General features: G+C 38.7%; 2 protein-coding genes across 2 annotated transcripts; both read left to right on the top strand.

Annotated features, from left to right (window-relative positions):
• The first annotated feature begins 4,699 nt into the window (after positions 1-4,699).
• On the top strand, positions 4,700-80,511 carry LOC122026464 (NADPH--cytochrome P450 reductase 1-like). Its single transcript, XM_042585209.1, has 9 exons — positions 4,700-4,784; positions 78,749-79,125; positions 79,198-79,257; positions 79,342-79,418; positions 79,501-79,558; positions 79,750-79,843; positions 80,178-80,247; positions 80,395-80,450; positions 80,507-80,511. Exons 1-9 carry the CDS (start codon positions 4,700-4,702, stop codon positions 80,509-80,511), a joined length of 882 nt encoding a protein of 293 aa, XP_042441143.1.
• LOC122026465 lies at positions 80,416-81,828 on the top strand. Its single transcript, XM_042585210.1, has 7 exons — positions 80,416-80,586; positions 80,683-80,752; positions 80,853-81,065; positions 81,260-81,317; positions 81,392-81,401; positions 81,486-81,590; positions 81,694-81,828. Exons 1-7 carry the CDS (start codon positions 80,581-80,583, stop codon positions 81,826-81,828), a joined length of 597 nt encoding a protein of 198 aa, XP_042441144.1. The 5' UTR covers positions 80,416-80,580.
• The last annotated feature ends 62,351 nt before the right edge of the window (positions 81,829-144,179 follow it).

Consider the following 144,179-nt stretch of genomic DNA (forward strand, 5'->3'; position numbering starts at 1 on the left):
GTTCATCAAAAACAGAGTTATTCCGACCTATGTTATGTTATCCATCTAACGTTATGCCGACCAATACTCCTTTGTTTATCAAAAATAACGTTATCCCGGTCAATACTATGCTGACGTTATATCGACCGATATTGTGAATAAAATTATCGTAATATATATTAATTAGGATCATGCTTTATATGTCAGTAATTTTCCTTATTATTTTTTGTCCTTGGCCTGGGTCCCGTCAAACTCAACCCATCCTTGTTTATGGTGCATCATAAACTATGCCCCTTTCCTTCAGAATTTTCTCGGTCATGATTAATTTTTTGATGGTAAGAGAATGTTGGAGGCTCAAAATAAGATCTTACCAACTCTTGAGTGATACGATTTGTCATGTCTAACATAAATGCCCACCTATGATTATAAGACACATGTCCCTTCTATTTTTTATCGTAACACTAGTGTTTCTCTTATAATCCACGATGCCTGTCAGAAAACGATGTGCTTATCCAACGACAGTTGTTTGTCTTCTAAACCCTAAACCCTTCATCTTCTCGCCCCTTCTGTTCTCTTCTTCCCTATCTTAGCATTTCCTCTTTCATTGCAATCCTTGACCACACCTCGCGCTTACCGCTTTCTGGCGATCTCCTTTCTCGCTTCCAGTAAGTAACTCACTGTTTTACTAGACTTTGCTTCTATTCATGGCCGAGGAAACTATTGCCCCTTGGTATGCCCAAATGTCTTCTTCTTTTGATAAAAATGCTAGACTTGCTATCCGCCGTCAATACGAAATTCCCAAGGAGTATGGCATATTAATCCTGAAACCAGATGATCGTCCTCATCATCCCCTTGCTAATTGCGTGACTTTTTTCAAGGATCAGTTGATAGGAGGTTTAAGGTTTCCCATTCCTTCTTTCCTGATCGAAATAAGCCAGTATTTTGATATTCCTTTACAACAATTTTCCCCTAATGCCTTTCGTTACTTATGTGGTGCTTACATGCTGTTTCGTCTGCTAGATTTCCCTCCTACTCCTCAAAATTTCTTCATGTTTTCTTATCCCAAGTGTTCGGAACCTGGTATTTTCTTGTTCCAGTCCCAGACTAAAATGGTTCTTTTTGGGGATATGCCTTCGTCTCTTAAAGCTTGGAAATCCCGCTTCTTCTTCATAAAATTTCCAGGACCCATTCCCTGGTCTTATGCTTGGAAATCCTCCTTACCCTCTTTTCCCGATGTCAGAGAGTTCCATCTCCATCCTTGTTTTCCTATTTATTGTGAAAAGTTGTTACATCGTCGAATTTCTATTCCCAAGTGGCTGAGAGTCGATCTTCTATACTTGTTTGGCTTAAGCCCCGTCAAACCTGATACACAAGGCTCTTTAGGTAAAAGCCTGTTTCTTTCTTGTTGATTTCCACTAACTAAACTATTCTTCTTTTCTATGTAGTGGAAAGCTTTTATGGCGCTTTGATTGACGAAGAACTACGTCTAGAGGAGGACGCAATTCGTGCCAAAGAAAAAGAGCTTTTGGCTGCTACTACTCCGCCGCCTTCAATCGAAGTTCTTGCTCCTTTAGCTGAAGTACCCAGCTCTTCGGGAGCTCTTGAGGCTTCTAAAGGTCTTCCTACAGAAATCCTAGCTTTTTCTTTACCCGCTGTTGCTTCTCCAGTGGCTGCTGCTACCTCATCGTCCGCTCCTCTTCCTATCATTGAACTCACGTCTCCTGATAGCCCAAGTAAATCGATAGCTGAAATTTCTATCGGCAAGCGTCCGGGTCGCAAACTTACCAGGGTTCCTCCGCCAAAAAGGAGACTTATCCTTCCGGCTGACGAACTTATCTCGGAAGGTTTTGTTCCTACCTACCTTCCTTCTCATGAACCTACTTTAGCTGAGCTCTATCCTTGTCTCACTTTCTCTGCCTCACCCTCTTCCAGCACTAGCACCCCTGGTGATGTTTCTTTTACCTTTCCACTGTCTATTCCCGAACTTGGATTCTTGCCTTCCTCACCTTCTTCTTATTTAGTTTTTGCTCCTCCTTCTATTCCTACTTCCTCCTTTTCCGCGGGCTCTTCCGCCATTCCCGTCATCCCCATATTGTTAGGAGGTTCTTTTGCTAATGCTTGGGATAAAGTTCGTCCTATTTTTGAGGAACTTACCACCCAGAAACAATTTACCATTTTTCCCACAATGAGAATCAGGTACGTTTGTTAACATTTACCCTTTATTCCCCATTGATTATGTTATAACTCTTTATTATATTTCTAGCGATGGATAGAAAATATGGGCTTGTCTCGGCTGATGCATAATTTCTCTAATGAAAACAAAAAGCTGAGATCCGAGAATGACAAGCTAAAACAACAAGTTGGTGAGTTATCTTCTTCTACATTCTCTGCTGCTTCCAAGAAACAACTTGAAGAACAAATTGAAAGTCTTCAAACACAGTTCAAATCAGCAACGGATCTTAATCAAGAATTAACTTCCCAGATTGGCAAATTAAAGGCTGATTTTGAATCGGAATTGGCTGAAAAGCTCAAAGTCCTGCAGCTGAAGGAAGATGAACTAACTTCCTTGAACACCTCCCTTGATTCAGTTAAAACTGAGGTTTCTGTCAAAGAAAACGAACTAAAGATCTCCCAAACGGCTTTGGTGGTCTACAAGGCGAACGAAGATACTCGTTATAAGGAACGGGCCACCATCATGATTGAATCTCCTGAATTCAATAGGCCGATCGTGAAGTCAATCTTAGCAGCCTTTATGGCGGGAGCTAAGGGGGCGATTCAACAATTGCGAGAGGAAAACTACTTATCTCGCGATCCTCCTCCCAATTTCCTAAATCGTCACAAACTTATTGAGAACAAGCCTCCTGATCTATTCCCTTAGCTGACCTTAGTATGATTTTCTGTTCTTACTTAAATTCGGATCCTTGTAAAGGAGGATCAAAACTTTGTGATGACAAACTAGCGAACTTTGTGATGATCATCTGTTTTGTTTAAATATGTTAAATGTCGCTTGGCTAATCATCATAAAACCTTACCTAACATATTATTATGTTTATCTATTTAGACTGTTTCATCATGACCGGGCGGTATACATCAATGCTGGCAAATACCGTCCGATACTTTATAGATTAATTGTGTCTCGCTCGATCTAGTACAGTTCTATTGCGATATTCTCAATATCGGTCGATTTATTCTACTTTATTGATTTACACTCGTATGTCATCTTATGTATTAACCAGATTTCATATGGTTTTGTCATAGTGTATGTTATTTGACTTATCATGATAAGCCTCTGGTGGACATATTTGGATGGCATTTATCTCGACCGATCTATTATTACCGCCTGACTCATATTTATGAATTTCGTCCAGTATTCTTTGACCAAGTCCTGTTTATTAACTAATACCTTGTACCCAACTTTTGAATGGTCTTAATATATCCCTTTGGGTTTATTTTTATTAGGCAAATAATACGAACTTATAGCACCTGACCAATTTTTCTTATATTCGTCAGATTTTCTTAAGCATTGAAATTATATCTAGGGAAACTTTTCGCATTTTTCGAGGAAGATTACTTAACTCCACCTCTCTTTCTCAGGATTCATTACCATTTTTTTTAGAATTTGATTTTATCCCTTAACGTTATCACCCCTTTATGACGATTGAGTACTTTTTTCTTCTCTTATTTTCTTCTACTATCTCTGTTTGGGGGTTTTAGCCCAGGATTGAAAGGAAAACAAGGGTTTTAAGAAGTTCTCTCCTGCTTTCCTACATTTCTCTTTATTTCCCTTGATTCATCTTCCTTCTACTGTTTCACAATGGCCACCTCCCCTCCTGCGTGGTTTCTTTCGTGCGTTTCCAACCTTATAGAGACAGAGGAAGTGGATTTAAAGGTGAGCTACGGTTTTCCTTTTTATATAGCTCGTCCCGCTCCTCAGGAAGTCCACATCTTCCTTCTTTAGGGTGTATATCTATCTTCCAAGATCAAGTCCTATAAGGTTTTCGATTTCCTTTTCACCCTTTTTTCTCTAACGTTAGCCTCTATTTTAATATTCCGCTCAATCAATTTGTCCCCAATCCTTTTCTATCCTTATGGGTTTTGTCGCGGTATCTAAACTGTTAGATTTTCCCTTGTCTCCTTGTCTTTTTCATCACTTCTTTGTTCCTCGTCGAGTAGATGTAGGTGTTTTCAAATTCCAATCTCGTCCCAAGGCCATTTTGGTCAACCGAATTCCTCCTCAGGGGGAATGGTATCATAAATTTTTATATATGCGTCTCCCTTCTCCTCCCCCATTTCCTATTCAATTGATATATGATATGCCTCCACTTCCTAGTACCCATAATCTCCTTAACGATCCTTCTGTTGCCTTTGCCTTATCTAAACTGAGGGGAGCAAAATTCAGCTTGCCGCATCTAATTGTAGAGGGTTTGATGTTTCCTTTAGGGATAGGCAATATTGACACTCCCTTGGATGACTCTTTTGGTACGTATAAACCTTTCATTCCGCATTTACTGATTAGTATATCCCTTGTATAATGATGTTTAATTCTTGTGTTTCAGCTGATGCTCTTCTTCCCGCTTTTATGTACAAGAATCCTACTATGACCAAGTCCTTTGTTAATAATCTTGGAGAAGAGTGGTTGCGAGCTCACCGGATTAATCCAAATTCCTCCCCTTTGGGCTTGCTATCCGAAGAAGAGCGACAGGCAGAGGCTGTCGCAGCCATGGAAGAGGAAGAAGAAAAGCCTTTTATTGCCTTAGTCACAAAGGCAAAGATTACTGAGAATGCCTCCTTTAGCGATCTTTTTGGTACTTTTATGCAAGATCCTCTTGCCCCGGCGCCCCTTTCTCTTGAGAGAGATAAGGCAGCGATAACTCCTAACCATATTATCTCTAATCCTTCTCTTAGGATGATGAGACCTGGTCTGCTCATCCCCTCTTCTTGTGCTATTATTTCAGCTCCTTCCGCTTTTGCTTCTGAGATGGCCGTTATCCCTTCTATGTCTTCTACACCTCTTGCATTGGCCTTGCCTCCTTTAGCTTCTGGGCCCCGGGCAAAACGGACCCCTTGCCGGAGATCTTCTCCTAATGCTGGGCCCTCAGCTATTCGTGTTTCCGAGACTGAGTCTGTACCCCTTGCATTGCCTCCTTCTATTCCATCTAGTTCTTCTTCTGCTGCTCTTGTCTCTACTACTTCTTTTCCTTCTATTGCATCTTCTTCTTCCCTATCTCCTTCTTCCTCCGTTCCCTGGTCTTTATTTAAACAGGCTATGGGTCTTCCCTCTCAATTAGGATAGATCTCTTATCCACTCAGCTATGGTTCTCTACAACTACAAGGCCTATTGGCCGAATCTTGGCTATAAAGCCAAGAACAACTAAGGGGACTTAGTCTTCCAAAATGAATCGACCACCACAGTCGTCAAGCAGTAGCTGTAAGTATTCTTGGTTATATGTTATCAACTTCGTATCCTTATCTTTAACTGCATCATCATTTTCCTTAGTTCCTTGACTCGAGTCTGCACATCGACCAGCTACTTATGGCTCGGGACCGGGAGAACAATAAGTTAAAAGCTCAACTAGAGTCCTTGAAGGCTACTTTACCTCCTTCTAGTAGTGACCTGGCTCAGTTGCAAGAGAAAGTAGCCTTGCAAGATCAACAATTAGGGGTATTGAAACAGGAATTAGAGGAATCACAACAATTATTGAAAGATAAAGAGCTTGCCAGGAGAACTTTGGAGTTACAGGTGGATCGATTACATTCTGGTCTCCGACTAGAAATTCTTTAAAGGAGAAAGCTCTCTTAGATGCTTCCCATAAAAGTCTTATTTTAGAGAAAGTAGAGAAGCTTCATAATGCCTGTCTTTCTGAACAAGCTCAAGACCTAGCTTCTCATGATTTTGCTATCCTACAGGAACAAGATCAAAGAAAGGCTCAAGATGTAGAGTTGCCACTACACTAGAAGGAATTGGAACAACTCAAATTGGAAAAGGATGCTTTAAAAGATCAAAATACTAAACTGCAAGCTGGTTTTCAATGTTATAAGGAGCAAGAGAAGAGTCGATGGGAAGAGTGGCATCTGGCTTATCTAAAGTCTCCGGCGTTTGCCCAAGAATTTGTCCGTCGGATAGTGGGTGCTCTAAATCATTCTGTGTCGGGAGTTTTTCAACAGTTAAGAGAGGGTGGTTATCTACACAAGGAACCTCCCTCTTCTTTCTTAAGTCATCGTAGACTTAACGAAAAACTACCCCCAGATTTAAAAAGTCCTTTTAATTAATCACGTCTATGTATCTAAGAAGATTGTCCATAAAAAGACTTGTAATGGAAAAACTGGTAATGAAAAGAACTGTAACCAAAAACTTGGTAATTGAATGATTGCGATATATAGGAAATTTGTGATACTTACTTGTTTCTATCTTGTGCTAGTTTGAGAATGCCTCCTTTGAAATGCTTTTCGAGTATTGAGTATAAGTTTTATTCAAGAATTCCTTGCTTACCTCTTGACGTCAAATCTTGTTTCAATGCCTCCTTTTGTAGATAATATCTAGCGCGCTCCATGTTTCGACAGAATGAGTAATCTTGTTTCTCTCTTGTGCTCTTGAAGTCAAATCTTGTTTCAATGCCTCCTTTGAAATGCTTTTCGAGTATTGAGTATAAGTTTTATTCAAGAATTCCTTGCTTACCTCTTGAAGTCAAATCTTGTTTCAATGCCTCCTTTTGCAGATAATATCTAGCGCGCTCCATGTTTCGACAGAATGAGTAATCTTGTTTCTCTCTTGTGCTAGTTTGAGAATGCCTCCTTTGAAATGCTTTCCGAGTATTGAGTATAAATTTTATTCAAGAATTCCTTGCTTACCTCTTGAAGTCAAATCTTGTTTCAATGCCTCCTTTTGCAGATAATATCTGGCGCGCTCCATATTTCAAAAGAATGAGTAATCTTCCAGATAGAAAATGTGCCATATGCATAGAATTCCCTTTGGGCCCTGGCTTCTGATCCAGTAAAATATCAACCGATTTTGTGAATAAATCCATATAACTTTGTATTTATCTTGCCAATATAATCTTGGTTGGTTTAGGCTTTGAAGTCTCCGGTCCTCCCATGAAGACCCGTCCGAGCTACTTCATGAGATTTCCCGATCGACTATGTTTTGAGATAGTTTAGAGTCTCCGGTTCCTCCCATGAAGGCCCGTCCGAGTTACTTCATGAGTTTTCTCGATCAACTATGTTCTGTGATAGTTTAGAGTCTGCGGTTCCTCCCATGAAGGCCCGTCCGAGTTACTTCATGAGATTTCCCGATCGACTATGTTCTGAGATAGTTTAGAGTCTTCGGTTCCTCCCATGAAGACCCGTCCGAGTTACTTCATGAGATTTCCCGATCGACTATATTCTGAGATCGTTCAGAGTCTCCGGTTCCTCCCATGAAGGTTCGTCCGAGTTACTTCATGAGATTTCCCGATCGACTATGTTCTGAGATAGTTTAGAGTCTCCGGTTCCTCCCATGAAGGCTCGTCCGAGTTACTTCATGAGATTTTCCGATCGACTATGTTCTGTGATAGTTTAGAGTCTCCGGTTCCTCCCATGAAGGCCCGTCTGAGTTACTTCATGAGGTTTCCCGATCGACTATGTTCTGTGATAGTTTAGAGTCTCCGGTTCTTCCCATGAAGGCCCGTCCGTGTTACTTCATGAGATTTCCCGATCGACTATGTTCTGTGATAGTTTAGAGTCTCCGGTTCCTCCCATGAAGGCCTGGCCGAGTTACTTCATGAGATTTCCTGATCGACTATGTTCTGAGATAGTTTAGAGTCTCCGGTTCCTCCCATGAAGGCCCATCCGAGTTACTTCATGAGATTTCCCGATCGACTATGTTCTGTGATAGTTTAGAGTCTCCGGTTCTTCCCATGAAGGCTCATCCGATTTACTTCATGAGATTTCCTGATCGACTATGTTCTGAGATAGTTTAGAGTCTCCAGTTTCTCCCATGAAGGACCATCCAAGTTACTTCATGAGATTTCCCGATCGACTATGTTATTATGGCAAATTGTGATGTTTGTACTGACCTTGTGATGGTTTTTTAAAATTTCAGGATTTTTCTTAGTGGAGCTGGATAAGTCTTTAGAATTCCCCTTTATTGACCGCTTGAAAATAGATTATGAAAGTTCTGCCAATACTTGTCAATCTATATGAACCACATTTATTTCCGTGGTGGTATTTGTCTTGCAGTGCATTTATTGAAAGAAATGGAGTACATAAACTGTGAGAATACTTGTCTTCATTTCGCTGGGAACTTACTTCAGATAATTATGATTTGTACCTTCTGACGTATTCTTAAGTAGCATGATCTCGTCAGGTCCGGTCAGGTCAGGTAAGGTTGTAAATGATTCGCACTCCAAGGACGTTTCAAAATTCTTCCTTCAGTATCTTGGAGATAATATGAACCTGATGCGAGCTTTTCCACCACTTTGTAGGGTCCTCACCATTGTGGTGCCAACTTACTGACATCCCTGACGGGTTTAATACGCTTCCATACTAAATCTCCTACTTGGATAAATTTGGGGATGACTCTTTTGTTATAATTTTGCCTCATTCGTTGTCTGTATGATACAAGATGAGTAGCAGCTTTGTCTCTAATTTCCTCTATCAAGTCTAGCTCCATGAGTCGTCGACCCTCATTGTCCACATCATATAATTACCTTCTGTCAGATTCTACTCCCACCTCAATGGGAATTATTGCTTCTCCCCCATAAACTAATTGAAAGAGAGTGATTCTTGTAGCTTATCGAGGTGTAGTTCGGTATGCCCAAAGAATGCTGGGTAATTCATCTACCCAGCTACCTCCAACATGATCCAGTTTGGTTTTTAAACCCCTTATAATTTCTCTGTTGGTTACTTCCTCTTGACCATTACTTTGCGGATAAATTACAGAAGTAAAGGCCTGAATAATACCATAACTTTTGCACCAATCTAAGATTCTATTTCCTTGAAATTGCCCTCCATTATAAGAGATTAATTTATGAGGAATGCCAAATCTGCATATAATATTTTTCCACAGAAATTTAATAACTACATCTTCGGTAATCCGAGCAAGTGGTTCTGCTTCTACCCATTTGGAAAAATAATCCACTGCTACCAATAAAAACCTTCTTTGTACAGCTGCCATATGAAATGGACCTACTATGTCCATGCCCCATTGATCGAAGGGACATGAGACTATAGAGGTTCTCAACAACTGTGTAGTGTGTTGCGGAATATTTTGATGTTTCTGGCAAGACATACAAGTTCTTACCAACTTGTTGGCATCCTCGTGTAGAGTAGGCCAGAAATATCTTGCTAATAAGATTTTGCGAGCCAAAGATCTCCCTCCTATATGACTACCGCATGAACCTTGATGAACCTCCTGTAAAATGAATTGTATATTTTCTATGTCGATACACTTGAGCAGAGGTCTAGAAAAAGCTCTTTTATATAACTGTTCTCCTACCATAGTGTACTGAGTAGCTCTCTTCTTAAATACTCTCGCTTGTTCTGTATTACATGGAAGAACACCTTGCTATAGATACAATATGATTTGAGCCCTCCAGTCACCTTGAATTTCTGCGTCAGCTTGTCTTTCGATATAGGATATTAACAGCGCTTGTTCTACTGGCCGATCTAGACTCCATGGTACTATAGCAGAGGCCAGCTTGGCTAATTCATCTGCTACCTAATTCTCATATCGAGGAACCTTTTGTATATTTACTTCTTGAAACTGGGACTTCAACGTTCCAAATGCCTCAGCATATAACTTGAGCCTGTCATTATTAATTTCAAAATTACCTGATAGTTGTTGGGCTGCCAATTGAGAATCAGAATAGATGAAGACTCGAGCTGCCCCTATATGACGAGCAGCTTGCAATCTAGCTATCAAGGCTTCATATTCTGCTTCATTGTTAGAAGCTCTGTAATTCAACCTGATAGAGAGTTGAAGTCTATCTTCCCTTGGAGATAAAAGAAGAACACCAATTCCGCTGCCTAGTCTAGTTGAGGAGCCATCCACATAAACTTTCTAGATGTTTTCTTCCTCAGGGCCTTGAACTTCTATAATGAAATCTGCTAGAGCTTGTGCCTTGATGGCCGAGCGAGGTTGATATTGTATGTCATATTCACCAAGTTCAGTTGTCCATTTGATCAGCCGACCTGATGCCTCTGGGTTAAGTAACACCCGTCCGAGAGTACTATTGGTTAATACAACAATTTCATGTGCTAAGAAATATGGGCGCAACCTCCGAGCAGTCAACACTAATGCATAAGCTAATTTTTCTAGTGTAGTATATCTACACTCAGCTCCTTTTAATAAATGGCTAGAGAAATATACAGGTTGTTGTTCCTTTCCATCTTGTCTGACTAATACAGAGCCTATAGCATTTTCATTAGCCGACAAATATACCCAGAGGGTCTCTCCTACTATAGGCTTAGCTAATACAGGAAGAGTAGACAAATAATCTTTCAACTCTTGGAAGGCCTTATCACATTCCTCGTTCCACTGGAATTTGTTTGCCTTCCTGAGTATCTTAAAGAAATGGAAGCTGTTGGTGCGGTTAGCACTAACGATTTAACCCAGGTTTTGATGAATGACAAATCAGGTTAAGTTAGTCTGTTATTGTCTAACACTCTGATCGAGTGTGCAGGAGAAGCCCAGACAGGTCGACGGGCTGACCGGATGTCTGGCACGAAGCCCAGCTAGGTCGACGGGCTGACCGGATAGCTGGTGAGAAGTCCAAAGTCCAAGCGGGTCGACGGGCTGACCGGACGCTTGGCGAGAAGTCCAGCTAGGTCGACGGGCTGACCGGATAGCTGGCGAGAAGTCCAAGCGGGTCGACGGGCTGACCGGACGCTTGGCGAGAAGTCCAGCTAGGTCGATGGGTTGACCGGATAGCTGGCGAGAAGTCCAGACGGGTCGAAGGGCTGACCGGACGTCTGGCAGGTGAGTAAAGGTAAGTCACTGGAAGGGAGTGACTGTGAGGACGCGTTCCCGGGAAGGGAACATTAGGCGTCGATCCGGCTTAGATCCATTTCGGATATCTAAGTCGAGATCGTGACTAGATTCCGGTCTCGGAAAGACGGAATCTAAGTCATACTTTGCTTATCTATAAAACTGTGCTAACAATCTTTGCTGCAGGGTACATTTGCCTCGGACTAACCTTTTCTTGCAGGAGAAGGACTTTCTGGAGAAGAGGGGTCCGGGCGCCCGGAGGGGATCCGGGCGCCCGGAGGTCCGGGCGCCCGGAAGGGATCCGGGCGCCCGGGAGGCAAGTTTTATCCCGATTGTGCGTCGCCACGTGGAGCTCACTGGTTGGACCTGCCACGTCTCACCAGGGCGCCTGGAAGGGATCCGGGGCGCCCTGAGCTTCATATAAAAGAAGGGGCAAGGGTAGAGCTTCAACAAGAACTTAGAATCCAAGATCTGCTGCTCTGTGCTCTTGCGACGCCACGAAAAGCTCTCCGACTCAGTGCTGGTTTTGTTTTAATTCTATTGTCGGTATTTTCTTTATCTGTCAATTCTTGTACTTAACTCTGTAATATTCGAATTGATAGTGATTGCCCAACGAAAGTGGTCAAGGACCACGGGCCTTCGAGTAGGAGTCGTCACAGACTCCGAACGAAGTAAAAACAACTGTGTCTCTTTATTTTTCCGCTGCGTTTTAACTCGAGATTTTCGAATCGATATTCACCCCCCCCCCTCTATCGAATCTAACGGTCCTAAAAGTGGTATCAGAGCAGGTACCGCTCTGATTTGGTGCAACCACCAATCAGACAAAGAGGGGGTCTTTTTAAAGAAAAATTATATATCGTTCGTTTTTAAAAGTTATATATCCTACAAGTGGTATCAGAGCAGGTACGCCTTTCGTTTTTTCCCTCCAAAACTAGTTTTGAAAAATACATCGTCATCTTTTCACTATTATTTAGTATCGACAAAATATTACATTTTCAAAAATTTGAGATAATATTTTTTTATTAATATTTTAATAATATTTTATTATATTTTTTTTTAAAAAAAAAAAATTAGTGAAATATTATTTTTTTCCAGCACTGCTAATCCAAGACCAAGTCTTGGGATTTTGTCTTTGTTTCATTGTGTGCAAGAACAATGTCTTTTCAAGAAGGATGGAACCCCAATGAACCACCACCGTACGATGAAGATTTCAACTACTGGAGGCGAAGAATGGAATGCTTCTTAGGAAGCGTAGATATCGATTATATGCTTATATTGAAAAAACCTTCTCAGAACTCGGAGCTGAATAAAAACGTAAGTAAAATTATTTATAATATTTTACCTAACAATATTATATGCAGACTAGAAAAATACAAGAATGCATATGAGCTATGGACCCAGTTGATCAAGCTTCACGAGACGCCAATGGAGCTAGAAGATCAAGTTAAAGTCGAATCCGGACTCGAGTCAGATCCAACGGAGAAGCCTGCTGAATTAGGGGTTGCGCTCAAGGTTAGTAATATTTACCAAAACACCCTTGCTAGTAGTAGTCTAAAATATGTGCATGTTAATTTGGATATGTCTGAAAGTATATGTGAAAATAGTGTACATGACAATACTTGCGAAAATACCCCTAGGATATTTTCTGATAAAACAAATATAATTAATTCAGAAAATACAGAAAATACCCCTAGAATATTTTTTGATAAAACAAATATAATTAATTCAAAAAATACAGAAAATACCCCTAGAATATTTTCTGATAAAACAAATATAATTAATTTAGAAAATACAAAAAATCTGAAAATAATTAATAAATCTAAAAATTCGAATTTAAACCTAAACAAATTTGAAAATTCAAACAAAAAGGATGACAAGGTCAATATTAATCTAGACACAATTAATAAATTATTTAATAATCTAGACAATATCAATCTGGAAAATTCTATCCAAACCCAAGATAATTTAATTAACAAAAAATTAAATTTTAATGATAAGACTTATTTAATAAATTCCACTAATTATATCAACTTAAAAGGTAAAGAAAATATAAGGATAAAATCAAACACTTTGATAAAATCAAAACGAAAGTTAACAAACTTAAAATTAAATGTTAAAGATAACATATTAAACAAAAATAATCTAGAAAATTTAAAATTAACAATTAATAAAAAGTTAAAAGATAAACCTTTAAAGAAATATAATTCAAACAATTTAATTAACTCAAAAATAAATAAAAACCTAAACTTTAAAAATAAGCTATTAAAGAAAGATAATTCAATTAACCCAATAAAATTGAAATTGAAATTGAAAGAAAATTTAAATGTTAAATATACTCTTTTAAAGAAAGATAATTTGACCAATTTAATTAATTCAAAATTAAAAACTTAAATTACCAATTAAACATTAAAACTTAACTAAAACCAACTCTAATTATACAAGAAATCTTAAAAAGAAAAATCAATAATTTAGGGGGAGGCTCCAGAATAGCTGGCACCTCCAAAAATAACTTACCCGACAGGGTAACCCAAATAAACTAACCCGGCAGGGTAATTAGGATTAGTTAAAAAGGGACCAAGTTTAACTTGAATCACGGTACGGGTAAAGTTTTTGGATGATAGTACGTTAGGGAAGCTTGGGCATCGCATGTCTAGAAAGATATGGCTTCGATCTGATGCATTTGGCCAAGTGGAACTGACCGAAGCTACCCTTAAACAGAACCTAACTAGTTAGACCAAGGTTTAGTACTAAGCTCCATGGATAGGACTATTCGGAAAACCTCGAAAGGTTGGTTACTTCTAATGACGTCCAAGTGACTCGCCAAGCTTAGAAGTTTATCCGAAGAATGCCTATTTGTTGAGACCAAAGCTAAACCTGAATCTAACACAAGTTAAATCAAACTCTATAATTAAATCTAATTCATCTCACACAATTGTAGGATTTCCTGATTGAAAATATAGATCAGGTGAGATGACTAAGGACCTAAAAGAAATTAATTAAATTAATTAAATTAATTAAATTAAAATTAAATCAATTAAATTAAAATAACATTTTCTTTAATTAAAAAATTTATTTTAAAAATTAAATTTAATTTTCTTTTACTTACAAATTTATTTTAAAAATTAAACTTAAATTATCTTAACCTAAAAATTATTTAAAAAATTCTTTTAAAAACTTTTAAAACTTATTTTAAAAATTATTTTTAAAATTATTTTAAAAACTTTTAAAACTTATTTTAAAAATTCTTTTAAAAATTCTTTTAAAAACTTTTAAAACTTATTTTAAAAAATTATTTTAAAAATTCTTTTAAAAACTTTTAAAACTTATTTTAAAAATTCTTTTAAATTTTTTTTAAAACTTATTTTGAAAATTATTTTAAAAATTCTTTTAAAAACTTTTAAAACTTATTTTAAAAAATTATTTTAAAAATTCTTTTAAAAACTTTTAAAACTTATTTTAAAAATTATTTTAAAAATTCTTTTAAAACTTTTAAAACTTATTTTAAAAATTCTTTTAAAAAATTTTTTAAAACTTATTTTGAAAATTATTTTAAAAATTCTTTTAAAAACTTTTAAAACTTATTTTTAAAAAAAAATATTTTAAAAATTCTTTTAAAAACTTTTAAAACTTATTTTAAAAATTCTTTTAAAAACTTTTAAAACTTATTTTAAAAATCATTTTAAAAATTATTTTAAAACTTTTAAAACTTATTTTAAAAATTCTTTTAAAAACTTTTAAAACTTATTTTAAAAAATTATTTTAAAAATTCTTTTAAAAACTTTTAAAACTTATTTTAAAAATTCTTTTAAATTTTTTTTAAAACTTATTTTGAAAATTATTTTAAAAATTCTTTTAAAAACTTTTAAAACTTATTTTAAAAAATTATTTTAAAAATTATTTTAAAAACTTTTAAAACTTATTTTAAAAAAAAAAATATTTTAAAAATTCTTTTAAAAACTTTTAAAACTTATTTTAAAAATTCTTTTAAAAACTTTTAAAACTTATTTTAAAAATCATTTTAAAAATTATTTTAAAACTTTTAAAAACTTATTTTAAAAATTCTTTTAAAAACTTTTAAAACTTATTTTAAAAATTATTTTAAAAAAAAAAACTTTTAAAACTTATTTTAAAAATTATTTTAAAAATTCTTTTAAAACCTTTAAAACTTATTTTAAAAATTCTTATAAAAATTATTTTAAAAACTTTTAAAACTTATTTTAAAAAATTCTTTTAAAATTTCTTTTAAAAAACCTTAAAAAAATCATTCTAAAATTTCTCAAAAAAATTTACTTTTCACTTTAATAATAATAATAATAATAAACTATTAAAAATTATGATTTAGACTTTAGGCATATTTTTAACATTAAATATTATTGTAACCTCAAACATTATTTTAACTTTAAAATTAAAGTGAAAACTTAACATTAAAACTTTAAAGTTAATTTAAGTTTAAGACTTAAACATAATTTACAATTAAAATCAAACTTAAATTGCCTTCAAAAACTATTTTAAGAATAAACTTAAAACTAAATAACATTAAATAATTAAATTCAAAATTACATTGAAATATGTTGTTAACAAATAATTAAAATTTGATTAACTTAAGATTATAAACTAAGTTAAATACTTAATAAGTGAATAATCGAAATAAGAACTTAAAAAATTAACTTACACCAAATAGTTAATTAATTCTTAATTTAACTCAATAAATCTTAATTTTAACATTAATCAAAATCCTAATTTCACTATAAATTAAATCATAAGTTATCCTTATTAACTATTAATTCAAATTGAACTTTATCTATGTTTAATAACTTTAATAAATTGTACTTCAAATTACTACTAACTTTAAACGAAGTTAATCCAACTTAAAAGGAAGTAAATGAAAAAATTGAATTATAACTAATACTTTTATTAACCAATTCAATTAATTAATACAAAGGTTAACTCATTTTAAATAAATATTAAATTATTAAATCATGTAAAAATTAATCAATAAATTATTGATAATAGTTAACTGTTATTGAGTTAATAAATTCTTTTCGTATTTAACCTTAAACTAAAGCTTAAAAGTCTGAATCTAAAATTAATTATTAATCTCAAATAAATTAAGGGAGAGTAATAAATAAGGAGGATTAATATATTAAAGGAGTATCAAATTCAGGGGGAGGTTTATTTATCTCCTTAAGTGTTAGTTTTTAATCTTCTCTTTAAAATCTCTCTAGAAAATTCTACCTCTATTTAAAAAAAATTTACTTTGAATATTTTTAGCAATTACTTTCAAAATTTTATGTCAAGTTCAGGGGGAGGGATTAATTAAAATTTTCCCTTTATTTAAAAATATTTTAAAATTTGTGTTTGAAAATTGTTTTCTTAAAAAAATTTCTTAAACCTATTTTTTGAAAAACTAAGTTGTTTTACTTTTTATTGAAAATTGATTAGATTTAACTTAGTTTTTGAAAATTGAATTTAAAACTCTAGTTCTTAAAATTTGATTTTACTTAAATTTGACATTTTGATTTGAAAGTTAACTTTTACAAAAATTAGTTTTAAAAATTACTTTGTTATTGAAAATTGTGGAAATTAGATTTCTTTCAAAACTTAAGTTTACAAACTAAGCTTCTCAAAATCATTTTCCTTAATTTTGAAAATTGAATCTTTTACAAACTTAGTGTTGAAAAATAAATTTCAATCAGTTTTGAAAACTTAGTTTTGGAATTTTGATGTTGAGAACTTATGTTTGAAAAGTTGAAACTTACTTTGAAAATTTGACTTGCAAAAACTTAGTGTTGAAAATTGTGGAAATTAGATTTTTCAAAAACTTAAGTTTACAAATTAAATCTTTTAATCCTTTTCAAACTCAGTTTTGGAATTTTTGAAAACTTATTTGAAAAGCATTTCAAAATTGAAACTTGTATGTGAGATTTTGTCTAAACTTGGCTATTTTTCTAAAAATCTAAAAGCTAACGCTTTAAACAAGTTTCAAAAGTTTAAACTTCCCCAGATTATCTTGACATGTTTTTTGTTTAAAGTCTACGCTTAGTTAATCCATGCTTATTTTTGATGAATGCCAAAGGGGGAGGGTTAGGTGGTTAAGTTAGCTAAACCAGAATTGAAAATACAAACTAACTTAAAAACCCTTTAAATGCTTGTTTTTTTCTTGCATATGTTTTCACTAACTTAACCAGGTTGTCATTCCATCAAAAAGGGGGAGATTGTTGGTGCGGTTAGCACTAACGATTTAACCCAGGTTTTGATGAATGACAAATCAGATTAAGTTAGTCTGTTATTGTCTAACACTCTGATCGAGTGTGCAGGAGAAGCCCAGACAGGTCGACGGGCTGACCGGATGTCTGGCACGAAGCCCAGCTAGGTCGACGGGCTGACCGGATAGCTGGTGAGAAGTTCAAGCGGGTCGACGGGCTGACCGGACGCTTGGCGAGAAGTCCAGCTAGGTCGACGGGCTGACCGGATAGCTGGCGAGAAGTCCAAGCGGGTCGACGGGCTGACCGGACGCTTGGCGAGAAGTCCAGCTAGGTCGACGGGCTGACCGGATAGCTGGCGAGAAGTCCAGACGGGTCGAAGGGCTGACCGGACGTCTGGCAGGTGAGTAAAGGTAAGTCACTGGAAGGGAGTGACTGTGAGGACGCGTTCCCGGGAAGGGAACATTAGGCGTCGATCCGGCTTAGATCCATTTCGGATATCTAAGTCGAGATCGTGACTAGATTCCGGTCTCGGAAAGACGGAATCTAAGTCATACTTTGCTTATCTATAAAACTGTGCTAACAATCTTTGCTGCAGGGTACATTTGCCTCGGACTAACCTTTTCTTGCAGGAGAAGGACTTTCTGGAGAAGAGGGGTCCGGGCGCCCGGAGGGGATCCGGGCGCCCGGAAGGGATCCGGGCGCCCGGGAGGCAAGTTTTATCCCGATTGTGCGTCGCCACGTGGAGCTCACTGGTTGGACCTGCCACGTCTCACCAGGGCGCCTGGAAGGGATCCGGGGCGCCCTGAGCTTCATATAAAAGAAGGGGCAAGGGTAGAGCTTCAACAAGAACTTAGAATCCAAGATCTGCTGCTCTGTGCTCTTGCGACGCCACGAAAAGCTCTCCGACTCAGTGCTGGTTTTGTTTTAATTCTATTGTCGGTATTTTCTTTATCTGTCAATTCTTGTACTTAACTCTGTAATATTCGAATTGATAGTGATTGCCCAACGAAAGTGGTCAAGGACCACGGGCCTTCGAGTAGGAGTCGTCACAGACTCCGAACGAAGTAAAAACAACTGTGTCTCTTTATTTTTCTGCTGCGTTTTAACTCGAGATTTTCGAATCGATATTCCCCCCCCCCCCCCTCTATCGAATCTAACGGTCCTACAGAAGCTACGATCAGTCGACCTGGAAATGAACCTAGACAAGGCTGTAATCCGGCCGGTCAGTCTTTGAGCTTCTCTCATGTTACGCGGAGACTCCATGTTCTGAAGTGCCTTGACCTTGCTCGGGTTGACCTCTATTCCTCACTCGGACACCATATACCCCAGGAATTTTCCCCCTTTCGCTCCGACTAAACATTTGTTTGGATTTAACTTGAGCCCATATTGTCTCAATATCTTGCAGGTTTCCTCTACATCCCTACAAAGATCAACAGCTTGAAGTGACTTAATCAAAATATCATCAACATATAGTTCTATATTTCTCCCAATCTGCTTCTGGAAGACCTTATTCATAAGCCTCTGATAAGTTGCTCCTGCATTTTTTAGTCTGAAGGGCATAACATTATAGTAATAAGTACCTTCAGATGTTATAAAACTGACCTTTTCTTGATCCTCTTTAGCTAGGGGGACCTAATGATAGCCATGATAAGCGTCCATCATAGAGATGTACTCACACCCAGCAGTGGAGTCTACCAGTTGATCGATCCTGGGTAATGGATAATAATCTTTTAGGCAAGCCTTGTTGGGATCCTAGAAATCAATGCATACTCGCCATTTGTTTCCTGGCTTAGAGACTAATACCACATTAGCTAACCAGCTAGGGAATTGTACCTCCTTGATGTAACCAGCCTCCATAAGTTTAGTTATTTCTTCTTTGATGATTTGGTTCTGTTCCGCGCTAAAATTCCTCTTTCTTTGCATGACCGGGCGGGAATCTGAGAAGACATATAAGGAATGCTCCATGACTACAGGAGAAACGCTCGAGACTACTTTGGGCGTCCAGGCAAATACATCATTATTCTTCTTCAGGCATTCTACCAGTTCGGCTTTCAGAGTGGGATCAAGATCAGCCGCAATATACGTAGTAGCTTCAGGCCAATCGATCTGGATCAGAACTTCTTCCTTTTCTTCATAAACTAGAACAGGCTGCTTCTCCTGAATGGCATTGACTTCCATTCTTTGAATCTTTCGAGCAATGTTAATTTCAGCCCGAACTATTTCCACATAACATTTTCGGGTTGTCTTCTGATCACCTCGCACCTACCCGACTTGGTCATCAACAGGAAATTTAATTTTCTGACAAAAAGTAGAAACGACCGCCCTAAACTCGTTTAAGGTCGGTCGACCCAGTATCACATTATAAGAAGACGGTGCGTCTACCACCATGAAATAAGATCTTCTTGTTCTCATCAGAGGCTCCTCTCCTAGAGATATGGCCAACTTTATTTGACCCAATGGTTGTACTTCGTTGCCCGTGAATCCATATAGAGGAGTGACCATCTGTTGAAGTCCACTCGGGTCAATCTGTAATTGATCGAAAGCCTTCTTGAATATAATATTGACGGAACTGCTCGTGTCTATGAAGGTGCGAGAAATTGTGTAGTTGGCTATCACGGCTTTGATAATCAAGGCATCATCATGAGGTATTTCTACCCCCTCGAGATCTTTAGGCCCAAAACTTATCTCGGGACCAGCCGCTCGTTCCATGCTACACCCCACGGCATGAATTTCCAGCCTTCTGGAATGTGCTTTCCTGGCCCTATTAGAATCCCCATCTGTGGGCCCACCTGCAATCATATTGATATTACCCCGAGCAGCATTACTCCTATTTTCTTCTTGTCGAGTCGTGATAGCTTCAGAAGGGGCCTTTTTCGACACTTGGCTTGTACCGGCCGGGGCTGGCAATGCATCCTGCCGAGGCTCGACCGGGCGATATTCCAATTTGAGTGGGCTTTGCTGCTTGGGGTACTGTTGCCGATAATAGTTTTGCCTCTGATAACGCTCCCTATTAACTCTTTTATTTCTTAAAATAAAACAGTTCTCAATATGATGACTGCTAGTTTTATGATAAGTACATCATCTTCTTGGTGCCTCTGGCTGTATCTCCACGTGTTGTACTGCCTATGGACGATATTCTAGTTGACGATGAGGTGGATGAGTTACTCGAGGCCCTCTTGGTGGAGGAATAGGGGCAGGAGCCTTCTCCTTAACCAGGATAGGAGAAGAAGTAATGCCCTCTTTTCTCGTGCGGCTTGAGCTTCTTCCACATTAATGAATTCAGTAGCACGCTCAATCAAGGAATTGAAATTAACAGGAGGATTTCTTACTAAATCTGTAAAGAAATCATTATTATTTAAACCCTGAGAGAAAGCGCTTACTAAGATTTCAGTGGTAGCATTAGGTACATCGATAGCTACCTGATTGAATCTTTTGATGTAGGCTCGGATGGACTCTTTGGATGCTTGCTTAATTGAAAATAGACTCCAAGGAGTCTTATGATACCTCTTGTTGCTGGAAAAATGGTGTAGAAAAACTTTCTTGAAGTCTTTGAATTTTCAGATAGACTTCTTTGGCAATCTCTTGAACCAGCGTTGTGCGGCTCCTCCGAGGGTAGTAAGAAACATCCGACATTTCAGCCCGTCGAAGAATTGTTGTAGTAATGCTATATTCTCAAATTTCAATAGATGATCTTCTGGATCTGTTGTTCGAGTGTATTCACCGATCTGAAGATTTTGATACCGCTTAGGAAGGGGATCATCCAGCACACTTTGAGAGAATGGGGAGATGACTTTTTCTGGTGAGCTATCACTGCTTATCATTTTAATCTTACCTTTTCTTTGTTCGGTGCTTCACCAGAAGATTCTTGGAACACGGGCCTTCAACCCCCCTGCTCCATGGGAGTACGAAGAAAGGCTCGCGAACGTCGCATCGGCGAAACTACAGTTGGAGGAAAATATGCATGTTCTTCTTCTTCCTGCTCCTTTCCTTTTCGATGCTCAGTAGTTGAAATTGCTGGATTATGAGTTGTTGGCATAGTAGCTCTAGTATGAGCTTGTAGTTGTTGTTGTTGCTGTTGCAAGGCTTTCTGGACATGAGAATTAATGAGGAAATCCATATCCTCACGGCTGATGGTGAGTAGATTTGATTTTCCGGCCTCTTCGATCTTGTAGTCTCAGATTCAGCACAGACGGCGCCAAATTTGATCCTGTCTGAGAGGCTGAACAAAACGGAGAGCCGGGAGAAATAACCTACCACTGATGGAGAATAATACCTATGGAACGTCGATCCGAGAAACCCAAAGCGGATCCAAGAAGATGAAGCCACAAGAGTGTCTTCTTGACGCAAAGTACCAATGGCAATGAAGAAATCCGATCGAAGAACACCCAGATCTGGAGCTCCCAGGCTTCATGTGTACAAGAGACCAACCAACACTACCATCAGTGACCTAAGACCGGGGTGGGAATCCCTGGATAGGCCCTCCGACGCTCAAGTCAGTGATCTCTCTTGGTGTGGAAGAAGGAGGAAGAAGATGAGCAGTAGAAAAATTAGGGTTCTCAATGTGCGCAATGATGTGAACTTACCTAGCCAACGGAGAGGATTCCCCTTTTTATACCACTTTATATAACCTCCGTAGTCATGAAGTGGACCTCGGTTTTTTATAGGATGACGTAAGCTGCGTACTTGCGATAAATGATTTTTAAGAAATCTTTTCTGTACCCCAGATGTACCTTCTTTGTCGTCTAGTGCCTGCAAAATTGTCTAAAAACACATTTCCCACCAAAATATATAACACCTGTTATATGATCACATACTGCCACTATTATCATAAGATGTTTTGTGCGAAATTGGAACTATGTTATGTTTGGATGGCATTAACTTATTTTCCATGAGTTGTCCCGGCCGATATTGGTCTACTTATCTTAAGGTATATCTTGGTCCATATTGGTTTACCTCTCTTGAGGTTTGTCCCGGCCGATATTGGCCTACCTCCCTCGAGGCGTATCCCGGCCGATATTGTCCTACCTCCCTTGAGGTGTCTCCTGGCCGATCTTGGCTTACATAACTTAGAGTAGTTATTGGTCGATGTTGACACATCTCTTTGGAGATATATCTTGACCGATATTGGTCTACGTATCTTAAGGTATATCCTGGTCGATATGGGTCTACCTCTCTTGAGGTTTGTCCCGGCCGATCTTGGCCTATCTCCCTTGAGGCGTATCCCGGCCGATATTGTCCTACCTCCCTTGAGGTGTGTCCCGACCGATCTTGGCCTACGTAACTTAGAGTAGTCATTGGTCGATGTTGACACATCTCCTTGGAGATGTATCTTGACCGATATTGGTCTACGTACCTTTAGGTATATCCTGGTCGATATTGTCCTATCTTCCTTGAGGCATATCTCGTCCGATCTTGGCCTACCTCCCTCGAGGCGTATGTGTTGATCGATATGGACCTTTCTCCTTGGAGGCATATCCCAACTGATATTGGCCTACTTCCATTGAGATATATACCGGCCGATATTGGCCTTCCTCCTCGAGGTATATCCCGGCCGATATTGGCCTACCTCTTTTGAGGTAGATACCGACCGATATTGGCCTACCTCCTTTGAGGTATATCCCGGTTGATCATGGCCTACCTCTTTTGAGGTATATCTCGGTCGATATTGGACTACCTCCTTCGAGGCATATCCCGACCGATATTGGCCTATCTTCTCCGTTTGATTATCTCCTTTCCCTTCCTTATCGGGGACCCCATGAAACCTAACCCATATCACCGACAACCTTCTATAAATGTTGGACAATTGAGAAATTTGATTTGGTTGATCACTTACATTAAGGAATCTTACAAAGAAACCAAAATTCCTAGAACATTCCTTTATCATAGCCCATAATCTTGTTTGTTGATATTTCATTTCTATGTTTACTTTTCATTAGTTACATTTAGCTTTTGGAAACCAATTGATTAGTTGTTTAGCTAACTCGTGTTGAAACATTTCTAGTGCTTATTCCAGTCCCTGTGGATACGATAATCTTTTATATTACTTGCGACATTTTCGTACAGTTGCAGAGGTCAACACTTACCGTATGGGCTCGTGGTTCCTTCGAGTTTGCTACTGCACCACTATTATCACAATAAATTATGATAATTTTGGACAAACTAGGAATCACATGTAAGTCCATCAAGAAGTTTCTAAGCCATACAACTTCTTTGGCTGCCTCAGAGGCTGCCACATACTCAGCTTTCATGGTAGAGTCCAAAACATATTTATGCTTAACACTCCTCCATGCTATGGCTCCACCTCCCAAAGTAAACACATACCCCGAGGTCAACTTACTATTGTTCCAATCTGATTGGACATTAGAATACGTGTAACCCACAGGGAGCAAATCATTTGCCTAGTAAACCAACATATAATCTCTAGTCCTTCTCAGGTACTTTAATATATGCTTTACGGCAGTCTAATGTCCCTGTCCTGGATTACTTTGATATCTGCTAACCATGCCCAATATAAAACAAATATCCGATCTCATACATAGCATTGCATACATTAGGTTTCCTACAGCCGAAGTATAAGGAACTGCTTTCATGTGCTCTATCTCCTTTGATGTTTTAGGACACATCTCTTTAGAAAAAGACACTCCATACCGAAAAGGTAGAAGACCTTTCTTGGAGTTTTGCATGCTAAAACGAGCTAGAATAGTATCGATGTATAAAACTTGGGATAAGCACAATATTGTTTTCTTGCGATCCCTTATTACTTTGATCGTGAGAATATGTCAACATTCTCCCAAGTCCTTCATATCAAACTACCTGAACAATCATACCCTTACGTCTGACAACACTTTGACATTGTTGCCAATGAGCAAAATATCATCTACGTATAGTACAAGAAATACCACCACGTTTCTGTCACTCATCTTATATACACAAGACTCATTCGGACACTAAATGAATCCATAAGATTTGATCACTTCATTAAATCGGATGTTCCAAAATCTCGAAGCTTGCTTCAGTCCATAAATAGACCGATTGAGCTTACATACGAGATGCTCTTTGCCCTTCGTAATGAATCCCTCTGGTTGCTTCATATGGATGTTTTCTTCAAGACTTCCATTAAGGAAAAATGTTTTGACATCCATTTGTCAAATCTCATAATCCATATGAGTGACAATAGATAAAATAATCCGGATAGACTTAAGCATGGCTAACGGTGAAAAGGTTTCCTATTAATCGATTACCCTTTTGCAACAAGCCTTGCTTTGAAGGTTTCCACCTTCCCATCAGTCCCTCTTTTTCTTTTGCAGACCCATTTACACCCAATGTCTTTTACACCATTTGGTGGTTCTACAAGCTCCCAGACCTAATTAGAATACATATATTCTGTTTTAGAGTTCATTGCACTTAGCCAAGATGCTGCATCTTTATCTTGGAGTGCTTCATCACATGTGCATGTTCACTATGTTCACTAGGGATCAGGTTCATGTTCACTAGGGATCAAGTCCGAAGACTCTCCCAAAAATATGAATCTATCAGGTTGCCGAATAACCCTCCCACTACGACATGACACTGCTTGTAATTGTGCATCATTTATTACACGTGTTGCAGTTTCTTGTGGTATCTTATCTTGTACCGTTGGCACTAAAATAGATGTGTCTTCTCTTATTTCTTCAAGAACAATTTTACTCATGGGCGTGTGGTTCATTACATAGTCCTCTTCTAAAAATCAGGCATTGGTGCTAACAATGACCTTCTGATCTTTAGGACTATAAAATAAACCACCTTTCGTTTCTTTAGGAAAACCTACAAACAAGCGAACTTCTGTACGTGATTCCAACTTATCAGTGTCCCCCTTCAGCACATTTGCTGGACTACCCCAAATCCGAATATTCTTCAAACTAGGCTTACGCTCATTCCATAATTCTATGGGAGTAGAGGGTACTGACTTATAAGGTACCATGTTTAGAATGTACACTACCGTTTCTAGAGCATATCCCCAAAACGAATTTGGTAATCCTGAAAAACTCATCATTGATCTAACCATTTCCATAAGAGTCCTATTCCTTCGTTCTATCACACCATTCTGTTGGGGTGTACCAGATGTAGACTGTTGGGATTGAATCCTGACCTCTGATAAGTAACTCCTAAACTCTCCTAAGAGATACTCGCCACCATGATTAGACTGTAGTGTCTTGATACTTTTATCATGACGTTTCTCCACATCAGGCTTGTACTCTTTGAACTTATCAAAGCACTCAGACTTGCGGCGAATTAAGCAAATGTACCCGTATCTCGAATAGTCGTCTATAAAAGAGATGAAATATTTGAAATCACCTCTTTCCTGGATAGTCATAGGTTCACACAAATAAGAATAAACTAATTCCAACACATCTTTGGCTCTATACCCCTTAGCCTTAAAAGGTCTCTTGGTCATTTTGCCTTCCAAGGAAGACTTGCAGGTTGGAATGTTTTCCACCACCAATGAACCCAAAAGTGCATTGGCTATTAACCTTTGAATCCTACTAAAGTTAATATGACCTAGCCTTAGATGCCAAAAATATGTTTGGTTCATTTTCGAGGCTGGTTTCTCTTATTTGAATTAGAAGATGTGTTATTAATTTCCATTTGTTGCATCGTGGGAGTTATTGGATTTAGAGTATATAAATTGCCAACCAATGTACCAGAATAGATAACTACCCTATTTTTCTTGATAACAACTTTATCATCAAAAGAAATAGTATATTCATCCTTAAATAGTTTAGAAACTGAAATCAAGCTCTTTCTAAAACTTGGTACGTAATGACAATTTCTCAAAGTCAATGTTTTATTCCTATCAAAAGATAAATAAACATCTCCCACTGCAACAGTCGCCACTTTCGTAGCATTGCCCGTGTAGACCGTGATTTCCCCTTTATGTAGTCATCGGGTTTCCTGGAACCCCTATAATGAATTACAGACATGATCAGTGGCTCCCATATCTACACAAAAGGTACTGGTAGATAACACCACTAAACAAATTTCAACAACTAATGAATAGGATACACATTTATTGTTCTCAATTTTACGAAGACAGTCCACTTTTTGATTCCAATCAATATAATTGGGACTTCTAAGTTTATTCTCTAATATAACAGCAGGAGGTTTGAAGGCCATTTTAAATCCTAAGAATCACAAAATATTTGGTCAATACTTTAGAATTTAAAATAATATTGATTCCTCAGACAATATCATTTAAATTCACCAATACCTCAAAACACTGTGAATTTTGTATGCCACGTTAGTGTGGACATATATAAATTCAAACATTTGTAAGAGAAGGTTTTACCCATTAATTTTATTATCTTGTCATCCTAACTTTATGACAAATAAAATTAATAGTTAATTTTTTTTAGTCACACAAATAATAGCAGTGACTCCGATGGGGAGGATACTATTAACTGCGCCTAGATGTATACCATTACTTGATACTTAGTCCATCAAATAGGATTGTGCCCCTTCAGTTGGAGAAGATCACATGCACCTAAATAACTTTCTATAATCATCCATAAAAGAAGTTTGATCTAGTGATTCTCAAACAAACTCATCTGTTGTGGAGGAAGGCACTCAGAGCCAACGTGCAAGTTTGAATGCATCACTTACAAACCAGTAATGGAAACCGTGGAATTTAAATAATTCCTCTCCCACTTAGATATTTAGAAATGAGGAAATATAACATGCACATAAGCACACAAACACAGCACACACATCACAGCATAAAAGGAAATAAATATGAAAACTAATTTTCCAACTATTATGGCCTCATCCATAATTGTCCTCCGTATGCTGCTAACCCTAGCCACCGCCAACTCTGGCCACCGGCCCTAGGGTTTATGTCGTTGCGTCCTTCTTGCTTCCTTTTTTGCTACGTCTCCGGTCCTCAAATAGCACCACGCCTCGCAAGGATACGATCCACAACAAAATAAAATTTTACTTTTATTGATCCTATATTCCATGAAGGAATGTACATGTAATCTAGATCAGACAGAATGTAAAATCCTAAAACTAATACAGCTCCTGCTGTATTTAATAATTACAATCATGCACACACATAAAATTTCCTCGATATGCCCGAGGGTCCAATCACACAAAATCATAATAGGGTCATAATAGTTGGAACTAGGATGCCTACAACCACAGAGTTAATCTATTTGCACATTCTACTATTTTCCCGCCTAAATTTATGTATGAAAAGTGCATAATTTAACTGAAAACTAAACACACAGAGGCAGAAAACTCGTTCTGATACCAATTGTTGGTCACTACTTGGAATTCTGTTCTGCTTCCCCTGTATAAAAATTTGTACATGCACAGACCTTTCCTAACAACCTATGTGTTCCTCATGAGTTAAACTTGAATTGGAAACGAAACTTAACATTTTTACTTCAAGTTCAACTCATGTGTTCTTCAGTAGTTAAAACTTGGATTGCAAACGATACTTAACATTATTAATCCAAGTTCATCTCATGTTACAGAAGTTGATTAAATATCTATTTCAAGGATTGGCTTCCAGGTTAAACATGGTGAGGCACTCGACCTTCTTGGGTATGAGATCATCCACCACTTCCTAGACAAAGCCTTTCAAAGAAATTGGATATTTAAACTTCTTACAGTAACCCTAGGTTTAACTACAGAGATCTCAACAGAATCACAAGATCACAACACTAAATCAAAACACAAAAATCGCTAGCCTCTTGTGTTGGTATTTCAGGATCCATACAAAGAAAAACTAGTTTCGTTGTGGAATTAAGAACTAGTTATACCTTTCTTTGTAAACAAAGATCTCTTGATCTTATGCTGTATTCCTCTCCTCTTCTTGGACGTCGTGTGGGTGACAATCTACCAAGATGAAATCCACCCGAACCACTTCTTCTCCTCCAAGAAATTTTGGCCACCAAGGAATGCCAAAATAGGAAAATTTCTTCTCTTCTTCTTCCTCTCAAGTAACCAGCCATCAAGTGCTCCTTCTTTTCTTTCATGTTTCGGCCACCAAGAAGAGATGGGTGCCGACCTTAGGAAGAAGAAAGGGAGAGAAGAAACAAGGTGCCACCTGCCTTAGGAAGAGGAATGGGAGAGAGACCGGCCACCAAGGAAAAGAGAAAAGAGAAATTGTAGAGATATGTGTGTTTTTTATAAGGCACCCTCTACCTCTCTTTTATAATCCTTGGTCATGGCAAAAAAGAAATTTTGATAATAATTAAAATCTCTCTCTTTTAAATTTCCTATTGTGATGGTTACAAAAGGAAAGTTTTAAAATTAATCTCTCTCTTTTAAACAATGTAGAAGGCTACAAAAAAGGAAAGATTAAAATTAAAACTTCTCTTTTAAATCATGGATACAAAAAGGAAAGTTTTGTCAAAATTAAAATCTCTTTTTTTAAACATTATAGATAACTACAAAAAAGGAAAGATTTTAACAAAATTAAAATCTCTCCTTTTAAACATTTGTAGATAGCTATGAAAGGAAAGATTTTAAAATTTAAAACTCTCTTTTAAAATCATGTGGATGGCTATAAAAGGAAAGATAAAATCTCTCCTTTTAATCCTATGTGGCCGGCCCCTTACTTGGGCACCAAGCTTGGCCGACCACTTCATGGGCTCCAAGCTAATGCTTGGTCGTCCCCCTTGCACCAAGCTAGGATGTGTTCGGTCCATTACTTAGGTAAGAAGAGGGCTTTGTGGATACAAAGCTTTATAGAGGCTACAACAGGGACCGAGAGTAGGAATTGATTTTCGTCTCCCAATGAGCTTGAGCTTCTTGTGTTCGACACAACACCAAACTCAAGTTCATCAATAATAATGCATACCACTAAAGAGTTATTATTGAACTACCGCACCAATCCCATATTACATTATGGGTTATTTCTTATTATGAGTGAATTAATCTTCCCGTGTTTAAGATATCGAATGTCTATTAATTAAATGAGTTACTGACAACTCACTTAATTAATATCTAGCTCCAAGAGTAGTACCACTCAACTTCTTTATCATGTCGGACTAAGTCCACCTACAGGGTTTACATGAAAATCTTTATGAGCTCCTCAAGGAGACCTCATCATCCTATATAACTAGGACATAGTTTCCTTCTATAATCAACAACACACTATATAAATAATATTATTTCACGACTTATCGAGTCTATTGATTTAACTAAATAAATCTCACCCATTGATAAATTAAAGAAATAAATACTAAGTATGTGTGTTTGTTATTATATCGGGATTAAGAGTACGTACATCCATAATAATAGAGGTTATGTTCTTTTATGCAGTCAGTATAAAAAGAAATAACCTCAAATGGTCCTGCTCAATACACACATAGTGTACTAGTGTAATTTTATAGTCATGATAAACTAATACCGAATTACACTACAACCATTCCAATGGCTTATCCCAATCCATCTTGGTTGTGAGCTACTATTTATAATTTATAAGGAACTGAAAGCATGATCTTCTGTGTGAAACAACACACCATGTTATCTACAATATAAATTAAATGGACAACTACATTTAACTTAATGCAGACATTTGACCAATGTGATTCTCATTTCAAAATAAATGTTCATACAAAAAACTAGACTTTTAGTATACATCCTAACACTCACCTTGATATGTCTATTGTATTAGAATAAAATCCACGTTGTGTTGCTTGCCCCAAATCAATGTCCTGCATCAATAGATATTATATATCTATTCTCACATGAATCAAATAGCTAAGAAAATCACTAAATCAATTAGAATAGCCCTAATCAAAACACGATCATCCCTTATGTTGGGTTTTTCGGGCCGCGAAAACCGCTTTTTCGCGTCGCGAAAACCCCGAAACTCCCTAGCCAACGGATCCGTGCAAAGAAAAGTTTTGAAAAACTACGAGTATGAGTTTAACTAGATCTACACTTAGATCTACAAGGGGGAAAAGGTTATACCTTTGAAGCGAAGCCCTACGCAATCCCGCAAGTCCAAGGTACGCCGGATCTCAAGATTGTCAACGTAGACAATCCTCTAGAAGTATCCACACGAACAAGAAATGTTCTCTAACACTCAAGGATGGAGAAGAGAACACCACAAGTGTGCTAGCACTTCTTGGTGCTCTCGGATGGGATTGGAAGAAGAAGAAAGGAAAAAGAAGAGAATACACTCCTCTAAAATCTCTATGTGACTTTCACTAACCTTTCTTCTTGGATTAGATTCACTCTCCTTTCTTCTTGGATTAGATTCACTCTCCTTTCTTCTCCCTTGCTTGAAACCCACGACCAAAAGAAGAGAAGGAGCAAGAAGAGAGCTTAGGAGGAGGAAGATGACTTGAATGAGAGTTACTCACCAAAAGAAAACTTCTCATTTTCCATCAGGTGGTGTAACCCCCTTCACATTAATCACAATTAATGTGGAGGCCATTAAAGAGAATAGTTGTAACCTCCATGAGATGGCACATGTGATGATGTGGCACATCATCATTAGTTCTCCTAATGCCAAGTCACAAATGATGTGGCATAAAGTCAAGTCAAACTTGACTCTTCCTCTTCCTCTCAAGTCAAGTCAAACTTGACTTAATCTCTTTCATGGTTGATCTAATCCAACCATTAAATTCAAGCCAATTTAATATAATGAATCTAATTCATTTAATTAAATTGATTCAATGAGTCATAATCTAAATTAGACTCATTGAACACATGAATCAACTTGAGTCCAACTCAATTAGCCCAATTAGGATTACTCTTAATCCAATTTGATTTATCACATGAATCTAATCATCTTGGTTCATCATATGAACCTAATCTCCATCCACTTGTTCTTTGTGTGTGACCGAATAGGTTCTTGTAACGTTGGAAATGCCCCTAAACTCATTTAGAAGCATAAGTAATGAGCGGTATCTAGCAATACATCATTACTACCCAAGTTACAAGAATGTTGAGATCCAACATCACCTTGTGACTACTAATTGTGACTCCTCACAATATATGACAAGTGTCCTTCTATCCTAGACATCTAGATTGATCAATGTGAGGCATAGACCGTGTCATCCTCTGATCAATCTAAATCTTGAACTCCAAGTAGACTCACTAAATCAAATGAGCTCAATATCTTATATTGACTCATTTGGGCATGGCCATGCACTTCGTGGTCTCACTCTATCAAGAATATCGATGTCTCTCCCGTCATATAGGAGGGAAAGATCCCATCAACATCACTCACATCCCTCCGCATAATTTGTTACATACCCAGTAATCGCCTTTATAGTCCACCCAGTTACAGGTGACGTTTGACGAAACCAAAGTACATAACTCCTTATGTAGGGAACCATGGTGACTTCAGGTCTAAGGACTAATAGTCATACTAATAGCCACATGAGAAAGTATATGACACTCATATAACGATCCATGATACTTTCTCATGGCGGGTCATTCAGTATACATTCTCCAATGCATACCCTTGTGTTAACTTGATATCTCTATATCCATGACTTGTGAGATCAAGTCATCGAGTTGACCTACATGCTAGTCTTATTGTATTAACATTGTCCCTAAATGTTAATACTCGACTAGGAATGATTAAGAGTAGTGTTCCCTATATCATCTCACTATCGGTTCAACTAACCGATTGATATAGGTAAGAACCTTCTACTCAAGGACGTTATTATACTTAGTTTATTTGGCACCAATATAAGTAAGCATAATAACCAAAAACCAAATGCCTTTATTAATATAAGAATATGATACAATAAGTCCATAATACAATCATCAAATGATTGGCTCTAGGGCTCTGACTAACACCTTAACCCTAATATTTAAAGGTTAATCAACCTTTTTAACAACTTTGATTCCAAATTGTCTTCATCGACCCATTGACTGATACTCAATTAAAATAACTTCCATCCTAACTGAATCAACAAAGGAAGAGCATATACTATTAATCTTCTAAAAAAACACCTCAATTTCAATCAACTCAAATTTAATAATGATCTTGATAACCAGCAACTAGTTAACCAATCCACAACATATCATGAAATCAAATCTCCATCATCAACATATTATCGAATACTAAATCTGCTACATCCCCAAATCAATCCAAATTTAACAACTAAGCATAGATTAATCAACTAAAAACCATATTCAGATCCAAGATTAACAATTAAGCACAACTCACTATCTATTTAGTTTTAGTTTTGTTACCCTAAATTTATCCGCAACTGCTCAGTGGTGATCTCAAGTGTAACTACGATGAATAGGGGATCTCCACTCAGACCTACATCGGCTCGACAATGATCCCAGATGTAACTGTGAAGGGATAGAGATTCCTCTTGATGGTTGTCCTGCTCCCCCATTCACCACCGGTGATGGCTTCTCAGCAACCCATTCACCACCGGCAATGTCTTCTCAACAACAGTTAGAGGTAGAGCAGTGGCATCCCTCTCTTGATCGGCAGTGATCTGTGGTAACTGGCAATGTCGGCTCTAGGAGGAAGGTAGGCCAACAGTGAAGACTAGAGAAGAGCGGCGATGATTGTTGCTATAGTAGCATAGGGCGCTGATGACACGTGGTCAAGCAGCATGATGATTGGGTGGCGATCGACCAGATCGATAGCTAGATCAAGGCCCTTGCCCTTGGCTGATGACTCCTCTATGCGAGATGGCTCGGATAGGAAGGAGGAGAAGTGGGGGAAGAAGAGGAGGTTGGGAGAGGAGAAGGGACAGTGTGAGTTGGGCGAAGAAGAGAGGTCAACATTGGCTCGTGATAATCAGCGTCTGTTTATCGGTGGTCAACGGCGATGAAGACGAGATGAAGGGAATGGGGATGTCGCGGTGGATCGGGAAAATGGGAAAAGGAATCGGGATTGAGAGAAGGCTTCAAAGATTAAAACCTAGGTTTTAGGTTTTAATACTATATATACTTAGGTTATCTTAAGTTAATTAATTCAATCAACTCCCATTTAATTGATAATCTAAACAGGCTTTCACCATGCCTAATAGCTCTATCCCCTTAAACAAGTCATACGGACTCCATTTAAATTCTAAAAAATTTCAAAAATTCATAAAAAAAATCCAATAAGTCTATTTCTCCAATATCCCTTATTATTTAATTATCGGATCTTATATTCTACCCCACTAATAAAAAATTTAGTCCCTAAATTTACTGCTCCCACTCATGAATCCTCATAGAGGGGTAACAACTAATCAACATACCCATATACTACACCAATCAAGATTCATGAATAAGTCTCCAACTGTGAGGGATCAAACATTCCCTTGTAAAACTACCTGATCTACTTCAAAGTAGATAGTGATGACTTTGTGGGTTGAGTTCACCAAGCTTCCGCTACTTCCACATTATTGTCTAGCCCACTGTGGGAAAATCAACTAACTTCGTAATCAATAACACACGCTATCAGCTAATCCTCCGACATCTGTATAGTGCGCTCAGACTATCCATCTGTCTGAGAGTGGAAAGTTGTATAAAAATAAAGCTCTATACTCATGGGCTGTTGTAAAATCTATCAAAATCATGATGTGAACCGTGGATCTCCGTCTGATACAATACTCAGAGATATACCATGAGGTCTGGTAATCTCTATACAATATAACCCTACTAATGGATTCAAAGAATCCATCCTACAGATCGATAAAAGGTGAGTAATTTAGTCTACCAATCAATGATTACCCAAATCACATCATATCCTCTCCGTGTCCTGGGTAATCACACAATAATGTCCATCATAATAAGATCTCATTTTCATTCTAGTATTAGAATTTACTGTAACAATTCCGCTAGTCTCTAATGTTCAGCATCCACTTGCTGAAATGCTAGTCATCAAGGTACAAAATCTGTAATATTTTTCTTCATGTCGTTCTACCAATAGGAACCCTTCAAATCTCTATAATTCAGGTACCACCTGAATGTATCACAAATTTAGATCAATGTGCATCCTGGAGTAACTCCTCTCATATGGGATGTAACTCTGAAACACGCACAATCTCCCACGGAAATAATAAATCTCATATAAATGATGTCTCCCCATTTTTAGCGTGAAAATGGTAGCTACTAACTTCAAAATCATGAGTCAGATAATTTATCTCATGATCTTTTAGCTGTCGAGAAGAATATGAAACTACTCGACCGTGCTCCTTCAGAACTACACCTAACCCCTAGTATGATACTTCTGTGTAGAATATAAAGTCGTCCACATGAGAAGGTAAAACTAAGACTGGTGTAGTTATAAGCTTTTCGTTAAAGCTCCTGAAACTGATCTCACAAGCCTCTGTCAAAGAAAATTTCATACCCTTCATAAACAGTCCAGTCAATGACATAATAATGCTGGAGAAAGCCTCAACCAATTCTCCAATAGTATCCATCTAAACCAAGAAAGCTACAAACTTCCTGCACTATCTTCGGCTGTTCCAGGCTTGTAACAGCCTCTATCTTCTATGGACCCACTTATCTACCTCTACTAGAGACAATATGTCTCTAAAATTCACATAGAAGATAGTCCAACATGTGCATTTACTAAACTTCGTATAAAGTTATTGTTACGCAACCGCAAGTGTACGGTTTCATCGTCAGTAATATATAAGATTGTCGAACCACAGAGACTATTGATTTAGCACTAGAGATGTCACAAAGTGAGTTATCTAGACGATTGAAAGTTGACTTTGGCGCTTGCAAACTAACGAGAGTGATTTAAGAGAGAAGAAGAAGGTTGAGAAGAAGAAAGAGGAGAGAGAGAATTAACCTTTGAGGGAATTGAGCTTCGGAAAGGGACTCTAGGATTTTCGTTTCTTTATAATACTAGGAGATATTACATGGATTTCTTAGTTTCTATCCTCTATGTCCATGCTCTTGCAGGAAGTTAGATTGGTCGGTATCCATAAGTATCACATAGAGATGATTCCTGTGAAATCCTATAACGGTTAACCCCCCTGTCACTAGGGTGCCTTCGTAGATCACTGGATACACATCTAGTAAATAACAATAAGGATAAGGGTAGAGGTTTAGTACGGTAACCTACCTCCTTATGGAGGAATTGCCTCTCCTTTCAAGAGAATGCCCTAGACATCCGTGAACGGGTTACCCTTGTCACTAAGGCCCCTCGGGTATACGATCTAGAGCACTCTCTTTACGAGAGTTACAGTTCCTAAGGGATTTTTTCTCCTTTTGAGGGAACATCTTAGGCATCCGGAAAGAGTTACCCCTGCCACTAGGGAGTAACACCCGCCCTCCCTGCTAACCCTAAGGGACGGGGCTACGATACTCTATGAACAAATTTTTCTTTTTAAAACAGCGGAAGACTTAAAATAATTCTCTTAGTTTAATAAAAACTTTTCTTTTGTTTTCCCTTTCATCAAATCCGAACTACACTATCATGGCTTCAATAACATGATATCAAAATTAGTAGAAACATAACATCAAGTCACACGGACGGTACTACAATTCATGATATCAATGCATAGTTCTTTAAAAGTTTTTAAAGCAGGTTCTTATTTGGTTGCCTAGCCACTGCCACACACATCTCCTTGCCTCTCTTGCTGCTCTAGCTCATCCAGCTTTTTCCTTTATCTGTGGTACAAGGACAGTAAGCTGTGAGCACTCATGGCTCAGTAAGTTCCTTTCCTACTCACAAAAACCGAAAACCATAATATAATCAAAGAATGTCTCAACATGGCATCATTTCAACTAGTCATGACATAATGTAACATACTCTTTTAAGCATATCATGCAACATGAAGAAATCATAACTAGTCATGGCATATCATAGCGTAAAGCATAGCATGAAGCATAACACAATCGTATCTAATCATGGCATATCATCATGAGTCATGGCATATCATACACATGGACATATCATGGAACATAACATAATCATATCTAACCATGGCATATCATAAATCATCATAAGGTATATGCAATATGATTTTGAAAAACATGTATCCGAAAAACATGTGTATGTCTCATGATCTTTAAAACCATTTCTTCTTACATATATACTTGAACATAATCTCAACTTAAAGGGGATCCCGGTTATGTACCACTTACATATTGCGCGCAACCTATGTAGGTCCAAGGTAGCAAGTCTTGAACCCTACAAGGCAAACATACTAGGCCCGAGTCTTACTCCATCGACCTTGGGGCACTTAGGAGCCCATCCCTAACGAGGCCCGAGTCTTATTCCATCGACCCCGGGGCGCTTATGGAGCCCACCCTTGGTACAAGCCATATAAAGTAAGGTACATGTCATACTTATACATATCATACATCATAAAAGCATGCATCACTTAGGCACACATCATATCATAAAAGTATGCATCACTTAGGCATACATCATGTCATAAAAATATGCATCACTTAGGCATACATCATATCATAAAAGTATGCATCACTTAGGCATACATCATGTCATAAAGATATGCATCACTTAGGCATACATCATATCATAACAATATGCATCACTTAGGCATAGATCATAAAAACATGCATATCTTAAGCATAAAGCATATCATCAAGCATGCATAATTTAACCACATAGCATATCATGAAAGCATGCATATTTTAAGCACTAAACATAGCATCAAAGCATGCATAATTTAACCACATATCATAACATAAGAATGCATATTTTCAGCTCATAACATATCATCAAAGCATGTAAAATTTACCCACATATCATAACATAAAACATGCATATTTTGAACTCATAACATATCGTAGAAATTCTCATCTTGTATAGCTCACAAGCATACATGTCTAAGCATAAAAGTGTATCATGTGCTCATCCAATCATAAGGAACAATGTAACATGATTAATTTGGGTACTAAGCTTCCTAATCCCTTGGGTTCTTATCTTGGCCGAAACCCTCTTAGGTGCCAATTTAGGTTTTAAACAACATCCAAGCATGTAGGACCTAATTCATCCACAAATCATTTTCATAGGAAGTATTATAAACAAGATTTACTTGGACTCTAAGTTCTCCAAGTCCTTTAAACCTCATTTGGCCGAACCTTAACAAGTGTGAAACAAGGTTCTAAATGACATAAAGCATGGAAACCTTAACCATATTTATAGCATTTATTTCAAGGAATATGGTAAGCACAATTGAGTTAGTTCCTAAATTCTTTAAGCCCTTAAAATTATGTCTTGGCCAAAACTTACAAGTACTCATTTAGGTTTTCAAGCAAGCATACAAGCATGTGAACTTACTCTAACATCATGTATAAATTTATAAATGGCATCATACAAGTGGTCATGGCCGAAACTTCCCTTAGCATCAATTTAGGTCACTAACAACATATAGCATGTGAATTTTTAGTTTTCTACATTTCATATTTCATGGAGAGTGACCTGAGCATGTTCAATGTAAGTTCTAGGGTTTCTAAGGCATGTATCCCTTCATGGCCGAGACTTTAAGGTGTCCATTTGAATCATAGTTAAATATATAAGCATGGGAACACAATCAACATGTTATCTCAATTTCATAAGAAGCATCTTTAACACATGAGGTCTAAATTTTATGGTTTCTAGGTCTTTAAACCTTACATGGCCGAACCTCATCAAGAATGGAATTTGTTCAAATGGCATAAAAGCATAGAAAGTCATAACACATTTCATAACATGTATAAAAGTCAAGCACTATAAGCAAACGTTTAAATTGTGTCTTAGGTTTCCTAGGTTTTTCCTTTCTTTATCTCATAGCATATGTTTGGCCGAAACCTTCCAAGTCTTTAAACTAGGTTTTAGGTGGCCTAAAGTATGGAAAACCTAAACAAGTTTTATGGCAAAAATATCAAAGACACTATACATATAAGTTTGGTTCACAAACAAGCTAGGTCCCTTGTGGTCATAATTATCATATATTATGCAACCAATTTTCCTATACTCTAATTAAGCATGGGAGCATCAAACAACTTTCATATCTTATTGTCATGGAGGTTTTGAGCATGTTAAAAATCTGTTTAAGCTATTCTAAAGCATCCACCTTACCATGGCTGAAACATTAAAAGTGATGTTCATGAGTTTCTATCAACATACAAGCATGCAACTCTTTAAGAAACTCTATATTCTATCATATAAACATGGTGAGTTTAAATTCAAAGTCTTCCTAACCCTAAACCCTTCCTTGGCCGAAACTTGTGAGTGGGGTACTTTTGTTTCCAAGTAACCTTCAAGTATGAAAACAATAATGGATCCTTAACCATTTATTTAGAGGGTTTTGTGCAAGTTAGGTAAACAAATATATTCCCTAGCCCTTATAAAACCTTTTTGGCCGAAACCCTAGGGTTAGGTACATCCATAATCCAGCATCACATATATATAAAAATATGAGAGAAAACCTTCTTACAAAGCATAGAAAAATTATCATGAATCAAGGCTTATATTAAACATTCCTAGGATCAACAAGTCCTTTCTTTGGCCGAATTTTCACAACTTTGTTTCTAGGTTTTAAAATCCTCATAAAATCCAAAAACACATTAAAACCATTTGTACCACAGGTGAGGGGATACTTACCTCCTTTTCGCTTGTGGTTCTAAAGTGTGGTGATGGAAGAAAGGGTCTCTTCTTCTTGTTCTCCTCCTTTGATTTCCCTTGGTAGCCTTCCTTGTATCCTAGGAGGAACCTTGTTTTGGGGGCCGAAAATGGAGGAGAGGGGGCTGAGGCTCTCGGTGGTGGAGAGGAGAGAATGAGAAAATGAGAGAAAAATAAAATTTTCTCTTTACATGCTCCCTTTTATGTTAAGGGGGAAGAGGTAGCAAAATTGGTTTTTGCTTTCCTTCTCCCTTAGCCCTTTTTTTTCATTTTCTTTTTATTTTATTTATTTATTTGTTCTCATCATTCATGATGAAACAAGGGGGAATGAATCCCCTTAATTGTCCTCTTTAAGTCACGGCAAAGGGAGAGGAAGAGGGAGAGAAAAGAAGGAAGGCAAGTTGCCTTTCTCTTGCTCTTTTCTTGCTTTCTTTTGGCTAGCTTTTACTCTCATCCTTATCATGAGTTTCCCTCCTTTGCTATCAATATTTCATTCCTATCCCAACTGGTTATTACCCATTAATCCTATCATTTACATCATGAGAGATTCATAGTTCAATACTTGACCACTCCCTATTTTTATTTCTTTTTGGTTCAACATTCTTCTAATATTTTTCTAAGGTAAATTCATGATTCTCATATTTATCTTAAAAGATTAGTGGGTGTTACAGTACCCCGTACCTCATAAAAAGTTCGTCCTCGAACTTTAAAATAGCTCCGGGTACTTTTGTTTCATATCGTCCTCGCGTTCCCAGGTGGCTTCTTCAAATCGTTGATTCCGCCATAGAACCTTTACTAAGGGTATTTCTTTGTTCCTTAACCTCTTGACTTCTCGGTCCAAGATCTGAATAGGTCTACTTTCGTAACTTAGGTCCTCTTGAATCTGTACCGACTGTGGCTCAATTACTTGATCTGTGCTGGGAGTACACTTCTTGAGCATCGATACATGGAACACATTGTGAATAGCTGCCATGTCTGGAGGTAGTTCTAGTCTGTATGCGACTTGGCCCACTCTTTCTAAAATCCGGTACGGTCCTACGTATCGTGGGCTTAACTTGCTCCTCTTTCCGAACCTCATTATCCCTTTCATGGGGGATACCTTAAGGAATACCAAATCTCTGATGTTGAATTCTAGCGGCCTTCGCCGTTTATCGGCATAATTCTTCTGCTGACTCTGAGCAGTTTCTATTCGTTGGCGGATCTTCTGTATAGCTCGGGTGGTGTCATCAATAAGTTCCGTTCGGAGCCCCATTTCCTTCTTTTCACCACTTTCATACCAGCATATAGGGGATCTACACTTCCTCCCATACAGAGCTTCGTAAGATGCCATTCTAATAATAGCTTGGTAACTATTATTGTAGGAGAATTCTGCCAGGTATAAATATCGGCACCAGCTTCCCTTGAAGTCCAGGGCACAAGCTCTTTACATATCTTCTAATATTTGGTTCACTCTTTCAGTTTGCCCATCGGTCTGAGGGTGGAAAGCTGTACTAAATAACAACTTTGTGCCGAGGGTCTTCTGAACGCACTCCCAAAAGTGTGAAACAAAATGACCGTCTCTATCAGAAATAATGGTCTTAGGAATACCATGTAGCCGAATGATTTCCTTAACATATAACTGAGCTAGCTGTTCAGTTGAATAAGTCATTTTGATCGCCAAAAAGTGTGCGGACTTCGTCAATCTGTCTACAATCACCCATATAGCGTCATATCCATTTGTCGTCCTGGGAAGACCCGAAATGAAATCCATAGAGATTTCTTCCCATTTCCATTCTGGAATTTGGACAGGCTGTAGTAATCCGCCCGGTCTCTGGTGTTCAGCTTTTACCCTTTGGCAGGTCAGGCAAGTACTGACATACTGAGCCACTTCTCTTTTCATACCAGACCACCAAAATTTCTTTTTCAGGTCCTGGTACATCTTAGTGGGGCCCGGGTGTATTACATAGGGTGTTGTATGAGCTTCTTCCAGTATTTTCCTTCGCAACTCTGGGTCCTCTGGAATGCATAACCGATCCCTGAGGTATAATATCCCGTTGTCCACGATACGGAACCCGTCATTCTTTCCTTCCAAAGTCTCTTGTTTGATTCTCTGGAGGTTTTGGTCACTAGTTTGCTTTTCCAGTATACTCTCAAATAACGTTGGTGTTATGGTGAGGGTAGAAAGTCGCCCGGACATAGTTTCGACCCAAGGATACGAAACACGTCTCGGTTCCTCGATGGATTCCCATATTGGTTCGTTTCCAGCATTAAGTAAAACTTTAGCATATTGATTGAAATTAGGTAGCTGACCTGAGACGATGGCAGAGGCGTTCGCCACGTCATCCTGAGCGAGAGAGTAGACTCTGGCATTGGTCATAGTGGGAGGGGCCTCCAATCTTCCTTGGCTGATTGAAGTCCCTTCTATGGCAGTATGCTTCTGGTGAAGCTGTGCAGGGGTACTCCTATTCTGGTTGTTCTGTGGAGGTAGTGCCTGAGACTAAGTAGGGCAATTTCTTGCCAAATGACCTTCCTTTCCGCAGTTGTAGCACTTTCTGGTGCTTAGGAGACATACTCCAAAATGCATCTTTCCACATGTGGCTCACTGAGGGTACTTCGTTTGCTTATTGGCCGGACCACCTTTTGTGTTGTTCCACTATTTCCTCTTTCCACCTGAGTTTCCTTTCCAGCCGGTTCTGGTATTGTGCGATTTTTGTCCTCCGGTCAGTGCTTGGTTCTTGCCCTCGTTCATTGCTTTCTGGTAGTGCTCGGTAATCAGGGCACTGCTGACTAGCTCCTCTGCAGTCTGCGGTCTATTAACTCCGCCGGCTATGTTCAGAGCTATCTCGGGTCGGAGCATCTTTAACATTAACCGGACCCTTTCTTTTTCAGTACTGATCAGTTCTAGGCACAGACGTTAACTGACAGATCACCTTGCCGGAACTCAGTGAACTCGTCATAGTGCTTGTTGGTCACTTGCATATGGAAGAATTCTTCTAAGAACTCTGTCTCAAAATCCGTCCACTGCATCTGGTTTATTTGTCTTTTCACCTTTACTCGGTCCCACCACATCCGGGCATCTCCGGTAAGGCAGAACGACGCGCATTTGACCTTCTCGTGTTCAGGCCAGTCCAGTAGTTCCATTATGCTCTCCACGGTCTTGAGCCAGGCTTGCGCATCCCATGGTTCGCAGTTTCCCGAGAAGGCTTCCGGCTTAAGCCTTTTCCACTGAATCAGATAGGCCTCTTGTTGTACCAACAGGTAGTGGATTCACCGGTGGGGTAACTGGGTTGCCTTGCTGACCCATTAAGGTAGTGATCAGTTGTTGTTGTTCTGCGATCTGATGCTGTGTCAGGTCTGGTGGAGTCACTGTCCCCTCGGTTCGGCCATTGCGTGTCCTAACCATGTTTATCTAAATAATGACAAATAGACTAGTGTAAGTGGTTATCGTTTTTAGCCAATCTAACGTACTGTTTTGTTTCTATCTATTTGTTCTGGTATTATTCCTAACCTACTAATATGTAATCCTAATCTAAATTATAACTAAAAGCATAGAATAAAGCATCAAACATAAGCAAGCAAAACATGAAACTAAAGCATAAGCAACATAAGGAAAAATAAAGAATAGAGTGACAAACAATATAACATAAGGAAATAAAGCATAAGCAATATAGCAAAGAAAATAAAGCATAGGCAATATAACAAGGAAGAAAAATAAAGCATAAGTCCTATAACATGAAACTAAGCATAAGCATATAACAAGAAAATTAAACATAAACATTCTTACTTGGAGCGGCAGGTCGGAGGCTTGATGTGTGTGTAGTGAGCTGGCAAAAACTTGGCTCTGATACCAACCTGTAACGCCCGCCCACCCTGCTAACCCTAAGGGACGGGGCTACGATACTCTATGAACACATTTTTCTTTTTAAAACAGCGGAAGACTTAAAATAATTCTCTTAGTTTAATAAAAACTTTTCTTTTCTTTTCTCTTTCATCAAATCCGAACTACACTATCATGGCTTCAATAACATGATATCAAAATTAGTAGAAACATAACATCAAGTCACACATACGGTACTACAATTCATGATACCAAAGCATAGTTCTTTAAAAGTTTTTAAAGCAGGTTCTTATTTGGTTGCCTAGCCACTGCCACACACATCTCCTTGCCTCTCCAACTGCTCCTCTAGCTCTTTATCTGTGGTACAAGGACAGTAAGCTGTGAGCACTCATGGCTCAGTAAGTTCCTTTCCTACTCACTAAAACTGAAAACCATAGTATAATCAAAGAATGTCTCAACATGGCATCATTTCAACTAGTCATGACATAATGTAACATACTCTTTTAAGCATATCATGCAACATGAAGAAATCATAACTAGTCATGGCATATCATAGCGTAAAGCATAGCATGAAGCATAACACAATCGTATCTAATCATGGCATATCGTCATAAGGAGTCATGGCATATCATACACATGGATATATCATGGAACATAACATAATCATATCTAACCATGGCATATCATAAATCATCATAAGGTATATGCAATATGATTTTGAAAAACATGTATCTGAAAAACATGTGTATGTCTCATGATCTTTAAAATCATTTCTTCTTACATATATACTTGAACATAATCTCAACTTAAAGGGGATCCCGGCTATGTACCACTTACATATTGTGCGCAACCTATGTAGGTCCAAGGTAGCAAGTCTTGAACCCTACAAGGCAAACATACTAGGCCTGAGTCTTACTCCATCGACCTAGGGGCACTTAGGAGCCCATCCCTAACGAGGCCCGAGTCTTATTCCATCGACCCCGCGGCGCTTATGGAGCCCACCCTTGGTACAAGACATATAAAGTAAGGTACATGTTATACTTATACATATCATACATCATAAAAGCATGCATCACTTAGGCACACATCATATCATAAAAGTATGCATCACTTAGGCATACATCATGTCATAAAAATATGCATCACTTAGGCATACATCATATTATAAAGATATGCATCACTTAGGCATACATCATGTCATAAAGATATGCATCACTTAGGCATACATCATATCATAACAATATGCATCACTTAGGCATAGATCATAAAAACATGCATATCTTAAGCATAAAGCATATCATCAAGCATGCATAATTTAACCACATAGCATATCATGAAAGCATGCATATTTTAAGCACTAAACATAGCATCAAAGCATGCATAATTTAACCACATATCATAACATAAGCAAGCATATTTTCAGCTCATATCTTATCATCAAAGCATGTAAAATTTACCCACATATCATAACATAAAACATGCATATTTTGAACTCATAACATATCGTAGAAATTCTCATCTTGTATAGCTCACAAGCATACATGTCTAAGCATAAAAGTGTATCATGTGCTCATCCAATCATAAGGAACAATGTAACATGATTAATTTGGGTACTAAGCTTCCTAATCCCTTGGGTTCTTATCTTGGCCGAAACCCTCTTAGGTGCCAATTTAGGTTTTAAACAACATCCAAGCATGTAGGACCTAATTCATCCACATATCATTTTCATAGGAAGTATTATAAACAAGATTTGCTTGGACTCTAAGTTCTCCAAGTCCTTTAAACCTCATTTGGCCGAACCTTAACAAATGTGAAACAAGGTTCTAAATGACATAAAGCATGGAAACCTTAACCATATTTATAGCATTTATTTCAAGGAATATGGTAAGCACAATTGAGTTAGTTCCTAAATTCTTAAAGCCCTTAAAATTATGTCTTGGCCGAAACTTACAAGTACTCATTTAGGTTTTCAAGCAAGCATACAAGCATGTGAACTTACTCTAACATCATGTATAAATTTATAAATGGCATCATACAAGTGGTCATGGCCGAAACTTCCCTTAGCATCAATTTAGGTCACTAACAACATATAGCATGTGAATTTTTAGTTTTCTACATTTCATATTTCATGGAGAGCGACCTGAGCATGTTCAATGTAAGTTCTTGGGTTTCTAATGCATGTATCCCTTCATGGATGAGACTTTAAGGTGTCCATTTGAATCATAGTTAAATATATAAGCATGTGAACACAATCAACATGTTATCTCAATTTCATAAGAAGCATCTTTAACACATGAGGTTTAAATTTTAAGGTTTCTAGGTCTTTAAACCCTACATGGCCGAACCTCATCAAGCATGGAATTTGTTCAAATGGCATAAAAGCATAGAAAGTCATAACACATTTCATAACATGTATAAAAGTCAAGCACTTTAAGCATACATTTAAATTGTGTCTTAGGTTTCCTAGGTTTTTCCTTTCTTTATCTCATAGCATATGTTTGGCCGAAACCTTCCAAGTCTTTAAACTAGGTTTTAGGTGGCCTAAAGTATGGAAAACCTAAACAAGTTTTACGGAAAAAATATCAAAGACGCTATACATATAAGTTTGGTTCACAAACAAGCTAGGACCCTTGTGGTCATAATTATCATATATCATGCAACCAATTTTCCTATACTCTAATTAAGCATGGGAGCATCAAACAACTTTCATATCTTATTGTCATGGAGGTTTTGAGCATGTTAAAAATCTGTTTAAGCTATTCTAAAGCATCCACCTTACCATGGCCGAAACATTAAAAGTGATGTTCATGAGTTTCTATCAACATATAAGCATGCAACTCTTTAAGAAACTCTATATTCTATCATATAAACATGGTGAGTTTAAATTCAAAGTCTTCCTAACCCTAAACCCTTCCTTGGCCAAAACTTGTGAGTGGGGTACTTTTGGTTCCAAGTAACCTTCAAGTATGAAAACAATAACGGATCCTTAACCATTTATTTAGAGGGTTTTGTGCAAGTTAGGTAAACAAATAAATTCCCTAGCCCTTATAAATCCTTTTTGGCCGAAACCCTAGGGTTAGGTACATCCCTAATCCAGCATCACATATATATAAAAATATGAGAGAAAACCTTCTCACGAAGCTTAGAAAAATTATCATGAATCAAGGCTTATATTAAACATTCCTAGGATCAACAAGTCCTTTCTTTGGCCGAATTTTCACAACTTTGTTTCTAGGTTTTAAAATCCTCATAAAATCCAAAAACACATTAAAACCACTTGTACCACAGGTGAGGGGATACTTACCTCCTTTTCGCTTGTGGTTCTAAAGTGTGCTGATGGAAGAAAGGGTCTCTTCTTCTTGTTCTCCTCCTATGATTTCCCTTGGTAGCCTTCCTTGTATCCTAGGAGGAACCTTGTTTTGGGGGCCGAAAATGGAGGAGAGGGGGCTGAGGCTCTCGGTGGTGGAGAGGAGAGAATGAGAGAAATGAGAGAAAAATAAAATCTTCTCTTTACATGCTCCCTTTTATGTTAAGGGGGAAGAGGTAGCAAAATTGGTTTTTGCTTTCCTTCTCCCTTAGCCCTTTTTTTTCATTTTCTTTTTATTTTATTTATTTATTTGTTCTCATCATTCATGATGAAACAAGGGGGAATGAATCCCCTTAATTGTCCTCTTTAAGTCATGGCAAAGGGAGAGGAAGAGGGAGAGAAAAGAAGGAAGGCAAGTTGCCTTTCTCTTGCTCTTTTCTTGCTTTCTTTTGGCTAGCTTTTACTCTCATCCTTATCATGAGTTTCCCTCCTTTGCTATCAATATTTCATTCCTATCCCAACTGGTTATTACCCATGAATCCTATCATTTACATCATGAGAGGTTCAAGGTTCAATCCTTGACCACTCCCTATTTTTATTTCTTTTTGGTTCAACATTCTACTAATATTTTTCTAAGGTAAATTCATCATTCTCATATTTATCTTAAAAGCTTAGTGGGTGTTACATAGGGTACCTTGGTCAATACGCTCTAAGGTATCCCCTTTGAGGGATCAAAAATCCTCCACATCAATCAATTAAAGCATAGAAATATAAACATGTCACACAAGCATGAACAAAACATTGACATGTCATCGAATAGAAACAGGATGAATCTACATAGTTCTACATCTCCATCGCATTACAAATACTCCCTAATCCTAGAAGAGGATGTCTACTCCATTGTGGGGGAAACACAACCTCATAACAAAAAGAAAAGCATACTTACAACCCTAGAAGGAAAGGAAGAAGAGATGCTTGATGATTTCGATGTCTTGGGGATGCTTTCTTGCTCCGGAGATGGATGGATCGTGAAGAGATGGCGGTTGATGAAGCTCGACAGCTTTCCCCGAGGGGAGGGACGAAGTCTCGAACCAAAGATAATCAAAAAATAGGGATCTTGACCCTTTTATACCGCCTCCACGCTGCCCAGGAAAACCAGGATTACAGGCATCTAGTAAACCAGATTTTTAACCCATTAAACTGGGTTTTATCGTGATTCACCCTGAACCAAAGTTGTATCCATTGAAATTATCTTCAATCTGATACTTGGATCAAGCCCTAGATCAAACTGAGCCGAAAGTTATGGTAGTTCGAAGTTTGGTCTGTAGTCTGGGTGGAGGTCCAGTTGAACCCGCGTTTGGGAGGCATGATCGTTCCATTTAGCACCGACAAACAATTCTTTATCTCTGTTGTATCTGAAGCAAAGTTGTTGAAACATCCCGCATCTACCTCTCAATTTTTTTTATTCTATTTTTTTTTTAAAACACTCTCATCAACAACTACTTAAATGATCATATTGCGTTACTATCAGAATAACTATCATAACCAATAGACATGACTGTATCAACAATGGTTTATCAACATGTACAATAACTCCTCTACATTTCCCACCCAAATTATAAAGGAAAAATGATAATCAATCGCGGTAAATCCAGTATGCTCTGCACTCCAACACGGACAGTGCCACGCATCCATCCCGCCTTCTCGTCTACTCCGTCCGTAGGTCATCCGTCATAGCCGGAGACACATCCTCACCTGTAATGTAGGCATCATGAGTCTACAGCCCAGCAAGTAAAATCCATCATGTATAACAAGACATCCATAAAGTAGAGGAGATAGCATCTAAAAGTCAAGTAGAGAAATAAAACGAATCCTAATTACTATATAAGAAAGGTAAACATATACCAGTGATACTACATAGCTACTAGAGTGAATATGTCACATATCCGGTAACCACATTTAGAGCCAGTCAACAGTCCCATGAACCTAGAGGCGTCCCTACTAGAGAACATGCATCCAGTCATATAGCCGAAGCTAACAATAAATTACCAGTCAAGTTTGGATGGGCCCTCCCCGGTGCTCATCCCGGGTCACCCATCCCGTACTGTCACCACATATGCTCATATCCATCCTATTAGCTACATAGATAAAAACATAATCTATCTACCTTTATCTTTTATCAGTAGCACAGTCTGTTCTTTTTGCAATATTCCAATACTTAAAAGAAAACAATGGAAACATGCATCCATGAAAATAAACGGTAAGAAATATAATTTTAGCACCTAAGTTTGTATCAATATTTGAAAGGAAACAACCAAGGTAACTTGTTATCTTACTTTTGTCTAACGGAAAAGAAGCCTAAAATCAACACACGAAGCACAAACCACAATACTGCAGCTAGATTAGTAGAAACCAAAATCACTTTCAACTACTTTCCATTGCAACCCACTCTACACTGGAGTTTAAATCACCTACACAGAACATGAAACCACAGAAATGAAAACATAAAGCACGCATCAATGTCTTCCAATTCGGTTCCGCAACAGATACAGCAAATCCAAGAATCAAAATAGCAAAATTTCACCATCCGTAGAGCAACTTCACATAGTCGTCAAGGATCAACATCACATAAATGAAATAGTATCGAATTGCATCCAAGAAAACCACCAATACTGTAAAACAACTTCACAAGGCATTGAACCAACCTTCACGGAAATCACAAGGTAAAACCAGTGATGTCATGGAAATTCTCAGATTCAAGTTCGCTCATACATATCAGGAGGAAATTCATAGTAACACCATTATTGAACACACAACAAAACCTCCCAACAGAATCATTATCAAGCACACGAACCTCATGAAATCAAACCATAACAACACAAAAATCATCTTCCACAGCATCTCGACAACACAAATCATGAAACCAATAGTGACGAACACATTAAAAACCAGATCCCGACACATTCCGTCAACCAGTAACTCAACCAAGCATATCAACGAACAAGTAACTCGCGAGACACTCCCAACAGCAACAGCCGATAGAAAACGAATCAAACTCATTCAGTCTAACGAACGTTGCAAAATTCACGTTGAAAACGTTCCAATGGAAACCGAGCTCTATCAACAACAGAATTCACCGAGCAGACAACGAAATCCAGAATTCAGGCAATCCAACAGTACCTCAAGGAAACTTCGATTCGAATCAATACATTATAGAGGAATTCGAGTTCAAAACACAAAACAATTCACTACTCCACCGAGGAGAAATCCATTCAAGAACATTAGAAATCTCACACCTAAACTCGGCAAAAGCATTCTCCGATTCAGAGGAAATACGAAATCCTCGGTTAAAACCCAAAACAATTCCGTATACTTTGCGTCGCGATCCCTACAATCTACCGAAGCTCAGCTACTATACCTTAGGGATCTCGTGCCAACACAATTAGATATACTTGCCTTCCCTTCTGCGACTCTCTTGAAGAAGCCCTTCCTCTAGCTGTAGCCGCCTGTGGTCGTCGCTGAAATCCCTAGCCTTGTGATCCCGTGTCGACAGGGAGTGCGCGTACGCCTCAACGTCTGGTCGCCGTGTCCTCTACAACTCGCCGAAGTGCGAAAACGTCTGCCCAGATCTCACAGCCCAGCGACGAGGTCGGCCGAAGACCGCCGTGGAGTGGAGGAGAAGGGAAGCGGCGATTTCGGGAGACACCGTAAGGATCGGCAGAAATTTGGGATTTATACCTAGGTTAATGATTTTAACTTAAGGTAATTGGATTAATCAACTCATAATTTAATTGGACGGTTTCTTAAACTTCCCTCACGGTTTACTATTCTATCCCTTTAACCATGTGTAGAAGTTCATTTTAACCCCTAAAAATTCCTAAAAAGTCGTAGAAAATTTTGATAAATTAATTTCTTAATTACTACTCGTGGGACCTTACAATCTCCCCTCCTTATGAAAAATTTCGTCCTCGAAATTTGACTTACCAAATAGTTCAGGATAACGGTGCGCATATCTAGTTCAGTCTCCCTAGTATCTTCTTTCCTGCATCAACTGATTTCCCCATAAGATCTTTACCATGTTGATTTTCTTGTTCCTCAGTTTCCAGAATTAGCGATCCAAGACTTGTTTCGGCACTCCCTCAAGACCAATCCAACGTCCACTGCACGGACTCATGACCAATTATACGAGAAGGGTTAGTAATGTACCTTCTAAGCTTAGATATGTGAAACACATTATAAGTTGCCTACAGGTTCGGGGTAGATCAACTCAGTATGCACGAGTTGCAATCTGATCCAGAACCTTAAAAGACTTAATATACCTTGGACTGAACCTTAATACCCCCTTCTTCTGTAACACTCTAAGCTGATCGCACATGATCTCACACTGCAATCTCCAAGTGTCTCGGTTGCTAATTCGCATAACTCTTCTATTAACTTTGTGTTGTCTACATTCCAACCCGAATCTCTGTCGTTAGATTCACAGTATGTGTCATAATGTAATGTTTGTACCCAAAAATATCCTCTCTCCTACTATATCCCAGGTGCGAGATGTCTTGCACCTTCTCCCATATAATGCCTTCTACTGAGTCATACCTATGGTGGCTTGATAACTGTTATTGTAGGTAAACTATACCGGTGGTGATTTCGACTCCCAACTTCCTCTTTAATCAATCATACAAGCTCACGACATATTTTCCAAGATATGTATCACCTGTTCAGATTGACCATCAATCTATGAGTGATAATTTCCGATGCTGTCTAGCTGAACCATAAGATACCTCACGGATCCATTCTTATGGTCATTTGTACTCAACAATGGTAGAACAGGAGGAAGGTGAATGGCATGCTAATCACATTGCTACAACATATGTCTAATCTTCAATCTTCTATCAACAGACTTCTGGATAAACCTCAAATGCATTGCAGCGTATCTCACCTCTAAAGAAACAAATGAGTTACGAGAGATATTCACACAAAGCTACCTTCTATATAAAACAAGTCCAATCAAACATCATGCAATGGATCACATGATGACCAATATGATACTTTCTAATGAACGGTTCCAAAACATTCACACAATAGTACATAATAATATTATGGTCGGTTGCACTCCAAGTTTTTTTAAGCTTTCCTTAACAATTAGCTCCAATTATAATATACAAGCATATACATGTGAAGAATTAGATAAGTCCAAGGTCTGAATTACTATAACAAGTTAGTAAATAGATGTGAAAGTTTTTTTTTTTTTTTTAAGATTTTACAATGAATTATGAAGGCAACTAGATGAAATTAACCTCAAAACCATCTTTGTTGCAACCTACGGGGTTCTATAGGGCAACCCTGACTTAAATCCCTTTCTATACATAATAGTTGAAGGCCCAATCAAATATAGTTTTAAATAGTACCCCTGTTTCCTGTACATCACAATCTCATAGGGATAAAAATTCAAAACCCAGACGCAACATTGTAAAACTTCAAACCTTATGTTGCTCATGGTATAAAGTAACGACGAGAATTCACAATTCCAAATCCTCCTTTTCATGATCCACTAAGATCAACAAGGTGCTTGTTCATCCAAAACAATTTCTTCTATATTCAACATTCAAATCACCACAAATTCTGCATGACCAGAATTTTCTGTACAAACTAGTGACAAAGCAGCTTGTGCATAAATCAACCATGAATTTTGGAAATTAGAAAAACATCAACCTATTTATATAGTTTGTAAAGCCCCACATGTTGAATAACCTCAGGAGATCCATCATTTTGCGAGTGAATAAACTAGGGGCTATTTGTTGTTATTTCCCAACCACGTAGATCATACTGTAAGACCGATAGGTTCGATAGAGGGGGGGTGAATATCGATTCGAAAATATAGAGTATTAGCGCAGCGGAAAAGTAAAGTAGACACAGTTGTTTTTACTTCGTTCGGAGCCTGTGACGACTCCTACTCGAAGGCCCGTGGTCCTTCACCACTTTCGTTGGGCAATCACTAGCAATTCGAATATAATTACAAAATGAATACAGGAAATGCTTAATGAAACAAAGTAATACCGACAAGAAAATTAACCAAAAACGAAGAAGCACTTTGTCGGAGCTTTGTTAGCGTCGCAGGAACGTAGAGCAGCGGGACCAGCAGTCGAAAGTTCTCAGTTGATGATTGATTCTGAAGCTCCTGCCTGGGGCTTCTTTTATATGCTGTCCCGGGCGCCTGGATCCCTTCCGGGCGCCTGGAATGTGACGTAGCTGCACAAACCATGATGCTCCACGTGGCGACGACTCGGCTGGATGAAATTTGCCTTCCGGGCGCCCGGACCTCCGGGCGCCCGGACCCCTTTTCTCCAGAAAGTCCTTCTCCTGCAAGAAAAGGTTAGTCCGAGGCAAAATGTACCCTGCAGCAAAGAATGTTAGCACAGTTTTATAGATGAGCAAAGTATGACTTAGATTCCGTCTTTCCGAGACCGGAATCTAGTCACGATCTCGACTTAGATATCCGAAATGGATCTAAGCCGGATCGACGCCTAATGTTCCCTACCCGGGAACGCGTCCTCGCAGTCACTCCCCTCCAGTGACTTACCTCACTTACCTGCCAGACGTTTGGTCAGCCCGTCGACCCGTCTGGACTTCTTGCCAAGCGTCTGGTCAGCCCGTCGACCCGCTTGGACTTCTCGCCAGCTATCCGGTCAGCCCGTCGACCTAGCTGGACTTCTCGCCAAGCGTCCGGTCAGCCCGTCGACCCGCTTGGACTTCTCGCCAGCTATCCGGTCAGCCCGTCGACCTAGCTGGACTTTTCCTGCACACTTGATAAAAGTGTCAGACACCAACAAACCTAACTTAACCTGATTTGTCATTCATCAAAACCTGAGTTAGACCGTTAGTGCTTACCGCACCAACAATCTCCCCCTTTTTGATGGAATGACAACCTGGTTAAGTTAGTGATAAGAAATATGCAAAAACAAGCATGATTTTTGAGGTTTTTAAGGTGTAAGTTAGTTTTTTTGTGTTTGCATTTAGTTGCTCTAACTTAACCAACCTAACCCTCCCCCTTTGGCATTCATCAAAAAACAAAGGTAAATAATCACAGTGAGAAATACCTTGAACAATAACTGAGTTTTTAAATCCAAGAGAAGATCAAATTGACTTGGGGGAGTATAAAGTTTTGAAAATTTGTTTAAAGCATTAGCTTTTAGCTTTTAGAAAAAATGCTAAGTTTAGATAGGTTAATTTTTAAACATAAGTGTAAAAAAAAAAATTTTTTCAAAACAAGTTTCAACTTTGAAATGCTACTTAAACATAAGTTTTCAAAACCAAAATTCCAAAACTAAGTTTGAAAAGTCTATTTTTCAAAATTAATTGAAATTTATTTTTCAACACTAAGTGTACAAGATTCAATTTTCAAAATCAAGGAAAATAATTTTGAGAAACTTAGTTTGTAAACTAAATTTTGTAAAATTTATCCTTCAAATCAAATTGTCAAAAGTAAAATCAAATTTTTAAGAAGTAGACTCAGGACAATTTTCAAAGTAAAATTATGTTTAAATCTTTACTTTTCAAAGGAGTTTGATAAACGTAAGATCAAAATGTTTGGAATGTTTTTGGAAAGTTTGTTTTTCAAAATCAAAATTTTCAAAGTTTAAAAGTATTAGATTCAAAACCATGGTTTAAAATACTTGAAAAGTTCAGTTTTCAAAGAATAGGTAAAAAAAAGTTTGTGAGTTTAAAAATTTCACAATTTTAAACAAATTAATTTTAAACTTTGATTTTCAAAATTAAGTTTAAAATTCAATTTGGAAAACTAAAGTAGTTTTATTTCTCCCCCTGAATTTGATATTTAACTTTAACCAGCTGTCTAACCAATTAGGTACTAACTAACTATTAGAAAATAGTAGCTTTCACTTGGTTAGTCAGATTAAGTTAATTATAATCAGTCAGTGTTTTACTCGACTGATGAACTTTAATCTGATTAATATTTGAATTGTATTTAACGTCCAGACTTATACTGATGCACTGAAATAAGCATCTTAAGTCCAGACAGATGGCCTATGCATCTCACCCCTTTCTATGTTTATCAACCATAAGCAAGGTAAACCTAAGGTGTTGGTGAGATGCTCAAGAACTAAACCTATGGGTACATGCTTTCTAAGGATGTAAGACTAGTCTAAGGCCAAAACTGTTTTTGAAGGTCTAAAAATGGAACGTTTTGAAAACAAACAAGTTTAGCCTATAAGTTGATAAAATCAGTTTTGAAAGTATTTTTGAAGGATCCTAGTCTATTGAGCACATCCCTAATTGTCGTCGTAAGTTGCTAAATTCACTTTCAGGGAGTGGTTTTGTAAAAATGTCAGCTAAATTTGATTTAGACTCAATGTACTTGAGTTCAATATCACCTTTAGTAACATGATCCCTGATGAAGTGATGCCTAACTTCAATATGTTTGGTTCTTGAATGATGCACAGGATTCTTGGTTAAGTTAATCGAACTTATATTATCAATTAATACTTTTACCTTTGTGATATTTAAGTTGAAATCTTTTAGAGTATGCATCATCCATAATATTTGTGCAACACACTCGCCTATAGCTATGTATTCTGACTCAGTTGTAGATAGTGCAACACAGTGTTGCTTTCTACTAAACCAGCTGACAAGGGATGGACCAAGTAGTTGGCATCCACCACTTGTGCTTTTGCGGTCTAATTTGCATCCGGCATAATCTGAGTCAGAATATCCTATTAATTCAAAGTTGTTGGTCCTAGGATACCAAATACCTACATTTGTGGTTCCCTTGAGGTATCTAAAGATTCTTTTGACTTGAGTCAAATGAGATTCTTTAGCACAGGTTTGGTATCGAGCACACATACTAACCGCAAATAAAATGTCAGGTCTGCTTGCAGTTAAGTAAAGTAGACTACCTATCGCGCTCCGATAATGTTTTAAGTCTACTGATTTTCCATTAGGATCCTCATCTAGGATTGTGTTTACGGCCATAGGTGTTTTTATTTCTTTAGTATTTTCCATTCCAAATTTTCTAAGTAACTCCTTAGTATATTTTTGTTGATAAATATAATTTCCTTCATTTGTTTGTTTGACTTGTAACCCTAGAAAATAAGTTAATTTTCCTACCAGACTCATTTCGAATTCGTGTTCCATTAGGTTTGTAAATTCGTTTAAAAATTCTGAGTTGGTTGAACCAAAGATGATATCATCTACATAAATTTGGGCTATAAAAATATCTTCTCTTATTGATTTCACAAAAAGTGTTGGGTCAATTTGACCTTGATTGAACCCTTTAGAGGTTAAGTAAGAGGTTAGTCTTTCATACCATGCCCTAGGTGCCTGTTTAAGTCCATATAATGCCTTTTTTAATTTGTAGACATAATCAGGGTGTTCTAGGCTTTCAAAGCCTGGCGGTTGACCTACATACACTTCTTCTTTTATCAATCCATTAAGAAAGGCAGACTTGACATCCATTTGGTATAGTTTGAATCCTTTATGGGCTGCATAGCTTAGTAACATTCTAATGGACTCTAGTCTAGCTACCGGGGCATAAGTTTCATCGTAGTCAAGTCCTTCAACTTGACTGAACCCTTTGGCAACTAACCTGGCCTTGTTTCTAGTAATTTCTCCAGTTTCACTTAATTTGTTTCGAAATACCCATTTGGTTTCTATTATTTTCTTATCGTTAGGTGGAGGTACTAGGTCCCAAACTTCATTGCGCTCAAATTGAGCTAATTCTTCTTGCATAGCTATGACCCAGTCTGGGTCAAGTAGAGATTCAGCTATAGTTTTGGGTTCAATATTTGAGATTAACGAGATTTGACTTAGGTTTCTGAAAGATGACCTAGTTTGAACCCTCAGGTCTGGGTCACCAATTATTTGATTAGTAGGATGGTTTGGGTTGACTCTTATGGTTCTAGGAGGTTGATTTTCTTGTAGTTGTTCTTCTTCTTCATGATTTTGGATTTGGTATGTTCCCTCAGAATTGATATGTTCGTGAACAGAGTCAACTGGTTGAGGTTGGTTTTGTTCTAGGTTTTGATTGGATTCTTTGAATTTTACATTGGTGGTTTCCTCAATTCTTAAAGTGACTTTATTATAAATTCTGTAGCCTCTGCTATTCAGAGAGTAACCTAGAAAAATCCCATTTTCTATTTTGGAAGTGAATTTGCCTAAGTGTTCTCTAGTATTTAGGATAAAGGCTGGGCAACCAAATACTTTAAAGTATTTTATATTAGGTTGTTTGTTGTAAAATATTTCAAAAAATGTTTTATTGTGGTTTTTGTTTAGTGTTGTTCGGTTTTGTACATAGCAGGCTGTACTAACAGCTTCTGCCCAAAAGTATTTAGGTAAGTTGTATTCATTTAGCATAGTTCTAGATGCTTCAAGTAAGGTTCTATTTTTCCTTTCTACAATTCCATTTTGTTGGGGAGTTTTAGGGCAGGAAAATTCATGATGGTAGCCATTTTCAAGGCAAAATTTATCAAAATTATGATTTTTAAATTCTCCTCCATTATCACTTCTGATTCTTTTAATTTTTATGCCTTTTTCATTTTCAATTTGTTTGCAGAAATTCGTAAAAACTTCAAAGGTTTCATATTTATGTTTTAAGAATTTGACCCAAGTGAACCTAGAATAGTCGTCTATTATAACTAAACAGTACAGACTTCCATTTATTGATTTGACCCCGTGGGAGTCAAATAAATCTAAGTGTAAAAGTTCTAGGACTGAGTTGGTTTGGGATTCATTAATTGGTTTGTGGGTAGATTTTGTTTGTTTGCCTTGTTGACAAGCATTACATATTGTTGAATCTAAGTTAGGTAATTTTGGTAAGCCTCTAACTAGACCGTTTAATTTACTTATGTTTCTGAAATGGGTGTGTGACATTCTTCTGTGCCATAACCAGGTTTCTTCTTTTTGCGTTAAATAACACTTGACTGAAGAAGTGGTTAAGTTGATGGCATAGATATTGTCTTTTCTAAAGCCTTTTAGGCTTATAGTTGGATTATCTAGATGTTTGATCAAACATTCTGTGGATAGAAATTTTACCTTATACCTAGTGTCACACAATTGACTTATACTCAGAAGATTGTATTTAAAATTTTCAACAAGTAGAACATTTGAAATTATGAAATCTATTTTTAATTCAATATTACCTATACCAATTACCTTGAGTTTACCGTTGTTTCCAAAGGCAACTGTTCCTAGGCTTTTGTAGGTTAATTGAGTGAACTTGGTGTGATCTCCAGTCATATGTTTGGAGCAACCACTGTCCAAAATCCACTTGGTTTCCTACAACAAGTAGGATTTTATGTTAGTCTTAGTTTATCAATTTTTTAAACAATCATTATTTAAGTTTTTTTTTTTTTTTTTAATTGAGATTAAAACTAATTTAGGTTTTAGAATTTTAAGTTTTAAGATTGAAATTGATTTAAGTTTTTAAAATCTTGAAAACTTAATTTAAGTTTAAAATTAAAGTTTTTGAAAATAATTTTTAAGTTTAAATTTTTGAAAATAATTTTTAAGTTGAAAATAATTTTTAAGTTTAAAATTTTGAAAATAATTTTTAAGTTGAAAATAATTTTTAAGTTTAAAATTAAAAAATTTTTGAAAATAATTTTTAAGTTGAAAATTTTGAGAATAATTTTTAAGTTGAAAATTTTGAGAATAATTTTTAAGTTGAAAATAATTTTTTAAGTTGAAAATAATTTTTAAGTTGAAAATAATTTTTAAGTTGAAAATAATTTTTAAGTTTAAAATAATGTTTAAGTTTAAAATTTTGAAAATAATTTTTAAGTTGAAAATAATTTTTAAGTTTAAAAATTTGAAAATAATTTTTAAGTTTAAAATAATTTTTAAGTTTAAAATTTTGAAAATAATTTTTAAGTTGAAAATAATTTTTAAGTTTAAAATTTTGAAAATAATTTTTAAGTTGAAAATAATTTTTAAGTTGAATATAATTTTTAAGTTTAAAATTTTGAAAATAATTTTTAAAATTAAGTTAAGCCTTATTCATCTCACCCGATCTATATTATCAATCAGGGAATCCTATGATTTTGTGAGATGAAATTGGTTTGATTACAGACTTTTGGTTTAACTTGTGTTAGATTCAGATTTAGTTTTGGTTTCCACAAATAGGCATTCTTCGGATAAACTTCTAAGCTTGGTGAGTCACAGGGACATCATTAGAAGTAACCAACCTTTCGAAGTTTTCTGAATAGTCCTATCCACGGAACTTAGTACTAAATCTTGGTCTAACTGGTTAGGATTCGTTTGAGGGTAGCTTCGGTCAGTTCCACTTGGCCAAATGCACCAGATCGAAGCCATATCTTTCTAGACATGCGATGCCCAAGTTTCCCTAACGTACTATCATCCAAAAACTTCACCAGTACCATGAGTCAAGTTAACCTTGGTCTCTTTTTAACTAATCTTGATTACCCTGTCGGGTTAGTTTGTTTTGGGTTACCCTGTCGGGTATGTTAGTTTTGGAGGTGCCAGCTATTCTGGAGCCTCCCCCTGAATTATTGGCCATTAATTTAGATTTTGGGTTTGTGTCGATTCTTTTTATAGTTATAATTAACTTGGTGATAGTCTAAATTTTGTTGAGTTTTGAATTTTGATTTTAAGTTAAATTTATTTTTTAGTTTTTGATCTGATTTATTCAAGTTTATATAATGTATTTTATCTTTAGGTATATAAAATTGATTAAGTCCTACTTGCGTGGTTAAGCATGCTTTCGGGACCCAAGCTTGTTTAGTTGCTTTGTGTTGGGTTAATAATGATTTAAAGGTTTTGTTTGATTTTGACTTATATCCAAGTCCGGTTTTATTATAGCATGCCTTTTGGTTATTTAGAATTAAATCTAAATTTTTAGATCTTGTTGTGAATTTTTCCAACAATTCTTTTAACTTATTAATTTCACTTTTTAATGATAAATTCTCCTCCTCAAGTGTTCGGTCTTGAGTTGAATTCGAATTTTTTAATTGTTCCTTGAGGTTTTGATTTTCCTCAAGAAGCGATTTATTTTCATTTTCCAATTTAACTAATTTTTTATTTAAACACGAGATAATTCTAAAGAATTTATGATTTAAGTTTTGGTATACCTCTTCGGAACCTTCGGAAACGAGTGCGAACTCGTGGCTCGATTCGGGTTCGGACCCGTCTTCCGATTCGTCTTCCGTTTCAGCTTCGCGAGCCATCAGCGCGAGGTGACTTTGGTGTTTTTGCCTTTCTCCCTCCGATTCGTCTGAGGAGGAATCGTCCCATGTTGCTTTGAGGGCTTTCTTCTTTGTTGACTTTGGTTTGTCAAGTTTCAATCTTGGGCATTCGTTCTTGTAGTGCCCCTTTTTGTTACACCCGAAACATGTGACATTTCTTGAGTCGGCTGGCGAACTGATCTTCTGAAGATCCTGTTTGTTGAAGCTTCTCTTTTTCCTGGTGAACATCTTCCTTACCAGGTTCACCAGGTGTTCTTCGTCCTCAGAGTCTTGATCGGAATCTTCTTCAGATTCGGGCTTGTTCTTCTTTTCTTTAGAGGAACCTGCAATTAAAGCTACACCTTTCTCGACCCCGGCGTTAGTTTGCTCATGAAGTTCTAATTCACAAAAGAGTTCATCCAATTTTAATTTAGATAGATTTTTTGAAATTTTGTAAGCATCTACAATTGATGCCCACAAATTATTTCGCGGAAAAGCATTTAACGCGTACCTTATTAAGTCTCGGTTCTCCATTTGGTGTCCTATCGCGTGGAGACCGTTGAGGATATCTTTGATCCTCGCGTGGAGCTGACTTGCCGTTTCTCCTTCCTGCATTTTTATATTAAAAATTTTATTTAACAGCAAATCTCTTTTTGTTACCTTCGCGTCGCTTGTTCCTTCGTGCAGCTCGATCAGTTTATCCCAGAGCTCCTTAGCGTTTTCATGCGGTCCGACCCGGTTCAGTTCTTCTCGTGTTAGTCCGCAGTGTAGAGTGTTGATGGCTTTGTTCTCCATTGATGCCTTTTTCTTTAAATCATTTGTCCATTCTTCAGGGTCTATTATTTTCCCGGAGTTGTCTACTGGAATTTTATAAGCCTTTGTGACGCTCATCCATTGGTCGTAGTCTGTCTTCATGTAGACTTCCATTCTTCTCTTCCAGTACGAAAAATCATCCCCGTTGAATAGGGGAGGACGAACTGTGCTGAAGCCTTCTTGTTGAGACATCTTATCCTCCACACACTAACTTAACTAGAAAAAAAATTCCAAGACTTCGTCTTGGATTAGTAGTGCGGGAAAAAATAGAAACTCTAAGTGTAACGAGAAAAAAAAATCTTCCAAAAAGATAATAATATCAGTTTGGAATTAAAAAATATTTCACCCCCTGTCTGATTGGTGGTTGCACCAAATCAGAGCGGTACCTGCTCTGATACCACTTGTAAGACCGATAGGTTCGATAGAGGGGGGGTGAATATCGATTCGAAAATATAGAGTATTAGCGCAGCGGAAAAGTAAAGTAGACACAGTTGTTTTTACTTCGTTCGGAGCCTGTGACGACTCCTACTCGAAGGCCCGTGGTCCTTGACCACTTTCGTTGGGCAATCACTAGCAATTCGAATATAATTACAAAATGAATACAGGAAATGCTTAATGAAACAAAGTAATACCGACAAGAAAATTAACCAAAAACGAAGAAGCACTTTGTCGGAGCTTTGTTAGCGTCGCAAGAACGTAGAGCAGCGGGACCAGCAGTCGAAAGTTCTCAGTTGATGATTGATTCTGAAGCTCCTGCCTGGGGCTTCTTTTATATGCTGTCCCGGGCGCCTGGAATGTGACGTAGCTGCACAAACCATGATGCTCCACGTGGCGACGACTCGGTTGGATGAAATTTGCCTCCCGGGCGCCCGGATCCCTTCCGGGCGCCCGGACCACCTTTCTCCAGAAACCAGCTTCTCCTGCAAGAAAAGGTTAGTCCGAGGCAAAATGTACCTGCAAAAAAGAATGTTAGCACAGTTTATAGATGAGCAAAGTATGACTTAGATTCCGTCTTTCCGAGACCGGAATCTAGTCACGATCTCGACTTAGATATCCGAAATGGATCTAAGCCGGATCGACGCCTAATGTTCCCTACCCGGGAACGCGTCCTCGCAGTCACTCCCCTCCAGTGACTTACCTGCCAGACGTTTGGTCAGCCCGTCGACCCGTCTGGACTTCTTGCCAAGCGTCTGGTCAGCCCGTCGACCCGCTTGGACTTCTCGCCAGCTATCCGGTCAGCCCGTCGACCTAGCTGGACTTCTCGCCAAGCGTCCGGTCAGCCCGTCGACCCGCTTGGACTTCTCGCCAGCTATCCGGTCAGCCCGTCGACCTAGCTGGACTTTTCCTGCACACTTGATAAAAGTGTCAGACACCAACAAACCTAACTTAACCTGATTTGTCATTCATCAAAACCTGAGTTAGACCGTTAGTGCTTACCGCACCAACACATACTACCTTCCAATTTCTAATATGTATCAAAACATTTTCCCTCAAGAATTGTACTTATAAAGATAAAGATGATATGACACAATCCACGATCTTTGTCCATGGAAGATCTAATTGTGTTTAATCAGGTGGATTAATCAGAGATCCTGATTATTGAATAGTAAATCCCTCTACAATTTACCTAGTTGAGTGTAAGCTAAGCCACTGTGGTAGAAATTAGAAAGGGTACTAATTGCTATTAATAAATACTTCATACCTAAAATACAATTGACAGGAGAGATCAGCATAATCAAACACACTCCTCAATGTAGTATTATTGGTTTAGAAGTCCTTTACCTTTCTATACCAGGTAGGTCTATTATGATCTAATCAAGCAAAACATTATTGAACCTAACATTTCTTTTTCAATGAAACAGACGGTAGATAACCTCCCTCACAGTTCTCTTTGCAATTCCCAGACCAACTAAAATGACACTCCTGTTCCAATCCCAACATATGCTCATTGTTACCCCCCCACATTTGCATATTTATATAATATTCATACCATGACCAATTCCAAATCCAATTCAGAACTATAATAAAGTATATCTTACAATCTTGAAGGCAGAAGTAGTCGAGTTCCTGATGGGATGGCGTGCGCACATTGTCCTTTAGGAGTGTCTGCTCTGATACCAACTGAAACATCCCGCATCTACCTCTCAATTTTTTTTATTCTATTTTTTTTTTAAAACACTCTCATCAACAACTACTTAAATGATCATATTGCGTTACTATCAGAATAACTATCATAACCAATAGACATGACTGTATCAACAATGGTTTATCAACATGTACAATAACTCCTCTACATTTCCCACCCAAATTATAAAGGAAAAATGATAATCACTCGCGGTAAATCCAGTATGCTCTGCACTCCCAGACAACGAACAGTGCCACGCATCCATCCCACCTTCTCGTCTACTCCGTCCGTAGGTCATCCGTCATAGCCGGAGACACATCCTCACCTGTAATGTAGGCATCATGAGTCTACAGCCCAACAAGTAAAATCCATCATGTATAACAAGACATCCATAAAGTAGAAGAGATAGCATCTAAAAGTCAAGTAGAGAAATAAAACGAATCCTAATTACTATATAAGAAAGGTAAACATATACCAGTGATACTACATAGCTACTAGAGTGAATATGTCACATATCCGGTAACAACATTTAGAGCCAGTCAACAGTCCCATGAACCTAAAGGCATCCCTACTAGAGAACATGCATCCAGTCATATAGCCGAAGCTAACAATAAATTACCAATCAAGTTTGGATGGGCCCTCCCCGGTGCTCATCCTGGGTCACCCATCCCGTACTGTCACCACATATGCTCATATCCATCCTATTAGCTACATAGATAAAAACATAATCTATCTACCTTTATCTTTTATCAGTAGCACAGTCTGTTCTTTTTGCAATATTCCAATACTTAAAAGAAAACAATGGAAACATGCATCCATGAAAATAAACGGTAAGAAATATAAATTTAGCACCTAAGTTTGTATCAATATTTGAAAGAAAACAACCAAGGTAACTTGTTATCTTATTTTTGTCTAACGGAAAAGAAGCCTAAAATCAACACACGAAGCACAAACCACCATACTGCAGCTAGATTAGTAGAAACCAAAATCACTTTCAACTACTTTCCATTGCAACCCACTCTACACTGGAGTTTAAATCACCTACACAGAACATGAAACCACAGAAATGAAAACATAAAGCACGCATCAATGTCTTCCAATTCGGTTCCGCAACAGATACAGCAAATCCAAGAATCAAATTAGCAAAATTTCACCATCCGTAGAGCAACTTCACATAGTCGTCAAGGATCAACATCACATAAATGAAATAGTATCGAATTGCATCCAAGAAAACCACCAATACTGTAAAACAACTTCACAAGGCATTGAACCAACCTTCACGGAAATCACAAGGTAAAACCAGTGATGTCATGGAAATTCTCAGATTCAAGTTCGCTCATACATATCAGGAGGAAATTCATAGTAACACCATTATCGAACACACAACAAAACCTCCCAACAGAATCATTATCAAGCACACGAACCTCATGAAATCAAACCATAACAACACAAAAATCATCTTCCACAGCATCTCGACAACACAAATCATGAAACCAATAGTGACGAACACATTAAAAACCAGATCCCGACACATTCCGTCAACCAGTAACTCAACCAAGCATATCAACGAACAAGTAACTCGCGAGACACTCCCAACAGCAACAGCCGATAGAAAACGAATCAAACTCATTCAGTCTAACGAACGTTGCAAAATTCACGTTGAAAACGTTCCAATGGAAACCGAGCTCTATCAACAACAGAATTCACCGAGCAGACAACGAAATCCAGAATTCAGGCAATCCAACAGTACCTCAAGGAAACTTCGATTCGAATCAATACATTATAGAGGAATTCGAGTTCAAAACACAAAACAATTCACTACTCCACCGAGGAGAAATCCATTCAAGAACATTAGAAATCTTACACCTAAACTCGGCAAAAGCATTCTCCGATTCAGAGGAAATACGAAATCCTCGGTTAAAACCCAAAACAATTCCGTATACTTTGCGTCGCGATCCCTACAATCTACCGAAGCTCAGCTACTATACCTTAGGGATCTCGTGCCAACACAATTAGATATACTTGCCTTCCCTTCTGCGACTCTCTTGAAGAAGCCCTTCCTCTAGCTGTAGCCGCCTGTGGTCGTCGCTGAAATCCCTAGCCTTGTGATCCCGTGTCGACAGGGAGTGCGTGTACGCCTCAACGTCTGGTCGCCGTGTCCTCTACAACTCGCCGAAGTGCGAAAACGTCTGCCCAGATCTCACAGCCCAGCGACGAGGTCGGCCGAAGACCGCCGTGGAGTGGAGGAGAAGGGAAGCGGCGATTTCGGGAGACACCGTAAGGATCGGCAGAAATTTGGGATTTATACCTAGGTTAATGATTTTAACTTAAGGTAATTGTATTAATCAACTCATAATTTAATTGGACGGTTTCTTAAACTTCCCTCACGGTTTACTATTCTATCCCTTTAACCATGTGTAGAAGTTCATTTTAACCCCTAAAAATTCCTAAAAAGTCGTAGAAAATTTTGATTAATTAATTTCTTAATTACTACTCGTGGGACCTTACAGTTGTAGATCTTGAAGTAAGCTACATTTCAGTATAAAGAACAACCCGAAACTCCAAAGGAGCACAATGTTATGGCTGAATTACAATCGGTCTGCAATCAACCTAGAATTCAGCACAGCTCTATTTTGGCGTGGCACAGCACGTGTCTTCGTCGCACCGCCGTGTGGAATCTACACGGCCTCACACGACTTCCTCTCGAATTGAGTCACACGGTCGTGTGGGGTCACACGGTCGTGGCCTTCTTCGTCTCTATTGAGGTCACACGGTCGTGTGAACTCACACGGTCGTGACCTTCTCTTCCTCCGGAATGTTGACACGTCTGTGACCTTCTCTGCCTCTGGAATGTTGACACGGCCGTGCCATTTGGCATGGCAGTGTGTTGCTTGGCCATGGAATGATTAGCACAACCATGCCATTCGGCACAGCCATGGCCTTCCTTCTCTCGGGATCATTTGCACGACCGTGCTAATTGGCACGGCCAAAGCACAATAATGGCCACACGGCCGTGTGGCCTACACGTCCCAAGCTCCTGTGCGCATTTTAGCTCTATTTTCGCTCCATATAGCATCTTATCAATCAAAACAAGCAAAGAGCAGATCTCCGAACAAAATATACTGGAAGTATGAAATTACAAAGAAATAGGGTGCAATAAACATAGAATATGCTAATGAAATACAAGTAGATGTGCATCCAAACATGCATAAATGATCATAAGATCTACGCACATCACACCCCAGACTTAAACCTTTACTTGTCCTCAAACAAAACCCACAATCTAGATTCATGTGGTAAAATAGTGCATCATAATCTCTAGCAAGTCAATCTATTTATATCAAATGATTTCATTGGTGAGCAAGATACAAAAGTAGTCTGAGTATGACCTAAGTAGTAGTCCTCCGTGCTCAATGTGAAAGTGGCCTAGATTTATCGAGTTTCAATCCCTAAGTCTAGTCAAGTCATCATAAAATTATGTTCTTTATGCTTCCGGCGATAGGCACTTACCTGCCACACACAAGGTTCGTTCCCCACAAAAATACTTTGCATCGTCTACACAAGGTCTCAAAGGAATACTCAGTATCATGAGAAACATAGCATTCATTTCCCCAGTAACCTAACTCGGTCTCAAAGGGGTGAATTGCTAGTTTCCACTCAAGACAACTATTTTTTATCCCTTATATTTTTTTTTCTTTCTTTGAATGTTTACAAAGTATCAAACTTGAACAAACCTTCATTTTTTTTGTTTTTGGGATTGATTTTTCCAAATGAGCTTAAATGATCTGAGTTTATCCAGTAACCAAAATATAGTTGAGAGGTCACCATAGAAGCACAAGTACTAGTCCAATTCTATGAATCATGACTATTTTAGAGTTATCGACGATCAAAAATAGGCATAGTGTATAGAGGTCCTAAAACAAGGCCAATACTTAAACTCTTATAGTAAAAACATTGCTCACTTCATGCTATCATAGATAGAAAAAGATAGATCACTAAACATACTAGCACATGAACCACATAAAATCTAGAAAAGACGTGCTAGTATTTTTCAATAAGGAACAAACAATCATAATATGATATAGGATGCAACTATAAAAAAAAAGGAAATGTGCAAAACCTAAGGAGTATGACAAACACTAAACTGAACCCAAACATCCCCCCAGACTTAAACTTTTCATCGTCCCGATGAAAACTAGGGATGTAATGTGAAGGAAATTTATGATGTTTAGAGAAGTTACCAAGTGATGAGCTTCAAATGGTTGACGTTCATGTGCTTCAAGGTACTCCTCTATCCGATGCTCACATTCCTCCACAACCTTGAAATCTATGAAAGTAAGATAGACAAGAAAAATTAAGTAGAGGGTATGATTTATTATCAATGAAGTAAAAACAAACTAAAACTAAAATGAAAGCAAGATTGAACTTGGGTTGCCTCCCAAGAAGCGCTTGTTTAAGGTCATTATATCGACCACCTCATTAGATTCAGTGAAATCTCACTCTTGGAGGGGTAAGATATTTAATCACCCTCTCACCAAGGGCTCTTATTATGGAGGGAGCTTTCATCAAAAAGTGAAGAATAACTCTCTCCATCTTCGTCTTCTTGGAAATTCTTTCAGGAGGTCGAAGACGGTTCAGATCGAGCTTCCAATTATAGGCCCCAAGAAAATCTACACACCCAAAAGAAAAACATGCCTCTCCCAAGCATGCTATATTAGATAGAACTAGTACCTTATTAAGATGAACTGAGTATGTATCAAAAATTGAATCATTTCCAATAAAATCAATCATAGGTACCTCTATAATATTTTCTAAAGGATTGCTAGAAATACTAACCTTGCATTGTTGAGATATACCTAAAAGTTCTAAACATGTGGATGTGACTTCTTCAGAATTAAGCACTGGTTCTAGCTATGACTCAAGTGGTGGTGCTCTTGAAAATGGTGATTCTTGGGGCTTTGCTTCCATTGCACAAGTCCCTACACATTTATCATCAACCAATTCCATTCTTTCAACTTCCATAGTGTCAATTGGTCTTCGTCGCACGGCCATGTGGAATCCACACGGCCTCACACGACTTCCTCTCGAATTGAGTCACACGGCCGTGTGGGGTCACACAGTCGTGGCCTTCTTCGTCTCTATCGAGGTCACACGGTCGTGTGAATTCACACGGTCGTGACCTTCTCTGCCTCCGAAATGTTGACACGGCCGTGACCTTCTCTGCCTCTGGAATGTTGACACGGCCGTGCCATTTGGCATGGCAGTGTGTTGCTTGGCCATGGAATGATTAGCACGACCATGCCATTCGGCACAGCCATGGCCTTCCTTCTCTCGGGATCATTTGCACGACCATGCTAATTGGCACGGCCAAAGCACAATAATGGCCACACGACCGTGTGGCCTACACGTCCCAAGCTCCTGTGCGCGTTTTAGCTCTATTTTCTCTCCAAATAGCATCCTATCAATCAAAACAAGCAAAGAGCAGATCTCCGAACAAAATATACTGGAAGTATGAAATTACAAAGAAATAGGGTGCAATAAACATAGAATATGCTAATGAAATACAAGTAGATGTGCATCCAAACATGCATAAATGATCATAAGATCTACGCACATCACACCCCCAGACTTAAACCTTTACTTGTCCTCAAACAAAACCCACAATCTAGATTCATGTGGTAAAATAGTGCATCATAATCTCTAGCAAGTCAATCTATTTATATCAAATGATTTCATTGGTGAGCAAGATACAAAAGTAGTCTGAGTATGACCTAAGTAGTAGTCCTCCGTGCTCAATGTGAAAGTGGCCTAGATTTATCGAGTTTCAATCCCTAAGTCTAGTCAAGTCATCATAAAATTATGTTCTTTATGCTTTCGGCGATAGGCACTTACCTGCCACACACAAGGTTTGTTCCCCACAAAAATACTATGCATCGTCTACACAAGGTCTCAAAGGAATACTCAGTATCAAGAGAAATATAGCATTCATTTCTCCAGTAACCTAACTCGGTCTCAAAGGGGTGAATTACTAGTTTCCACTCAAGACAACTATTTTTATCCCTTATATTTTTTTTTCTTTCTTTGAATGTTTACAAAGTATCAAACTTGAACAAACCTTCATTTTTTTTGTTTTTGGGATTGATTTTTCCAAATGAGCTTAAATGATCTGAGTTTATCCAGTAACCAAAATATAGTTGAGAGGTCACCATAGAAGCACAAGTACTAGTCCAGTTCTATGAATCATGACTATTTTAGAGTTATCGACCATCAAAAATAGGCATAGTGTATAGAGGTCCTAAAACAAGGCCAATACTTAAACTCTTATAGTAAAAACATTGCTCACTTCATGCTATCATAGATAGAAAAAGATAGATCACTAAACATACTAGCACATGAACCACATAAAATCTAGAAAAGACGTGCTAGTATTTTTCATTAAGGAACAAACAATCATAATATGATATAGGATGCAACTATAAAAAAAAAGGAAATGTGCAAAACCTAAGGAGTATGACAAACACTAAACTGAACCCAAACATCCCCCCAGACTTAAACTTTTCATCATCCCGATGAAAACTAGGGATGTAATGTGAAAGAAATTTATGATGTTTAGAGAAGTTACCAAGTGATGAGCTTCAAATGGTTGACGTTCATGTGCTTCAAGGTACTCCTCTATCCGATGCTCACATTCCTCCACAACCTTGAAATCTATGAAAGTAAGATAGACAAGAAAAATTAAGTAGAGGGTATGATTTATTATCAATGAAGTAAAAACAAACTAAAACTAAAATGAAAGCAAGATTGAACTTGGGTTGCCTCTCAAGAAGCGCTTGTTTAAGGTCATTATATCGACCACCTCATTAGATTCAGTGAAATCTCGCTCTTGGAGTGGTAAGATATTTAATCACCCTCTTACCAAGGGCTCTTATTATGGAGGGAGCTTTCATCAAAAAGTGAAGAATAACTCTCTCCATCTTCGTCTTCCTGGAAATTCTTTCAGGTGGTCGAAGACGGTTCAGATCGAGCTTCCAATTATAGGCCCCAAGAAAATCTACACACCCAAAAGAAAAACATGCCTCTCCCAAGCATGCTATATTAGATAGAACTAGTACCTTATTAAGATGAACTGAGTATGTATCAAAAATTGAATCATTTCCAATAAAATCAATCATAGGTACCTCTATAATATTTTCTAAAGGATTGCTAGAAATACTAACCTTGCATTGTTGAGATATACCTAAAAGTTCTAAACATGTGGATGTGACTTCTTCAGAATTAAGCACTGGTTCTAGCTCTGACTCAAGTGGTGGTGCTCTTGAAAATGGTGATTCTTGGGGCTTTGCTTCCATTGCACAAGTCCCTACACATTTATCATCAACCAATTCCATTCTTTCAACTTCCATAGTGTCAATTGGTTGTGCTATCAAGAGAGGTGATCCTTGGGACATTTCTTCCATAGTACATGCCCCTACACTTTTATCTACCACATCATCATCATAAGTGGGGAAGAGTCTATGAACACTAATATCATCAGTAGAAGGATTAACAGCTTTATTAGAAATTTGTAGTACTAGTCGTAAAGCTAGGATCCCCCGCCGTACCATTATCTCTTCAAAATCTTGTATTGTGGTCTTTATCTGACTAGGAGTAGGAGTATTTGAGTCTTGGGAATCCTCCCAGTCAGTCCGCTCATCTGGTGGTGAATAATGTGGTCCATCTGATGATGAGTCATCCTGACACTCTGACTAACTCTGATTTACTTGAGAAATATGCTCAACATTTTGTATGCAATTGTATTCCAAATTTTGATGGTCCATCCTAAATTGATTGTAATGTTGAGGCGGGTTAGAGATCTCCTGTTGGAATAGTGACTACTCACTCTGCTCTGGAATTAGCTAGGGTTGAAGGTTCTGAATTTGATGATCTTCCCAGTCATAGCCATAAGTATCAAGAGCTTGCTCATAGGTATCTTGATGTTGAGGTTGACCCAAACACTGAAGTTCCGGAGTTATAGTAGTATTTTGGAAAAAATGGCAAATAGCAGCTGGATGAGATGTGCTACCACACACTCCACAAAGGAACTCAAATTGATCATCTTCTGAATCATAATATTCATTAATGGAAGATCTTGCGCTCTTGGGTGTGAACAATTCTCTTGAAGCATTGCTTGACATGTTAGTGCTCATGGATATTCAAGAAAAAATTATGAGAGAAAAAAAACAAAAAATGAAGAATTAAGAGCAAGAAAGAGAATGCAAAAACAAAGAAAAAGAAAAATTGAACCTTAAACTAATAACAAGAAATAAATGCAGAGTTTTAAGATAAAAAAGAAAATGTAGATTTTTTTTTGAATTATGAAAATGGAAAAACCAAAGCTATTCACAACTCTAGATTAACTAAGTTACTAATCTACTAATGTTAATGTGAACAGTCCCTGGCAACGGCGCCAAAAACTTGTTATGCAACCGTAAGTGTACGGTTTCGTCGTCAGTAATATATAAGAATGTCGAACCAAAGGGACTGTTGATTAAGCACTAGAGATGTCACAAAGTGAGTTATCTAGACGGTCAAAAGTTGGCTTTGGCACTTGCAAACTAACGAGAGTGATTTAAGAAAGAAGGAGAAGGTTGAGAAGAAGAAAGAGGAGAGAGAGAATTGACCTTTGAGGGAATTGAGCTTCGGAAAAGGGATTCTAGGATTTCGGTTTCATTATAATACTAGTGTTAGTGAGAGCCCTAGAGCCAATCATGTGATGATTGTAGTATCAACTTGATGTATCATATTCCTATATACTTATAAAGGCATTACTTATGGTTATTAAACTTACTTGTATTGATGCCAAATAACTAAGTATAATATCGTAATTGAGTAGAAGGTTCTTATCTATATCAATCGATTGGTTGAATTGATAGTGAGATGATATAGAGAACACTACTCTTAATCAATTCTAGTCAAGTATTAACTTTCAGGGACAATGTTAATGCAATGAGACTAGCATGTAGGTCAACTCGATGACTTGATCTCACAAGTCATGGATATAGAGATATCAAGTTGACACATGAGTATGCATTGGAGAATGTATACTGAATGATCCGCCATGAGAAAGTATCATGGATCATTATATGAGTGTCGTATACTCTCTCTTGTGACTATTAGTATGACTATGAATCCATGGACCTGAAGTCACCATGGTTCCCTAATAAGGAATTGCATACTTTAGCTTCGTCAAACGTAACCCGTAACTGGGTGGACTATAAAGGTGATTACTGGGTATGTAACAAATTATGCGGAGGGATGTGAGTGATGTAGATGGGATCTATCCCTCCTATATGATGGGAGTGACATCATAATTCTTGATAGAGTGAGACCACTAAGTGCATGGCCATACCCAAATGAGTCAATATGAGATATTGAGCTCATTTGATTAGAGTGAATCTACTTGGAGTTCAAGATTAAAATTGATTAGAGGATGACACGGTCCATGCCTCAATTGATCATTTTAGATGTCGAGGATAGAAGGACATTGTCACATATTGTGAGAGTCACAATTAGTAGTCACGAAGGTGATGTTGGATCTCAACATTCTTGTAACTTGGTAGTAATGATGTGTTGCTCGATACCACTCATTACTTATGTTTCTAAATGGGTTTAGGAGCATTGCCAACATTACAAGAACCTATAGGGTCAAACACAAAGGGTAATTAGATGAAGAATAGGTTCATATGATGGACTAAGAGGATTAGGTTCATGTGATGAACCAAATTGGATTAAGAGTAATCCAAATTAAACTAATTGAGTTGGACTCAATTTGATTCATGTGTTAAATGAGTCTAATTTAGACTTGGACTCATTGAGTCAATTTAATTCAATGAATAGAGATTCATTAAATTAAATTGACTTGAATCAAATGTTAGATTTGATCAACCATGGTAGATAAGAGGTCAAGTTTGACTTGACTTGAGAGGGAAGATGAAGGGTCAAGTTTGACTTGACCAAATGCCATATCATTTGTGACTTGGCATGGGGCCAGCCAATTATGATGTTCCACATCATCAAGGATAAATCAAGTGTGTGCCACCTCATGAGGAAGACCAAGAGCCATGACTCTTGGTATTCCATGAGTGGCCGACCACTTAAAAGGGGAATAAGTGCAAGTGTATGCTAACTTTAATTCTCTCTTCTTCTTCCTCTCTACTCCTCTCTCCCTCTCCTCCATTGCCGTGACCATCCAAGAGTGCTAGCACACTCTAAGTGGTTTTTCTCCATCTCTTGTCCATGTGGATACGTATAGAGGAGTGTACGCTTAACACTCTACGAGATCCGGCTACCGTTTGGACGAGCGAGGTAAGCGAAGGGCATCGCTACAAAGGTATAACTTCTATCATGTAGATCTAATGTAGATCTAAGAGAAAACTATGTATATTTAAATTTTTATCTTCGCACGGATCCGTGGGAAGAACATCTAGGTTTTCCGCAACGCAAAAAGCGGTTTTTGCGGCATGAAAGTTCCAACAGTGGTATCAGAGCCACGTGCAAAGCATATACTAGTTTTATTTGCAATTTTATCTAAAATTTGCAAATCTGTAAATTTCTGTAGATTTACTAAATTTTAACATTTTCATGAGTATTTTTCTCTTGGCAGCGAAACAACAAGTGTATAGTCACTTGGAGGTTTTCGGCCACTAAGAAAAAAATTTCCGCAACGAGTTGGTCTCGGCCAAATCGGTGATCTAAATGATTTTAGGTGCTCTAAGGTCTATGTAACACTCACAAAAATTAATTTTTTTTAGTAGGGGTGCTACCCCTAACCCCACAAGGGGAATTGTTACTTGACCTCGGCTGAAAAATCAACAAGCAAGATCGCCGCAAAGTTGCGGCTCATAAAGGATTGTTAGAATGGTAGTAAATTTATGAAAATTTATGAAAAATGCATATTTTGAATATGTGTGTGATGTGTTCATGGTTATGGCCCAAAAGACCCAATATGATTGGAAATTATGTGTTGTAATTCATAATACGGCCTGTGAGCCGTCATCTGGTTGTGATTGTTGTATTTTGTTACACGACCTGTGTGTCGTGCCCTCCTTCTTTTAGTATTCCTGTTGTAAAAGAATTTTAGAATCGAATTTAACTCGTGTTTCACTTTTGTAATGTACAATTGATGATGGAATTACAAGAAGGAAGCCGATGACACAAGGTGAACAAAGGAAGACCTTAGAGAAGGTGCTATCCCTAGGTTGACCATTCGATCTTCTTATTGGCTTCAGAGGATTGTAGAAGGGCCATAACCATGTCACATTATCTTTGTATATTGATATATTCTTTATGTGTATGTGATGCATGCTAATGTAGGGTAATTAGTGTTAGTTAGAGCCCTAGAGCCAATCATTTGATGATTGTATTATGGACTTATTGTATCATATTCTTATATAAATAAAGGCATTTGGTTTTTGGTTATTATGCTTACTTGTATTAGTGTCAAATAAACTAAGTATAATAATTTCCTTAAATAGAAGGTTCTTACCTATATCAATCGGTTTGTTGAACCGATAGTGAGATGATATAGGGAACACTACTCTTAATCATTCCTAGTCGAGTATTAATATTCATGAACAATGTTAATGCAATAAGACTAGCATGTAGGTCAACTCGATGACTTGATCTCACAAGTCATGGATATAGAGATATCAAGTTGACACATGGGTATGTATTAGAGAATGTATACTGAATGACCCACCATGAGAAAGTATCATGGATCATTATATGAGTGTCATATACTTTCTCATGTGGCTATTAGTATGACTACTAGTCCATAGACCTGAAGTCACCATGGTTCCCTACATAAGGAGTTATGTACTTTGGTTTCGTCAAACGTCACCCGCAACTGGGTGGACTATAAAGGCGATTACTGGGTATGTAACGAATTATGCAGAGGGATGTGAGTGATGTAGATGGGATCTATCCCTCCTATATGACGGGGGCGACATCGATATTCTTGATAGAGTGAGACCACGAAGTGCATGACCATACCCAAATGAGTCAATATAAGATATTGAGCTCATTTGATTGAGTGTGTCTACTTGGAGTTCAAGATTTAGATTGATTAGAGGATGACATGGTCTATGTCTTGTATTGATCAATCTAGATGTTAAGGATAGAAGGACACTTGTCATATATTGTGAGGAGTCACAATTAGTAGTCACAAGGTGATGTTGGATCTCAACATTCTTGTAACTTGGGTAGTAATGATGTGTTGCTAGATACCGCTCATTACTTATGCTCCTAAATGGGTTTAGGGGCATTGCCAATGTTACAAGAACCTATAGGGTCACACACTAAGGACAATTAGATGGAGATTAGGTTCATATGATGAACCAAGAGGATTAGATTCATGTGATGAATCAAATTGGATTAAGAGTAATCCTAATTGGGCTAATTGTGTTGGACTCAAGTTGATTCATGTGTTCAATGAGTCTAATTTAGATTATAACTCATTGAATCAATTTAATTAAATGAATTAGATTCATTATATTAAATTGGCTTGAATTAAATGGTTGGATTAGATCATCCATGAGAGAGATTATGTCAAGTTTGACTTGACTTGAGAGGAAGAGGAAGAGTCAAGTTTGACTTGACTTTATGCCACATCATTTTTGACTTGGCATTAAGTCGCCAATAATGGTGTTACACATCATCATAGTTGACACATGTGTGTGCCACCTCATGGAGGTTACAAATTCCCTCTTTAATGGCCACTTAATGCAAAAAGGGGGTTACACTTCTTGAGGTGGCCAACCACTTTTGTTGTGAATAAAAAATTCATTTTTCATTCAAGGCTCATTCACATCATCTTCTTCCTCAAGATCTTCTTTCTCCTCTCCCTCTTCTCCTTTGCCGAACCATCTAGGTGCTAGCACACCTATTGTTTGGTCTTCTCCACCTAATTAGTTCGTGTGGATACGCATAGAGAGTTGTCTACTTTGACAACTTGAGATCCGGCATCTCCTTGGACAAGCGGGACTCGTGAAGGGCACGCAACGAGGGTAAAAACTTTTTAACATATAGTTCTAGTGTAGATCTCTAGGTTGGTAAACTCGTACTCGTAGTTTTTCGAAATTTTATTCTTCGCACGGATCCAGTGGCGGGGTTTCGGGGTTTACGCAATGCGAAAAAGCGGTTTTTGCGGCTCGAAAAACCCAACAGTGGTATCAGAGCCACGTGCGAAGACTTGTACGAGTTTAGTTTGTATTTTTATGGAAAATATAGATTCTGTAACATTCTGTAATTTTATGTTTTTATGAGTATTTTTCTCGTAGAAGCGTAGCACAAGAGTTTCGACACTTGTAGGCTTCGACTACCGAGAAGATTTTTCCAAAACGAAAAAGTTTCGCCCCATAACTTTTTGGGACAGCGGGCTAAGGCGCTGTTGGATTGTTAAGGGACACTCGCGATGGTTAGATCGTGGGTAGGGGTACTGCCCCTGGCCCCGCAAGGGGATTCGTCCCGCGATTGCGCCCGAAAACCGCTAAACGGAATCGCCGGGAATTTTTACTCGTAAAAATTATAAAAATTATAGGAAAAATTACAGAAAATTATAGAAATATATAATTTAGAATTATATATCATTTTGTGATGGTCATGGCCCAAAAAGACCAATCTGATTGGAAAAGTGTTGTAATTCATATTTTGGCCTACGCGCCGTCATTTGTGATGTGCTTGTTGTATATTTGATTCGCGACCTGCGCGTCAAGCCTTTCTTTATTTATTATTGTTGTAAATTAGTTTAGACTCGAATGTAACTCGAGTTTCAAAATTGTAATGTAGAAAATTGGAGCGGTGGAAGGTCCACTCGAGACGGAGTTACGAGGAGGGCGCGAGCAACACAAGGTGGTCAAAGGAAGGAGCTTGAGAAGCTGCTGACCTTAGGTTGACCATCCGATCTTCTCATTAGCTTGAGAAGATCGTAGTAGGGCCATGACTAATCACAAATAATTTAATTAATTGCTTATGTGTGTATGTGATGCATGATTAGTAATTAATTAGTGCCTAATGATTAGATTAGATCTAAATCGTGTACAAGATGCACCCTTTCGATTAGATTAGATCTAAATCGAGTATTTGATACACATCGATGATTAGATTAGATCTAAATCGCATCAACTCTAATGCCTACCATACCGTGATACCTATCACTACCTCGATCACATGTGTTGTTGAATCTGCCAAAGCAGAGCAACACATATTATCTTGGTAGGGTACGGAGGGACAATCTTGGTCCCGCCTATCACCGCATGGGTGAGTACAACTCAATTAGATTGAGTAACTGGTTATCTCGGTTGGATCGAGTACAACTATAGGCATTCTTCCAACGGTTGGAAAGATAGGACATAAATCATATTTATATTAATTTTTGGGTGTATTAGCCAAATCTAACTCAAGTTTTAATATAACTGCGGATAATGATCCTATAAACAAGAGTTGCATAGAGATGTAATTGGTAATCGTTACCTACCGATCATACTAAGTCATGGGCGTATTAGCCAAAGCTAACTAAAGGGTTACTATGATGTGGATCTTGTCCCACATGAATTATAGAATTCAGTGGGAGCATCATTTAGTTAAAGGCCTAATTAAATGATTAATAATATGATATTTATTTTCTGTATTTTTCTATTGTAGAATTGCCATGACGTCAAACACAAACAACTTCTCCCTGCGTTCTTTCCTCGAGAAGGACAAGCTCAACCGAGCAAATTTCTTGGACTGGTACAGGAACCTGAGAATAGTTCTCACTCAGGAACGTAAACTGTATGTTTTGGAGCAGCCCATTCCGGAGGCTCCTCCTACCAATGCCACACGAGCTGACCGAGATGCTTACAAGAAGCATCAAGATGATGCATTAGATGTGTCTTGTCTAATGCTCACGACCATGAACTCTGAACTTCAGAAGCAACACGAGTTGATGGGTGCTTACGATATGGTTGAACATCTTCGTCAACTGTATCAAGGACAAGCTAGACATGAGAGATTTGAGATCTCAAGGGCACTATTTCAGTGCAAGATATCAGATGGGGCTCCCGTAGGCCATATGTACTCAAAATGATTGGGTACATAGAAAACCTACAGAGGTTGGGATTCTCGCTTGGCCAAGAGCTTGCCACTGACCTGATCTTGCAATCCTTGTAGAATAGATATAGTCAATTCATTCTAAACTACAACATGAACAAAATTGACAAGTCACTGCCCGAGCTGCTTAGCATGTTAAGAACTGCTGGGCTGAACCTTAAGAAGGTTAAGCCCCACTCTGTTCTGATGGTTCAGAAACACAAGGGCAAGGGCAAGCCCAAAGGCAAAGGAAAGTCCCAAGCCAAGGGCAAAGGCAAGGCACTGAAGCCTAAAGGAGGGGTCGCCAAGGATGCTACCTGCTTCCACTGTGGTCAGACCGGGCATTGGAAGAGGAACTGCTAAGTATACTTGGAGGATCTTAAGAAGAAGCGAGGTGAGACTTCCACTTCAGGTATATATGTTATAGAAGTTAATCTATCTATTTCTTCATCATGGGTATTAGATACCGGATGTGCTTCTCACATTTGTACTAATGTGCAGGCGCTGAGAAATAGCAGGGCATTGGCAAAGGGCGAGGTGGACCTACGCGTAGGCAATGGAGCATGGGTTGCTGCTGTTGCTGTAGGAACTTATCATCTATCTCTGCCCTCTAAGCTTGTATTAGAATTACATGAATGTTGTTATGTGACTGCTCTAACTAAGAACATAATTTCAGTTTCTTGTTTGGACAAGAAAGGGTTCTCTTTTATAATAAAGGGCAAATGTTGTTCTGTTTATTTAAAAGATATGTTCTATTGTAGTGCACCTCTGATGAACGGACTCTATATTCTAGACCTTGAGAGCCCTATCTATAACATAAATACCAAGAGATTCAAGTCAAATGACATGAACCAAACCTATCTCTGGCACTGTCACTTAGGTCATATAAATGACAAGCACTTATCCCAGCTCCATAAGGATGGTTTGCTGGACTCATTTGATTTTGAATCTTATGAGACGTGCGAGTCATGCCTACTAGGCAAGATGACCAAGACTCCCTTTAGTGGGCACAATGAAAGAGCGACTGATTTGTTAGGACTTATACATAGTGATGTATGTGGCCCTTTCAATGTCGCTGCTAGAGGCGATTATAGGTACTTCATCACATTTACTGATGACTTCAGTAGATATGGTTATGTGTACTTGATGACACATAAGTCTGAATCCTTTGAAAAGTTCAAAGAATTCAAAAATGAAGTACAGAACCAGCTTGCACTACAACAAAAATCCTCATAGACATCAGTGGAACAACAATGGTTTTAAGCAAAAACTGATGTCTTTGAGTATTTTACACGGGTTTTTCCAAAAATCGGTGTCTATGAGTGCAGATTTTCGCTCATAGACATCAGTTTTTTTAGCCGATGTCTATGAGCATCCATTTTTCATTAAAAGACACCGGTTTTAATAGCGGTTTTTAAAACTGGTGTCTATGATAATTTTCATGTTCTATCTACGAAATCGGATAGTAAAAAACTATTGTTAAAAGTGATGCTAATGAACCAAAATAAAATAATTTAATTTTCACACCAGCTAAAATTTTCAACTCTTCCCTCTAACCTAAACCTATATGAAGCCGTCCACGGGAGGTAGAGAGAGAGCCATCTTCGGGTGACTCACCTTCTCCGCCTCTATCTTCTCCTCCCCTCCCATCGCCGACCCAATCTCGACCTCCTTCATTCTCCCAATTCGAAACTGACAGAAACAGAGATTGGAGATCTGTGCTTCCGATTAACCGCTCGATCCGCCAAGATACAGATAGGTTTCGAGAAGGCGTCGTCCCTTGATCTCTTGTCGGTCGTCATCGCCTCCCTCTCAGACGGATATGGGCTCGATTCCAGCACCGGGGATGCGTTCGTGGAGAACCGGCTGCTGATCGCCGTCCTGAGCATCGTCATCGCCGTGCTTGTCGGTTGCGTGGCAATCTTCTTCGTCTGGCGATCGAGCGGAAGGAAGCTCGCCGAGCCGCCGAAGCCGCTAGTGGTGAAGACCCAGATGGATACAGAGGAGGACCAAGGGAAGAAGAAGGTCACCGTCTTCTTCGGGACGCAGACCAGGACGGCTAAGGGGTTCGCGAAGGTTAGGGTTTTTATCCGAGTAGTTCATTTTTTGAATTTTTCTCCCATGATCTTAGATTTTCCCCCCTTCTAGGCACTGGCTGAGGAGGCAAAAGCACGGTACCCTAATGCCATATTTAAAGTCATGGATATCGTAAGATTATCTTCCTTCTGTTTCAGATAATTGGAAATACTACTGATTAATTGACTGATCTGTAGTTAGTTTCCTCAATTATAGGATGAATATGCTACTGAGGATGATGAGTACGACGAGAACCTGAAAAAGGAGAGCTTGGCTTTGTTCTTCTTCGCTACGTAAGTTGAAGGCCAGGAATTTTTTGTTTTTATAAACGAACAGTTTCCTCAAAGTTCGAGCTGATCCCTTTATTTTCTTTAGGTATGGAGATGTTGAGCCTACTGATAATGCTGCCCGGTTCTACAAATGGTTTAAAGAGGTTCTGGAAACATGCACATTTAGTTAATCTATTCTACCAATAATCCTTTTGCCTTGATCGATTGCTGATTATTAGTTTTTATAGGGGAAAGAGAGAGGAACCTGGTTGGAAAATCTTCAATTTGGTGTGTTTAGTTTGGGCAATCAGCAATATGAACATTTTAATAAGGTTTGGCATGATGAAATTGTCAGTATTCTTTTTGTGGGAATTGCTTGGCTGATATATTTGTGTATTGTGTCCTTGCAAAGGTTGCTGTGGTGGTCGATGAACTGCTTCATGAGCAAGGTATATAGTTGATTTATTTAGTTTTTGATTTGACTAAGTCACGTATGCTCCTAAAGCTGATTTTAAATCCTATCTTCAGTTGCAAGCTCAAAGTTCATGCATTTCATTTTTCTAGAGAATTTAACTTGTTTTGTAGACTAATTGTTACTCTAAAAACTTGTAAAGTCAACATGGTATGAGGAGTTACTAAGAAACAGTTGAGTAGTCATGTTATCTGTGAGTTTCATACATACAACTGTAATGTAGTAGTCATGTGCAAGTTTGTAGATGTGTTTAATGAATTTAAGCATCATTCGTACTTGGATATTCTTCTATATTTTTTTCCTCTGCATAGGCGCCAAGCACATTGTCCAAGTGGGGTTGGGAGATGATGATCAGGGTATTGAGGATGACTTCTCTGCATGGTATGTAGTATCAGCAAACTTTTATGCATGCCATCCAAATTTCAATGTCGGCTTCTGCTATTTTTTAGTTTTCTATTTTTTTTCTCTTTTGCCCATCATTATCTCATTACTCCTTTGTGGAATATGAAATATCAACTGTACTTTTAGGAGGGAGCTTCTTTGGCCGGAGTTAGATAAGTTACTTCAGGATGAAAATGAGACAGGTGCATCTACTCCTTATACAGCTGCCATTCCTGAATACCGGGTTGTATTTGTCAAGCTTGAAGAAGTTCCATATCTGGACAAAAGTTTGAGTTTTGCAAATGGCCATGCTATTCATGACATACAACATCCATGCAGGTAGAGATGCTCTTTACAAAGACAAATCTGTTGGGTTACTCTACAAGCCTTTGTTGTCATTGCTAGCCTTTTGACATCCTTTGGTATTCATGCTAGCCTCTTGGTTCATCTTCAAGTCAGATGTATATGAATGCTTACTCTGTGATGCCAAAATTTGACTGTCTTGGTAATAATGCTAAAAGAATATAGCTTTGCTGAACTCCATTTTGCTTCATCATGCTTTAGTTATTCAGATGGTATAGCTAATTTACTCCTTCAGCACACAGTTTTATGGAAGGTGGCTGGAAAACTAATCATGCCAAAACCAAAGGGCTTAACATCTGAGATTAAAAAAGCTCCGTCATCTGGACTTAAGTGGTCCTTTTCTCCTGGGACTAACCTGCTATCAGGTGGTGCTGCAAAACTTGAAAAAGAGTCTAGGCAAAAACTAAATGAGTTTTCCAAGGAACTTAGAACATTCAGAAGTGTTGACTTGTCAGGTTAGCACACTAAACTTGTTAGAATGTATCTACAGCAAGTGATTACAGTTGTTCACTCTATAACTGATTATTTCTAAATCTAATATCTGGTAATGAATATGCTGAGATAACTTTTTCAGGGGATTAAACTTACATTTACTTTACCAAGGTAATGGAATACTTGTAGATATTTAACAAATTCATGATTCTATTAGGTCGTAACTTTGGTGATGATGGTCTGTTTTTTCTTGCTGAAAGCCTTGGTTACAACAGGTTAGTTCTTTTCCTTCCTTTTCCATAACCTTACTTTTTTTCTTGTTCCTACTTGTAAACTATTACTGAACCAGACTCTTAAAGGTATGACATTACTAAAGCAAGACATTTAAGCATAACTTTTTTTAGTGTCGTTTAGCATCTCATTAGTTTTTTTCCATGTCTCAGGCAGTAGAGGAAGTTGATTTTTCTGGCAATGGGATTACAGCAGTTGGCCTAAAGGCACTTGATGGTGTTCTTCAGACGAATACCATGCATAAAACTACAGTTTCTGTGAGATAATCAAGACTCTTTCACATGCCCACAGTTTTCCCTTTTGTTTTTCGGGAAATGAAAGCAAATTAGAATACTAATTCTGATCACATTCTTTTTGCAGTTCAACTTTGGGCTTCTTCCTCCACCGGCAGCCAGTGACAAAGCCCTCACAGAACCTTACTTGTCAATATGCCCGAGTGCTAGCCGCCGCAAAGATCATGGTACCAACAAATTTAAACAATGTCCTACAGTTTAAATGTTCAGATGTATATTTTACCTTCTCTTTTCCCCCCCTCCAAATGTAACTTTCATGTTCCAGGAATGCATCCATGGTTTTTGAAAGCGCTTGAACTAGCAGTGGATCAAATATATTTATGGTAACTGGTTCTTCAGCCAATTATCTACACTAAGTGATTCCTTAAAATTGTTTGGTATTAACGCACAACAAATAAAATTGTAATTTAGCACGAAAAGATGATTGTAATTTAGTTTTCATTTCTTATGAAATTTGCATCAAGTTACCTTGTTTATTTTTTTGGATTTGTTTATCAGTTTAGGTGTTGGACTGAGGCACAGAATTTCGATATTCAGTTTCTTATTTCTTTTGGCGAATTTGAATCAGGATAGGATACAAATTGCTAGTTCTTTAATACTCATGAAATTCAATGCATGGCTACATTGTTTATTGTTGAATCTCACTGTCCCAAAATTATCACTTAGTATTAGTCACTTTGTTAAGATTAAGAGAATTATACTTTTCAAGTAACATTTATTTCTTCTTTGTCATCTATTACCAGCATATTTTTTGTTTTTATAACTTTTGTCAAAATGAGTAATTTAACATTTTTTGGGTATTGATTTTGTTTTCTTTATGTGTTTATTTCTTAATAATTTTTCTCATTGACCAAGAAGTTTTTGGACATGTTATTTTACTTTACATTATTCCTATTTCTTTTCATTAGATGTTGAGATTGTGGAAATTTCCTATGCAGTGTCTTTCAGATATTTTGAAGGTGAATGGATGTATTCAGAAACTCCAGCTAAACAGTTCAGGTATTGGAGATGAGGTTGTTTAATTTTACTTGTTGCAAGTTCCGGTTGTTTGTTTCTTGAGGAAGAAAATGATTCTTGATTCTGGTAAAGTCTCAATGCTAAATATGTTATCTAGGGTGCAAGGGTTATTGCAGATATGCTGAAAGAAAATCAAACTTTACGTGTACTGGAACTTAACAATAATATGATTGAATATTCTCTATGACCTTATTCTTGGGCAATTTTTCATGTTTTTTATGAAATTCCTAGATCTTTTACACTTTGTTTCTGGTGTCCTTACTCCTTACACCTTATTTCCATGTGAAATTTTATAGGGTTTTGTAAGTCTTGCTGGAGCACTAGTTGAGAATAAGGCAATTCGATCTATACATCTCAAGCTAATAAGACTTACACACACTTAGATTTTCTATCCATGCAGTTCTTTCTTGCAGATTTAATTTCTTCATCAGATATGTTGGCTTTCCAGTATTTATTGATTGTACTACTTCTCAGCAATTATGTAAAACTATATTTCTTCTTTTTTAGGAAAAATAACACTTCTAGATATTGGCAACAATGAGATTGGTCCCAAAGGCGCCTTTAGCATCGCTGAGTTTGTTAAGAAAACTAAGTCCTTGCTATGGCTGAATCTTTACATGAATGACATTCGCGATTAGGTGTGGTTATTGACTATTGTTGCTTTATGCTCTGTTGCTTCACTTCTGAAACATAAATTATCATCTAAGGTGCATATATATATCTCATTGGAAATCATATAAATGAATTGATGTTACTCATCTTTATTGCTGCTGAGGAATTTATTTACTTTCCATGTACTCTTAGTGATAAAAGTGAATTTATTATTTGTAAACTAAAAGTGAATTTATTTACTTTCCATGTACTCTTAGTGGTAAACAGTTATGCAATTTGGGTCGACTACTAATGAATTTCATTTGAAAGATTAAATTGTTGTTTATGAAGTTAGATTAAAATTTTTGGTTTGGATTATATTAAGTTCCCAGGAATGATAGATCTACACTATATGATGTGGTTGAGATAAATTATGAATATTTTTCTTTTTAAACATTCCAATTAGTCATCTTGTTACTTGGTGCTCTTACTACTTTTTCAACTATGATTTTTAGTCTTAGTTTATTAATATATTATTTATGTGTTTTTACAGTTTACAAATCTCAAGTACTCTAGAGTTGAAATTGATGAAGTGCGGTTCGAGTGGATTGAATGCATGCGAGATTACATTTGAGTAGATTATTTATGTATTTTAAATACATAAAAAAACCACATGAAGATTATTTATGGATACTGTTGTAAGAAGATTATTTATGTAATTTGTGAATATTTGTGTATTTTATGGATACAGTTGAATGAATAATATTTGTGTAATTTGTGAATATTTGTGTATTTTTTTGGTTAATGTCGATTTTTCATTGTTTCGGAAATCAAATTTGTGCTGTTAAAAAATACTAATATTACATCAGTTTTCCACCGCTGTAAAACTAGTGTTATTAAATAATATTACATCGGTCATTTACTGCTACCAAAACTGTTGTTATTAACATACAATATTACATCGGTTTTACACCGTTGATGAAACGATGTCGTTAATTGATACTACACCGGTTAATAACCGATTCGAAGACCGGTGTCGTTAAGTGATACTACACCGGTTTTAACTCGATGTTTAAACTGGCAGACTTTTTACATCGGCTTCATAGACATCGGTCGAAAATGAAATAGACACCGGTGGAAAACTGATGTCTATGAGGGTTTTTGTTGTAATGTTGGCAAGAGTATTAAGATACTTCGATCAGATCGAGGTGGAGAATACCTTAGCCATGAGTTTCGTGACGATCTAGCTGAGTGTGGGATTCTATCCCAACTCACTCCTCCTGGAACACCACAGTGGAATGGTGTATCCGAAAGGAGGAATCGTACCCTATTAGATATGGTAAGGTATATGATAAGTCACACAGATTTTTCGACATTCCTTTGGGGCTATGCTCGAGACACGGCAGCTTTTATACTCAACCGAGTTCTATCCAAGGCCGTGATAAAGACACCATATAGGATATGGACTGGGAGAGATCCCCAGGTGTCTTTTATGAGGATTTGGGGTTGTGAGGTTTACGTTCGACGTCAAGTCTCAGATAAATTAGGACCCAAATCCGACAAGTGCTACTTTATAGGATATCCCAAGGAAACTAAGGGATATTACTTCTACATTCCCAGTCAGCACAAGATAGTTGTGGCAAAGACTGGGGTCTTTCTAGAAAGGGACGTTGTTTCTAGAAAGACTAGTGGGAGTACATACGATCTTGAAGAAGTTCAAGATGCGGATCCTAGCACTGAAGCCTTGAAGGAAGTTGAGATGGAACCACAAAGTGTTGTGGATGATGTTGTTCTACAAGGAGTTGAGGAACAATAACCAGTTCAAGTAGACATACCTCTTCACAGGTCTGATAGGTTACGTCGTCAGCCTGAGAGATACTCATTTCTCTTGTTTGACCATGATGACATTGTGCTCATAGAAGATGAGCCTACCACCTATCGGAAAGCTGTGATGAGACCAGATTCCGAGAAATGGCTAGAGGCCATGAGATCCGAAATGGAATCCATGTATACCAACCAAGTATGGACTTTGGTTGATCCACCTGAAGGGGTAAAACCCATAGGGTGTAAGTGGGTCTTTAAGAGAAAGACTGAAATGGATGGACTTATCTATAAGGGTCCCTTGGTAGCTAAAGGTTTCAAGCAGATTCATGGTATTGACTATGATGAAACCTTTTCTCCAGTAGCGATGTTTAAGTCCATTCGGATCATGTTTGCTATTGCAGCTTACCACGATTACGAGATCTGGCAGATGGATGTCAAAAATGTGTTTCTTAATGGAAACATACTCGAGGATGTGTACATGACACAACCTGAGGGTTTTGTAGATCCATAGCATACTAGCAGAGTATGCAAGCTGCATAGGTCTATTTATGGACTAAAGCAAGCTTCTCGGAGCTGGAATCTTCGATTCGATGATGCAATCAAACAGTTTGGTTTAATCAAGAATGAAGATGAACCTTGTGTCTACAAGAAGGTTGTAGGGGACATAGTTATCTTCCTCATATTGTATGTGGATGACATACTGCTCATTGGGAAAGACATCCCTTTGCTACAGTCTGTCAAGACTTGGCTAGGGACATGTTTCTCAATGAAGGACTTAGGTGAGGAATCCCACATTCTAGGGATACAAATCTATAGAGATAGATCTAAGAGATTGCTTGGCCTAAGTCAGAGTACATACATTGACAAGGTACTCCTTCGGTTTGCCATGCATAACTCCAAGAAGGGATTTCTGTCAATGTCACATGGCGTGAGTCTTTCGAAGACTCAAGGTCCCTCTTCTAGAGAGGAGAGAGACCACATGGATCAGATCCCTTATGCCGCAGCCATAGGATCTATCATGTACGCCATGCTATGTACTCGACCTGATGTCTCGTATGCTTTGAGCATGACGAGCAGATACCAGTCAGATCAAGGTGAAAGTCACTGGATAGCGGTCATTGGATAGCGGTCAAGAATATTCTTAAGTACTTAAGAAGGACTAAAGAAAATTTCTTGATATATGGAGGCAATGATGAGCTAGCTGTAAAGGGTTGCAGTGATGCTAGCTTCCAGACCGACCAGGATGATTATCGATCGTAGTCAGGGTTCATGTTTTGTATAAATGGTGGTGCTGTGATCTGGAAAAGTTCGAAGTAGGACACAATTGCTGATTCTACAACAGAGGCCGAGTACAGTGCTGCATCAGAGGCAGCAAAGGAGGCAGTTTGGATCTGCAAGTTCATCACTGAACATGGGGTGGTTCCTAGCATTGCTGACCCTATTGCGCTCTATTGTGACAATAATGGAGCTATAGCACAGGCGAAGGAACCTCGCTCACACCAGCAGACAAAACACATACTACGGCGCTTCCATCTCATTCGAGAGATTATCGAGAAAGGAGATGTGAAGATTTGCAGAGTACCCATAGAGGCTAACATCGCAGATCCCTTGACCAAGGGTTTGGCACAGAGAAAGCATGATGGTCACACTAGGTCATTAGGGCTTAGAGCCTACACTGATTGGCACTAGTGCTAGCGGGAGATTGTTAGTTAGAGCCCTAAAGCCAATCATTTGATGATTGTATTATGGACTTAATGTATCATATTCTTATATAAATAAAGGCATTTGGTTTTTGGTTATTATGCTTACTTGTATTAGTGTCAAATAAACTAAGTATAATAACGTCCTTGAGTAGAAGGTTATTACCTATATCAATCCGTTAGTTGAACCGATAGTGAGATGATATAGGGAACACTACTCTTAATCATTCCTAGTCGAGTATTAACATTTAGGGACAATGTTAATGCAATAAGACTAGCATGTAGGTCAACTCGATGACTTGATCTCACAAGTCATGGATATAGAGATATCAAGTTGACACATGGGTATGCATTAGAGAATGTATACTGAATGACCCGCCATGAGAAAGTATCATGGATCGTTATATGAGTGTCATATACTTTCTCATGTGGCTATTAGTATGTCTACTAGTCCTTAGACCTGAAGTCACCATGGTTCCCTACATAAGGAGTTATTACTTTGGTTCCGTCAAACGTCACCCGTAACTGGGTGGACTATAAAGGCGATTACTGGGTATGTAACGAATTATGCAGAGGGATGTGAGTGATGTAGATGGGATCTATCTCTCCTATATGACGGGGGCGACATCGATATTCTTGATAGAGTGAGACCATGAAGTGCATGGTCATTCCCAAATGAGTCAATATAAGATATTGAGCTCATTTGATTGAGTGAGTCTACTTGGAGTTCAAGATTTAGATTGATTAGAGGATGACACGGTCTATGCCTCGTATTGATCAATCTAGATGTCAAGGATAGAAGGGCACTTGTCATATATTATGAGGAGTCACAATTAATAGTCACAATGTGATGTTGGATCTCAACATTCTTGTAACTTGGGTAGTAATGATGTGTTGTTAGATACCACTAAATGGGTTTAGGGGCATTGCCAACGTTACAAGAACCTAGAGGGTCACACACTAAGTACACACTAAGGACAATTAGATGGAGATTAGGTTCATATGATGAACCAAGAGGATTAGATTCATGTGATGAATCAAATTGGATTAAGAGTAATCCTAATTGGGCTAATTGAGTTGGACTCAAGTTGATTCATGTGTTCAATGAGTTTAATTTAGATTATGACTCATTGAATCAATTTAATTAAATGAATTAGATTCATTATATTAAATTGGCTTGAATTAAATGGTTGGATTAGATCAACCATGAGAGAGATTAAGTCAAGTTTGACTTGACTTGAGAGGAAGAGGAAGAGTCAAGTTTGACTTGACTTTATGCCACATCATTTGTGACTTGGCATTAAGTGGCCAATAATGGTGTTACACATCATCATAGTTGACACATGTGTGTGCCACCTTATGGAGGTTACAAATTCCCTCTTTAATGGCCACTTAATGCAAAAAGGGGATTACACTTCTTGTAGTGGCCGGCCTCTTTTGTTGTGAATGAAAAATTCATTTTTCATTCAAGGCTTATTCACATCATCTTCTTCCTCAAGCTCTTCTTTCTCCTCTCCCTCTTCTCCTTGGCCGAACCATCTAGGTGCTAGCACACCTATTGTTTGGTCTTCTCCACCTAATTAGTTCGTGTGGATACGCATAGAGAGTTGTCTACTTTGACAACTTGAGATCCGGCATCTCCTTGGACAAGCGGGACTCGTGAAGGGCACGCAACGAGGGTAAAAACTATTTAACATATAGTTCTAGTGTAGATCTATAGGTTGGTAAACTCGTACTCGTAGTTTTTCGAAATTTTATTCTTCGCACGGATCCGGTGGTGGGGTTTCAGGGTTTTCGCGGCCCAAAAAACCCAACAATTAGTGCCTTAATGCTATATGATACGACTTCATGATTAGATTAGATCTTAATCAAGTCAACTCGATATGCCTACCAAGTTTTGATACCCATCACTACCTCGATCATTTGTTGTTGTTGAATCTGCCAAAGCAGAGCAACGCATATTATCTTGGAAGGGTGCGGAGAGACAATCTTGGGTGAGTACAAACTCAATTAGATTGAGTATAACTAGTTAACTCAATTTGATCGGGTATAACTATAGGCATTTTCCAACGGTTGGAAGATAGGATAAAAATCACATTTTTACTAAATCTTGGGCGATTTAGCCAAAGCTAACTCAAGTTTTAGTATAAATGAGGATCTTGATCTTATAAACAAGAGTTGCATAGAGATGTAATTGATAATTAGTTATCTACCGATTATACTAAGTCTTGGGTGATTTAGCCAAAGCTAACTCAAGGCGTAGTATGATGTGGATCTTGTCCCACAAGAATTATAGTTAATTGGTATGAATCTAGTAGTTTGGTATGACCACATCCAAGACTTGATTCTACAAAAGTCCTATAATTCAGTGGAAGCATCATTTAGTTAAAGGCCTAATTAAATGATAAATGAAATATGATATTTACTTTCTACATTATTTCTGTTGTAGATTGCCATGTCGACAAACACGAACACTTTCTCCCTGTGTCTGTCATTGACAAGGACAAGCTCAATGGAGCTAATTTCCTGGACTGGTACAGGAATTTGAGAATTGTTCTCACACAAGAAAGAAAACTGTACGTTCTGGAGCATCCCATTCTGGAGGCACCTCCTGCCACAGCCACACGAGCCAACCGAGATGCTTATAAGAAGCATCAAGATGATGCATTAGATGTGTCATGCCTCATGCTCGCGACCATGAACTCTGAGCTTCAGAAGCAACACGAGTTGATGTCTGCTTATGATATGGTTGAACATCTTCATCAACTATATCATGGACAAGCGAGGCAAGAGAGATTCGAGATCTCCAAGGCACTGTTTCTGTGTAAGATGCAAGATGGGACTCCCGTAGGTTCATATGTGCTCAAGATGATTGGGTACATAGAAAACCTACAGAGGTTGGGATTCCCACTTGGCCAAGAACTGGCCACTTACTTGATCTTGCAATCCTTGCCAGAGAGCTACAGTCAATTTGTCATGAATTACAACATGAACGAAATTGACAAGTCACTGCCAGAGATGCTAAGCATGTTGAGAACTACTGAGCTCAACCTTAAGAAGGTAAAGCCCAACTCCATTTTGATGGTGCAAAAGCATAAAGGCAAGGGCTAGCCTAAAGGTAAGGGAAAGTCCCAAGCCAAGGGCAAAGGTAAGATAATGAAACCTAAAGGAGGGGTTGCCAAGGATGCTGCCTTCTTCCACTATGGTCAGACCGGGTACTGGAAGAGGAACTGCAATGGATACCTGGAAGATCTTAAGAAGAAAAGAAGTGAGACTTCTACTTCAGGTATGTATGTTATAGAAGTCAATCTATCTATTTTTGCATCGTGGGTATTGGATAGCGTTTGTGCTTCTCACATTTGTACTAATGTGCAGGCGCTGAGAAATAGTAGGGCATTGACGAAGGGCGAGGTGGACCTACGATTAGGAAATGGAGCACGGGGGGCTGCTGTTGCTGTAGGAACTTACTTTCTATCTCTGCCCTCTGGGCATGAACTAGAATTAGATGAATGTTGTTATGTGCCTGCTCTTACAAAGAACATCATTTCAGTTTCTTGTTTAGACAAGAAAGGCTTTTCGTTTATAATAAAGAACAAATGTTGTTCCATTTATTTAAACGATATGTTCTATTGTAGTACACCTCTAATGAACGGACTCTACATTCTAGACTTAGAGAACCCTATCTATAACATAAGTACCAAAAGGTTCAAGTCAAATGATATAAACCGAAGCTATCTCTGACATTGTCTCTTAGGTCAAATAAATGAGAATCACTTATCCCAGCTCCATAAAGATGGTTTGTTGGACTCATTTGATTTCGAATCATATGAGATATGCGAGTCATGCCTACTGGGCAAGATGACCAAGACTCCCTTTAGTGGGCACAGGGAAAAAGCGACTGACTTGTTAGGACTTATACATAGTGATGCATATGGCCCTTTTAATGTCACTGCCAGAGGTGGTTATAGGTACTTCATTACATTTACTGATGATTTCAGTAGATATGGTTGTGTGTATCTGATGACACATAAGTCACAATCATTTGAAAAGTTCAAAGAATTCAAGAATGAAGTACAAAACCAGCTAGGCAAGAGTATCAAGATACTTCGATCAGATCGAGGTGGTGAATACCTTAGCCATGAGTTTCGTGACTATCTAGCTGAGTGTGGGATTCTATCCCAACTCACTCCTCCTGGAACACCACAGTGGAATGGTGTATCCGAAAGGAGGAATCATACCCTATTAGATATGGTACGGTCTATGATGAGTCACACAGATCTTCCTATATCTTTTTGGGGATATGCTCTAGACACAGCAGCCTTCACACTTAATCGTGTTCCATCCAAAGCTGTGATAAAGACACCATATAAGATATGGACTAGGAAAGATGCCCAGATGTCTTTTATGAGGATTTAGGGCTGTGAGGCTTACGTTCGACGTCATGTCTTGGACAAACTTGAACCTAAATCCGATAAGTGTTATTTTATTAGATATCCAAAGGAAACAAAGGGATATTACTTCTACATTCCCAATCAGCGCAAAGTGTTTGTAGCTAAGATTGGGGTATTTCTAGAAGAGGACTTTGTTTCTAGAAACACTAGTGGGAGTACGTTCGATCTTGAAGAAGTTCAAGATATGGATCATAGCACTGAAGCCTTGATGGAAGTTGAACTGGAACCACAAAATGTTGTGGATGATGAGATTGTTCCACAAGGAGTTGAGGAACAACAACCAGTTCAAGTAGACCTACCCCTTCGCAGGTCTGATAGGGTACGTTGTCAGCCAGAGATACTCATTTCTCTTGTCTGACCATGATGACGTTATGCTCGTTGAGAATGAGCCTACCTCCTATCAGGAAGCTGTGATGAGACCAGATTTTAAGAAATGGCTAGAGGCCATGAGATCTGAGATGAAATCCATGTACGCCAACCAAGTATGGACTTTGGTTGATCCACCTGAAGGCGTCAAACCCATTGGGTGTAAGTGGGTCTTTAAGAGAAAGACTGACATGGATGGACTTATTACCTATAAGGGTCGTTTGGTAGATAAAGGTTTTAAGTAAATTCATGGTATTGACTATGATGAAACCTTTTCTCCAGTAGGGATGTTTAAATCCATTCGGATCATGCTTCCTATTGCAGCACACCACGATTATGAGATCTGGCAGATGGATGTCAGAACCGCGTTTCTGAATCGAAACTTGCTCGAGGATGTGTACATGACACAACATGAGAGTTTTGTAGATCCATTACATTCTGGCAGAGTATGCAAGCTGCATAAGTCCATTTATGGACTAAAGCAAGCTTCTCGGAGCTAGAATCTTCTATTTGATGATGCGATCAAACAGTTTGGTTTCATCAAGAATTAAGATGAGCCCTGTGTCTACAAGAAGGTTGTTGGGGACACAGTTGTCTTCCTTGTATTGTATATGGATGACATACAACTCATTGGAAATGACATCCCTTTGCTGCAGTCTGTAAAGGCTTGGCTGGGGAATTGTTTCTCAATGAAGGACTTAGGTGAAACAGCCTGTATTCTCGGTATAAAGATATATAGAGATAGATCTAAGAGATTTCTTGGCCTAACTCAAAGTACATATATTGATATGGTATTACTACGGTTTGCCATGCAGAATTCCAAAAAAGGATTTCTGCCAATGTCACATGGTGTGAGTCTTTCGAAGACTCAAAGTCCCTCTTCTAGAGAGGAGAGAGACCGCATGGATAAGATCCCTTATGCTTCAGTCATATGATCTATCATGTACTTCATGTTATGTACTTGTCCTGATGTTTCGTATGCTTTGAGCATGACGAGCAAATACCAGTCAGATCCAGGTGAACGTCACTAGATAACGGTCAAGAATATTCTTAAGTACCTGAGAAGGAATAAAGATTATTTCTTGATATTTGGAGGCATTGACGAGCTAGCTAGAAAGAGTTACAGTGATGCCATCTTCCAAATTGACCAAGATGATAATAGATCGCAGTCTGGGTTCGTGTTTTTCTTGAATGGTGGTGCTATGAGCTGGAAGAGTTCGAAACAGGACATAGTTGTTGATTCTACAACAGAGGTCGTGTATATTACTGCATCAGAAGCAGCAAAGGAGGCAGTTTGGATCCACAAGTTCATTATAGTGCTTGGGGTGGTTCCTAGCATAGAAGATCCTATAGAGCTCTATTGTGATAATAATGGAGCAATTGCACAGGCTGAGGAACCTCGCTCACACCAGCGGATCAAACACTTACTACGACGCTTCCATCTCATTCGAGAGATCATCGATAGAGGAGATGTGAAGATTTACAGAGTACCAAGAGAGGCTAACATAGTTGATCCCTTGACCAAGGCTTTGGCACAAAGAAAGCATGATGGTCACACTAGGTCATTGGACCTTAGAGCCTACACTGATTGGCACGAGTGCTAGTGGGAGATTGTTAGTTAGAACCCTAGAGCCAATCATATGATGATTGTTGTATGGACTCGATGTATCATATTCCTATATATTAATAAAGGTATTTCTTTATGGTTATTATATTTACTTGTATTGGTGCCAAATAACTAAGTATAATAGCGTCCTTAAGTAGAAGCTTGTTATCTATATCAATCGATTGGTTGAATTGATAGTGAGATGATATAAAGAACACTACTCTTAATCCTAGTCAAGTATTAACATTCAGGGACAATATTAATGCGACGAAACTAGCATGTAGGTCAACTCGATGACTTGATCTCACTAGTCATGGATATAGAGATATCAAATTGACACATGGGTATGCATTGGAGAATGTATACTGAATGACCCGCCATGAGAAAGTATCATGGATCGTTATATGAGTGTCATATACTTTCTCATGTGACTATTAGTATGACTATGAGTCCTTGGACCTGAAGTCACCATGGTTCCATACATAAGGAGTTACATACTTTGGCTTCGTCAAACGTCACCCGTAACTGGGTGGAATATTAAGGCGATTACTTGGTATGTAACAAATTATGTAGAGGGATGTGAGTGATGTAGATGAGATCTATCCCTCCTATATGACGGGAGTGCCATCATGATTTTTAATAGAGTGAGACCACTAAGTGCATGGCCATGCCCAAATGAGTAAATATGAGATATTGAGCTCATTTGATTAGAGTGAGTCTACTTGGAGTTCAAGACATAAATTGATTTGAGGATGACACGGTCTATGCCTCAATTGATCAATTTAGATGTCAAGAATAGAAGGATATTGTCACATATTGTGAGAGTCACAATTAGTAGTCACAAAGGTGATGTTGGATCTCAACATTCTTGTAACTTGGGTGGTAATGATATGTTGCTAGGTACTGCTCTTTACTTATGTTTCTAAATGGGTTTAGGAGCATTGCCAGCTTTACAAGAACCTATAGGGTCACACACAAAGGGAAATTAGATGGAGAATAGGTTCATATGATGGACTAAGAGGATTAGGTTCATGTGATGAACCAAATTGGATTAAGAGTAATCCAAATTAAACTAATTGAGTTGGACTCAATTTGGTTCATGTGTCAAATGAGTCTAATTTAGACTTGGATTTATTATGTCAATTTAATTCAATGAATAGAGATTCATTAAATTAAATTGACTTGAATCAAATGTTAGATTTGATCAACCATGGGAGATAAGAGGTCAAGTTTGACTTGACTTGAGAGGGAAGATGAAGGGTCAAGTTTACTAGACCAAATGCCACATCATTTGTGACTTGGCATGGGGCCGGCCAATGATGATGTTCCACATCATCAAGGCTACATCAAGTGTGTGCCACCTCATGAGGAAGACCAAGAGCCATGACTCTTGGCATTCCATGAGTGGCCGACCACTTAAAAGGGGAATAAGTGCAAGTGTGTGCTAACTTTAATTCTCTCTTCTTCTTCCTCTCTACTCCTCTCTCCCTCTCCTCCATTATCGTGACCCTCCAAGAGTGCTAGCACACTCTAAGTGGTTTTTCTCCATCTCTTGTCTGTGTGGATACGTATATAGGAGTGTACGCTTGACACTCTACGAGATCCGGCTACCGTTTAGATGAGCGGGATAAGCGAAGGGTATTGCTACAAAGGTATAACTTCTATCATGTAGATCTAGTGTAGATCTAGGAGAAAACTTCGTATATGTAAATTTTTATCTTTGCACGGATCCGTGGCAAAAACTTCGAGGTTTTCCGCAATGCAAAAATGATTTTTGCGGCTCGAAAGTTCCAACAACTAGGAGATAATACATGGATTACTTAGTTTCTATCCTCTATGTCCATGGTCCTGCAGAAAGTTAGATTGGTCGATATCCCTAAGTATCACGTAGAGACGATTCCTGTGAAATCCTATAACGGTTAACCCCCTGTCACGAGGGCGCCTCGGTAGATCACTGGGATACACATCTAGTAAATAACAATAAGGATAAGGGTAGAGGTTTATTACGGTTACCTACTTCCTTATGGAGGAATTGCCTCATCTTTCAAGAGAATGTCCTAGACGTCGGTGAACGGGTTACCCTTGTCACTAGGGCCCCTCGGGTATACGATCTAGAGCACTCTCTTAACGAGAGTAACAGTTCCTAAGGGATTGTTTCTCCTTTTGAGGGAACATCTTAGGCATCCGTAAAGGGTTACCCCTGTCACTAGGGTACCTTGGTCAATACGATCTAAGGTATCCCCTTTGTGGGATCAACAATCCTCCACATCAATCGACAAAGCATGCAAAGAAATATAACTGTGTCGCGCACATAATTCATCAAGTATGAACAAGGCATAAACAATTCATTGAATAGAAACAAGGCGAATTAACATAGTTCTACATCTCCATCGCATTACAAATACTCCCTAATCCTAGAAGAGGGCGTCTACTCCATTGTGGGGGAAGAACAACCCCAGAACATAAAGAAAAGCATACTTACAACCCTAGAAGGAAAGGAAAAAGAGATGCTTGATGATTCCGATGTCTTTGGGATGCTTCCTTGCACTGGAGATGGATGGATCATGAAGAGACGACGGTCGATGAAGCACGACGGCTTTCCCCGAGGGGAGGGACGAAGTCCCGAACCAAAGATAATCAAAGAATAGGGTTCATGACCCATTTATACCTCCTCCACGCTGCCCAGGAAAACCAGGATTATAGGCGTGTTGTAAACTAGGTTTTTCACCCATTAAACTAGGTTTTCTCGTGAGTCACCCTGAACAAGAGTTGTAACCCTTGAAATTATCTTCAATATGATACTTGGATCAAGCCCTGGCTCATATCGAGCCGAATGTTATGGCAGTTCGAAGTTTGGTCTGCAGTCTGGGCGGAGGTCCAGTTGAACACGCAGTTGGGAGGCACGGCCGTGCCATTTAGCACGGGTAAACAATTCTTTATCTCTGTTGGATCTGAATAAAATTTGTAGATTTTGAAGTTAGCTACGTTTTGGTATAAAGAACAGCCGGAAACCCCAACGGAACACAAAGTTATAGCCAAATTACAATCAGTCTACAATCTGCCTAGAATTAAGCACAGCTCTATTTTGCCGTGGCACAGCCCATGTTCTTCATCGCACAGCCATATGGAATCCACACGGCTTCCTCTCGGATTGAGTCACACGGCCATGTGGGGTCACAGGGCCGTGGCCTTCTTCATCTCTGTCGAGGTCACACGGCCGTGTGAATTCACATGGCCGTGTGAATTCACACGGCCGTGACCTTCTCTACCTCTGGAATGTTGGCACGGTCGTGCCATTTGGCACGACCGTGTGTTGCTTGGCCACGGAATGATTAGCACGACCGTGCCATTCAGCATAGCTGTGGCCTTCCCTCTCTCGGGATCATTGTCACGGCCGTGCCAATTGGCACGGCCAAAGCACAATAATGGCCACACAGCCTTGTGGCCTACACGACCCAAGCTCCTGTGTGCGTTTTAGCTCCATTTTCACTCCAAATAGTATCCTGTCAATCAAAACAAGCAAAGAGCATATCTCCAAACAAAATATACTGGAAGTATGATATTACAAAGAAATAGGGTGCAATAAACATAGAATATGCTAATGAAATACAAGTAGATGTGCATCCAAACATGCATAAATGATAATAAGATCTACGCACATCAGTTGTTCTTGTCGAAACATCTCCAGAACTATGCGAAGATATATTATTCATGATCCACCTCGGATCAAGAATATATCACTATATTATCAATAAAGACAATTACCTCTGATCCAAAGTCCCTAGGAATACATGATTCATTGAATCCATGAAGATATATAAGGCACTGCAAGTGTAAATTGTAAAACCAAGAACTCATAATATCCATACAATAAGCACACTCAACCGTAATATCACTTGCAACGAGTCTATAATTTGATCACCAACTACAAATCATCAAATCCATAAATATCAAAACATACTACTTCTTATGTCACTATCAACATCAAACACTAAATAACAGACCACCAAGTCAAATATCCACTAATAGAGTATCAAAAAATTACATATTACAACATTTAGATGTTGTGTAAAAGGATATCCACCAATAATTCATCAGAAATCAACATATCACAATATCTGATCTCACAATATCCATCAATCTGAAACCATCCTTAACATCAATCATACCTGATAATTTCCTAGTAATCAATTCTAATCATGGTGCACTATCAAGATGTAGAAATATATCACCATCTTACCAAAGATGTATGCCTATAGAAGTCCAAGTGATATCCCTTAACTTCCTGATCTATAATCAACAACTCCCCAAATGAAAGAGATACAGTCAATCAGATATGACTATAAAAACTCTACTAATCTTATCTAAAAATATCCAAAGAGAATTTCAAATCTCATCCTTCAGATACTCAAATATCTATAGTAAAGAAGTGACAATCCAAAATCAAAAGGGTCACTCAACCTCCAATTGAAAGTCTACCCATCAGAGAATATCACCACAAATCTTATAATCATACCCATAAAATATCCTCCAATAACTGTTGACAAAATGTCGAACACTCTGATCTAAATTATAGACTTCAAGACCTTTAATAAATGATTATGTTGTCAAGGTATTGAGCTACTTATGGAGACAATGATAGTTGAGTCGACTAACCACTATCTTGTAACACATTCGACTACGATTGCTCCACCTAAGGCTCAATAACCTCTAGTGACGAGCAATGCACACAAGGATAGAGGAGTACTATCAACAAATAGCTAACCAACATAACTGTCGATCATCGCTTTGCTCCTCGAAGATGCCATCTGAAACTTCCCCTCATTAACGGTCGGATTTAATAGGTGTTATTCAACTAACACCACATTCTCCGCATCATTACAATTCTTATAGATATTTGTACCACCGAGGATATCCACCCATATCTGATCGGTCCATGAGTCAGAATCTCCCATGAAACAACATTAGGTGAGTTGACTAACCATTGCCTTATAAGCCATTATACTTTGATTCCTCCTTTTTCGATTCAAGAACTCCTGACAAGCTATATCAAAGGAGGTAGAGAAATACTATCTCTCTAGAATATCTCAGAATCAATAAGAGATGCTCTACTCCCATAAGTCATCTTCTGCATTTTCCTTCACGTGGTGCCTGTTCATGTAAAGGATAAGCAGCAACCTTTATCTTTTCTGCACCAGTACAAGTCATATATCTGAATGTACTCTCCAATTTATACATCCTATAACGGTTGTATCTCGTAAGTGTTAAGCAACTAACTATACACTTTTCCACATCAGTGGGGGTCATCTATCCGAATGTACCTTCTAGGTTATCCAATCAAGTACATACAATCCAAGGTCAAAATTCTCATAGAATAGGATACATCAATCCTTTACAGACTAGTCAAGCCGACAAATGGTATACGGCTCATTCAGTCCATTCTACGTCTGTACAAGTCATGTACTCCAATATGCCTTCAAGGTTATCTAACCAAACACAAATAACCCAAAGATCGGAATCTCCATTAAATAGAGTAAGTCGATGCCCTACTGACCGAACTAATAAGAGCAAATCAGTCTTCTACTAACAAAACTAACAAGATTAATTGGGTCCTCTACTGACCGAACCAACACGAGTAAATTGATACTATACGAACCAAGCCAACAAGATATTTAGCAGACACTATCTACTACCCAACTAGAAATAGCAGAAACTAGTATATTGGTAGTAAGGTTAAAGAAATCCCATGAGACTGTAATCCCTAATCTATAGTAGGAACTGATAGACCTAAACAGTGACTGATCCAACACATGTCTTACATGCAATAAATAACTAGACAAGTATCTACCAAAGTGTATGATAATAGTACACAAACATACCTTCTATTGCTTGGAGATGTCCTGTCGTTGCCTGGTCCCAAAACTCGAAAAGTCACATCAAGAAACCTAATCATGAAATCCAAAATACAAAGAAATAGGCCTCATAAACCTCTGGCTCTAATACCAATAAATTGTCACGCCCAGTGGGTAAGGTTGTCCGATGAAAATTGGATAGCAGCTCCCCTGTAGTAGTGACAAATGAAATAAATATACATTGTCACAAGCCTACTCACAAGCAAACTACAGCCAACACGGCTAGATGTAAACACAACCACGCAGTTTATAAGTAGCCCACACTGTTAGAAGTAAACACAACCATGCACTTAATAAACTGCCCACACGGTTGAAATAAAAAGATAGCGGAAGTCATAAAATAATGATCACAAACCCACAATACAACTAACTACGAGCCGTCCCGGCTTGACACAACAACAACATTAAATATAAATACACAAAATTACAAAGCTAAATTCCATACAAAAGATACATTTACATGTATAAGCCCAACACCATTAATGCGAATGGAAGCAATAACAGAAAAAGTCGCTCGATGTGACATGTGACTGACGAACAGGATCTCTAGGTGACTCCATAAATCCTTTACCTGCTACATGAAAAAATAAACTAGTTCATTATTGGGATCTAGGGTGCTAAACACGCAAAAGCGTAGTGGAAAATAAACTAGATCCTTTATCCAGCAGTTCCATGCTAAGGGAAGAAATATTGCTAAAGCAATTTATACTAATTTACATGACAGGATTATACCTTTGTTGCATGCCCTTCATAATCCTGACAGCAACTTTTCTTTGGATCTAGATCTCATCGCGTTCAAGCATTCGCGCCTCTACGGTATCCACACGAACATATCCTTCGTTCGTCGCACGAAGAAAGCCTTCGGAGAAGAACCATCTTCTAGTGCTAGCAAGAAGCATGGTTCGGCCAAGGAGGAAGATTCGGCCATGGAAGGAAGAGGAAGAAGAAGAGAGAAGCTCAAGAGACACATTTTCTCATCTAATGAAAAATAAATCCAAAAGGCCTATTTATATTCATCCAATGAATACAAAGGGTTTTTGTGTCTTTGTATTCCTCCTAATGGGTTGGATTTATTATATTGGATTAACCATTATTCCAATAACCCAATAAGTCTAACCCATTAATCCAATGTGTCTGATTCGGATTGAACTCAATCCAATGAGTGGGATCATTTGAGTCTAACTCAATGAGTAACCCAAAAGGCCAAATCATCTCATGATTGGATCTTAAAGCTAATTACTAACAATCTCTCACTAGCACTAGTGCCAATCACCACTAAGATGACACCAACACTTTGGATTTACCCATTATTCTTAATATCCTTAGTAGTTTAGTCAAACTAAAGTATCCATCTCCAAACCAATATGTTCTTTGTGTGTGACCCTATAGGCTCTCATAACGTTGGCAATGTATCCAAATCAACATTTGTGATACATAAACAACGAGTGGCATCTAGCAATGCATCATTGCTACCCAAGTGACAAGAAAGTCGAGATCCGACCTAACCTATCCGTGGCTCTTATCTTGTATGACTCAGTCCCTCTATCCTTGATATCTAGATTGATCAATGAGGCATAGATCGTGTCATCCTCTTATCAATCTTTGTGTTTCTTGGTCTCTATGTAGACACACTAAACAAATCAACTCAATATCTCATATTGACTCATCTGAGTATGGCCATACATTTTTGTGTCCTACTAATCAAGGGCCCACAGATATCACTTCCATTATATGGAAGGAATATATCTCATCTACATCACTCACGTCCCTTCGCATAATTTATTGCATACCCAGTGATCGACTTTATAGTCCACTCTATTATGGGTGACGTTTGACGATACCAAAGTACACAACTCTTTATGTAGGAAACCGTAGTGACTTCAGATCTAAGGACTATTCTGTAGGACCGTTGTGGCCGGCTAGAAGGGGGGTTGGATAGCCTGCAAAATTTAAAGCAAAAACCAACCCTTCTAGAACTCTTTAAGCTAACACTTGCATAATAAACAGAGCAAATAAATAAAACATTAAAAGATGAGGCACAAGGATTTACTTGGTTAAAACTGATGTGGTTGTTAATCCAAGGAAGATTAAGCACTAAAACTCCTTCAGGCGGAGAAGCCTCTTACAGCGTTTGAAGCGCAGAAAACAGAAGCTCAACTACAACTAGAAGCACACAAGCGTTGGAATTACAAGTAATGAGTTCGTTGAAAAGCTTCTAGACCAAGGCTATATTTATAGCCTTGGTCGAGGCGCCCCGAAGGGGTTTCGGGTGCCCTGGGGGGATAGAACTTTATCCCCAACGTTAAGATCGAGTTTTGACTCGATCTAGTCAAATTCCAAGTCCGGGCGGCCCAGAGCCCAAAGTCAACAGAATTTGACTTTTTCGTCCGGGACCTCTTCTCCGATTAAGTCCCGCCTCGGTCCGGGTCTTCTAATCCGGATCCGCTCACTTGGGTGATTTCTACCATCCAGAAAAGGGCACACCTGAACCCAACTTCAGGTCTTCTCGAGCAGCCTTCCGCTCCGGCTCCTCGTCCCTCGGAATTGTCGCGTGTTTCCTTCTCATCCACTAGCGTACTCATTCGCAGTCTTCGTCCCTCGGTCGCACCCCATGCTGACCTTCCTTCTAGCTTCGTCTCTTGCTCCCCGAGCAATCATCCGCTCCGGCTTTCGTCCCTCGGAACCACCGCACTCTTCCTTCTCGTCCACCACGATACTCTTCCGCAGTGCCTCATCCCTCAGATGCACCACGTGCCGTCCTTCTCGCTAGCTGCGTCTTCCACTCGTGTACCTGTGCTCCTAAGCTCCTGTACACTTAGACACAAGGTTAAAACAACACAGGATCTAACTTAACTTGCTAATCCCACCAAAATAACCTTGGGGTTCCAACAATCTCCCCCTTTTTGATGTGATCAACCCAAGTTAAGCTAGGGTCAAAATAGATATGAAAATTAAACAGTTTATATTGCAATAACGTGCAACAAGTTAGAAACATTAAAAAAATAATTTTAATTTTCAATTTATACCTCCCCTAGACTTATACTTTTTCTTCTCCCCCTTTGATCACATAAAAAATTGGGGTTGCAAGAAAAAATCTAAGGGTTGACACTTAGAAAAAATTGTGGAAAACTATTTCAATGATTTTCTGGAAAACATTTCTAAGTCAAGGAAAATTTCTAAGTTAAAAATAACTTTTTGGAAAATTTCTATGTTTTCTTCATCAAAATTAAGAACTTTCTTAAGCCGAAAACTTTATGCAAGAAAATTTAAGAAAATTGATAACATTTAAAAAAATTTCTATGCATTTATTTATTTATTTTATTCTAATACTTTTATCAGAAAGTTTTAAATTTCCATTTTAATTTATCATAACTTCTTAAATCACACTTTTTCAGATTTAACGCAACCAATATTAAACATGCAAAAAATTGTATCATGTTAATTTTTATTATTAGTTTGTCGAAATTCTTTAATCGACAAGCTATTTCTTTTAACTTAATACTTTTTATTATATTTTGAATTTCACAAAAATATTTTGATAAGAAGAGTTCTAACTTGATAAAGTTTTTCGACAACATTTCTAATTCACAAAATTCGTTCGAAAAAATATTTTATAATTTGTTAAAATCTTTCGAGAAAGTAATTTGTAATTCGAAACAATTTCAAAGAAAGTTTTCGACAATATTTCTAATTTGCATAATTCTTTCGAAAAAATCTTTTGTAATTCACAAAAGTCTTTCGGTAAAATTTCTAACTTGCAAAGTTCTTTTGTAAAAGTATTTTGTAATTTGTAAAATTCTTTCAAAATGATTGGTAAACCGAAACACTCTTTCGATAATTCAATTTTTAAATCGCAAAAATCTTCAGACAACTTTTCTATTGAATTAACCAGTTGTTCAGAGGGTAGAGGTCATACCTTACTTACCTCGTCGGCCGTTGGTTCTCCCCCTGTTGAATCACTTGCTTCCGAAGACTCTCCCCCTTCATCGATGCTCATCTGGGATGAACTTTCTGTGGCTTTAGGATGGACTTCGGCTGTTTGGCCAGTTTCTTCATTCTCGGACTCTTCTGGCGATGAATCGGTGTTGGATTCAACTTTGACTTGTTCTTCGTAGAGTTTTAAGAACTTTTCCTAAAGTTCTTTTGCACTTTTGTATTCGCCAACTCTATTGAGATTTTCATTTGGTATTACGGTTAGAATGTGAAATTTTGCTCGACCGTTTATCATTGACTCGTCACGTTGCTTCTTGTTCCAGAGGCGTATATCGAGTTCTTCTCCATTTGTGTTCTTCGGTTCTTCATAACCAAGTTTCATTATTGAAAAAATACCAGAATTAGAGTTTAGATATACCTCCATTTGTTGCTTCCATAAGGAGAACTCCCCCTCGAATGTTGGTGTGTAGTCGCTAGCTCCGGCCATCGTTTTGATGCTTCAGACGGTGGTTAGTCCTTCTAAGGTGTACTCGGCTCTGATACCACTTGTAGGACCGTTGCGGCTGGCTAGAAGAGGGGGTTGGATAGCCTGTAAAATCAAAAGCAAAAACCAACCCTTCTCGAACTCTTTAAGCTAACACTTGCATAATAAACAGAGCAAATAAATAAAATATTAAAAGATGAGGTACAAGATATTTACTTGGTTACAACCGATGTGGTTGTTAATCCAAGGAAGATTAAGCGCTAAAACTCCTTCAGGCGGAGAAGCCTCTTACAGCATTGAAGCACAGAAAACAGAAGCTCAACTACAACTAGAAGCGCACAAGCGTTGGAATTACAAGTAATGAGTTCGTTGAAAAGCTTCTGGACCAATGCTATTGCCGTGGTCGGGATGCCCTAGGGGGATAAAACTTTATCCCCAATGTTCAGATAAAGTTTGGACTCGATCTGGTCAAATTCCAGGTCTAGGAGCCCCGAAGCATTCCGGGCGCTCCGGGCTGATTTCTGCCATCCGGAAAAGGGCTCACCCGAACCTAACTTCCCATCTTCTCGAGCAGCCTTCCACTCTGGCTTCCCGTCCCTCGGAATCGTCGCGTGTTTCCTTCTCGTCCACCAGCATACTCATCCGCAGTCTTCGTCCCTCGGTCGCACCCCATGCCGACCTTCTCGCTAGCTGCATCTCTTGCTCCCCGAGCAATCTTCCACTCCGGCTTTCGTCCCTCGGAACCACCGCACTCTTCCTTCTCGTCCACCGGGGTACTCTTCCTCAACGCCTCGTCCCTCAAACACATCACGTGTCGTCCTTCTTGCTAGCTGCGTCTTCCACTCGAGTACCTGTGCTCCTAAGCTCCTGCAAACTTAGACACAAGGTTAAAACAATGCAGGACCTAACTTAACTTGTTGATCACACCAAAATAACCTTGTGCTTCCAACATATTCATACCAATAGTCACATGAGAATGTTTATGACACTCATACGACGATCCATGAAACATCTCATGGCGGGTTAATTCTGTTGGTGCGGGAAGCATCCGATGATCGAACCTAAGTTTTTATAATGGCAAATGATTCAAAGTTAATTTTATTTGTTATCTGATATGTCTGATTGAGTATTTTAGGAAAGTCCTAACTGCAGTTAGGTTGGTGGAAATCCCTAGGAGGTGATAGCCCTAGTCATAGGGGGTGGTAACCCTATGCGGAAAGTCTTAGTGGGTAGGAGCTTCGGGCAAGAATCCTAGGGGGCGGTAACCCTAGGTGGAAATCCTGGTGTCGTGAACCGGGTAGAAGTCTGGACGGGTCATGGACCGGACATCCAGCATGAAGACCGGAAGCATCGGACCGGACGCTGATCAAAGGTAATCTCTCTTGAGGGGAGTAGGTGAGGACGTGTTTTCCGGAAGAGGAAACAGTAGGCGTCGGTTTGACTTAAGATTTCCGGTCGGAAATTCGAAGTCAGAACCGGATAGTCTAGAGAATGTCAAATTTATTTCTATATATTATCTATTTTGTTCTAACACTATTTTGCAAGTGACTAACATTTTTGTGCAGGGTTAGAACTGACCGAGATCGGTCGACCAAACCTCGGGATCGGTCGACCGAACCCCTAAGCCAACAAATCAGATCTCCAGAGGTCGGACCGGGCTCGACCAGCTGATCGGTCGACCGAACATTGGGATCGGTCGACCGAACCTAGGATGGGCATCGCTTGGTGTTGAACCCCGTGGTAGTTTTGATATGATCAACCAAGTTAGTTAGGTCCTGCTGTGTTTGATCCCTGTGTCTGAGTGTGCAGGAGCTTAGGAACACAGGAAGTCGAGTGGAAGATGCAGCTAGCGAGAAGGACGGCACGGGAAGGGAGCCGACAAGCTCGGTGTGTCCGAAGGATGAGAGAGCTGCGGAAGAGTACTCCGGTGGGCGTGAAGAGCGTGCGCGACGTTCGAGGGACGTTAAGCCGGGACGGAAGGCTGCTCGAGGAAGGCCAGAAATTGGGTTCGGGTGAGCCCTATTTCGGTTGGCCACAATCATCCAAAAGATCGGAGCGTCGGAACTCAAAGTGGAGCAAAGAAACAAGCTGGAATGTTGAGCTGCCAGCTTGGAGGCGGCTCCATCAAGCTTGGAGGCGCCTCCAGATTGAAGCCGCCTCCAGCCTTGCTGAAGGCGCCTCCAGATTGAAGGCGCCTCCAGCCTTGCTGAAGGCGCCTCCAAGGGCGCCTTCAGGCTTGATGAAGGCGCCTTCAACAGTCTGTTTTGACCGTTTGCGCTGCGGATAATGTTTTATCCGCTGACCGAGCTGGAAGCGCCTTAAACCTTGTTGGAGGCGCCTTGGACCCTCGGGATAGACTTTCCAGGAGCTATAAAAAGGCCCCTGGAGCTAGGAATTCAAGAACAACTCAAGCAATCAATCTGTTAGCAATTCCTAAGCAACTAGTGAGCTTCAAAAGTGTAAAAGGCTTCTCCGCCTTCAGAGAAGGAGATTTTTCATACTACACTTTTCTACTATCCTGGATTAACAACCTCCTTGGTTGTAACCAGGTTAAATCTCTGAGTCTTTTCCATTCGTGTTTCTTTTTCTGTTTCATTAATTTAGTTACTGATTTAAATTCTGAGTTGAAATCCGAGGAGGGTATAGTTTGTTTTTGTTTTCAGCAATTCACCCCCCTCTTGGCGGTCTCCGCTGCACTGACAAGTGGTATCAGAGCCTGATCGCCTCAGAAGGACTAACTGCCAACTGAAGCACTACGATCAAGACGATGGCCAGAGCGAACATCCATCCCCCGAAGTTCGACGGAGACTTCGCCACTTGGAAGTGCAAAATGGAGGTATTTTTTAAAACAGATTTTGATATTCTTATTACAATGAAATATGGTTTTGCAGCGCCGAAAGACAAAGAAGAAAACACATGGAGCAAGAAGGAGCAAGCCGATTTCGTCGCCAACGGAAAGGCGGAGTTCCACCTGCTTAGCGTGTTGCCACCACAAGAAGTAAATTGGATCGGAAGCTACGACTCAGCGAAAGATCTCTGGGAAAAATTCCTGGAGCTACATGAAGGTACTTCCGAAGCGAAGCTAGCGAAGCGCGACATCCTCCGGAACCAGTTAACGAACCTCCGGATGAACCAAGGCGAGAAGGTAGCGCAACTCCAAGCGAGAATCAAGGAGCTAATATCGCAACTAACGAACCTTGGAGAAGAGGTAACCAACCGGGATTCCATCCGATACGCGCTCAATGCCTTTCTGAGAACTCCAGAGTGGGCCTCCTTAGTAGATGCGTACTACATCTCTATGGACTCGAGGTAAGTACGTTAGAACAATTATTTTCAACTTTTGAACTTCACGAATCTCGAGTTTCAGAACCCAACGGAGCAAAGAAGACAAGTCAGAACATTGCCTTAAAGGCAAAGATGAACAATTCTGACTCCGAAGCCTCAGTCGACGAATCCGAAGCGGCACTACTGGTAAGACGCTTCAATAAGTTTTTTAGTACTAATAAATTTAAATCGCAGAGGCATCATCGAAAGAAGAGGACGGTTCGCTGCTACAACTGTAACGAAGAGGGACACATCAAAGATGACTGTCCAAAGCTAAAGAGAAAGGAGAAAGAAAAGGCAAAGCCAAAATACAAGAAACCAGAACCCTCCAAGCACAAGAATCTAAAGGCTACTTGGTCAGATTCGTCATCCTCCAAATCGGAAGTCGAAGAATTCTCGGGACTAGCACTGATGGCCAACCATCAAAAAGAAGAAACGTCCAGCTCAGAGATGAGCATCGATGAAGGGGGAGGAACATCAGAAGAAGAAAGCAACAGTGAAGGGGGAGCGTCACCAGACCAGGTAAGTAAGGTACGCAATCTAACCCCAACTCAATCTTTCAAATTTATCAAGTCTCTTTCTAAAGAGTTAGATCAATTAGAAAAAGATAATGCTGAACTAAAGTTGAACTTAGCAAGAGCATGCCCGTTAGAAATGTATGATCATCTAAAATCAGAAAATGAAATTTTAAAATTAGAAATTGAAAAATTGAAGTATGATGCATGCTTAAAGAAATTTCCAAAGTCAAAAATTAGAACTTATGGTAAATTAAATTGGTATATAAGGAAGCATCAAGGTCAACTTAAAAAAATACCAAAAAACTATGTACCCCCTAGATTTTTGAATAATCCTGTAGGAAGGAACCTCTATTGGGTTCCAAAATCTGTGCTTAATTAATTTTTCAAAAATTAAAAGCTTAAAGTGAGAGAATTAAACATTGAAATTCTTTATGGAAGCTTTGTCTAAGGAAGTGGTTGTTGCTCCAATAACCAAGAAGGCCTAGTGCCTCGCCACGACTTGGAAGCTAAAATATTGGAAGAAAATGTTTAATTAACTTTTTTTGAAAAAGCATTAAACTAAAATCAAATAATGCTTTAAAAGTTTTTAAATCTTTTTAAAATTCTAAAACGTCAGATTGTGAAAATTAAAAAAAAAAAAATTTATTGACTTAGAAATTTTTTATTGACTTAGAAAATTTTTTCTGAAAATTCAAAAATTTGACTTAGAATTTCTTTTGGGAAAAATTCATTTTGACTTAGAATTTTTTTTAATAATTAATATTAAGGTAGAAATTTTTTTCTGAAAATTCAAAAATTTGACTTAGAAATTTTTTTTAGAAAAATTCATTTTGACTGAGATATTTTTTTCTTAGAAATTTTTTTTCTGAAAATTCAAAAATTTGACTTAGAAGATTATTTTTTTTTAATAACTTAGAAATTTTTTTTGGAATTCATTTTTAACTTAGAATTTTTTTAAAAAATTCTATACATTTCACTTAACTTAAGTTATTTGTTTCATATTTTCTTAACCCCATTTTTGCTGTGATCAAAGGGGAAGAGAAAAGTATAAGTTTAGGGGAAGTTAGAAAAAATTTAAAATTTCTGTTATTACTTTTATAAAAAGTGTTGCAATTTTACTAATTGCAAAAATTATGCTTAACTTGTTAGTTTAGTAATTTTTTCTTTAAAATTACTCTTTATGTCTATGTCAACCCTAACTTGAACTTGGGTTGATGCACATCAAAAAGGGAGAGATTGTTGGACCCCGTGGTAGTTTTGATGTGATCAACCAAGTTAGTTAGGTCCTGCTGTGTTTGATCCCTGTGTCTGAGTGTGCAGGAGCTTAGGAACACAGGAAGTCGAGGGGAAGACGCAGCTAGCGAGAAGGACGGCACGGGAAGGGAGCCGACAGGCTCGGTGTGTCCGAAGGACGAGAGAGCTGCGGAAGAGTACTCCGGTGGGCGTGAAGAGCGTGCGCGACGTTCAAGGGATGTTAAGCCGGGATGGAAGGCTGCTCGAGGAAGGCCAGAAATTGGGTTTGGGTGAGCCCTATTTCGGTTGGCCAAAATCATCCAAAAGATCGGAGCGTCGGAAGTCAAAGTGGAGCAAAGAAACAAGCTGGAATGTTGAGCTGCCAGCTTGGAGGCGCCTCCATCAGGCTTGGAGGCGCCTCCAGCTTGAAGGCGCCTCCAAGGGCGCCTTCAGGCTTGATGAAGGCGCCTTCAACAGTCTGTTTTGACCGTTTGCGCTGCGGATAAAGTTTTATCCGCTGACCGAGCTGGAGGCGCCTTAAACCTTGTTGGAGGCGCCTTGCACCCTCGGGATAGACTTTCCAAGAGCTATAAAAAGGCCCCTGGAGCTAGGAATTCAAGAACAACTCAAGCAATCAATCTGTTAGCAATTCCTAAGCAACTAGTGAGCTTCAAAAGTGTAAAAGGCTTCTCCGCCTTCAGAGAAGGAGATTTTTCTTACTACGCTTTTCTACTGTCCTGGATTAACAACCTCCTTGGTTGTAACCAGGTTAAATCTCTGAGTCTTTTCCATTCGTGTTTCTTTTTCTGTTTCAATAATTTAGTTGCTGATTTAAATTCTGAGTTGAAATCCGAGGAGGGTATAGTTTGTTTTTGTTTTCAGCAATTCACCCCCCTCTTGCCGGTCTCCGCTACACTAACACTTGGATCAGGCCGGGTGGACTGAGTCAAAGCAGCTGATCGGTCGACCGAACATGGCTATCGGTCAACCGAACCTTGGATAAAAGTTGACCAGATCAAAGTGGAGTGAGCGGATCATATGAGGTGGAGGTCATCTGATCGATCGACCAAACTGGTTATCGGTCGACCGATCCGCTTCGAGTCAACTCTGATCTTGAGGTGATCGAATCTGGATCAGTGCAGTAGAGACTATAAAAAGGAGCCTCAGGGTACAACTTCAAGACAAAACTTGAACAGAAGAACTTGTGATCCTGTACGCTGCTCTAAAAGCTTCAACTAGACTCTGCTACTCCGACAATCTATGACCACTTCGTTCATCTTTGTATTTGTCGGTATAATATTTTAAAGTTAATACTTGTACTTATTTGCTTGTAAAAGATTTACGATATTATAGTTGTTTTCCACCGAAAGTGATCAACGATCGCGGGCCTTGGAGTAGGAGTCGCCCTAGGCTCCGAACCAAGTAAATCTTTGAGTCTTGTCTTGTGTGTATGTTACTCTTTTCCGCTGTATTTACTTGAACAATTTCCGAAAATGAATTGTGAAAGCCACGAGTGCTATTCATCCTCCCCCCCTCCCATCTAGCGCATCTCGATCCAACAATTGGTATCAGAGCGGGGTCGCTTTGATTTGGTGCAACCACCAGTCAAGCAAATTTTTTCGTGGTTTTTTCAATTTTTCGGAGTCGATCGGAATTAGTATAATTGCTATATTCCGATTTGTTTTCTCGTCCGAATCGATTTATTGCTCGAAATTGGTTCAACACCACTCGAGTTCATTTTTCTTTAATTTTCATACCACACTGCTAATCCAGGATCAAGTCCTGGTACATTTCTTTTCTCTCTTCTTTGTGTGTAAATTTTGATTCGACCTAGGGCTTTGCACGGTCCTCTTGAAGTCACATTCGAAAATCGAAACCAGGCAGCAGTAGGACTTCTCCAGGCTATAGGAGGTATGTTTGCATATTGTTATCATACATTTCTGTTAGTGTATGTATGGTTGCCCATGATAGTTAGTTATGACATGTGTTAGTATTCTCTGGTTAGTACATGCCTATTTGTTTGTAGCATGCATTGCATGTGTTGGGTCAATCACTGATCACGATTGACCTAATGGAGATAAAGGATTACAGTCTCAAGGGATTTGCCATATCATACTACCAGTAGTTTTAGTGTCTGTTACTACGAGTTGGTTAAGAGTTAGAGTCACATACCAGTCTCTATTACTATTAGCTGGGTAGTTGATGGTGTTTGTATACTCATGATGATTCAGTTAGTAGAGTACCGGTTTACTCCTGTTGAGGATTGATTTACTTGGTTGACTTGTGTAGTTATGGTTTGACTTATTACCCTTGTTGACTTGGACAGTTGGGGTTTGACTTATCTTAGTTGGTTTCGTGATCCTATTAGTTTGGTCGGTAGAGGATCGATTTATCCTTGTTGATTTGGGTAGTTGTGTATCATTTACCTTAGTTTGATTAGTGGAGGATTGATATACTCTTGTTGGATCATATAGTAGTTGATCGATTTGTTTATGTTGATCCGATCAGTAGGAGATCAACTTACTCTATTTTTAGAGATTCCTATCCTTGGGGTTACTCATGTTGAGTTAGATATCTTGAGCATGTTTAGGTACATGACTTGTATCGGAGTAGAAAGGACTGATTAGCCGTATACCATTGTTGGCTTAGTCAGTCTATAGAGGGTTGATGTATCCTATTCTATGGGGACTTAACCATGGACTGTCTGTACCTAGTGGGATGACTGAGAAGGTACATTCGGATAGGATACCCCACGGTATGGAAAGTTGGAGTTAGCTGCTTAACTTTTACGTGACTCGGTACCACGTGAAAGAAGAAGTAGAGAATGCTTTTTAGAGATCAGGTCATCACTTAGTGATTTCCTTGAGGCATTTAGAGAGAGAGTACTTCTTTACCTCTTTTAGTAGCATGATGGTTTATAAGGCGATGATCAGTCGACTCGCCTAAGGTTGTTCCATGGGAGATCTTGACTCATGGAACTATTGGATATGATTAGACATCCATGATGTACTTAGGGATATATACCCCACAATGGTGCAGAGGAAGTAGTGTTAGTTGAGTAATACATAGGAGGTCCGACAGATATTCTGATCAGCTATTTAGTTGTAGCGTTCTTCTATCTTTGTGTTCATTGGTCGATGTTGGAGGTTATTGAACCTCAGGGTGGAGCAATCACAGTACGATGGAGTACAAGACAATGATTAGACGACTCAGCTAACATTGTCTCTATCAAGTAACTCAAGACCTTGACTCCATGATCATTTTACCATATCTTGTAGGCTATATCTCAGATTGGAGGGTTCGACCTTTTATCGATATATTTGTCGAGGGATATTTATAGGATGATTATGTGAGTTGTGGAGATACATTCTTGATGGGTAGACTCTTAGTCAGCAGGTTGTGTGACCCTTTGACTTTGGATTGACATTCTTTTGCCGTGGATATTTGATTATCAGAAAGGATGAGATGATGAGATTTGGCAGACTTTATGGATACATTTAGTTTGTTGGCAGTAGGTGTTGAGGGTTGGATGTTTTCCTTTGAGTCTATCTTTGTTTAGGGGACTATCTGATATGATTGATTGATAACGTGGAATGTTGAACCTTGGTGGATGGATGTTGGGAGATCATGTGCGGTGATATGTTGGATTTTGATGATCTAATAGTGGATATATGACTTGATGACCTATTACTTGGTGTTTGATGTTGATAGTGACATGATGAGTGATATGTTTGTGATATTTATGGATTTGATGATTTGTGGTTGGTGATCCGATCATAGGTTTGCTGTTGGAGATCTTACGGTTGAGTGTACTTGTTGTACGGATATTATGAGTCCTTGGTGTTACCATTTAGGCATACTGTGCCTAGATGTTTTCATGGACTTGATGTACTTGGTATTCTTAGGGTGTTAGGTTATTTTTCATTGTCTTCATTGATGATGTTATGATCTATTACTGATCCGAAGCGGTTTACGTACACTATCTTAACATAGATCTAGAGATATTTCGACGGGGACATCTATATGCAAAGTTCAGCAGTGCATATTGTGATTGTCTTCTGTGAGATTACTGAGACACGTGGTGACCAGTAGGGGCATATCGTGGATCCACAGGAGTTAGAGACTATTACCAGTTGGGAGTAGTCGTAGTCTATACAGGAGACTCGTAGCTTCCTTGGTCTAGCTGGATATTGCTGGAGATTGGTTGAGGGTTTATTCAGCATTATGTCGTTGACCGGGCTGTTTAGGATGAGTATGAAATTTTTCCTGGATAAATGTTTGTGAGATCAGTTTAGATAGCTACACCTGTCTTAGTAGTACTTTCTAGTGTAAACGGGTTTGTACTCTACAGAGTTGTATCATACTCGAGGTTTGGTGTAGTTCTGATGTAGCATGAGCAGAGTAGTCTCGTGCCAGTAGTTAGAATTCTCGTGTAATGATAATGGGATTCTTTATTTTCGTGGGAGATTTTGTGTGTTTCCAAGTCACTTCTTATCCGGGAGGAGTTACTACAGGAAACACATTGATCTGGATTTGCGATACATCTGGGTGATGCCTGATGTATAGAGATTTGGAGCATTCCTATTGGTGAGATGATACGAAGAAAGACATCGCGGATTTTGTAGCTTGATGTCTAGCATGTCAGCAAGTGGAAGCTGAACATCGGAGACCAGTAGAATTGTTTCAGTAGACTCATATGTGGGAATGGAGTTGGGAGCATGTTATGACGGACTTTGTTGTGAGATTACTCAGGATATGGAGAGGATATGGTGTGTCGGGTAATCATTGATTTGTTGAGGACTATGCTCCCTAGCTATCGATTTGTAGGACGGATTCTTTGGATCGAGTAGCAGGATTACACTATAGAGAGACTACCGGACCTTATGGTATATCTCTGAGTGTTATATTGGATGGAGATCAGCGATTTCACAGCATGGTTTTGACTGCGGTTACAGTAGACTTTGGATTCGGAGTTTCTCTTTAGTATAGATTTTTATCGCGGACTGATGGATATTTTGAGCACCTTATACAGATATTGGAGGATCTGATGATAGTGGATTTTGGTTTTCAGAGGTAGTTGATTTATCTCGCAGTTGGCTAGATTGCAGAGCGGGAGTAGCGGGAGTTCATAGCTCTCACAGGGTCGTCGCTATTCATTTGGTGGTGGATCATCACGGTTGGAGATTTGTTCATTATATCGGGATGAATTGGTATGTGGGTATATTGCTTTGATGTTATCCTTGGATGAGGACTCCTGAGTTGTGCAGTAAATTTGGGGACCAAATTTTTATTAGTGGGGGAGAATGTAAGATACCACAAAATTTAATAATAAATGTTATTGGAAGAAAAATCTTATTGGATTTTTCAGGAATTTTTAGAAATTTTCTGTGATTTTTCGGATCTTGTACGACGGGTTTTAAGGGGGCGAATTGAGGGATTCGAATAAAGCCTGTTTGGGAAACTCATTTAAGTGAGGAAATGTTTTATTTATAAATTCATTTTCTTTTTCTTTTCTTCCCCCAAATCGCCAATTCCCGACCTCTCCCCCGATCTCCTTCTTCTCCTCACATCGCGCCCGAAATCCCCTTCCCTCTCCGACGATTCCTTCTCCTCCGATCGTCGAATGCCCGATGTACCGCCAGCCGAGCTTCTCTCCTTCCTATCCCTCTTGAAGCGTGGAGTCCTCCTACCTCTCTTCTCCTCTTCACGTCGGTGCAATCCCCCTTTCTCCCGACTTCATCTTTGTGACCTAGTGTCTGCCGACGCCGATAGAGAGCGACGTCTCCACCACGACCTCGTTTTCACCGCATCACCGGAGGATACGTCGTTGGATCTTGATGGTATCAGATACCTCCGGCTGAGCGGTCGTCTCTGGAGATGATCTCGTGTGCGCGATCGACGGGGTCTAGATCTAGGGCACAATGAGGGACCTCGACCTGCGTTCCTAGATGATCGATTGCTCCTCCTCATCATCTTGCTTGCTGGAGAGTGGCCGGTTGCTCTACATCAACCGGATAAAGTGGCGACACCATCTGAAAACGCCCGATCAAGGTAGGTTTTGTTTAGAATCATTAAGCTTCAAAGATCTTGCTTAATTGGGTTTGTTTGTGATGATCTTTCTGTTCTGGATTAAAGGAAGCAGAGGATCAGAGTGATGTAGATCTTCCCCTGTGCCGATCACTGACCTTCTCCAATTGTTGCGGTTGGGGTCTTGGGTAGCTCTCGGTGAAGAAGTGAGGGTCTATTGAGGTGAGTTTGTATTGTGGATTAGGTTTTCTGTAACTCCGTTGCTGTATATTTCATTTTCTGGATTGATACTTAGAAGAGTTGGTGTATGATTGACTGTTGTAGCTTCCGGACAGTATTTAGCTTGATGGTGAGCTACTGGATTCTGCCCAACCTCAAAGTAAGTTCTTCCAGTAGAATACTGCTGTGATTCTTATTTGTATATGGCTAAATTAGGTTTTATGGGTTGTAGGGTTTTGTTATTCTTGCTTAGATTGATTAGTGAGAATTAAGGAATCAATTAAGATGTGGATTGATAAGGAATCAATTGGAGATTGCATGATTTGTGGTTGTTTGGATAAATTGTTAGAGGTGAATCATCAGGGTGATTATGCATGTTTGAATAATGATGTATAGTAGATAATACTGGGATGTTGGAGTTTATGATCGGTTATGGATTTGGGATTCATTTGTGGATGGAGTTAAATCTAGTTAGATTAATTTGGGTGAGAATTTAAAGATGAATTATGTTGGAATTTGTGGATTTGATGTGTTGATTTAGAGGAGTTTTGGAGATGTATCATGCATAACCTAATTTAATTAGGTTGTATTATGGTTAAGGTTAGTTGGAGGATTAATCCATAATCATGTTTGATTAGGGTTATCCTAATTAGGTGGGGCAAAGTTGTTTAGTTATTTACTTCATATGTAACTAGCTAAATACATTATATGATTGCAGGACTTTGGTTTGAGACGAGTGTCTCGACGTGGGATTTTCTGATCACGATCGACAGATTTAAGGCGGGTATTTCTTCCTTGACTCTATGTAGATTTTATTGAGCTTAGTGCATGGTTTTATGTGATGGTTTAGGATGCTTTACCTTATATCGTGTTCATTTGTTGTTTTCCTGCTTGATACCGATGCTTGACCCTTGTGATGATCTATTTAATTCTTATACAGTCTGCACTTTGGTTATCTATACTCTGTGGTATTTTTACATGTAGAGTATGTATGGTAGGGGATACTTCGTTGGTGGTATTCATATGAGGTTTGTCCATTGGTATGTCGTGTATACTTCTGTCTGGTGTGATGATTGGAGTTGTGTTGATTGTATGTCTGTGGTTTATACACATGTTAGATGTGCTTTTACTGGAGGATACATGTTGATTGTACACGTGGGGTTGTGTATGTGTGTCTGTTGAGGTTATTGGAGATTTTTGGTTGACTATACATGTGTAGTTATATAAATATGTTTGGTGGGATATATGGAGGTATCATGATGATTATACTCATGTTGTGGGGTACTTAGGGGGATTTAGAATTGCATGGATGATGACGGTGTTCATATCATGATTATATATATATCATGTTCATCATTCATTGCATTGCTGACGACTATTATCTTCCTTGTGGTGGAGAGAGTCGTCAGTCGTTTGTAGCTGTCCTTTCGACCACTGTTGGAGAGTGGTAGCTTGAAGCTAGCCCTGTTGCGCTCATTCAGCCGCTCAGTGTTCTGTCAGCCTCGACCACTCTGGAGTAGTGGGTCTTGAGGGTACAGTAGGCAGAGGGTTTGAGTTATGAGTAGTCAGGGACCCTTAGCTATGTAGTTATATAACTACTTAGCTGACCGTCCGCTTCGGCCGCCTATAGCGGTGCATGTACTGGAGGCTAGTACGGTTTGTCACGGACCCAAGCCTCTCGGTCATACAGGGGTCGTGGTGTCTAGAGAGGTGGCGGGGGTGACCATGGAGCATGCATGCACATTTGCATTTGATACGCGGTGCATCATTGGAGATATATTTGCATACATGCCTAGTAGATACTAGTTGCATGTGTTTGTGGTATGTTGCATTTGTTTGCGATATGATTGTTGCATATGGTTGTCATGCTGCATACATGTCATTTATTTTACATGTATTTGCAGTCGTATTTATATTGCACAGGTGTCACGAGTAGGTCTGTTGCAGATCTGGTGAGTTTACTGACCATTGTACCAGGTGTCGATTCCAGATTGGGTATGTGTTTATCATCTTGACAGTTGTGGTATGTGTAGTTTTGTATGTCAGTTATGAGCATTATATCATGTGAAATAGACTGATACTGGTAGTTGTGTTTATTTGATATGTTAGTATGGTCATGTTCTTTATTTCCCTACTGAGACTGTATACCTTTGATCTCTATGTTTATTTATAGACCATGCACTATCTTTTCTATTACCCGCTAAGTTACCTATACTCACCACCGCATGTATATCTTTATATTTTCAAGTAGATGGTTAGAGTGTCGCTCGGAGTATCCTGTCTGCCGGGTCCTACGTCACATCCGAAGGTCGTTTCTGGTTTTGTATATGTTTTATTTGTATTTGTTGTATTGGGTGGGTTGTTGTATTTGTTGTTGTGGTTGTTGTATAAAGCCTAGCCGGCTAGCATTGTGTTGATTGTGTTGTATTGGGCTTTCCGTTTTCGTTTTTCCGCTGTGTTGGTTTTTAGTACAGCCGTGTGGGCTGTTTTATATATAACTGCGTGGTTGTGATTGTTTCATTCTAGCCGTGTGGGTTGTTATTATAACTGCGTGGTTGTGTATATAAATATTCCAACCGCATGTGGCTGATGTATTTTGCTTGTATTGATGCTTCAGATTGTCACCGGTACAGGGGAGATGTTGCCGGATTTTTGTCTGGCAGAGACTCCTTGGGGCGTGACACTTCTCCGACAAGGACTTTGCCTATTGGAAGAACCGGATGGAATACCACCTCAAGACGCAAGTCGAGATGTGGATAATTATCCAGATCGGACTCGAGCTTCCACGCGACGGCACCGGAGAGCTGGTTTCTTGAGTTAACTGGGACACCAACATTATGAAGAAGGTTGAAGCTAATGCCAAAGCAACCTGCATGCTACAATGCGGATTGACAAAAGAATAACTGAACATAGTCGGACCATTCTCAAGTGCAAAAGAGCTGTGTAACAAACTAATCGAGCTGCACGAGGGCACCTCCGATGCTAAATAAGTAAGCGCGACTTAATTCTAAATAAATTGTATAACATCAAAATGCAGGAATGTGAGACGGCGAGCTAGCTTCACGCACGCATCCGGGACCTCCTAAACAGCCTTCATGCAATCGGCCAAAGAATAGAAAACCGCGACATAATAAGGTACGCGCTTAGCGCTTTTCCGAGGAACACCTTGTGGGCATCCATGGTTGATGCTTACAAGGTTTCTAAGGACCTTTCTTCAATCAAATTAGACGAACTTTTTTCTGAACTAGAATTGCATGAGCAGACTAATGCACGCCCGGTCGAGAAAGGTGTTGCTTTGGTTGCAGGTACCAGCAGAACGCACGAACCGACGTCGAGGGGCAAAACAAAACCCAAGTCCAAAGATGAATTAGACGTAGAGGGCGACGACGAAGTTGTTTCTGACCTGATAAAGCTCGTACGGAAGATATGCAAGGCGAAAATGGTGGCTCAAACAAACATGAAGGACAAGTCTGGAGTCACCTGTAACAGCTGTAACCAGAAGGGGCACTACAAGCCAGATTGTCCAAACAAGAAGAAAAGAAGAAAGGTGTTGAAGGCGACTTGGTCCGAGTCATCAGATGAATCCGAAACTGATGAAGAAGAACCGACGAGCTTCCTCGCATTACTAGTACAAACGAACATTATCGAAACTAATTCAGAAACTAAGAGCGAGTCAGAAACCGAGTCCGAGCGAAGCCACGGATCCGCATACGTTTCCGAAGGACCGAACCCCACTATAAGTGCCCTACTCACCGAAACTCATTTAGATGAATTGCAAGAATTAGTACCTTAGTTGTTAAAAAAGTTGGCTAAATCCAACGTCCGGGTTAAGTCGCTCCAAAAGGAAGTAACATCTCTTAAGGAGGCGACTGACTTGAGTTCTTTAAATGAGTCAGTTCAAATTGGAAGTTCAACTCAAGTCCAACAACTTGAGTAAGAAAATTCCAAGTTGAAAATTCAAATTAAAGAACTCAAGGACACGTTGGAACTATTCACTTTGGGTTCTAAGAATCTGGATATGATTCTTGGAAAACAGCAAGTCCTTTACGACAAATCCGGACTTGGATTTAAAACCAAAAGAAAATACAAAGCATATCTATCCTTAGTTAATAGAAATAATAGAAATATTGTCCAAGCATGGGTGCCAAAGTCTAACTTGGTTAATCAAGTTGGACCTGGTCACTATTGGGTCCCTAAGGATCAGATCCATTTCCTTGATAGACCATATCGAGGCTATGATTCAGGGGGAGCCAATAGAAAAGCCATCTCAATAAATAGATATTCATTGATGCCTATTTATTTATTTTCCTTGCAATATACATGCTTAGACTAGGATAGCTTAAGGATCTAGGCGTAATTTACACTTGCTAGTTAAATCTAGGAGTTCCAAAAAGGAAATTAAATATATATTTCTTTGAGCGGTTCTGTCTAGGAAGGGGTGGATGATCTCATATCCAAGAAGGTCTAGAACCTTGCCCTGACCTGGGAACCAATCATGGAAAGACATATTTAATTGACTAATTGGAAAATCTAAGTTTAACTCAAAAGTAAATTAATCCTTAGAAATAACCAAAAAAAAAAAATCAAAGATAACCATCTCACAAAATAACTTAAGATTACCTGATTAATAACTTAAAATCGTGTGAGATGGACCTAGAGTTAACTTAGTTCAACAAATTCAATTTACCCAATATTTAATTAAACAATTTAATTTTAACATAAACCAAATTATTTAAAAAAAAACATTTTTAAAGAAAAACTAATTTAAAAATTATTTGAAAAGTCATTTTAAAAAACTTATTTAAAACTTATTTAAAAATCATTTTAAAAACTTATTTTAAAATCATTTTAAAAACTTATTGAAAAATCGATTTAAAGCTTATTCAAAAATCATTTTAAAAACTTATTTTAAAATCATTTTAAAAAACATATTTGAAAATCATTTAAAAAATTTATTTAAAAATCTTTTTAAAACATTATTGAAAAATCATTTTAAAAACTTATTTAAAAACTTATTTAAAAATCATTTTACAAACTTATTGAAAAATCATTTTTAAACTTATTCAAAAATCATTTTTAAAACTTATTTAAAAATCATTTTAAAAACTTATTTAAAAATCATTTTTAAAAACTTATTTTAAAATCATTTTAAAAACTTATTTAAAAATCATTTTAGAAACTTAATTAAAAATCATCTTAAAACTTATTTAAAAATATTTTTAAAACTTATTTAAAAATATTTTTAAAACTTATTTAAAAATCATTTTAAAAACTTATTTAAAAATCATTTGAAAAATAATTTTAAAAAACTTATTTAAAAATCATTCTAAAAACTTATTTAAAAATCTTTTCAAAAACTTTTTAAAAAACTTTTTTAAAAATCATTTCAAAAACTTATTGAAAAATAATTTTAAAAACTAATTTAAAAAACATTTTAAAAAAAAAATATTTTAAAAATCTTTTAAAAATTATTTAAAAATTACTTTAAAAATCTTTTAAAAATTATTAAAAAATTACTTTAAAAGTCCTTTAAAAATTTCTTTAAAATTATTTTAAAATTATGTTAAAATCTTTTAAAAATTCATTAAAAATCTTTCAAAAATTTCTTTAAAATTTCTTTAAAAATCCTTTAAAATTTTCTTTTAAAATTACTTTAAAAAACCCTTTAAAAATTGCTTTTAAAATATTTTAAAAATTATTTAAAAATTGCTCTAAAAATCTTTTAAAAATTACTTTAAAAATCCTTTAAAATTTATTTTGAAAATCATTTAAAAATTACTGTAAAAATCCTTTAAAAATATTTTAAAAATAATTTTAAAATTACTTTAAAAATATTATAAAAATCTATTAAAAATTATTCTCAAATTATTTTAAAAATTACTTTTAAAAATCTTATAAAAATTATTCTAAAAATCTTTTAAAAATTACCTTTAAAAATATTTTAAAAATCTCTTAAAAATTACCTTAAAAATCTTTTTAAAATCTTTTAAAAATTCTTTAAAAAAACATTTGAAAAATCATTTTATAAATTCTTTAAAAACAATTTAAAAAATCATTCAAAATTCTTTAAAAATTATTAAAAAAAATTTATTTCAAAACCTTAGATAACCTGTCTTGTTTAACTAAGTATTTTTTTCAAAGAGCTCTTAAAAATTCAACTAAGTGTTTTGATATCACAAAACTAGTTAAGTATTTTCAAAGTCAAAATAATTTCTAGCTGAAAGTATTTCTCAAACTTAGATTTTAAAAAGTTATGTTTCAAAACTTTCAAATTTATCTAATATTTTTCATAATTTAATATAAAAGAAAAAGTTTAAATTCAAATTTAGGATAAAAGGAAAGTAAAGAAAATTTTTGCTAAGGGAGAGCTTCTATTAACGGGGAGCTTTATTAACGGGGAGCTTTATATGTGCTTATGTTTTAATTATGCTTGTGCTTATGTATGCTTATCTTTATTGCATTTTTACTTAACTTTGAATTTCGGTTGCCATAATCAAAAAGGGGGAGATTGTTGGTGCGGGAAGAATCTGACGATCGAACCTAAGTTTTGATAATGGAAAAGGATTCAAAGTTAAGTTTATTTGTCATCTGATATATCTGATTGAGTGTTTCAGGAAAGTCCTAACTACGGTTAGATAGGTGGAAAACCCTACGAGGTGATAACCCTAGGTCATAGGGGGTGGTAACCCTATGCGGAAAGTCTTAGCGGGTCAGAGCTTCGGGCAAAAATCCTAGAGGGCGGCAACCCTAGGTTGAAATCCTGGTGTTGTGAACCGGGTAGAAGTCTGGATGGGTCATGGACCGGACGTCGAGCATGAAGAACGGAAGCATCGGACCAGACGCTGAGCAAAGGTAATCTCTCCTGAGGGGAGTAGGTGAGGATGCGTTCCCCAAAAGAGGGAACAGTAGGCGTCGGTTCGACCTAGGATTTCTGGTCGGAAATTCGAAGTCAGAACCGGACAGTCTAGAGACTGTCAAATTTATTTCTAAATATTATCTGTTGTGTTCTAACTCTGTTTTGCAGGTTACTAACATTTTTGTGCAAGGCTAGAATTGACCAGGATCGATCGACCGAACCTCGGGATCGGCCGACCGAACCCCTAAGCCAGCAGATCAAATCTCCAAAGGTTGGACTGGGCTCGACCAGCTGATCAGTCAACCGAACATTGGGATCGGTCGACCGAACCTAGGATAGACATCGCCTAGATCAGGCTGGGTGGACTGAGTCAGAGTAGCTGATCGGTCGACCGAACATGGCTATCGGTCGAACGAACCTCGGATAAAAGTTGACCAGATCGAAGCAGAGCGAGCGGATCAGATGAGGTGGAGGTCATCTGATCGGTCGACCGAACCATTGATCGGTCGACCGAGCCGGTGATCGGTCGACCGATCCGCTTCGGATCAACTCTGATCCCGAGGTGATCGGATCTGGATCAGCGTTATAGAGACTATAAAAAGGAGCCTCGGGGTACAGCTTCAAGACAGAACTCGAACAGAAGAACTTTTGATCATGTACGCTGCTCCGAAAGCTTCAACTAGACTCTGCTACTCCAACAATCTACAACCATTTCGTTTCTCTTTGTATTTGTTGGTATAATCTTTTAAAGTTAATACTTGTACTTATTTGCTTGAAAAAGATTTGCGATATTATAGTTGTTGCCCACCGAAAGCGATCAACGATCGTGGGCCTTGGAGTAGGAGTCGCCCTAGGCTCTGAACCAAGTAAATCTTGGAGTCTTGTCTTGTGTGTATGTTACTCTTTTCGGCTGTATTTACTCGAACGATTTTCGAAAACGAATTGCGAAATCCACGAGCGCTATTCACCCCCCCCCTCTAGCACATCTCGATCCATCAAATTCAGCATATATTCTTGTTAGTAAGAGCCCTAGAGCCAATCATTTGATGATTGTTGTATGGACTCGTTGTATCATATTCTTATATAAATAAAGGCATTTATTTTTGGTTATTATACTTACTTGTATTGGTGCCAAATAACTAAGTATAATAGCGTCCTTGAGTAGAAGGTTCTTACCTATATCAATCGATTGGTTGAATCGATAGTGAGATGATATAGGGAACACTACTCTTAATCATTCCTAGTCGAGTATTAACATTCAGGGACAATGTTAATGCGACGAGACTAGCATGTAGGTCAACTCGATGACTTGATATCACAAGTCATGGATATGGAGATATTAAGTTGACACATGGGTATCCATTAGATAATGTATAATGAATGACCCGCCATGAGAAAGTATCATGGATCATTATATGAGTGTCATATACTTTCTCATGTGGATATTAGTATGACTACTAGTCCTTGGACCTGAAGTCGCCATGGTTCCCTACATAAGAAGTTACGTACTTTGGTTTCGTCAAACGTCACCCGTAACTGGGTGGACTATAAAGGCGATTACTTGGTATGTAACAAATTATGCGGAGGGATGTGAGTGATGTAGATGAGATCTATCCCTCCTATATGACGGGAGAGACATCGATATCCTTGATAGAGTGAGACCACTAAGTGCATGGCCATGCTCAAATGAGTCAATTTAAGATATTGAGCTCATTTGATTGAGTGAGTCTACTTGGAGTTCAAGATTTAGATTGATTAGAAGATAACACGGTCTATGCCTCATATTAATCAATCTAGATGTCAAGGATAGAAGGACACTTGTCATATTTTGTGAGGAGTCACAATTAATAGTCACAAGGTGATGTTGGATCTCAACATTCTTGTAACTTGGGTAGTAATGATGTGTTGCTAGATACCGCTCATTACTTATGCTTCTAAATGGGTTTAGAAGCATTGCCAACGTTACAAGAACCTATAGGGTCACACACAAAGGACAATTAGATGGAGATTAGGTTCATATGATGAACCAAGAGGATTAGATTCATGTGATGAATCAAATTGGATTAAGAGTAATCCTAATTGAACTAATTGAGTTGGACTCAATTTGATTCATGTGTTCAATGAGTCTAATTTAGATTATGACTCATTGAATCAATTTAATTAAATGAATTAGATCTATTATATTAAATTGGCTTGAATCAAATGGTTGGATTTGATCAACCATGGGAGTTATAATGTCAAGTTTGACTTGACTTGAGAGGAAGAGGAAAAATTCAAGTTTGACTTGACTATATGCCACCTCATTTGTGAGTTGGCATTAAGTGGCCAATAATGGTGTTACACATCATTAAGTTTAGCACATGTGTGTGCCACCTCATGGAGGTTACAAATCTCCTCTTTAGTGGCCACATTAAATGAGAAAGGAGGTTACACTCCTTAATGTGGCCGACCACTTATTGTGGAGTGAATAAATTCATTTTTTCATTCAAGCCAATTCATTCCATCCTCTTCCTCCTCTCATTCTCCTCTCCCTCTCCTCCTCCTTGGCCGAACCACCTAAGGTGCTAGCACACCTTTGTTTGATCTTCTCCACCTAGTTTGTTCGTGTGGATATGCATAGAGGATTGTACACTTGACGATCTCGAGATCCGGCGAACCTTTGGACAAGCGGGATTGCGAAGGGCATCGCATCAAGGGTAAAATCTCTCAACCATGTAGTTCTAGTGTAGATATAGATGTAAGAAACTCATACATGTAAAATTTTTGTTTTATTTTACTTCGTACGGATCTGGTGGCATGGGAATCGGGGTTTCCGCAACGCGAAAAAGCATTTTTTGCGGCTCGAAAATCCCAACAGTGGTATCAGAGCCACGTGTGAAGTATTGTACGAGTTTAATTTGTATTTTTAAGAAAAATATCAGTACTGTACTTTTCTGTGAATTTCTGATTTTAATGGTTTTTATGGGTAGTTTCTCGTAGAAGCGAAGCACAAGTGTTTAGACACTTGTAGGCTTCGACTACGGAGAAGATTTTTCTGAAACGGCAAGGTTTCGCCCCAAATCATTTTGGTTCGACTACCTAGAGCCAATCATTTGATGATTGTTGTATGGACTCGTTATATTATATTCTTATATAAATAAAGGTATTTGTTTTGGTTATTATACTTACTTGTATTGGTGTCAAATAACTAAGTATAATAGCGTCCTTGAGTAGAAGGTTCTTACCTATATCAATCAATTGGTTGAATCGATAGTGAGATGATATAGGGAACACTACTCTTAATCATTCCTAGTCGAGTATTAACATTCAGGGACAATGTTAATGCGACGAGACTAGCATGTAGGTCAACTCAATGACTTGATCTCACAAGTCATGGATATGGAGATATCAAGTTGACACATGGGTATACATTAGAGAATGTATAATAAATGACCCGCCATGAGAAAGTATCATGGATCATTATATGAGTGTCATATACTTTCTCATGTGGATATTAGTATGACTACTGGTCCTTGGACCTGAAGTCACCATGGTTCCCTACATAAGAAGTTACGTACTTTGGTTTCGTTAAACGTCACCCGTAACTGGGTGGACTATAAAGGCGATTACTAGGTATGTAACAAATTATGCGGAGGGATATGAGTGATGTAGATGGGATCTATCCCTCCTATATGACGGGAGAGACATCGATATTCTTGATAGAGTGAGATCACTAAGTGCATGGTCATGCCCAAATGAGTCAATATAAGATATTGAGCTCATTTGATTGAGTGAGTCTACTTGGAGTTCAAGATTTAGATTGATTTGAGGATGACACGGTCTATGCCTCATATTGATCAATCTAGATGTCAAGGATAGAAGGACACTTGTCATATTTTGTGAGGAGTCACAATTAGTAGTCACAAGGTGATGTTGGATCTCAACATTCTTGTAACTTGGGTAGTAATGATGTGTTACTACATACCGCTGTTTGGTTTTTTGGGCAGCGAAAACCACTTTTTCGCGTCGCGGAAACCCCGAAACCCCCTAGCCATTGGATCCGTGCGAAGAAAAATTTCAAAAAATACGAGTACGAGTTTCAAACTATGATCTACAGTAGATCTACAAAGGAAAACATTTATACCTTCGAAGCGAAGCCCTTCACAATCCCGCAAGTCCAAGGTACGCCGGATCTCGAAGTTGTCAACGTAGACAACTCTCTAGTGATATCCACACGAACAAGATATGTTCTCTAACACTCAAGGATGGAGAAGAGAGCACCCCAAGTGTGCTAGCACTTTCTAGGGCTCTCGGGTAGGATTTGAAAGGAAGAAAAAGAGAGGATGCAAAAAGAATCTCATACACTCAAGAAGTAGTATCCTCCTTTGTGACCTTCACTCTTCCTTATGCTCTTGGAATTCACTCAACCATCTTCTCCTCCTTTGAAACCCACGGCAACAGCAAGAGAAGGATGAAGAAAAGACTAAGGAAGAAGATGCAACAATTAACCACACTTAATTGCCACAAAATAAAAACCCACATCACAAAAATGTGGCCGGCCACACATGTAACTCCCATTCCATTTAATGTGGCCGGCCACATTAAATGAAAATGGGATTTGTAACCTCCTTGACAACTTGGAGATGATGTGGCTGCCATGTAGGATGAGTCATCTTCCATGAAGTGGCAATACATCAAGTCAAACTTGATGTTTCAACTTCTCATTTGGTCAAGTCAAAATTGACCAATTTTTCTTCCTTGTTGAGTTAAATCCAACCTTTGATTCAAGTCAATTTCAATCTAATGAATCTCAATTCATTAATATAAATTGACTCAATGAATCAAATTTAAATTAGACCCATTCAACATTTGAATCTAATTGAGTCTAACTCAATAAGTCTAATTTGAATTAATCTGAATCTAATCTTTGGTGCATCATATGATCCTAATCCAATTGGTTCATCATATGAACCTAATCTCCATCCACTTGTTCTTTGTGTGTGACCCAATAGGTTCTTGTAACGTTGGCAATGTTTCTAAACTCCTTTAGAAACATAAGCAATGAGCGGCATCTAGCAATACATCATTGCTACCCAAGTTACAAGAATGTTGAGATCCCACATCACCTTGTGACTACTAATTGTGACTCCTCACAATATGTGACATTGTCCTTCTATCCTAAACATCTAGATTGATCAATGTGAGGCATAGACCATGTCATCCTCTAATCAATCTAAATCTTGAACTCCAAGTAGACTCACTCGATCAAATGAGCTCAACATCTCATGTTGACTCATTTGGGCATGGCCATGCACTTCGTGGTCTAACTCTATCAAGAATACCGATGTCGCTCCCGTCATATGGGAGGGATAGATCCCATCTACATCACTCACATCCCTCTGAATAATTCGTTATATACCCAGTAATCGCCTTTATAGTCCACCCAATTACGGGTGACGTTTGACGAAACCAAAGTACATAACTCCTTATGTAGGGAACCATGGTGACTTCAGGTCTAAGGACCAATAGTCATACTAATAGTCACATGAGAAAGTATATGACACTCATATAACGATCCATGATACTTTCTCATGGCGGGTCATTCAGTATACATTCTCTAATGCATACCCATGTGTCAACTTGATATCTCTATATCCATGACTTGTGAGATCAAGTCATCGAGTTGACCTACATGCTAGTCTTATTGCATTAACATTGTCCCTGAATGCTAATACTCGACTAGGAATGATTAAGAGTAGTGTTCCCTATATCATCTCACTATCGGTTCAACTAACCGATTGATATAGGTAAGAACCGTCTACTCAAGGACATTATTATACTTAGTTTATTTGGCACCAATACAAGTAAGTATAATAACCAAAAATCCAAATGCCTTTATTTACATAGAATATGATACAACAAGTCCAAAATACAATCATCAAATGATTGGTTTTAGGGCTCTAGCTAACAACCGCTCATTACTTATGCTTCTAAATGGGTTTAGAAACATTGCCAACGTTACAAGAACCTATAGGGTGACACACAAAGGACAATTAGATGGAGATTAGGTTCATATGATGAACCAAGAGGATTAGATACATGTGATGAATCAAATTGGATTAAGAGTAATCCTAATTGAACTAATTGAGTTGGACTCAATTTGATTCATGTGTTCAATGAGTCTAATTTAAATTATGACTCATTGAATCAATTTAATTAAATGAATTAGATCCATTATATTAAATTGGCTTGAATCAAATGGTTGGATTTGATCAACCATGGGAGTTATAATGTCAAGTTTGACTTGACTTAAGAGGAAGAGGAAAAAGTCAAGTTTGACTTGATTATATGCCACCTCATTTGTGAGTTGGCACTAACTGGCCAATAATGGTGTTACACATCATTAAGTTTAGCACATGTGTGTGCCACCTCATGGAGGTTACAAATCTCCTCTTTAATGGCCACATTAAATGAGAAAGGAGGTTACACTCCTTAATGTGGTCGTCCACTTATTGTGGAGTGAATGAATTCATTTTTTCATTCAAGCCAATTCATTCCATCCTCTTCCTCCTCTCATTCTCCTCTCCCTCTCCTCCTCCTTGGCCGAACCACCTAAGGTGCTAGCACACCTTTGTTTGGTCTTCTCCACCGAGTTTGTTCGTGTGGATACGCATAGAGGATCGTACACTTGACGATCTCGAGATCTGACGAACCTTTGGACGAGCGGGATTGCGAAGGGCATCGCATCAAGGGTAAAATCTCTCAACCATGTAGTTCTAGTGTAGATCTAGATGTAAGAAACTCGTACACGTAAAATTTTTGTTTTATTTTACTTCGCACGGATCCGGTGGTATGGGAATCGGGATTTTCGCAACACGAAAAAGCGGTTTTTACGGCCCAAAAATCCTAACAATTCTCCAATATATACCCATGTGTCAACCTAATATCTCTTATCCATGACTTGTGAGATTAAGTCATCTGTTGACCTACATGCTAGTCTTAATGTATTAATATTATTCTTGTATATTAATGCTCGACTAGACATAATTTAGAGTAGCTTTCTCTACAATATCTCACAATCAATTCAACCAATTGATATATTGTAGATTAGAACCTTCTACTCTAGGATATTATTATACTTATTCATTCGGCACTGAACTGAAGTAAATATAATAACCATAACCTTTGCCTTCTAATGAAATAACGAAATATGATACAAAATTTCCTAAGTCAATCAACTCTTGATTGCCTCTTAGGGCTTACACTAATAGTCTACTTATGTCACTTGTGTCAATCACTGAAATATCTAATATCCATTGACCTAGTGTGACCATCATGCTTCCTCGGTGCCAAAGCCTTGGTTAAAGAATCCGTAATGTTAGCATTGCTTGGCTCTTTGCATATCATCATATCTCATATATCGATGATCCCTCGAATCATTGTAGTAAAATGCATGCCCTAACTACGATCTAGAATCGTCCTTGTCTATTTGGAAACTTGCAGCATTGTAACCCTTTATAGCAATAGCTGTAACCCTTTACAGTAACATCTATAACTCTTTACAGCAAGCTCTTCATTGCCTCCAAAGATCAAGAAATAATCTTGAGTTCTTCTCAAGTACTTAAGAATATTCTTGACTGTTGTCTAGTGACCTTCACCTGGATCTGACTGGTATCTACTCATCATGCTTAAAGCATATAAGACATCTGGGTGAGTACAAAGCATGGCGTACATGATAGATCCTATATCAGATGAATAAGGAATCTGATCCATGCGGTCCCTTTCTTCCTTAGAAGAAGGGCATTGAGTCTTCGAAAGACTCACACTATGTGACATCACCATAAGAAGCACCTTGTCAATATATGTACTTAGGCTTAGACCAAGCCATCTCTTGGATCTATCTCTATAGATCTTGATGCGTAAAATATAGGATACTTCACCTAAGTCCTTCATTGAGAAACAATTCCCAAGTCAAGTCTTCACTGACTGAAGAGTAGGGATATTGTTTCCAATGAGAAGTATGTATGTTAGAGTGTAAACTAAAAGCCTAGCTTTTGTAAACATTTATAAAGAATCACTTTGGTCAAAAATATCTATATTTATGTAGTTGTTCAATTAATTTATATCGTAGATAACATGGTATGGTGTCACACACAGAAGATGATACAGTTGCTCACGACTAAGATGGAAAGGAACAAACCGTTGGAATAGTCGTAGTGTAATTAGATATTAGTTTATCTTGACTAATAATTACACTAGTATGCTCTAAGTGTATTGAGTAGAACTATTTAAGGCAAGTTCTTTTAATACTGACTTAATAAAAGAACGAGACCTTAGTTATTATTGAAGTGTGTGCTCTTAATCCTAATATAATAACAGGCACATATATTTAGTATTTATTTCTTTGACTTATCAAAGGGTGAGATTTAGCTCGATAAATCAATAGACCCGATAAGTTGGGAAATGATATTACTTATAGTGTGTATTGTTGATTATAGAAGGAAACTGTGTCCTAGTTATCTAGGTTGAGAATGCCCCCAAAAAGAGCCCATAAGGATTGTCATGCTAAACCCTTCAGGTGGACCTAGTCCGACATGACAATAAGGTTGAGTGGTACTACTCTTGGACTAAGACATTAATTAAAGTGAGTTGTCAGTAACTCAATTAAATTAATGAACATTCGATATCTTAAACACAAGGAGAATAAAACACTCATGATAAGATGGAGCCCATAATGTAATTTAGGATTGGTGCGGTAGTGCAATTATAACTCTCTAGTGGAATGAGTTATTGTTGATGAACTTGAGTTGTGTGTTCGGGGCGAACACGGGATACTCGAGTTCATCGGGAGGCCAAAACCAATTTCTCCTCTAGGTCCCTGTCGTAGCCTCATTAAATGCCTTAAATCCACTAATGAAAAAGCTCATCTTGGTGTCCAAGAGAGGGCCGACCCATGGCTTGGTGACCAAGCCATCGGGCCGGCCACTTCCTCCTCAATGGGGGCCGACCCCTTGCTTGGTGCCCAAGCAAGAAGGGGCCGACCACAATATTCAAATTATTGGGGGTGTTTTGAATTTTTAAAATCTTCTCTTTGTAGATATCTACAAGTTTTAAAAGAGAGATTTTAAAATATAAAACTTTCCTTATTTGAATTAGGCCACATGGTTTAAAAGTTTTAAAACTTTCCTTTTTTAACCATTTTCATGGTTTTTAGAAAAAAGGAAGAGAAATTTTAAATTTGAAACTTTTTATTTTTGTAACCATGTTAAAAAAGGAAATTTTAGAAGAGAAGTTTTAAATTTTAAAACATGGTTTTAATTTTTAAAACTTTCCTTTTTTAACATCAACAAAAGGAAAAAAAGCTTGTAAAATTTTATAAGAGGATTTCTTCTTTTATAAATTTTTAAAAAAAATTATTTCTCTTGATGATGATGTGGTCGGCCACCCTTGCTTGGTGTCCAAGACAGGGGCCGGCCATTAAAAGCATCCAATCAATCAAGAAGACAAAAAGGAAAAACAAAAGGGGAAAAGGAAAAACAAGAGGAAGATTTTATTTTTTGTAAAAATCTTTCCTTATTTGCCTTGGGCAAGTAATATAAAAGAAGGGGAGGGGAGACCTCATGAGATATCAATTCTTATTCTCTTGTTTGTGCTCGCTTTTGTGGCTGGCCCTCTCTCCCTCTCTTTTCCCCTTGCTCTCTTATCTCTTTGTGGTGGTGGTGGCCAGATTTTGAGAGAAGAAGGAAGAAGCTTTTGGGTGGTGTTCATCTTGGAGGATCGTCGCCCACACGACGCCCAAGAGGAGGCGAGGAATACGACAGAAGATCTCGAGGTTATTAGCATACAAAGAAGAGGTATAACTGGTAATTATTTTCTGCATCATGCTAGTTCTTCTTTGTACGAATTCCAAACACAAGAGGCATATGATTCTAGAGTTTTGAATTTGTTATTCGAGTTTGTTTTCTTTTTGTTTTTCAAATTTGTGATTCGATTGCTCTTTTTGGTTAAACCTAATGTTATTTTAGGAAATTAAATATTTAATTTCGTTAAGAGGTTTTGTCGAGGTATTGGTGGATGCTCCTATACCCAAGAAGGTCATATGCCTCGCCATGTTTGTCCTGGAAACCAATTTCTGAAATAGATATTTAATTGAATTTGTAACATAGGTTGATTTAGATCAATAGTGTTAAGTTCTGCTTGCGATCAAAATCTAAACCATTAAGAATAGATAAGTTAAATTTAGAATCAATAATATTAAGTTCCGTTTGTGATTCCTAATTTAATTTCTAAATAACACAATAGGTTGTTTAGAAAGGTTCGACACTTATATAAAATTTTTGTATAGTGGAATCAGTACGATCTTCCTAGGACCAACCAACAATTGGTATCAGAGCTAGGGTTTGTCTCTGTGTGTTTTGATTTTCAGTTAGATTATGCACATGTCATACATAATTTAAACAGGATAATAGTAGGATGTGCTAACTTTGTGGTTGCAGGCTACAACTATTATGACATATAGATATTGTGTGTGATTGGACCCTTGGACATGTCAAGGATATTTTATTGTGTGTGCATAATTGTATGTATCATATACAGTAGGAACTGTATTAGTTTTAGAATTTTACTTTTTTGTTCGATCTAGACTATATGTACATTCCTTCGTGGAATATAGGATCGATATATTTAAAATTCTAATTTTGTCGCCGATCCGAAGCTTGCTAGGCGTGGTATTTTTTGAGGACCAAAAGCGCAGCGGAATAAGAAGCAAGATAGATGCGACGATTGCACCTGGAGGCGGTGGCTAAAGATGGAAGCAGCTAGGGTTGGAGCGCACGGAGAACAGTGATGGAAAAGGCCATAATAGTTGGAAAATTAATTTCTAAATTTATTACTTTTATTTACTGTGATGTGTGTGTGTGTGCATGTAATGTATGCTTGCATAGGTTAAAATTCCTCACCTTAAATAACTAAGTGGGAGAGGGATTAGTAGATAGATTCCGCGGTCTCCATTACTGGTTTGTAAGTGATGTAGACAAACTTGCGCATTGGCTCTGAGTGCCTTCCTCCATATCGGATGAGTTTGTTTACGGATCACTAGATCAAACTTCCATTTTGGATGATTATAAGAAATTAACTAAGAGCGTTTGATCTTCCCCATCGGAAGAGGCACAATCTTATTTAATGGAGTAAGTATCAAGTAATGGTGTATACTTTGGCACATTTAATAGTATCCTCCCCATCGGAGTCACTACTATTATTTGTGTGACCGAAGGAAGACCAACTTTTAATTTGTCCTAAAGATAGGTTGACAAGATAATAAAATTAATAGCCCCTCTTACAAATGTTTGATTTTGTATACATCCACACTATCATGGCATACAAAATTCACAGTGTTTGAGGTAATTTTATTTGTCAGGTTGACAAGATAATAAAATTAATGGGGAAAGACTCCTCTTTCAAATGTTTAGATTTGTATACGTCCACACTATCTGTTGGGTTTTTCGGGCCGCGAAAATCACTTTTTCGCGTCGTGGAAACCCCGAATAGCCCATGCCACGGATCCGTGCGAAGAATAAAATTAAAACAAATACGAGTACAAGTTTCTAAAGTCCTTGATCTACACTAGGAGGAGACCATTACCCTTGATGCACACCCTTTTCGAATCCCGCTCGTCCAAGGTGCCGGATCTCAAGTTGTCAAGGAAGACAACTCTCTATGCGTATCCACACGAACAACTCGATGGAGGTAGAGCCTTAGAGTGTGCTAGCACTCTCAAGGGTCTCGACAATGGTGAGGAGAGGGAGAGCTTGAGGAGGAAGAAGATGTGAATGACACTTGAATGGAAAAATGAATTCCCATTCAATTTTGTGTGTGGCCAACCACTTTCACAAGGTGTAACCCCCATTCTCATTAAATGTAGCCATTAAAGAGAATAGCTTTGTAACCCCCATGAGGTGACACACTTTGATGATGTGGCACATCATCATTAGTCCTCCTAATGCCAAATCACTAATGATGTGGCAAATAGTCAAGTCAAACTTGACTCTTCCTCTTCCTCTCAAGTCAAGTCAAACTTGACCAAATCTCTCCCATGGGTGATCTAATCCAACCATTTGATTCAAGCCAACTTAATATAATGAATACAATTCATTTAATTAAATTGATTCAATGAGTCATAATCTAAATTAAACTCATTAAACACATGAATCAACTTGAGTCCAACTCAACTAGCCCAATTAGGATTACTCTTAATCCAATTTGATTCATCAAATGAATCTAATCCTCTTAGTTCATCATATGAATCTAATCTCCATCTAATTATCCTTAGTGTGTGACCGTATAGGTTCGTGTAACGTTGGCAATGCCCCTAAACCATTTAGGAGCATAAGTAATGAGCGGTATCTAGCAACACATCATTGCTACCCAAGTTACAAAAATGTTGAGATCCAACATCACCTTATGACTAATAATTGTGACTCCTCACAATATATGACCAGTGTCCTTCTATCATAGACATCTAGATTAATCAATACGAGGCATAGACCGTGCCATCCTCTAATCAATCTAAATCTTGAACTCCAAGTATACTAACTAAATCAAATGAGCTCAATGTCTTATATTGACTCATTTGGGCTTGGTCATGCACTTCGTGGTCTTACTCTATCAAAAATGTCGATGTCTCTCCCGTCATATAGGAGGGATAGATCCCATCTACATCACTCACATCCCTCTGCATAATTCGTTACATACCCAGTAATCGCCTTTATAGTCCACCCAGTTACGGGTGACGTTTGACGAAACCAAAGTAAATAACTCCTTATGTAGGGATCTATGGTGACTTCAGGTCTAAGGACTAGTAGTCATACTAATAGCCACATGAGAAAGTATATGACACTCATATAACGATCCATGATACTTTCTCATGGCGGGTCATTCAGTATACATTCTCTAATGCATACCCATGTGTCAACTTGATATCTCCATATCCATGACTTTTGAGATTAAGTGATCGAGTTGACCTACATGCTAGTCTTATTGCATTAACATTGTCCCTGAATGTTAATACTTGACTAGGAATGATTGAGAGTAGTGTTCCCTATATCATCTCACTATCGATTCAACCAATCGAATGATATAGGTAAGAACCTTCTGTTGGAGCAATCCCAATGGTCCGCGGGACCATGTGTTTTGGTGTTTGGGCAAAGGGTTTAAGTTAGGTTCACCCTTGTATTTGATATGTGTATTTGAGTTGTGCAGGTTTGCAGGATACACATATGACTCAGGTTGATGGCTTCGGGTCCGGTGAAGGATGGAGCATCCGAGGGACCGTGGACAAGGCAGCGAGGACAAGGGCCGAGGGAAGCGACTTCGAGGCATACGCGAAGGATGGCATTGGGGACGAGCCGCGGGCTTGAATGCATCCGAGGGACGAGAGCCAAAGGAAGTAGGCTTGAAGGCAAAAGGTCAAAGCTGCAAAGGAAGAATCAAGTGAGTCATAAGGGTGAGGGTACGAGTGCACGAGAGATTGTACTCGGAGTAAAATCCTAGTTTTTAGGGTTTTACTGTAGCAGTACTGTAGCGTTACTGTAGCAGTACTGTAGCGCTACTGTAGCAGTCGACTGCATGTTTTAGCAGTCGACTGGTGCAGTCGACCGACAGTCGAATTTCCACAGAGGGCAGTCGACTGCATGTTTTAGCAGTCGACTGGTAGGCGGGGTTTTCCAACCCGTGGCCTATAAAACCAAAGCTTGGGAGCTTGGTTTGTGTTGACGAAATAGAGGTGGTTAATCTCTATTAGTAGTCTACTTGTGCCCTAGCATCAAAAGAGCTCTTGTGAGGGTTGTGGTGAGGTTTCTCCACCCACAAGGAGGTTTGAGCTAGCCGGAAGTTTTCCGGGGAGTAATCCACCGAAGGATCGGGATCGTTCACCTTACGGACACGCCGTGGAGTAGGAGCTTTATCTCCGAACCACGTAAATAATCGTGTAGCTTGGTTTGAATTCTTTCCTTTAGTATTTAGCTTTCTACTTGTTTTGTTTGCATTTCCGCTTGCGCACTAACGTTGTAGAAAGAAGCGAGTATTTGGGGGCGCCGTCTATCCAACCCCCCTTCAAGCCGGCCGTCCGATCCCCAACAAGTGGTATCAGAGCAAGGGCGCACTTCATCGGACTAACCACCGAGAAGAGCAACGCATAAGAAGATGGCCGGGTTGATTGTCCCTCCAAAGTTTGAAGGAGGAAGCCTTGTGGACATCACATTTTGGATGATGAAGATGGAAGTCTTCTTCAACACGGATTGGGACACCATGATGGTGGTAAAGGAGTCATTCAAAGTCCCAAAGAACAAGAAAGAAAAGAAGCTCCGAACACGACATTGGACGGAGGAGCAAACCTCACGATCGGAGGCAAACTCAAAGGTAATAGCAATTTTAATTGATTTATTGCCTCCTAATGTGATAAGTGGTGTAGGTAAATATGAGAATGCCCATGAATTGTGGAGCAAAGTGAAGAAATTACCATGGGAGGAATTTTTGCCTACACAAGAAGATGAAAAATCCGAAGAAAGTGATGAAGTGGTCCAAGAGGAGAAGAAGGACCAATCGGATGTGGAGAGCAATTCAACATCAAAAGAAGAAGAACCCAAGGAGATGGGTTTAATTGCTCAAGTTGAGGAGGAGGAAAATGAAGATGAGGCATTATCTACATCCTCAAGAATTGAAGAAAATTCCAAGGCAAGTGAAGAAGAAGAAGAGGTCTTGGAAGTGGTCAATCTAGCAAGCACCTCCACCGAAGTGAAGTCAAAGGACCACATAATTTGCTTCGGGTGTAATAAGAAGGGACACTACAAGAGTAGATGTCCTTTGGGTAAGAAAGAGGTAACTCCTAAACTCAATTCAATTCATTTTGAATCTAATTTGAGTTGTAGGAAGAAGAAGGAGAAGAAGCACATTAGATGCTTCACGTGTGGAGAACTTGGACACTACCACACAAGATGCTCAAGGAAGGGAGAATTCAAGAAGTTGGAGCATCTAAAGAAGTGGGAGAAGAAGAAGAGGAGCTCAAGTCAAGGGGGAGCTTCAAGGGTAAGGGAGGTATACCCTAATTTGAAGTGTAATTCAAATTCAAATTCTTATGTTCCCATGCATGTTAGGAAAAATAATGTTAATCATTATATGCCCATGCAAAATTTTGGTTTTAAATATCATGATAGGAATAGTGTTAATGTAGATCAAAACCCTAGGAAATCTATGCATGAAAAATCTAGAAACAATAGACCTAGGGAGACCCAAGGCATTAATCCCAAGAAGGGGAGACACATGCCTAGGAAGGGTAGGTCTAGGAATGTCCAATTTGGACAAATTAACTCTAGGGTTAGAAACCTAGAGAAGGAGAATCAAGCTTTAAGGGGAAAGCTTGATAAGTTGGAACAATTTCTTAAGAGATTCAATGTTGGATCTAAGGAATTAAGGATGATGTTGGGTAGTCAAAGACCCAATAATGATAGATCGGGCTTGGGATACCGATCTAGTCCCTCCAAGGCCAATGAGAGTTCATATGCTAGGGTGGCAAATGATCATGGCAAGGGAGAGGTCTCCAAGGCTAAGGGAAAGTCTTATGCTAGGGTTGCATATGACTATAGCAAGGAGAAGTCAATTAATGGCAAGGGAAAGTCATTTAATGGTAAGAAGAAATTAACCAAGGACAAGGTGTCCAAGGTTAAGAAAGTTACGTTTGTAGGCCAAGTGTCACCGGGGGTGGATCGATGTGGCCTAGCCATTATGGAAGAGTCACCTAGGGAGGTGGCTAAGGCTAAGAGCTCTAGGGGGAGCTCAAAGAGTCAATTTGGGACCCATGGCCAATGGATCTCAGGTGGGTTCTACTTGGGGGTCTAGAGGAGCCATGGAGTGTGCCAAGTGGTTTAGAGACGGACTTGAGTCTCAAACCTAGGGAATTGGCACACATGGTTTATGTTTCATGCAAGAAATATGACAATTGGGGTCATATTGCATGATAATTGGTTTTGGAAGTATAGATGCCATATAAACCAATGCTAGGGATGCATTGTGGGTTGGTATGGGCAAATACATCAAGAGGAAGCCAAAACTAGGACTTTAGGTCAAGGTTCAATTGAACTTTTTAGCTAGTTTTGTGTTATGTGTCAATCTTGGGATTGGTGATAGATATATTTTTATATATATTTTTCCCAAGTAGATATTGATATAATAGACCTCTCCACAAAATTTGGGAATTTTTGGAGGTCTGTGGAATTTCTGGCGCATTTCTGAAGTTGGCCAGAAAAGGTGTACCAGTCGACTGGTACAGTTACCAGTCGACTGGTAACACTGTTCACGAGCACAGAATGTCTCTGTAAGCTCGTTTTCATGGGGGCAGTCGACTGGTACTTCTTGCAGTCGACTGATACCAGTCTGAAATTGTCTTCAGCACTGAATTTTGACCAAGTCAACTCATACAAGTGTATGAAATCCATGGGGGATAAACACACGAGTTTAGGGTCAATTGGAATGACAAGTTTTCAACAATTGGGATATTGTTGGAGAACTTTTTGGATGTTAGGCAAAGGGGGAGAAGTAAGGTTTAGTTAGGAAAACCTGAAAGTACCTTTGTGTAGGGGGAGCCTTGGGATAGGTTCTTAAAAAGCCCGTTGTAAAAATCCTAGCTCAATGGAGAGCTTAGGTAAAGGGGGAGCCTTGGGATAGGTCCTTAAAAAGCCCTATGTGGAAAATCCTATCTCAATGGGAGCTTAGGTGTAGGGGGAGCCTTGGGATAGGTTCTTAAAAAGCCCTGTGCAAGTGTGTAGCCTTGGCAACGTAAGTCTATTTGGCGTTGTAAGTCCAAGTGTGTAGCCTTGGCAACGTAAGTCCATTCGGCAGTATAAGTCCAAGTGTGTAGCCTTGGCATCGTAAGTCCATTCGGCAGTGTAAGTCCAAGTGTGTAGCCTTGGCAACGTAAGTCCATTTGTTTTAGCATGTTTATTTGCTATATGTTTTCCCTAACTTAAACGTATTGCCAAACACCAAAAAGGGGAAGATTGTTGGAGCAATCCCAATGGTCCGCGGGACCATGTGTTTTGGTGTTTGGGCAAAGGGTTTAAGTTAGGTTCACCCTTGTATTTGATATGTGTATTTGAGTTGTGCAGGTTTGCAGGATACACATGTGACTCAAGTTGATGGCTTGGGTCCGGTGAAGGATGGAGCATCCGAGGGACCGTGGACAAGGCAGCGAGGACAAGGGCCGAGGGAAGCGACTTGAGGCATACGCGAAGGATGGCATTGGGACGAGCCGCGGGCTTGAATGCATCCGAGGGACGAGAGCCAAAGGAAGTAGGCTTGAAGGCAAAAGGTCAAAGCTGCATAGGAAGAATCAAGTGAGTCATAAGGGTGAGGATACGAGTGCACGAGAGATTGTACTCGGAGTAAAATCCTAGTTTTAGGGTTTTACTGTAGCGATCAGAAGCGTCAGAGCGATCGTAGCGCTCTTGTAGCGATCGTAGCGATCATTCGCATGTTTTGGCAATGATGCCGATCGGCGCAATGGTCGTATGTGTGGAATCGAGCTGGGATGTAACGGAGAGGCGATCGCATGTTTTAGCAATGATCGGTAGGCGGGTTTTCCAACCGTGGCCTATAAAACCAAAGCTTGGGAGCTTGGTTTGTGTTGACGAAATAGAGGTGGTTAATCTCTATTAGTAGTCTACTTGTGCCCTAGCATCAAAAGAGCTCTTGTGAGGGTTGTGGTGAGGTTTCTCCACCCACAAGGAGGTTTGAGCTAGCCGGAAGTTTTCCGGGGAGTAATCCACCGAAGGATCGGGATCGTCCACCTTACGGACACGCCGTGGAGTAGGAGCTTTATCTCCGAACCACGTAAATAATCGTGTAGCTTGGTTTGAATTCTTTCCTTTAGTATTTAGCTTTCTACTTGTTTTGTTTGCATTTCCGCTTGCGCACTAACGTTGTAGAAAGAAGCGAGTATTTGGGGGCGCCGTCTATCCAACCCCCCTTCAAGCCGGCCGTCCGATCCCCAACACCTTCTACTTAGGGACGTTATTATACTTAGTTTATTTGGCACCAATACAAGTAAGCATAATAACCAAAACAAATGCCTTTATTTATAAGAATATAATACAACAAGTACATAATATAATCATCAAATGATTGGCTCTAGGGCTCTAACTAACAATCTCCCACTAGCACTAGTGCCAATCAGTGTAGGCTCTAAGCCCCAATGACCTAGTGTGACCATCATGCTTCCATTGTGCCAAAGCCTTGGTCAAGGGATCTGCGATGTTAGCCTCTATAGGTACTCTGCAAATCTTCACATCTCCTTCGTCAATGAGATGAGTGACGTTAGCCTCTGTGAACTCTTCCAGCTCACAGCACCACCATTCAAGCAAAACACGAACTCAGACTGCGATCTTTAATTATCCTGGTCTGCCTGGAAGCTGGCATCACTGTAACCCTTTACAGCTAGCTCATTATCGCCTCTATATATCAAGAAATATTCTTTAGTCCTTCTTAAGTACTTAAGAATATTCTTGACCGCTATCCAGTGATTTTCACCTGGATCTGACTGGTATCTGCTCGTCATGCTCAAAGCATACGAGACATCAGGTCGAGTACATAGCATGGTGTACATGATAGATCCTATGGTTGAGGCATAAGGGATCTGATCCATGTGGTCTCTCTCCTCTTTAGAAGAGGGACCTTGAGTCTTCGAAAGACTCAAGCCATGTGACATCGGCTGAAATCCTTTGTTGGAGTTCTGCATGGTAAACCGTAGGAGTACCTTATCAATGTATGTACTCTGACTTAGGCCAAGCAATCTCTTAGATCTATCTCTATAGATCTGTATCCCTAGTATGCGGGATGCCTCACCTAAGTCCTTGATTGAGAAACATGTCCCTAGCCAAGTCTTGACAGACTTTAGCAAAGGGATGCCTTTCCCAATGAGTAGTATGTCATCCACATACAATATAAGGAAGACAACTGTGTTCACTACAACCTTCTTGTAGACGCAAGGTTCATCTTCATTCTTGATGAAACCAAACTGTTTGATTGCATCGTCGAATCGAAGATTCCAACTCCGAGAAGCTTACTTTAGTCCATAAATGGACCTATGCAGCTTGCATACTCTGCTAGTATGTTGTGGATCTACAAAACCCTCAGGCTGTGTCATGTACACATCCTCGAGTAGGTTTCCATTCAGAAACGTGGTTTTGACATCCATCTGCCATATCTCATAGTCATGGTATGCTGCAATAGTAAGCATGATCCGAATGGACTTAAACATCGCTACTGGAGAAAAGGTTTCATCATAGTCAATACCATGAATCTGCTTGAAACCTTTAGCTACCAAGCGACCCTTATAGATAAGTCCATACATGTCAGTCTTTCTCTTAAAGACCCACTTACACCCTATGGGTTTTACCCCTTCAGGTGGATCAACCAAAGTCCATACTTAGTTGGTGTACATGGATTCCATCTCGGATCTCATGGCCTCTAGCCATTTCTTGGAATCTGGTCTCATCACAGCTTCCTGATAGGTGGTAGGATCATCCTCTATGAGCACAACGTCATCATGGTCAGACAAGATAAATGAGTATCTCTCAGGCTGACGACGTACCCTATCAGACCTGCGAAGAGGTAGGTCTACTTGAACTGGTTGTTGTTCCTCAACTCTTTGTGGAACAACATCATCCACAACACTTTGTGGTTCCAGTTCAACTTTCATCGAGGCTTCAGTGCTATTGTTCGCATTTTGAACTTCTTCAAGACCAAACGTACTCCCACTAGTCTTTCTAGAAACAAAGTCCTTTTCTAGAAAGACTCCAGTCTTTGCCACAACTATCTTGTGCTGACTGGGAATGTAGAAGTAATATCCCTTAGTTTCCTTGGGATATCCAATGAAATAGCACTTGTCGTATTTGGGTCCTAATTTATTTGAGACTTGACGTCTAACGTAAGCCTCACAATCCCAAATCCTCATAAAAGACACCTGGGCATCTCTCCCAGTCCATATCCTATATGGTGTCTTTATCACGGCCTTGGATGGAACTCGGTTGAGTATAAAAGCTATCATGTCTAGAGCATAGCCCCAAAGGAATGTCGGAAGATCTGTGTGACTCATAATAGACCGTACCATATCTAATAGGGTACGATTCCTCCTTTCGGATACACCATTCCACTGTGGTGTTCCAGGAGGAGTGAATTGGGATAGAATCCCACACTCAGCTAGATAGTCACGAAACTCATGGCTAAGGTATTCTCCACCTCGATCTGATCGAAGTATCTTAATACTCTTGCAAAGCTGGTTCTGTACTTTATTCTTAAATTCTTTGAACTTTTCAAAGGATTCAGACTTATGTGTCATCAAGTACACATAACCATATCTACTGAAGTCATCAGTAAATGTGATGAAGTACCTATAACCGCCTCTAGCAGCGACATTGAAAGTGCCACATACATCACTATGTATAAGTCCTAACAAATCAGCCGCTCTTTCGTTGTGCCCACTAAAGGGAGTCTTGGTCATCTTGCCTAGTAGGCATGACTCGCACGTCTCATAAGATTCAAAATCAAATGAGTCCAGCAAACCATCCTTATGGAGCTGGGATAAGCGCTTGTCATTTATATGACCTAAGCGACAGTGCCAGAGATAGGTTTGGTTCAGGTCTTTTGACTTGAACCTCTTGGTATTTTTGTTATAGATAGGGCTCTCAAGGTCTAGAATGTAGAGTCTGTTCATCAGAGGTGCACTACAATAGAATATATCGTTTAAATAGACGGAACAACATTTGTTCTTTATTGTAAACGAGAAACCTTTCTCATCCAAACAAGACACTGATATAATGTTCTTAGTTAATGCAGGCACATAACAACAATCAACTAACTCTAGTACAAGCCCAGAGGGCAGAGATAGAAAGTAAGTCCCTACAGCAACAGCAGCAACCCGTGCTCCATTGCCAACTCGTTGGTCCACCTCGCCCTTCGTCAATGCCCTGCTATTTCTCAGCGCCTGCACATCAGTACAAATGTGAGAAGCACATCTAGTATCTAATACCCATGATGTAGAAATAGATAGATTGACTTCTATAACATATATACCTGAAGTGGAAGTCTCACTTCGCTTCTTCTTAAGATCCTACAAGTATACTTTGCAGTTCCTCTTCCAGTGCCCGGTCTGACCGCAGTGGAAGCCGGTAGCATCCTTGGCGACCCCTCCTTGAGGCTTCAGTGCCTTGCCTTTGCCCTTGGCTTGGGACTTTCCCTTGCCCTTGGGCTTGCCCTTGCCCTTATGTTTCTGAACCATCAGAACAGATTGGGGCTTAACCTTCTTATGGTTCAGCTCAGCAGTTCTTAACATGCTAAGCAGCTCGGGCAGTGGCTTGTCAATTTCGTTCATGTTGTAGTTTAGAACGAATTGACTGTAGCTATCCGGCAAGGATTGCAAGATCAGGTCAGTGGTCAGCTCTTGGCCAAGTGGGAACCCCAACCTTTGTAGGTTCTCTATGTACCCAATCATTTTGAGTACATATGGGCCTACGGGAGCCCTGTCTGACATCTTGCACTAAAATAGTGCCCTTGAGATCTCAAATCTCTCATGTCTCGCTTGTCCTTGATACAGTTGACGAAGATGTTCAACCATATCGTAAGCGCCCATTAACTCGTGTTGCTTCTGAAGCTCAGAGTTCATGGTCGCGAGCATTAGACAAGACACATCTAATGCATCATCTTGATGCTTCTTGAAAGCATCTCGGTCAGCTCGCGGGGCATTGGTAGGAGGAGCCTCCGGAATGGGCTGCTCCAGAACGTACAGTTTACGTTTGTTGGGTGAGAACTATTCTTAAGTTCCTGTACCAGTCCAGGAAATTTGCTCCATTGAGCTTGTCCTTTTCAAGGACAGAACGCAGGGAGAAGGAGTTCGTATTCGACGTCATGGTTATCTACAACAGAAAAATACATAAATAAATATCATATTATTTATAAATATTTAATTAGGCCTTTAACTAAATAATGCTCCCACTGAATTCTATAATTCATGTGGGACAAGATCCACATCATACTATCCCTTGAGTTAGCTTTGGCTTATATGCCCAAGATTTAGTATGATCGGTAGGTAACTATTTTACCAATTACATCTCTATGCAACTCTTGTTTATAGGATCATTATCCGCAGTTATACTAAAACTTGAGTTAGCTTTGGCTAATACGCCCAAGAATTAATATAAATGTAATTTATGTCCTATCTTTCCAACCGTTGGAAGAATGCCTATAGTTATACTCGATCCAACCGAGTTAACTAGGAATACTCAATCTAGTTGAGTTTGTACTCGCCCATGCGTTGATAAGCGGGACCAAGATTGTCCCTCCGTACCCTACCAAGATAATATGTGTTGCTATGCTTTGGCAGATTCAACAACACATGTGATTGAGGTAGTGATATGTATCACGGCATGGTAGGCATTAGAGTCGACGTGATTTAGATCTAATCCAATCG

The sequence above is a fragment of the Zingiber officinale genome, chromosome 10A (assembly GCF_018446385.1).
Source record: "Zingiber officinale cultivar Zhangliang chromosome 10A, Zo_v1.1, whole genome shotgun sequence".
NCBI lineage: Eukaryota > Viridiplantae > Streptophyta > Magnoliopsida > Zingiberales > Zingiberaceae > Zingiber > Zingiber officinale.

What these genes read in the sequence shown, in the direction of transcription:
- LOC122026464 (XM_042585209.1), top strand. Translation starts at nt 4,700, where the DNA reads ATGGAAGAGGAAGAAGAAAAGCCTTTTATTGCCTTAGTCACAAAGGCA. An exon ending in GCTTTGTTCTTCTTCGCTAC is followed by an intron (nt 79,419 to 79,500) that starts GTAAGTTGAAGG and finishes TATTTTCTTTAG; the next exon opens with GTATGGAGATGTTGAGCCTA. An exon ending in TGAACTGCTTCATGAGCAAG is followed by an intron (nt 79,844 to 80,177) that starts GTATATAGTTGA and finishes TCCTCTGCATAG; the next exon opens with GCGCCAAGCACATTGTCCAA.
- LOC122026465 (XM_042585210.1), top strand. An exon ending in GCCAAAATTTGACTGTCTTG is followed by an intron (nt 80,753 to 80,852) that starts GTAATAATGCTA and finishes TTCAGCACACAG; the next exon opens with TTTTATGGAAGGTGGCTGGA. An exon ending in CAGAAGTGTTGACTTGTCAG is followed by an intron (nt 81,066 to 81,259) that starts GTTAGCACACTA and finishes TGATTCTATTAG; the next exon opens with GTCGTAACTTTGGTGATGAT.